Genomic DNA, 144179 nt, shown 5'->3' with positions numbered 1-144179 from the left:
GTATGTCATACATTATTTATTGTATTGCAATCCCCTTATGCAAGTTTACCATGGTAAAAAACATAGTAAAAAAAAAAAAACACAGCATTTTCACAGTTAGCATGGTAAAAGTGCCATGGTTTACCCTGTTCACCATTTAACATGGTATAAATACTGCCCTTTACCATGTTTATGTACCGTGGTATTAATACTGCCTTTTACCATGTTTATGTACTGTAGTATAAATACCGCCTTTTACCATGTTTATGTACCGTGGTATAAATACCACCTTTTACCGTGTTCAAGTACCGTGGCATAATTACCACAGTTTACCATGTTCTGGAACGTTGGTATGAACACCAACATTTACCATTTTCTGGATCCATGGTATGAATACCACATGTACAGCCTATCATTCCTATAGCAGAACATATTTTAGCCTTTCTTTTCCCATTCCCACACATTTGACAGTTACATATTAGTGTACAAACATCAGATCAAGTAAAATAACTAATGCTAATTCAATTTTAAAAAATACATTTATTATTATTGTTTTTTTTTTTGCAGCAGCAGCAGCAGTAGCAGCATCACTGCCCTTTCATCGTAGTCTCTTGCAGGCATTTTGGAGTTTCTGTCTGATGCAGCTTCTAATTCCAGAGGTATTCTGGTCAGGAAATACTGTTCTCACTGCTCCTATTTGTAAAATAAAAGAAACGGTAATTTTACACAGGTTGCTATATGTTTGGTCAATAAAGCATATATATCTAAAGATGCTGCAGCAACTATCGTAGTCTACTGTCGCTCTATGCAATATGATATTACAAAAACGTTTCAGGTACCTAATGCTTTTCACAATTAGCCATCTATGTCTTGAGTGAAAGCATGCAAGTGCAACATTAATCATTTACAACACTGGAGAGCTTTTCATAATAAAAACATATTTCTAAATCTTAAATTTTTTACTTACCTATTATTTCGTGCTCCCAGTACTGGTGGCTCTGGCTTGTACCCTTTGTTATAGGCAGCACCAGAAAGGGAACGACTAGACAGATATATTGTGCTGTACAGACCGTGCAGGAGATGGTTAATGAATTTTTGTGGGGTTTGCTTTTGGCAGTGATCAATAAAGCCTCTTGTAATAAACTAGGGATAAACAAAATAGAGAGTTATTGGCATACATCATAGTGAAACATTAAGTGAAACATAAACGCACATCTGCGTAGTTAGTTCATAATAGGCTAATCATAGATTAAGCAATTCTAGGTTTTCTTCACTGGATGGATCACTATTCTTACTTCTGATGGTGGGAACCCAGTTGTCTGTGCATTTGGCTCTGAATCTTCTTGCCTCTGATTTATAAATTAAATTGAAAAATAAAATACAGAATGACAGTATAATAGCAGCAATTGCATGTGCATCTTTAAATAACCGTGTTTATCTGTTCAGCTAGATTAACTTACACCCCATGTCTTCTCCACCAGTGCTTTTATTTGTTCAGAAAGAGTCCCTAAAACTTGGGGGGGGGGGGGCAAAAACTAAAGTTGGCTGCAGAACACTACCTAACAGGTGATAGTTAGTAAAAATAGACAGTGTATGCATATCTGTAATCTACAACTTCTAATGCATCCTGAAGTCACTTTTGCTGTTAACATCTCTATTACTTTTAATTGCACCTGTTGTCTAATCTGTGCTATTGCCAGATTATTTGATTTTACTTGTTCTGCCCCTTAACTGAATCATTCTGAATTTTGGACTAGCTCCTAGTTAAATTTCCCCTTTTTTGAACAGAAGTTATTGTTATTGTAATGTATGTATATTTTGTAACAACTGAAAGTCATCCTGGGTAAGGACGTCTTCTAAGAAATAATAATAGATACAAGGACACATACATACACACATTATATATATATGTGTGTGTGTATATATATATATATATATATATATATATATATATATATATATATATATATATATATATCCTGCTGGTATCTTGTATGTATGGATGAGTTCTCAGATGATTTTTTTTTCCTTTTGTTTTAATTGCGTCACCTAGGTAAAAATGTACAATATATTAGAAACTAAACATTTTTATAAAAGTGCTAGAAAACTTTATTTGAGACTTTCAACAAGCCGTTACTAACCTTTAGTTTCATCTTCTGCAGAATATTTTCTTCTGTTTGTTTATTACACCTTTTTATAACTTTGGCAGGTTTGGTGATTTTTTTGCTCCTCCTAGAAAATAGGATAACATCAAAAAAAAAAAAACTTGACTTACATGAAGGTGTTCTTTATCTTTGTACACAAACACATCTATCTTAATGTAAAAGTAACAGTCTGTGTTTGTGTACATTTCAGTTACCAGCTCAAACTTTACTAGCGAAACACTGCAAACACTATTTGTTTACACTTTATTTGTATTTGCTATATTCAATTTAAATACTTAATACAGGGCAGCTAACTAGCAAAAGTCAGCGTTTAGCCTACTGTTTACTTTCAGTGCACTGCACTGACTGACTCAAAGTAAGGACGAGTTCCTTTAACGCCCCTTGGCTTGCTTGCAACCGAACCAGTATTAGATACTGTGTAGGTTGCGGGGCCAGAATTTCACGGTTGGTTCCTGCTCGGCTGGACATAACAGCAGTGTAGGCCAGTGGAAAAGAGGTACTAGAGGGGTACTAGAGCCAACATTATACTTCAGTCCTGAGAACCAGAAAAAATTGTGATTACCTGGTACAGCACTGAATGCATATTACCACCCCAAAACTACCCAGCTAACACAAGGTTTCTATATTTCACAACATTGCCGAAAGGTTGTGGTTTGGTTATGTCAGATATAACTTTGCAGCAACTTTATATATATGAGGAGTAAAGAAAGATTCAGCTGACAAAGCTTTGTGGTGGACTTAAATAGAGCTATGGCAGGGCAATCACTGACAACGGGAATGTCAAGGACAGTCTTTCTGACAAAGACGTGGACAAGTTGAGTAATGAAGCTGCGGTTTGTACAGCGTGGTTTCTGGGCTGGATGGAGCAGGAAAGACTAACGTTGGAGCTCCTGCAGCCGAATAGAAAAGCTGAATGATGAGTAGAATCACCGGTAGGAAAATAATTGATAATATCTTGGTAGCGCTGCGCAGAGAATTGACCTCTAGTGAAAGGCAAAGAAGTGTAAATTAGCGGTGAAGCACGAAATACGGCATCTGAGATTTGCTACAAAAAGAAATATTAGACAGTGAAGGACCAAGTGATCAGGGTTTAAATAGAAAATGGGTACTAATTAACAGGAATTTGGAAGCCCCCAGCTCAACTCCAGACTAGCCTACAATAAAAAACACAAGCATGCACATCACAAAAACATTGAGCCCCTTATCCTTCAGTTAAAAAAAGACGTTTTATTACAAATAATATTCAATAAAGAAACAAACCAAAGAACATGGAAATGCATTTCACAGAAATAAGGCAGAGTGCACAATTAAAAAAAGCAAATATGAATTCGGAAAAAAATCGTGCCAATTTCAGCAAATTTTGGACACTGGCCTTAGTGCAATATGGCTTTAACACCTGTAGCAATATTATTATTATAAATCTGAGGATCAACTTATCCCCAGCTCACTTACTCGTTGCAATTGGAATAGATTTAGAGAATAAAATCAAAACGTTGGCCCAGTATTAATGGTGGGGTTCCCTCCAGGGTAGAAGAAATAAGGCTACCAGGTTTGTAATCTGCCAGTCAGTCTACGTTGTAATTTGGTGCTCTAAATCAATTCCAATTCCTTTAAGGATTGTGTAGCTAGAAAAATAGTTTTGAGCTCATTTCTTCGTCGTCAGAAAATATAATTCAATTAAGTGAATTGCTAATTGTAGCTTCATCAAAGGCAGGTAGTGGGAAAGAAATAAACTAAATAATGAAATACGCAATTAATTTAGCATACTTCGGGAAACATCCGCCTTGAGCGCAGTAGGTCTTAGTTTGTCAGCATAGAAGAATGCAGTGCTTTGCCATTGTTGCCGTCTTATTTGTTTTCTTATTATGTTTACGACTGGCATTATAATATTTAATGGTATTGACTCGTACATGATCACGCGAATTACAGCAAAACTTTAAGAATACTGTCCCACCATCCTCATATAGATAATCAGATTTATTTTAGCTCTGTCTTACTGAAACATTGCTTTTTTTTTTTTTTTTCTTCGTTGGTACAGCCGCCATGTTGAGTTTCAGCAGAGACATGGAGTGAAGTCACATGATGAGTAAACTTGCAAAAAAATAATGGACGTGGTATGTCTTCAAGTACTATACACAAATGTGCATGTTCAGCTAATGTGTTGATTGCATTTTCACCAGTTTCAAAACGCTTTGAGTTCTGAAATGGTCGTTTTTTAAAAGGGAAATAAAACAGAAACCGTCAAAGTGTGAGTATTGTGATTTTTATTTATGTTTATAGGAGTATTTATTGTTCTAAATAACGCTGGAAGATTGTGCTTCACTGCTTTTAGTATTCAATTATACGACCAGTTAAAAACTGTAAAGTTCATGAGCAGCACCGAGCAGCACTCTCTAGGGGCAGAATCGCCAGACGCCTGCTTCGCCCACCCTGTACATTCGCTGGTGCCCGAGCGAGCTCTGCACTAATGTGACATGCATTTTCACAGAGGGAAATCACAGTCAGCTGCAAGACAGACACAAATATGCTTGTGTTAATGCTTTGTAAGGATGTTCTTAAAATAATAGGTTTACCTCGAGAGACTGGAGTCTCGACTGAAGTTGATATTTATTATAATAACTTGCGAAAGTTAGTAAACTGAGTGTGAAGGTTGTTGCCAATTACTACGACAAATGTGCACATTTTAGCCTTAGACTCTGGGGACCCTGACTTTTAGTAACCAATGTTTTATACACTGTGTGTGTGTGTATGTATGTATGTATGTATGTATATATATATATATATATATATATATATATATATATATATATATATATATATATATATATATAGATATATATAGATAGATAGATAGATAGATAGATTCTGTTTTTTTTTATATACAATTTTAGGATGTACTGGATCCTCAGCTATCAAGGACGAGTATAAGAGTAAGGCTTTATTGTAATAGCTACGTTTTTTGTTTAATAATGATTTTAAACACAAGCAACAAAAAGTGTTTCATACTTTAATGGTTAATTAATATGTAGTGACTAAAAATGTTTAAGTAAAGTGCAGATCTCCCTCTAATGCTTTTCAAGTCCTCTTTCATCATGTCAGTAACATCAGTTTAAAAATCATGGTTAATGCAATATAACAATTGAAGACTGAAGCTACAGCTCGGTCCATGACACTGAGTCATAGTTCAAGAATCTTGTTGTTCATCCTTGTCAATTGTCATTGCATTTTGTTTTTAAATGCAGAAGAGCAAAGAAGAAGTCAAGTGGCGTGCATTTAAACAACAACCGACTTAAAAGGTCACAGTAGCAATTCCTTTCTCCTTCTAGCACTAGCGACATTCAAATTTGTAGCGGAATGCTTGCGTTTGCATGGCAAATCAGTACAGGACGCTGTTTAATTATATTGAATCAGGCTTGGATTCAATTGTAAAACTGAGTTTGAATGCCCACAAGGTAAATGAATAAAAGCCATCAGGACAGCTACAACACTTTCTGCCAAGTAATTACAAAAGCAATATAAAGCTGGATTAGACTCACAAATATATACATTTCTGCAACTTTCCCAAGGTGAGTTTATTTAAAATGTTCTCATTTAAAGACTATTTTGTAAGATTGATTATCCACATGGTCTCTTCAGAAAGCAATCATTACTAGATCATAGTTTTAACTCTGTTTTCAATTGCGCTATTCAATAAGTCAAAAGCAATTAAACCAGTGTTTCCCTTGGGCTTAACATTACAGTAAACTTTGTATTGAAACACTTTGTTATACAGCATTACAAAAAAATGAAGTCTGCTAGACAGTTTCCCACTGCTTGAAGGACAATACATTCTCAAACAATCCTACAAATATTTTGCTATTATACTCGTTTGAGTCACGCCATACTTGACGTCACTCTCCAGCAAAAACATTTAAACTCAAGAACTGCTTAGAAATCTACTTTGTTGGTCTACTTAAATTTTCTAATAACAATTACAGCATATAGTAGGTAGGCTGGTCATCTGCTCTGTTCTGTTTTCACTATCTTGAGGTAGCTATCCCAGGATTTTGGTATGCCTACTTGAGATCCTGCTATTTAACCCTTTCAGGACAAAGCATTTTTCAGTGGGGTGCTCCCCCACGACCAGGCGTTTTTTGGCTCTAGTTTACTCTCGTCCTATAAAAATTCACTAAACATCTTAGCATCTTGCAAATGGTGTCCTTTTCTTTCAGAACACTGGGGAATATTACAAGTACTTCAGAAACCATATAAACTTTTCACCTTTTTGTAAACACAATATTTAATTTTTTGTTAGATTTTTTTTTTGTTTGTTTTGTTTATGTTAAGTCATTTTAATTATGTATTCTGCTTAGAGATACATGTATAAAAACATGTTATTCTATGACCCGAGGGACTTTACAATATTTCCTGAAAGTTTTGTTGACAAATATTGATATTACAAAACACTTTCACCCCAGTGATTGCAATGACATAATACACGTTTATTCTCAGGGTCTTTATAAACAATAATGGACACTACTCTCAATTTATGTTCTCAAAATAAATATTTATAAATAAAATAATAGTTTCTCATTTCATTACTTAGGGTTACCATATGTCCGTTTTTTCCTGGACATGCCCTCTTTTTACCCTAACCTAACCTGATAGCGCCGCGCCTGCGCAGACAACTGTATTGTTCACTGGGGCCGGTTGTACTGGATCCCAGATTTGATCTTGCTCCTGTGACGTACTGGGTTGTACGAAAAGAATCAGGGTTGATCCTGAGCTCAGCTTGAGCCCAAAATCCTATCCTAACTCGATCTTGTTTCAGAGCAGAATCACATTCGGATAAGAGCTTGATTGAACGTATTTAAATGGAGGAACTACAGCAGCTCATTCATAGACTGACGGGAGTGCATATTTCGTGATCAGCAAAAAAAAGCCTCTTCTGGTTTATTGCGTTATAGCGTGCTCTGCAATACTTTAGTTTTGCTTGAAGTAAATGCACTGTGCAATATAAAATATACTAAAATGAAACAGGATAAAACAGCCCTTCTTTTTTGTATGCCTTTAATAAATTTGCATCACAGCCACCTAATAACAACAAACATAAAACACTTGTTTGGTTCAACTATAATATAACACACCTGTTAAACGAGCCAAACATGAATGCGTCAAAACATGTAACTAATTAAAAAATGATGTGACTTCATGTTTTTTTTTGATCTTTCTGTTTTTTGGGCATCACTAGGAAAAAAAACACAGTGTATAGGCTTATATATTATATACATATTCTTTAACCTTGTATTGCCATGTAACACTTGCAAGTCGCCTTGGACAAAGGTGGCTGCTAAATAAATAAATAAACAGGAATTAGTTCATTCAGTTGCCCTGCACAAATAAATCAAAGAGATTTGCATAACAAAATCACTACCGGTATGTATTGTGTTGACCACCTGCACTTTTACCAGCGGATATATGAGACCTTCCAATTTTCATGTTAGAATGTGCTCTTTATTATCCCTGAACGCTAAAGTGAGTGTGGCATAATGTAGATTTTAATGGGAGGTATGAGAATTCCCCTTAAAATATATTTCTGGAAACACTGACGTTTAAATACCGGTTCATAAGATAAGTACAGTTTGCTATTAAAATGCTACCAGTACTGTATTGGTATTTAAGACAACTGGATTTAACAATACTTTGAAAGTTTCAGTTTCCATCACTTAAAATACATAGTGCTTGAACATCAAACTGCAGCAGGGCACAGACGATAACGTAAACAATACCGAGCTACAGTGAGTTCCAAATTTAAAATGTTTTCTTGTTGTTTAGGTAAGTGTTTTGCAATCTTGCAAGAAACATCAAGAAATGTGTGGAAGGTTGATGAAGATGAAGCGTGATGAAGAGTTCAAGAACTTGCTAGCACTCCAAAAATAGGCCAAATATTTCAAAGGTCCAAAAACATTGAATGTCATTCAGCACTGTTACATACTGTATTGCACAGTTATTTGCTGTTCCCTCTCAATGCAAATGTAGAGTGAGTTTTTTCAATGATGCAAAGCCAGTGGACAAAGGGAAAGAACAACTTGACTGTTGAGTCTATGAAAGGAATCCTGTTCGTGCAGCACAACTTCAGGCACACAAATTGCAAATACTTTTTGAGCTACTTCAACCACTGCTGAGAAAGATACACTCTGCAGAGAAATATGCATGGGCACAAAAAGCAGCACAGTATGAAACGGATGTTTGGTGCACAGATTTGACAGTTATCTTGCAAAGACTTTTTTGATTGCCAATCAATAAAGTACTGACTGTAAAAAGTTATGTGTATATTTGATGCAGGCCATTATACTTCTTTTTTAATCATTTTCAGGTGTTCAAAGTATTTAGAATAAAATTAGTTTTTCCGTGTTCATTTTGCACAACGAAAGGTTAATGTTAAATAAACATTGTTCGCCCATGTGGTGGGAAAATTACAATGGTGCTACTGCTAAAGATTGTTTAGGGTTTCCATGCTCAGGTTTAAATGCTATTACAGGTTATAAAATTTAGGTATAATATAATAATAATGTATTATGTACCAGTAGTTGTTGTTGTACATACTTCCTCTTTCTTGCTGCAGGGTAAGCGGCCCATATAAGGGATGGTAAGATACTGACTACCAGCTCGAAAGAAGAAGTTCTCTGAAGTTCTCTTTATTTAGCAACCACAAGCTGCATCCGTGACAGTTCACAGAAATGTCACTGGCTTAGTCAGAATTGGTATAATTTTAGGATGTTTGCAATTTAGATAAGTTGTTATTGTTGCATATGACTGGTCTCATCTTAATCTTCCAAGCTGTTGCTATCCACGAATATTGAGTTAAGATTCTGTGATTGTAATATAGACTGCAAGTTACAAGTTATATATTATGCTTACTGACTCTGCAAAGTCAGAACATTGCTCGGTTTCCTAACACCTGCGTGTCTTGAGTGTGTTCTCAGGTTTGCAAGCCTTGAGTAATAAACTTTGTTCGATTCGACCTTGTTTGTCTCACTGAGTCTCTTTCAGAAGTTGAGTGAAAAACTTCTACCACACCCGTCAACAGAACGCTTTCAATCTTGGTCAGACAATCCATGATATAGCATCACATAATCACACAATAATGATTGGTTGGCAATAATACTAATCATACATGTATTATACACTCCCATGTAAAAACATAGGCCATGACTGCTCTATTATTGAGAACATTAAAGAGACCAGAAGCCCATATGCCTTCCAGGCCTCTATAGAAAGCATGAAGCCCAATTTCATTAGTTTTGTTTGTTTTGTTTTTCAAATTAAGCTCACACTGCTTTATTTTTATTCCAACAGTCAATTAATTGATATTCTAAATAAATAAATAAATAAATAATGAGGTGCTGATTGTGTCCGGCCGTCGATATGTTCATTGCTTGTGTCTGTCACACTCTATGCCTTGCTTTTGCAGTAAACTTTTGTCATACACACCTAGCCTGTTTTTAACTTTTCAGGTACTGTGCGATTATTCCAGGTCTCATGCCTAGGTCAGCCCAAGACGAGGATACATTTGACAGTATTTTGAAATTCTAAAGTCATACATCGTTAGTCTACACAACATATATTAATAGTACAACAGTCATAATAGTACGCAGTGCAACACAACACTTCCACAGTTTCACTTTTAATTTCCTCTCTGTCTTTGTGGGGACCCACAGCATAGTACAGGTTAATGAAGAACCTCTGATGTCACTGTGGCCCGAGTTGGATTTCATCAGATTTTACACACTCTAGGTACCAGGAGACTTTCGTCCGATTTCACTTACGTCTGACAGCAGTTAGGCCAACTTAGTTTTGGGCAGATCTGCCTGTGAATTGATTATTACCCTATTATGAGGACTCTCTGTACGTGTGTGCACTTGCTTAGTAATAATAAAAATAAAATAAAAACCGCATCAACTTGCATAGGTCTATGCCCCACAAATAAAGGAATGGCTCAATTAATTGGTTGGAAAGTAATCTTTTGACACTTGAAACAACTGAAAAGGTGACGGGAAGTTTCTTTAAAAGACTTCCAGTGCCAAAACAAAACATGAAGTTCACACGTCTTGTTTTTTCATCACTGAAATCCTGTCAAATCATACACTGTATAAGCCTAAGACCAGTCTGTTGTTTTGTTGGTTGTTTCTTGTCTTCCACTAGACCTTTTTAGCCACACAGAAAAAAACAACTTGCCATCTCCAGTCAGGGTCTATTCAATTACTATAAATGAAGGCAGAATGCACACATTATTAGAAATGGTAGTCAAAGTTTCCTTCTTTTAATGATTTAAAGGCAGTACTGTACAGTATTTACTGTAGATCTGCCACTGTTAAGATCAACTGAATAAACCCCACTGTGTATAATTCAAGCTTAAATCACTTTGTGCACCTATAAAACATACTGCTCATAATGACGTGCTAAAACCACTCAAATATGGGCTGAGCGCTGTACTCAACAACAACTTCCAATGAGATGCGCTCCAGTTCTTTGGTCTGTTCTTACAGCCACTGTGTGAGATACATAGCTTTGGCTCACAATATTTCCAAATTAGCAACAACTAGATACAGTAGGTATGAGATACCCATCTGTTGTTATCTCCCTGTCTCACGCCCCCTCCGTGGGCACGCTCACAGTTTATTAAAATAGATAATCCCTCACTGCCAGGCTGTTTACATAAACAAAATTGTCATACATCTCTAAAAAGGGTCCAAGGACTATCTTCACTGGCAGCACTACCTGGCTTACAAATATAAGGATAAAATACATGCATACCTACATTTTGGCTTGACTACGGACCCCCTCCTTTGACTTTGTGTCTTTGTTAAATAATTTATTTTTCTTTATTTAATACAAACAAACAAGCACAAAAAACAAAACAAAAAACGAGTAGGTTGTTTGCCTAACATGGATGGCACATCACTCCACGTGCGCTCGCAAATGATTATGCTTATAACCAGTGGCTAGCTTTCATAAAAACAAACATCCACACAAGAAAACACATTAAAACATCCTGTACACGCAAGACATGATTTCACAGTTTAATAGAACTGATGCATCTTTGCCAGTAGAAAGAAAATCAATGGTTTAATTCTGGTTTCCAGAACAAGCATGTTTTGCACGGTTTAGGAATGAATTCATTCAGTGCCTTACATATTCCTGTTCAAATCAGTAAGTGTCTTACTGTAAAATGTTTTCCCGCATCCGTTTTAAAATGTTACGAACAACTGCTGACTAGAAAGCCTGATTGCTACTTCAGTTAGGTACCACACTGTTTGCTCTTTCATTAAAGTCCAGAACAGTCTATGCTTACTTTTATCAAAATGTTTCCATGGAAATGCATTTTAGTGAAAGCCTTAGTGAGTGAAGAGGCTGACAGTAATGTATAAAGCTGTTAAGAAATGTATTCTTTTTTTTGACAATGTCTGACTGAATGTAATTTCTCCCATCGCAGTTAATATCTTTTCAAGATATGCTCTATACACAAGCTGTATTAGGCAAGTTTAAGTCCTGGGGATCAAAATCATCCACTGGAATAAAACAACAAAACTAACAGAAGCAACAATCTTTGATGACACTTACAGTATACCACCTGAATCAACAGTTAATTTATGAGCACTCAAGTTTGTAAAGCCAAGTCTACGTGGCTAGTGTCAGCATCACTAAATCAATACTACACTTACCTTAAGGGACAGCACAGAAAATAAATACCTATCAGCTTCCAAACAGGCATACAATATAAGACAATACTCACTGACATCGGGCTGTTTTTGGCTAAATGCTGTAGCCACTAATCCTGGAAGGAGTGTTCCTCTCAGTGCAAAGGGAAGGGTCTGCATTTCCCAAATCCACGAATAAGCAAATACAAATATGCAAGACTGACTCAATCCCCTCACTGTCTACTTGAATGCTGTGGTGTTTCTAGCAGTGCTTCCACCTGCTCTTTTCTTGCACGGGGATACACGAGTGTTGCTAATCTAAAATCAGCCAACCGGAGATCTCCATATGCTTACTACGGGTTTCATGCTGAACATAGAAAAGAAAAAAAATCACTGGTTGATTGACTCTCAATCTGTGGAATATGAAAGCATTTTTGTCCTTTAGGCTAAACTGGATATTTATAATTATTAGTCTCATTGAGTGCTCCTACACAAAATATTTATTCTCAGTTATTTGCAATGTAAAACTTTGCACATGATAAATGGGCCAGATTCTTTCTTTGAGGCAAAATTAGCACAAGTATTTCTGTTTCAAGTCTGGAAGTGATATATCCAGAACATTTATTTAATAATTATAATGAAGTTGTGTTGTCGTCTCCCCCCCCCCCAGTTCTGCTGACAAAACCTTTTTTAAACAAATGGTATCCACTGAGCATAAACTGAAATTATTCCAGGCTGTTACAGTTCTTCACTGTACAGTTTGTTTTAAAATTGCAGTAAAATTGACAGCATCACTGGCTACACTGTATGTTACTAAATGTTGAGGTTTAGAAGCAACTCCATAGCCCAGTGCAGATATTTTCTGTGTTTTCACGTCCCAGTCAAATTCATCGACAGCTTTGCATGTCATGCCATTTCCACTCCCATTATGAAAACGCTCTCAAACACACTTCTGACCACGCTTCAGCAGAGGGTTGGGAAGTGTATTCAAACATGGTCATTCCAAGTGTGGGCTGCACACTATTCATTTTGTTTTAACAATTAACACTACAACTTTAATAGTCTGACCTATTATACTGTACCTGCTGTGCATTTCTAATGGCCTTTTATGTGCACTTTTGTAAGAATTCATATCTGGTACTATGTATATAACCTCTCCCGCAAAGCTGTGGAAATGTGGGCCTGGACAGTAGCAGGATGGGAGGTATCCAATGACTTCCAGGTGCAGCGAGGTACAAGGAGAGGTTAGTGGATCTCCCGGGGCAATCTCCCATGTGATTGCATTTAAAATCTTTAAACCCTTAAAAGGAGTTGATATAGTTAAAACAGCTGAATCACTTGGATCCTTTAAAACCCAACTTTGAGGTCGATCAGCTACCAGGCACTGGACAAGCACAGATGGCCCGAATGGCCTCCTCTTGTTTGTACATTTTCTTATGTTCTTAATGTATCAATGTCTTAGAATGGGCGTGGTTGAAGAGATAGTTAAGCTGGTCCAAGAAAAAAAAATACCTCTGTTAAAAATGATTTTACTGTAAAAGTTCCTCTTTGTGGTCTGCACTGCAAAATGATGCCCGGATGCCCAATATGAATAGAAACGCTCTTCCTGGGGGGAGTAAGGTAGTTTCAAGGCCAGTGGGTTCTAACCTTTTTGGGTGTGTGGCCCCCTTTTGAACCCCCAAAAATTCCCGCAGCCCACCATCCATGTATTGTTATCATAGTGACACACAGCCGCTGTACAAGGAAAGTCTATTCATTTTGCTTTCCACTATAGTGCGGCAATTGATAACGATAATTGATAATGATAATTGCGGCAAGTGCTTGTCGGGAATGTAAACAGTGACATAAACACTGCATTCCTGGATGTCAACATAAGAGATTGAGCTGTGGAATTTGCAGACGTAAATATGGCAATCTTATTTTCTGCAACACTGTTGGTACTTTACTTATTGCATAAAATACGACAAAGGCTTGTGTTGACAGTGCAGTCGGTTACTGTGGAAAGAAGCGATCGTGTTGGATCTTGCGTAAATGCAGCAAACAAGAGCGTGTACATTACAATAGTCACAATACAGATTATTATATTAATGGTGACTGAATATGCAATGTTGTATGCATTATTTATCAAGATTGAGATTTACAATCTTAGCTACAATCTGATATATATATACACACACACACACACACACACACACACACACTCAGAGAGAGCGCAAGTTTTATCGCTTTAATGAAAGCTGTACAATGAAGAAATACTTACCATTCATGACTGACCCAGCATAATCATCGTCAAAAGTATGGGTGTATTCAATGCATTCCCCATTGCTATTTTCCGGGCTGGTAATTGCCGTAGGTTCCATAAAATCCACTATCTGTGGTGGGTTTATTTCTGGCCTGCTGATCAGTATTTCTGAGTTCTCAGACAAACTTGCAGGTTTTCACCAGAGATAACACAGACATAAAGGAGGTAGCTGCTTCTGCATCCAGCGCTCAAAGAATATCACGAGCATTTGCAGAGGTTTTTGAGATGTTATAGTGATAAAAAAAAATGACTTGGATCGCATTATTGAAGAGTTTGGTAATGAAACAAATGATGGGGAGAGTATCTACGTCAAAAATGCAGCGAACAAGGGGTGAGGCTTGGCTGGAGATGCAGGACTGTCCTTTTGCGATTCAATACATTTTAAACCTGTTTTACTCTGGCGCGTCAGGTCCAATTGATTTTACTCTATATATAAAACAGCGCATGTGAAAATCAATTGGACCTGACGCGCCTGACAAACGCTGAATAAATTGACCGCTAAGGGTTCATTTTTGCATCGTCCCAGGTGCTACCCCTTAAAACCGATATTGTTTTGATCTACTGCACTCGACCTAGTAGGGGAGTGGTTTGAGCTACGTCACTGCACTGATGCGTTAAGGCCGGCCCAGGGCCTGCGTTGGGTTCACACATGCAGATAGGCCGGCCCTGAGGCGGCATTGGTACTTTAGGCCGCATCAAAAAGCTGATCTAAATTTCGCCTTTTCATTTTTCGAGCGTTCACACATGAGATAAGGCAGCCCTGGGCAAGCCTAAACCACAAGTGTGAATGGGGTATAAGTGGCGCCGAAGATTAGCTTGCTTCAAACTTTTGTTTGACAACACCTCGTAACATTACAACACACAGCGGTCGCAGTTCAGTAATCCCCATTTCCAAGTATTGCTGCACTTCCTCATTTTGCATTTGCATGTCTCTTTTGACAGGTGAGGCACAAATCACAAAAAAGGTATACCACTGTAACAGGGAGAGCAGCCCTGTTCAGTATTTATTTTAGAACAGGGTTTCCCCCTCTGCCCCTGTACTGTGTTTTGTGTTTGTTTATTTATTATTAATATATAAATGTCGCTGTGTTTTGTTTTGAAAGTGTATTTTGTTGTTTTTCTATCTGTTGTTTAAAAACCTTGTGGTAATGTGTGGCTGTCGGCTCAGTGCGTTGTTAAACTAACCGGCAGTCACACAATTAATAAACCTGTGCAGATTGTGACCGAGGGGTAATAGAATAATTACAAACTAGTTAAACCCCTCGGCCACCGTATTTAAACCCTGCAGTTTTCCCTGCTCAGGGTGGGTGTACAGAGAGATAGTATAGGAGAGCGGAGAGCGATAGTCATTTAAAACAGTATAGGAACAGTGAAGATCGCCCAGCCTGACCTATATTTGTTATTGTTTGTGTTTGTGATTTTGTTTAAATATTTTATTTGTGCTCTGTGAACAAGTGTTTATTTTTGTTTAAATATTTTATTTTTGTTGTTTAATAAACGGCGAGCGGCGCCTTTGAACTGCAGTACCTGCCTGTCTGTGTCTTGTTCCTCCTTCTGGCCTGACGTCACTGCAATGTCATTTCCTGCAACAACCACCTAAAGAAAATTTATTTTATTCAGCTGATTTCATACATGCCTCCACTAAGAGCATTTTAATGCATTCAAATAACTGCAGTCACTGTGTAAAATATACCCCCATCAATTAAAAAAAAAACAACATTAGCACTCTAAACAACACACTACTTACAGAATTGCAGATACAAGTTTTTATAATCAATTGTCAAATCAGAACCTTAAAACCATGTATTATTTAGTTGTACAAGTCATTACGTGATACCAGCGTGGAACATTCGCTATAAAGACACCTCGCCAATCAAGCAAGGGCAATAGAAATTAAAAACTGGGAAAGGTTTGTAGCCCAGGAAAAAGTTTCTATATGTACATTACATATAATATCACAGACTCTTTTAGAAATCAGGTAAGTTATCACAATAAGCTTTCAACGAATGCCCAAGACACAGGTTTTTTTAAAAATACAGGTCAATCTTGGTTTTATTTCAGTCACAGCTGTACCAGGAGGGGTGGGTGGCTGGAGACACAGCTCTGCTTAATCCAAAAAAAAAAAAAAAACAGTGCAAAAGAAATCAACTCAAATAACACAGAATAGTGAACAAAACCAAGTCTGATTCTAATACAATACAAACCAATCAAATAAACCAAACAAACAAACAGAACTCAACTCAACAAATAAATCACACCAATAATAATGAAAAACACCATATAATAACAGTGCGCCCAGTTTGGCAGGGGTGCAGTACCAGCCCAAACCACCAGGAGGTATAACCTTCAAGAAGAGTTGTAGTCAAATAAGTAGATTTAAACAGTACCTACATGGAGAAAAAGCTATTCTATATTTATGAGGTGCCATGTGTAAAAAAAAAAGCAGGTTAATATTTTAACATGTCTTTTTTTTCCAGATTTAGCTTAAATCTTGTATTTTTTCCCAGATTTAACTTAAATCTTGTATCTTGTATTTTTTTCACCAGATTTATAAATGTGAAAATAAATAAAGCATTTTTTAAATGTGTACATTCAGATATAATTTAGAAATCTAGTTACAAGATTTAACATTTAGCTAAATATTTAACTGTCCAGCTAAATCTGGAGTTTGTATGCAAATGAACTCCGCCCGCTTTGTGTAGAGTACTATAGTATACATTGGAGGATGTGTGGTCCAACGATTTGATTGGCTCTTGTAATGCTAATCGTGCAACATGGACATTTCAGCATTACAGGAGCCAATCAAATCGCTGGCCCACACAGCCTCCAATGTATAGTATTGTGTTTTTGTAGCCCAAATGTATTCTGCATTGTTTGCTGCTGGAGTCCTGATAGTGGGGATTCCCTACTGTCTGTCTGTGGCTGGCCAGTGGTTACAAGGCCTGTCAAATTTACCTGGATACAAAAAGTATTTGGAAGCTATAAGTCCAAGGTACAGTATGTGGAAATTATTAGTAAACAGTACTGTACATGTCAAAGTGTCATGGTTTATCTGAAGTAGTTTAGTGTAAAACCTCTGCATGAATAAGTATTCATGAGTGACATATTGTCAGGCAGCAATATACCACAGCTGGTTTTCCTCTGGCACCATGGCAGAGCAGGCATCAGCCAGGCATTGTTTGCCCTAAAATTACCATGATTGGGTTTGAATTAATGAAAGCTTCTTCTTGTTCTAGTTTTATACATTAGGTACTGTATCTAAAAAAAAATAAGTTAAGACCTGGAATCCCACTGGATAAATTAAGACTGCTGTGCGGTCCATTTGGAAAAGTAAAAGCAACGCACAGTACATTTCACCATTCAAAAACCGGTTAACTTTTGTTTAAAAACAAAATACAATTTATTCCCAAAAAGTAAACATAGTAAAGGAGAAAGCCAAACATAAACCAATTTCTTTGATTGACTACCTAGGAGTAGTATCATACCTCATTTTAAATATGTCACTCCCCTTTCTCTGTTAAAAAAAAAAAAAAAAGTTCCTGGGAAGTTGCACGAGGTTGAGTTCGAGTTGGAGGGAATGTCAGTTAGAGAGAAGTTTGGAAACTTCACCCTAACATTGTACTTCCCTGCAGGGAAGTTGTTGATTGACTTGCCTCTTCGGTGGAATAAAGACCAGGAGGCCTCTGGACCTCAAGAACTTGAATTTTGGACCCTTGCTATATTATATTGTCTAGAAAATGTAAATGTACTGCCTGCTGGCTCAGCAAGTGGCTAATGAGTTAAATGTTGTCGTCATTTGAACCGACTATTCGCTTTATCCTAAGGTACTGTAAGCAAACAATCTTCCTCCAGGCTACTTTTCTGTTATTGCAGGCAAACACTGACAGTACCAATTTATTTAAAAAGTGTAATCCGAAGCACCCATTAATGCTATCAAAGTGTGGTTACCATGGGAACCAGAAGTCTATGAAACAGCTTCTTAAAATTACCGCAGACCATTGTGTTAGACTAATTACTAAGGACATTTTAGCAGTAGAGGTCAGCATTGGCATATTGTAGTAGTAGTAATACTGCTAGCCAAACACGCTGCTGTTTTTGCATCCACCTATAATTGTATCTGCACTTCAGGCTGATGGCATTTTTTTATGTCAGACTTCCTTTTCTTTTGCCAACAATAATAAATGAATGAAATTACATACTGCACTATTGCTTGTGGGTGTAGGCAGGGGTTAAATTGATGCATATCGGTCCGGAGCAGCTTTCTGCCTCTTCAGGATTCCCTTCCTGGTCTTCTGATTGAAAGTAGGATTCCCTTCCCCTTACACAGGCCACGGCCGTTCCACCTCTTTTAAAATCCCAATTTGATCACTGGGTGCAGGTGTTACTGTTCTAGGCCCAGTTACACAAAGCATTTCTAGTACTTAGCAGGCTGCTAACTCGCAGCTCGCAAAGTCATTTCAAGCTGGATCAAAGCTGGTCATAAAAACTGTGATTTTTGTGTTGTGGACCAATCTTGAAATTGTGATTGGTGAATAACTGGCCATGGCTGTAACTGTTGCAGTCTTATACCTAGAAGCTCTTTCTGAAACCTGGAGACCAATTGTTTGGTTTTTTTTGTTTGGTTTTTTAAAGGCCAGATAGGGATACAAACTTAATAGAAGGTCTAGACTTCTCTAGGTTATAGTGTTCCAGTCAATTTTACTAATTTCTTTTTTCTTTTTTTTTCTCAGCCCACTATAAGGGACATAGTCCAGCAGATTAACACAAGTTTGTTTCAAATAAAGGAACCCTAGGTCCGCTCTGTTATCAAGAAGGTAAATCACACAGACGTTTTAATTTAATATGTTAAGACTTAATCCAGGACCACATGTAGAAGCAATGTTTCACTACCAGTACATGTGTTGTCTAGTCATACCTGTATGTTTTGTTGCAAGACACAGTACTCTGATTAACTGCTTTAACTCCATTCACTCTGGAACAGCAGGTAACCTGTTGCTACTCTGACAATAATATAGCAGCTGATTCTTTCATTTCTCCTGCAGTGCACAATTGTAGATGTGGTCCAGGTCCTGGTTGATTGTATTGGATGGACAAGAGACCACAGGCACAACTATGGACTCGACAAGGTAAATACAGGACACGTCATTCAAAAGTAACATGTTGTTGTCTCGGATGTTAAAATTCAAAGGAGGGTGTGTAGGGTGAGTTATACTATGCAATTGGGAGAAGGCTGAATTGCTGATCTTGTCTTGGGGCTCTTTAGTGGCCCCCTCTGGTCAGTTCATGTTTTGCCACATGTCTTTGGTTCCTGCCTATTGAGGTCACTGGGATATTGTAACCCTTCATCTCTGTTGGCTGCACCTGCTTTTACACTATACCATAAAGGAAGTGGAATTGAAAGGTCAATATCACATGATTTATCAAGAACCTCGAACCAAAGACACAGCCCCATAAGAAAAATGGCAGTCAGTTAGATTGTGCAATGGAGAAAAATGTGTAATGCAGGTGGATAAGTGTTGTAAAGTTTCCTGTATTACAGGAAAAAGTTGCACTGATGGGTCACTCACGTGGGGCCCATCTCTGTGCACTTACTGCTTTGTTTTTGGCTGGAGAAAATGAGAAAATCGGGATTGACACCACCAAGCAGAGAGAGCTTCTATCATCTTTAAAGGGCATAATAGGTATTTTTTTAATTGTTTAAAATATCAGGATTACATTAGCAGTCAGGCTTTGCTAAATATCTTAAATCAACCAGGAACTCACACCAGGAGTTGAATCGAAATCCAGCTTTCATAGTCATTTAGTAAACGCTTCATGTAAAGCTTAACTAGTATTTTGAAGATATTTAAATGGCTTGTCAATGGCTATGTTAAACTTTGTTTTTCTTTAAACAAATTTATAAGTCATTTTTGAACTACTGCATGTTAAAATATTCTGTAGCTGGGGGGAGCTTCTCAGTCAAGCAGTCCACACCATCTGGACCTGGGATCATGCGCCTGGCAGTGTGGCTTCAGAGAAAAAGACAGATTCGTTATGTTTTTTTTTCTCTAAATGGCAATATTTCGTACCACGGCTGATTAAAATCAATTAAATAGACTGTAAATTGTCAACCAGAAATACCTATAGAGGTAGTTAAAGATATATTTTAGAGCACAAGTTCCTAAACGTATTTCCTGCCCAGTTTAGTTTAGACTTGATCTGTCTGTCTCCAAGTAGCATCATTAAGATTAATTTGGTAACTACAGTGGCTTTCTTTTCTCTTGTGTAGAGGAAACTCTTAGCAGTATTAAACAAATCTGAAAAAGGACTTGTATTCAGATATGCAGTAGGTAAAGAAATGTGTAGTGTAATCATGGGACAGTAAATGAGACAGTAACCCTATTTGTAATGTTGAACAGCCCCCTCTTTAACCTGGTGGGCTCCGACAAGCTGACAATTATTGTTGAATCTGCTTTCCTGGTGTCTGTTACTTTAACTGTTGTTTTTTGTTGATTAGCATGGGTGGCATGTGCAGCTGAAGACTCATTCCATTATCTATGGTGAGAGATTTCAAGCTTCACAGAAATTAATATGTTAAAAGTGGACACCTGTGGATGTCATATATATATATATAATTATATTCGATATATATATGCTGCCCTGTCTCAGCATCGTATATATATATATATATATATATATATATATATATATATTAGCTAGCTCAAAGAGCCAGCTGTACAATACGCTGCCCTAGTCCAGCATGGTCTGGTATAAAAAAGTTTTGATAGCATACTTAACGTGGTTGTAGGTAATGAATATTGAAACTTGTTGGTGCTACTGTAGAGTATTGTATGTAGACTATCTCCACGCAAAAATGTGTACAAGTACAAAATTAAGATTTGTTATGTCTTTTTTTAGACAACTATTAAAAACACATCCAGTAATTGTGCACAGGCTTTATTTTAACAATTTAAATCAACGATGCCTGTATAGTGCAGTAAAGAGTTTAACCAAAAACAAAATTGCACAACATTTGATGAAGTAAATCTATTCTTCAGGTATGTTTTTATTAATACGTCTTAAGTCTGATTTGTCAAAGCAAGGCAACAGTTTAAAGCGACATTGTCCCATGTTCATGTTTCTGCCTAGTATAAATGTAATTGTTATTTAAACACTGTGCATTTTTAAAAAAGATTTTCTGCTGTTGTAAAAAATATTTGGAATCCAGTCTTGATAGCTCTGTTGTATTGTGTGTAGGTTACCCCCTTTCTTTGTGCTGCATGGGATCAAGGATAAAGTGATGCCAGTGGAATCTTGACTGCGCTTTTCCAGCGCTCTTTTGATGGCATCTGTAAAAGAGCCATTGAACGTGATACCCGATGTGGATCACGCAGCTATCGTCATGGATCTTATGGACAGAAATAGAAGCAACTACACAACACTGCATGAACGTATACGCAAAGACTTGCAAACCTTCAAAATATTTACTTGTAATAGATAAAGAAGCATCTTTACAAAAAAAAGGGGTTAAAACTATGATATCTGATACTATTCTAGGTAAAGGGAAAGCTGTGTTTACATGCCTTACTTTCAGGTAGTTTTTAGGTCATTTCCCTTTAGAGTGATGTTGTCCCAACCCCTCTCATTAACAGACTGAGTACATCCCCCTAATCAATGTCATGTTTGAAGTCCGGGACTTGCAGGTGTTAAGTACCTGCTGTAAGAAGTGACTCAGACCCTTGACTGTTTTAAACAGACGAAAGCATGTCAATTGAGCTTAAAGCCTTCAAATGTCATTGTAATTGGTTATTAACAGTTTCCTCACTTATTTACAGAATAGGCATACATAAACTGCAGTATGAAAGTGAATACATTTAATACTTACCAAAATCATAAACACTTAATTGTCAAGCAAAGTTATATTAACCCATTAAGTACCTAATAACATTTTCTTTGATAAAATCAGAACACCGAAAAAAAAGTAAATCCCTTATTTTGGCTACAAAGCGTTGCGTCTTATTTTGAGGGCAGTCACGGTAGGCATGCCGTAATCAGACCAATGAAGTTTCACACCGACTATGAAGCTCAAGAAAATTAAGCTTTATTATCACTGTGGGGAGGAAAACACCAAGAAATTGATCATTTTTAGGCTCCAGTTTCTTATTTTATAGTGAGGCATCTTGAAAGTACCTGAAGGGTTATATTTGCAGAATAAAGTTACATTTAGATGTAACTTTTGCGGTAAATAAAATTAGGGTAGCTTATAACAAAATAGTTAAAGCGAAAATTGAATTAAGATGTAGATACCAGTTAAATAATGCTAAAAAAAATTGAAGATAATGGCAGTTAATGGGTAAATTAAACATGCATCATTATTTGCTGCTCATAGGGGACATCTGGCTGTGGAGAGTCAGGTTGGTGGTATCCTAGGTAACACAGGAAGTATATTGTTTTGGCTTAATAAATGGGTTTCTAAAAAAAACCAAAATGGACTAGAATGCTATTAATGCAGCAGAGGAATGCCCAGTCACAGCTGATGGCAAATGCAATTTCCAAAAAGATGGATTCATCCTCCTTTACACCACTTATGGCATTGGAGCAAAATGACATGGAAATTAAATGACAGTCGCATACAAAATAAATTGCACACATCAAACTAAATCAGTAACAAGATATGACAAAAAGATGATCCGATATGTGTCAGTCTGTAGAAAATGTATTGAGATTTTTTTTTCAATGTGACTGAGCTGGGTATGTTGTACTGTAATAAATATTGTTAAACCATGTGTGTTAGTTTATTCATGGAAAGTACCATTTAAATGTAGTTGTGAGAAGTGTAATATTTCAGCTAGTATTATATTTTGTTGTGCTGCTGTGGGGATTTCTAGTGAGTCACATTGAGATTTAGGAACCTCAGGAAGCTCCCTCATTTCCCAACATCAAACAGGAGCAACCTCCTTCACAACCTCCTTCGTTGGGTATTGCGCAAAGCAACCCCTATGGTAGAGTCTATCATGCAGGGATCAAAGATCCTTATTACCAGCCACAGTGGATCCATCAGGTAAAGTCACTTTTCTAGTGTTTTTAAAACATGAAAGTCCACTTGGTGGGGTTGGCTAAAAAAGAATGAGAAATCTAGCTGTATGGCTAAGGCTTGTCGTTTGGGGAAAAAAAAAAAAAAACAAACAGACCTTGTTGATTTTAAAGTTGCTTCTGTAACCCGTTGATAATTCAGATAGTGAATGTTTTGAGAGTCATTGTAGTAAAGTAGCTTTATATATTTGATTTCTGATGACAAAACATGCCACCACATCTGTTGAAGAGGTTTTATTAGAATGTCTTCAGCCATGGTCTCAGCTCCCTATTATGCCTCTCACCGAAATCTGAACTAAAATTAACACAAAATTGACCCACACATGACACACAAAACTCTTGTCACTTTCATTTTCTGTCATGTGTCTGACAGTAAAATACAACTGAAAGAAAACAGAATTTAGACAACTACAGCACCTAAACAAAAGGATCAAATTTGAACCTGCAGTGAAATGCAGAAATCATCAAAAAGCAGGCAAATATCTTAGATTTGTAGAAAAGCATTTTGTAAGCAGGTTACACACATGTACCAGTTACTGTGTATTTTGCAGATATATGTACCAGTTACTGTATATTTTGTAGATACACACATGGTGTCCATAAAGTCCTACATTTCCAACTTGTAGATATTAAAGGCAATTGTTGGAAAACATGGATTGAGAATTGATTAGCAGTTTGCTACGCATGTGGACTGGCAGAGCTATACTGGTGTTTTTTTCTGAAAAGAGACTAATATTGCAGATAGCAGACTGTTTGGTTCAAATTGCATGTACTGCTTACAATTGATAGAGACATTGCGTCTACAAGCTTCTTGCCCAGCATTGACTGCAAGCTAAAAAGATAACAATGCTGTGGACCAGAAGGGGCCAGGCTGTAAGACTTTGGAATGCAAAGCATAAAGGGGCTAAAAGGCTCCCAGGGACTGACGTTGGACACAGAGGTTCTCAGAGAGATTGAAAGAGATAATGCCACTGGGATCAAAGGGACAGATTTATGGACCTTTTTTCTCCAGGAGTGTGAAGAATACACTGAGTTCAGAGGTTGTCACACTAGACTACACACACACACACATACATACAGACACACACACACACACTAAATTAACAGAATAATGTGTTGTACCTTGACCATTGGTTAAGTGTCAGAGAAAGGGGAGGTGGACCATCTATACAGAAGGGTATTTAATGTCATGCAAACATTGTAATGATGAGTATTGTGTTTGTCCTGTACCCTGGACCAGACTCCCTGCATCTCTCAATAAACCTGGCAACTGACTGAAGAAAAGGACTCTGTGCATTTTCTTGAATCTACTTACTCACCATCTATTTTTTGTAAGTTACTTCAGCAACAAAAGTGAAATCCCATATATGGAGTATAAGGCTATACTAGATCTCTCATGGTATGAATCTCTGCCAAGTTGTATGCTAGTGCTGGGAGACAACCAGGTATTGTTGGCAACTTGGCTTAACTGCTGCCCTAAGTGTATCCTGCAAGTTGTACTTGATCAATACATTTTCTGCAATGCGTTACTAATGAACGATCACCTTCATAGACAAGTGTATAACATTCCTTTAAAGACTATATCACAGAAATCTGAGAACTAAAATGAACAATGCAGTGTGGTATATGTCACACGTTTTCTTTATATCTTTATCCCTCATTGGTTTAGCATTGTGTTTCCAAGTATGAGACTGAGAGAAGAAGCTCCTTTCATAATAGAAATAACAAGATGTCCTCTCATGCAGGGCAGTTCTCACCGCTGATTGGTTGCAACTGAGGAATTCAGTTATAAACAATACAGACAGCTGAGAGGCTAAGACACATACATAAATACCAGCTTGTAGCATTTCACTGAAGGACCCACACTAAGTGGCAGTAGTTTGCCGCATAAAGAGCCCAATTTAGTACATATGAGTCTATTAACACACAGTATATATAAAACATTGTGAAATATGCATCTGCAATATTTATAATATATATATATATATTATATATATTATATAATTATCTATATATATATATTATATATATAGTATATATCCCTATATGTGTGTATGTACGTGTCACACATACATGCACATACATATTACAATAACTATGAGGACCTGTTTATATACCAGTGCAACTGAATTAGTGCAATTGTTTCTTCAGTTTACTTGCGAAGGCAGGGATACCAGATAACTGTTTCACTGCTCTCCACTAGGTGGCAACAGATAGACATTCAAAGATCTAAAACACATTCAGTTCAGCAGCTGTTTTTGGTTTTGAGAGATTTTAACACATACTGGTGCAAAATGCTAATAATGCCTTCATGGGTGTTCCAGCAACACGGTGCAAAGCAACTGAAGAAGTGCTGTGTCCCTCAGCATAAACAGCACAGGGAGGAGATCTGCATTTGCAGAACTGAAAGAATGGCCCTTATGAAAGTGTACTGCAGGTGGATATCATGGCGGAAATTAACAAAATGTGGTAAAGGCATATAATAAACATGGGCTAAGCATGGGAAGGGCTAAATGACTAATAGCAACTAACCGGCAGTGAGGGTCAGCCACACGAGTGAGAGACCTGGTCACATAGTGTACTACACACACAAAACTGCAAATTGCGTGTTTTATGTTTAATTGGAAGGTCCATTGGACTGAATGTGACAATCACACTTTTTTTGTAGCTATATCATTCATAATCATGATGGCATCACACCATTCTAAATCCATATACAGAGCTACGCCAAGCAATGATGAAACTCATTTTTATACAGTAGACCCAATTGATTGACTACTGAAGGCTATATGTTGGGAGCCACCAATACTGTATAGTTTTAATGAAACTATATATAGATATAGTATATATCCTGTATTATCTGGAACCACGAGTCTCGTTACTTTATATAGGCATTCTCATACAGCCAGATTGTGTGTGTGTGTGTGTGTGTGTGTGTGTGTGTGTAGTATATATATATATATATATATATATATATATATATATATATATATATATATATATATATATAATATTAGAAAGGGAACCCCAACAATGATTGTATGTGGCATCCTGACACAACTGACCCCAGGCACACAATATTAACTCCTGTGGGGTATTCTGCAGTATGCACTATTTAGGCTGTATTTAATCAAATAAATGTCAAATTACAACCACACAAGTTCGCTTTCTTAAAACATGTTTCCTGTTCAAGAACAAATTGGTTATCCATGGTTAACAATCAGGAGTTTAGGTAAGTCAGTCTTGTCCTCTGTATAAGTTATGGTTAGATGTTGGAAAATACCATATCAGTTTGTTTCAATACTCTGTCATAAACACACTTTCAGGTTGCTGCCTAAATAAAATCAGATGATTTTATACAAAAGAGCTACAACAGTGTGTTCCTGAATGGTTGGATCAATTGAATGCCAACCTGCGACTACAACTGCAAAACCAAAGACCATTTTCTTCATCAAGGTTACACACAGAAGACATCCTCTGATTAATGTATATGTGGTCAGAAGCAATTGCTGACTGATAGAGGGACAGAGGACTGTGGAATCTGAAATACAATACATTATTGAAGACATTTTAAAAGCTTTCATTTCACTCAAGGCGTATTAAACAATATAAAGAAGTAAATCAAGCGCTGAGCAGTCCAGAGGCATAAAGGCTAGGTTACCATATTCACAAAAGTAATCCGTTACATGAAGAAGGTGCAGCACAATATAATCATTTGCCTTCTCTATTATATTCTTACTGAGATGGGATCAAATCAAATTGCTGGTGAAACTAGTAAAAAGAAATACTGGAACAAATTTTTTAGCAGCCATAATTATCATAGTAAGAACTTTTGTCGCTTGCTGTCAATACATTTAAATTAAGATAAGAATGCAGTTAGGCTGATCAGACTAAACATTAAAACATTACTGTGATTATTTTACTTATATTGTTGGTTGGTAAAGTGTAGGGATCTGTCATATCTGGATTTTTGTACAGATTCATATGTCTCTGACTGATGGATGTTTCCAATCTTTACAGGCCTTCTACTAGACTTCTGATATACATCAATCATAATTGATATTAGAACAGGCAATTGTAATTACTGATTAATGTTGATCATATTATGTCTAAAAAGTTGTGTTCTATCTTTTTCAAGATGGGGAGAACCTTGCTATTCAGTACCAGAACTATACTAACTAAACCACGAGTTTCATCTGTACTTACAGAATACTACAAAATATACAAGAAATGTTAGATATTGTTAAGAGAGTTACACTCAGAAAAATATAGTCTTTACAACTTAAAACTACAGCTAACTTATATTTAGGCAAAAATTGAAAATGACATCATGTGGTTACATTTTTAGCAGAGAGGGATTAAATTCTTGCTCAATCATCACTGCTGTAATTGAAACATTCTGAGACGAGTACTTTCCAGACAACAACATAAACAGCACAGACAGAACTGTAGCAAACGTAAACAGTACGAGAAACTGTTAGCACCACGTTTCTTTTGTCTTCAAATATTTTACTGGTATCTGATATTTTCAGCCTAAAACTGTATTTCCTGCCCTTTGAGGTTGTTGCTTACTGGATAAAATGGCCCATACAAGCATTACTTAAAAAACTTTGCCAGAAAATGTTGCCTTGTTTTGCATGGGCTTTATATACCTTAAAGCAGCTTATCATTTTTTTAAGGGTGCTCTAGCGTCCCTTTGCTCCTTTGTTTCTAGTTTGGTACTGCTGTGGGTCAACATATCCACAAGTATACTGTACCAAAACATGTTACAGAAAATGTCAGAATTTGATTTGCAGCTTAAAGCTGGAGTGTGGCGGTCACTTAATCTGAGGTGTCAGCACTACACAATCTGATGCATTTCTTATTTCTATTTGTAGCAGTTTTATTTATTTTTGAACATTTTGGTTGGAAGTGTGACATTAATTCAGGTTAAAAGTTATTTGCATTGAAATTTTGAAATGATTAAATGTTATTATGCATAAAGGAAAACAGATATTGGGGTCCCTGTCTCTCTGTATGTTTTTTCAATATTATTACAACTGTTCCTTTTGCGAACCACTTCAGTCTCAGGTTTCAGCTAAACAACATGCTCCTCCATTTTAAGACACTGCAGCACAAATAAAACCACCAGTTCATCACAAACCTTGTTTATTAAGACAGCTAAATTTGAATCTAGTATAGCTGATCCTTTAGTAATACTGAAAATTACAAAATCATTCTGTTTAAAATGATGCATTCTGTTCACAAAACTTCAACTCTGTTTGATTTCATGAAACTTCTATAGACTGGCGTAAGGCTTCCTTTATTTTAATATTTTCCCTCAAATTTTGAATGTCCAATTATGTAACCTCCTGGCAGCTTTTATCCACAACAGTTCAGGAGAACTGCAGGTTAGTGGGCCCCTTCTGATCACACAGCTAAGCCAATTGTCTTTACGCACAGGAGCTTGACAGTGGATGTTGGAGAGCAAAGGTGTCCGCTTGACCTCACCGGGTGCTGGCCAGTAAGGTCCACAGTAGGTCACTAAGGAAAGGCCCTGATGATTTTGCCTCCTTAATTGATGGGCGCACCAGAGCCAAGACCTGACTGTATGACTCCCCCTGCACACCATGGTGATGTGCCTTTACCAGGTGAGCAAAAAGTGTTCCAGTCAAACAAAATCATGTCTACTTGCTTATTCATACCACCTGTCTGCTAATTCTATATTATTCAAAGTAGGAATGAAAGGTTTAGTATATAGTATAACAAAGAACAGCTTTCTCAAGTCTGCAGTATATCATAATAAAAACACCTGTTGCTCTTTTAAAGCTAAAGAACCACTGGAGTGATTAATGAATCTGAAACACAGGAGACTCCAGTTGAGGCTGTTCAGTTTCAGTCAATAAGGAATGCACGTCCGTTTCTGGGTGAGGTATTTTCTTTAAAAGGATTATGCTTTTTAGGAATTGTGGGAAACAAGTGCTTATAATGGGTGGTGTAATATACAGGTCATAAACTTTTTTCTCCTTAGTTTGGGTCTCAGGCTTGTTTTTATAGACTCAGGCATCACTTGATTTCCTAAAATCAGGGAGTGTTGCTATTTTTTACTTACTTGTCCCTTTAATGAACAATTCATTTTCGTGGTTTTACAGTAAACATCGTGGAAACAGCGTGCATTAAATCATTTTTATTTATCATGCTGTTCACGCACCTTTGTCTCCGAAGGCGGTGGTGACGTGCATCAACAGGAAGAAAAAGTGTATTTCTCACCAACAGTTTCCTGTTATTGATATGCCTTTGTTTATTTGCAATCTCCCTGCTTCTCTGTTCTCAAGGGAATTATACTGTATACACATTTGAACCATATTAACACCACCCCTCAAGTTTATCTTATCACCAAGTCTCGCCACCAGGACACTCTGGCCCTGAAACTTGTTATTCTACATTGATTGCCGGATATTCACAGTATATCATTTCAATCTGGCATAATGTGAACGGAAAATATTAAATTGTTCCTAATAATAGCTCATGTTCCAATGACCTCATTTTTTGTCCTACTAGCCCAGTCCTTAGTAAATACCTGGTTCGGAATGTGAAGTGGCACTCCATTGTTGAACAGAATTACCACCAGTTTTAGTGCCTGTTCATTTAAAATTAACATCGGGAGTGAGAGAGAATCCAATACTGACTTACTTTTAACCATGTTCTGGGGTGGTGGTGGTAATTCAGTACATGCAGCACCAAAGAAATGCATTCCTATAGTTTTTAATACATGCCTTTTTGCCAGCTCTATAAGATGTTTGACATTTCCAGCCTGAGATGTGTAGACCACCTAACCCCAAAATTTCCTAGATGGGATTTCTAAGAGCAGCAAATCATAGAGTACAATTGTCGATTAATGTTGTTCATATTCTGTTCTAATACGCAATGCTGCCAAGAAAGTATATTTTATTTGATTTGCTAAGTCTGTGGTTTACACTATGCTTCACATTCAGTTCACAAAACTCCAAATATCAAATGGGTGGTATCGAACTAGCCAGCCACGATGTATGATGTTAGTTACCAGACAGGGTGGGGAAGCAATTAAAAAGGAAAACTCAATGCTTTACTATATACAGAAGTCAAAAGCAAAGAGTACAAATCAAGTGTGGCTGTGATGATGTTGTAAAATGCACTGGTGTAGACTTAGAGAAGAACACTGATGGGACAAATGGCCTCCTCTGTATGCTTACTGTAAAACCATGGTATGAAATGCAACAGAACATTTTAAACAGGCATACATTCCCTGCTGGACGTTTTTCTTCTTTTTTTCTCACTTTGGTTTCCATGGCATTTGAGATCACTTTGTTCTCCCTCCCTTAAGCTTTCAGTCATGCTTGTTCTTAGCAGAAGCATTTTTCAAAACTGCTGCTTGCTTCAACCCGTTTATGTGAAGGGTAGAGACAAGTGCAATTAATGGATTGAGAAATCATAGTCCCTGCTCTTTTTTAGGCAAAATGAATGCTATAGTGAATGGAGTACAAATACATATAAAATCACAAGCTAAACCCTAAATGGCCAGAAAATCTAGGTGTCATTGACCGCTTATCTTTTTATTCATTGTTACAAAGAGTGCTAACCAAGGTTTCACAATATTCTAACCCTGTTAGCACTGGCAATATTGAAGTGTATTCTTGTTTTAAAAAAAAAAGATATATATGTTTAACTTTATATTTATAAATAGTTATAAACACTCTTCAAAAAGCAGTCCTTAGTCCTTGTAGTTTTATTATTTGCTTGTATTTAATGCTTATGCAACCATTAAACAGGCAATGCTATAGATCCAAAGTTGCTGTTTCCTGGACCTTAATTCGCATCATGTGTTGTAGTTCAAACTGTCTCCAATGGTCTAGCTGCAACCAGACCATTTGACTTACCATACAGCAAAGGAACCAGGATGTAGCGCTTTATCTATAATGATGTATCTGAAATATCTGCATGTCCTGAATTTAAGAAGATTCTCAGCACAATACAAGTGGGACCTGTGACAATGTTAATAAAGGCAAATATTTTAAAGCGTTAATTATTACTTTTTTAACCACACACTCCCCACGTTCTACATAACTGGACAATCCTCTAAACTGTACCAGTCAACACTGTTCTTTATAATGCACCTTAAAGACTCAAAGATGACCCTGCAGTGCTGCAAGGATCGTATTACTTTGCTGTATCCTGAGAGGTCTGTATCACAGCAAAGTATTTCAACATAATCCAGACTGTTTTTACATTGCTTTTTCACTTGGTTATGTATGGCATGAAAGATGTTTAATAAAACCAATATTGATCATGATGTTGACATTGGCATATTGCTGGTGGTGGCTGAAAAGATTCCTTCATTTTTTCTTATCTTTCCAATAAGAGTATATCTGCTTGCTGCACAAGGACAGCGTTAGTTATATTAGGAAACACATTACAAAGGGAAACAACAAAGGAAGTAAAGGAAAGTCCAAAATAAGAACAAAATAAGATCCCGGGAATAGGAAGCTAAAAATAAGAACCTGTGCCGTAGCGGACGTTAGAACAGAATAAAGAAAAAACAAAAATTGTCTTGAATTTATGGACATTTTTAAATTAGGGCTAGGGCTATTTTAATATTGCTTCAAAAACAGTAGTTACAAACAGCACTTAAGTAAACATAGTGCTAAGTAAAGAAGTTTGTAATGTATCTGTATTTTTTAATCATGTTCCCTTCCAGGTATAATGCAATAAAACATGATCTCCTTTGCTAAACATTACTACAGTAGCATCTTTCAATGTGATTTTAAACAAATAAAACCTTTTTTCAATGATCAATACAGGACTGCTAATCCGGAGGGTCTGATGTCAGTAAGCTAGCTGTTAACAGTATCCCTTAAACTAAACCGTAACAATTAAAAAAAGATATATCTTCAAAGAAGCTTCCAGATAGAGCTTGATTGTTTACAATAGGATTGGTTAGACTCAGGAAAGAATTTGGATAACACAGCCGGAAACTCAGTGTCTTGAGCTGCCTTGACTGTCCTATCATGACGTGTGTCACTTGACGAAGTCCAGTTTGTTAAAATCCTGTTTGGGGCAGACACAACAACAACAACAGGAAGTGGTGGCCAATTTCGGAGGTGTCAGGAAATGTAGGAAATAAACAACCTGTATACTTAACAATAACAGGGTAGAAAGAAGTCACTTACTAACTTGCCCCAGAGCTAGTGTTCTTGGTGAATGGAAGGCCACTCCACCAATTAAATCTAGGGACAAAAATGGCTTGCTCTTCATTTCGTTTTTGCTCAATCAATGGGAAAGGTACAGGCTGTAGATACAATATTGTAGCTTACTGCATCCCAGTTTCTGTTAAGTTTTAGGGCTGGGTGTTTCATATAGGCAGAACTTGTAAGGTCAAGTATATTGATACCACAGATTGAATGCCACAAAGCTGTAGTGTGCAGTGTTCATTGATCTGGATCTTCTGTTATGCTGAGTAATTCAGGTATTAACGTGAGGTTGGTTTTCATTCATGGCCAAAACAATAGAACAAGTAGACAAACGTTATAGCAAATTGATTTCCATTCTCTTTTAATAATATACCACCTGAAACAAATTTTATAAAAAGCTTGACAGAGGAATCAATTGACACTAATGTGCCCTTTAAAACCTTATTTAGTATGCCAGAACAGCAGGGATGGAAATAAGATTCCTATTGCATAGCAGTTCCACCCATTCCATGTTTTATTATGTACTTGATTTGCACCAGTGCATAGGTAACTAGCTCTGGTGTGTCTTATTAAATTCATAGCAAAACCAGGAATGGCTAAAACTGCTACAAAGTTGGAGTCTTGTTTCCAAACCTGGTACAGGTTTTCATTTGATTAAGTCATTGTATTTAACTGAATTTCAACACTATTACATTGTTTTGCTCAACACATGCATTCTTGTATTTGAGTTTGACAGTATCAGTGTAAAGCTGTGCAGGTACTGCAGAATTTGATGAAAAGTATCTTGCACACCCAATCTTTCCAGTTACTCTCTATACACAGCTCAACTTGTTTTCCTTTTTTTTCAAGTGTTGTTCAGGAAAAATATGTTTTCTTCATGAAAAAAGATCTGATGAAACAATGTGTTGTCTGTGTAAATGTCTAACACATTGTATTATGAAAACACATTACTGGTAAACGAAATCCTCGGTAATGACATTCATCCTCTATTGGGTAATGGTAATTGTTCTCACACCCAGTCCTTATTTTTTAAGGTAGCATAAAAATTGTACAACTTCCGAAACAGAGTTACTACATTTAATGCTAATACAGTTTTTTGGTGCTTAAACTTAATTAAGCTTTGGAAAGATTAGCTTTTTTTGTGAATGTGCCCAATACCGAATAGTACAGTAGTTGCAAACACCAACACTGTATGCAAATCAACTTTTTTTCTACTGTTTTAGAAACTTAAAAAAAGGAAAAAACAGCAAGCTTTGAATCATTATATTATTTGTGTAATTTGGTGCAGAGAGTATTACACTGAAGGCTCTGCACTGGTTTAAACAAGCACAGTTGCCATGCATCAGAGAATAGAGTTATAAAAGACACATTGAAACCATGAATGATCTTTTTATTCCCTTTTAAAGACAATAGTTACAATGAAATTTAAACAAAGTGTACAGCAAACGATGCTCATATGCTTCCGACTTGGCACGTGCTTCCAACTTAGAACGCTGTTATGAGGGATACACTCAAGCCTGTGTCCTTTTCCGATAAAGGGATCATGTCAGGGTAAATCTCAGAAACAACAGAAAGACTTAATGTGCAATTTATTCACTTACAGGACTTTTACAACACAATGCTGCTGTGTGCAATGCTTATGAAAGAAAAGGCTACAAATGTAACTTTATGTCCTTCATATCCAATCTGCTTCTTTACACATTTGCATAATTACTTCAAGTGATTGTTACAGTTTCCAAGGTTTTAAAATCTGTTTTTTTTACTGTACGTCTTATGACACGAGCAACAATACCACTGGTCTCTTTTTTTTCTTGGTTCTTTGCTTTCCAATAGGGGACACCAGGGCTAGCTGTAACAAGGGTCATTGTAACAATTACCATAATGAATCAAAATGCATCCAGCTGTCTACAGTCCAAATCATTTCTTTTACCTGTAGCTTCTTACATAAGTTGTTATAGAGGATTTCGACAGTAGTGCAATAGTCATGGAATGGACATTCATAGATCCTTTATTAATTTTAATTCTAATATTCTGATATTCCTTTCCAAAATTGCTTCTGTACATGTCAAATAAACAGCTATTGAAGAAACTTTTTTTTTTTAATTGTTATTTAACAGTTATGTTTTTATTTATGCCACAGAGCGGCAGGAAAAAAAGTTTCCAAGGTATACTCTCAAAGGCCTGTGAATATGTGGTATGTCTGGAGTCTGCCTGTCTGTCTGCATGTCACATATCTCTTGTCACTAATGCTATGGACTGCCTTTTACATTAGTTTTTTTTTTTTTTTTTTACTAAAGCTTAAAATAAGTAACTCAGGAGGAAAGTTAAGAGCTTCTATAGACCCTAGTTGTTTATAGTTCTATTAGATATTGTTTTCTTAGTACAGTGGTAAATGCTTTATGACTATGCATCCTGAGCTAGTCAGTTCAGAGCAGGTTTTTCACAAGGTAGTTTTAATAACCAAACCTTGGTGCCGGACTAGTAGGGGCCTGCCTACTTTCGCTGTGTCACATTTATTTACACAGAAATATTCCCAAATGATCTTTACTGGTGTTATTTCAGAGGGAACATGAACAGTAACATCTCTCTATAAAAGTGTAAAGCACAGGACACTCTGCTTCATTATAATTGATTTATTGTGTTCACTTGGCTTTTGGCAACTCACAGTTAAACTCCATTCTGTGCTTTTAAAGAAGATGTAACTATAAAGTTTGTCAGAAAAAGATAAAGATATGAACAATTCTTAAATAAAACATTTAAGGCTACCGAAAGATTAAAAATATATATCAAACAGTCCCCACAATAACACCTTCACACTTAGAAAAACTACAACACAAAACTTTTGCTTTCAGATACACCGAAATAAAACAAAAATCTGAGATGAATGAGTAGAAAGAGGAGTCCCAGTTTTTCCAAAGCTGTACAGTCTTGGCAGCCCTGTATCCGCATACATCATAAAATAGAAAACCTCTTTTCAGTGACCATGATGCTACAATTATTCATTAAATGAGTTAATTCCAGGGTTAAAGATGTCAGCGCGGGTTTAACCATTTCATTGCTGAAGATCGCACATTTTTCTCCTTTAACAAATCCTCTTTTAGATCTCTGCTGTGGTCTCCTGATCCCATCTCATTGTCTAAAAAAGAATTTAGAAAACATACATAAGTCTTTAGATGGTGTTTATTCACTGAATGAATACAGGGATGTAAATAAGACTCTCATTGCATAGCAGTTTTGTGCATTCCTGGATTTACTAAAAGTTAATAAGACACACCTGAGCTTGTTACCTAAACACCACGGCTAATCAAGCACATATTAAAACCTGGAATGGGTGAAACTGTTATGCAATAGAAGTTTTATTTCCATCCCTGCAACACATGGTTTGAAACTAGACAACAGCTATATGAAGTAGCGTTATGATTTTGGTTTTTACATAGCTGTTGGGCACAACTGCTCTCTAAAACAGAATGACACAGCATGCTTTTCAAAAAATGTACTCTAATTTACATCCCTTGTGTCTTCTGGTTTTCATTCCACCTGAGCTCTCAATTACTTAACTAAACCCTTAATTGAACTAATAATTACTTTAATTAGGTCTTTTTAACAGCTCTTAAACAGTTGGAGATTTCAACTTAACTATAAAATGTTATAACTTGAAATCTGCAACTTTTTCGGGGCCCAGAACAATTGGAAAGGCCTAATTAAGCTAAGTATTAGTTCAATGAGGGGTTTAATTAAGTAATTGGAATGAAAGACACAGGGGTCCCCCGAGGACTAGGGTTGAGAACCACTGAACTAGAGCATGTCCTGTAATGCTTCTGATAAGTAAGCAGTAAGAGACATTTATTAAATCTTTGCACCCAGGAAAATGTGTGCCCCAACTCAGGAAAAGTCCTTATTAACATACATACAATAATACATTGTATTTGAAGGTTCCATTCACAATATTTATCTTTGCTAGAATTTTTTTTTTTTTTACCCTAACCAATTAGTTAAAAATGCAGCTTACACATTATTAAACATATTTATAATTTAGCTTTTATCACAGTAGAAATGACTTGGAGTTCACTATCATTGTATGTTAAGTTAAACTCCTTCTGAAATTCCCAATCCTCACCAAGCTAAAGGTAAGAAGTAATTTACTGAGTGAACGTTTGGAAGGACAGGCACTTACCTGTTTGTGCTCTGAATTTGAGTCTGCTGGCTGGCTTGGAGACCGGCACTGAAAAAAACGGGAGCTTCAGACATTTTCCAGTTTCTCTGTCACAGATCCCAGTGTTACAGTTGCATGTATCCCTGCATTCCAGTCCATGTGTCCCATATGGGCAGTCTGCAAATGACAAAAACAGACAATATTACAATTAAAGAAGAAAGATTCACTCACTCACAATTAAGTTATTTAAGTTATTCAATCAATTTAGTAGACAAGGTATACAGACTTCCAAATCTTTCACCTTATAAGATTTACATATTTTATTAGAAACCGCTAATGATTTGAGGCTGTATTTTCTTTCACCCAGCAATCAGTATCTTTTGAAAATAAAATATTAGAACAAGGTAAAAAAAAAGCTTTATATAAATCCAGTGTTGTGGAAACTGTCAGCACTGTTGGAAGCCTATTCAGTGTGTTTATACAAAGCATTTCTAAATGAATGGTTTGCAGGAAGTGTTATCCTATTAGAGATTAAGCGTGTTTTTAATACAGATCATATTTCTTAGCGCAGACTTTTAACAGGTTGTTTAAACTTATTATGATAGTTTTAAAAAATATATCAGCTTTGCCCTAAACTGCCAACAGTAACTTTAAAAGAAACATGTCAAAACAACCAGCAATGTGCAGGAAACAATTCAAAGTCTGCCAATAGCAATGATTTCACTCAACACTAATGCTTTGTTTAATTAGCTAACCAGTCTGAGAACTTGGGACTACATGGTTTTAGCCCCTTTTTTTCCACCAAAGAATATTTTAAGGATGGTTAGAACAATGGAGCTTAACAATGGGTATAAAATAGAGGACACCTGTCCAAATAAAAAATACCGTTGAATAGATGGAGTGCATACAAGTAATTGCACATGCTTTTTACGCGAATGTTTTATATTGATATGGACAAGCTGGTGATAAATATATAGCTCATACACTGCTTTGTTGGTGCTGTTTAAACAACAGATGTAAACCATTTACCTTGAACAGAAATGTTCTGTTCCTAGAGCTGTGAACCTGGATGTCTAAGAGCAACAGAAACAAAGTGTGGCACTGAGTGAAACATGTCCTTCTAGGTACAGTACTGTTATATATAGGTATATCTGCTATCCTGCAGATTACACTACAGCACACATATTGTCAATAGAGATGACAATTTAGCAAAAACAAAAAGTAAATATGTGTAAATCGCTCAGGCAAACAATGCTGCTAAATTTTTTTTTTTTTTTTTTTTATACAGAACATTTCAAAACTGTTTAGTTAATTAGCAACCCATGCATATAGACATAGTCTGTTAATTTTTCTTATGTGTGTGTGTGTGTGTGTGTTATTTTGTTTTAAAGAGATTAATAATAGCACCGCTGACTGATGATATAGATGACACTTAAGCAGACACCATTTCAATATATTTGTATATAGATATTTATAAACTGAGGTAGAAGGAGTTTGCACAAAAAAAATATATTATTAATATTTCTATACTTATACTAACAGGCCTATATTGGCCAGAAACTTGGAGCAAATTCCATAATCTCAATCAAACCGGCAGAATGCCCAGTGATTCTTCATTACATCAAAACGTGAATACTTCAACGTGTAGTGTTTAGAATTAACAAATTAAGACAGTGCTTAAAATATTTGTGAACCATTACTTCTTGTAAGAAGTATTTTCTTAATATTGCTCACATTCCTGGCTTAACATTAATTCCTTGACTGACATTTAGCTACACCAGTTTAAGTACAGTATATTGTCGACAGACTTTTCATTATGAATCGCCTTGTTGTGTGGGCAGTACAAACAAATATGACAGTTATTTGATATGCTTTTAATATTCATTAATTTCATTTTAAAAAAAAAATTAAAAAATTGGTGAGCCGGTCTGTGTTCCTCCAGGTGTTATCAAACAAACCCGAAACGCATCCATTTTAATCTAAATGGGAAAGGCAATTTGACTGAGTGAATATAAGTGCATACCTGCAGCACCGGGACCTATCTTTCTGTGGTATCTCAGTATGCAACATATTCCCATACAGCATACGGTACACCAGAGCATCAGATGTACTTATTCGTATGTTGGCAAATTAGCAATTTGGCAAAAATATAAGCAGGTTACCGAAAGGAAATATGGTACTTCTTATTATATTTATTTTATTATCACTCGTACTGTTGCCGAGTTGCAACGCACAAAATAATACAGTCTGTAGCCTAAATACAGTAAACACTAACATGCTTTAGTTAGTGCACAGGAGGTGTGCCACAGAGGGTAGCCTACCTTTGCAAATGCCATACTCATCTCCGAAGTCGTCCTCTTCGTTGTAGAAGTGGCACCGTAGCCCTGGTCCGCACTTCACCCCGTCCATTCCTGAGACAGTGCGGTAACACAGTTCTCCCCTGGCCGCAGCACAAACCTGGCAGCAGCCGCAATCATCCATCACGGTTCGCTTGCAGCGATGGGTTCCAGTGCACACTTTAACATCGCAGCGCTGGGGGCAATCCACTACGTACTTGACATTCACGCTCCAGGCATCCACCTCCCAAATCAGCAGCAGCACCAAAAACACCGTGAACCGCGACAGCTGCATGTCCGCAAAACTACTAGTCGTTCTCCCGTGTCTCCGATTCAAAATTGCTCTGGTAAATGAAGCTCCAGTCACAGTACGGACCTGACATGAATACGCGATATATGCTCAGGTTGCCTCGAAATGAACATCAGGTTGCATGCTTTTCTGTTTTTAACAAGTTTGCTTTGCATGGGGCTGCCCTCGTCAATTTCCTCAATCCGGTGTTGTTGTGCATTTGCCAGCCTGCCCCTTGTTTTAGTTTGAGAAATCCGGGATGGAAATGGGATTAGCACTCAACTGCCATCCAGGAATTGAAATTGCATGAGTTGATGTCATCTATTATGTTTAGTTGTTTTTCTTTTTTTTTTTTTTTTTTGTGGTCAGATTGAGGGTACTGTTACGTAGGTCTTCAAGGTCGCCTTAAAATATAGGACACTTAAAATAAACTGAGTGTAAGGTTTGTCCTTTGGACAGTTTTGTCAGAACGAATAATAATAATAATAATAATAATAATAATAATAATAATAATAATAATAAATTAATAAATAAATAAATAAATAAATAAATAAATAATTGTTGATTTATGTCAAAAGTAAAACGACTCCATCGATGTCACAGACAGGCCATTACACACAGAAACATTGATGATTGTTTAGGAACATTTTTTTTTCACACTTTTTGCTTATTAATTGCTGTAACACTATTGATTTGTGCAATGCTATTTAAAACAGTTGCATTACCATTTAAAACACTGTAACATAATGCTATATGTGCACTACATAGGGAAGGCTGAATGTGACCAAGCAGAAGGAGACACAAGGTATAGGGTTTATAAACAGTACAAAACACTTTATTCAGTTTGGAAACGGAGAGATTAAATTCATAAAGGTTTTTACTTGTGGTTAAATTTATCAAAGCAAGAAGTCACCACTCACTTCTTTATTAATGCCACAGTCAACCAGTAAATCACACAGCAACTAATACAAAGTGCAACAAAGTGCAAAAAAAAAAAAAAACAACCATGGGAATAGAAAGACAATAGAAATAGCGATTCTGCAGTGCTGACAGTGCCATCAGTAATGCAACATGAACAAGAGAGAGCAGGCCTTATCAATGTAAGCAAGGTGCAACAGATCACAGTTTAGTTATACATCACTGTTATCAAAGTGGATTTCCGTTAAAAAAGTCAGACCATCTTTACATTTTTCTATGCAATGTACATTTTGGTTTTGGAGCTCTCTACAGGGCTGGTAGCTGTGGAGGTGGAATCATACATTAATTTTTGGAACACTACTGTATATATTTTTATTTATACCACAAGTGTGGGTATAATTAGGGTGGGATACATTTTTGTTATTCCACTTCAGAGAAATAATATGCTTACTGGGACTAGTTTCATGCTTCCAGTCCAATCCAGAGGTGTACTGCTTAAATTCAGGACAGAGCTGCGCTTCATTAGTTCAAACAATACTGGCGCCGGTACCTGTATTATAAATACTTAAAAATGTCTCAAATCATGTCAGTTGTCTGTTGTTGTTTTGATTTGGACTCCAGTCTCCTTGAGAACGAGTTTAGTCAAGAAATGCCAGTTACTGAGCTGCCTATGTATTTTTTAAATTCCAGCTGATTTCATCCTAGAAAGATGTGCACATAGACTGAAGTCTCCACAAAATGCACCTTTGCCCCCCAAGAACTCCACAGAGTGGGATACCATATTCGGGTTGCAGTTCACAAACTGCTCATCACACCTGGCAATGCATGTTTGTTCTCGACAAATGGACGAGTGTGTGTGTGGCGCCAACCTAAAGAACTCTACAGCCCTGAGTGCTTGGTTCCAACAGTGAAGGGTTCTGGTGGTTCCATAATGTTATGGGGGACATTTTCCTGGCATGGTTTGAGTGCACTCATTCCCTTAGAAGGCAAGGTCAATGCTAATCGCTACTTAATGGTACTAAGCGATCATCTTCAGCCCCTGTTGCAGCATTTGTTTTCTGCTGGGGGTGGGGGTGGGAGGGGTGTCTTCCAGGATGACAATGCCCCCATCCACAGAGCATGTGTAGTCGCCCAGTGGTTTGATGAGCATGACACTGATGTTAACCATATGTCACGGCATTCAGGGTCACCAGATCTGAACCCAATCGAGCATTTATGGGATATTCTGGAACGACGCCTGAGACAGCGTTTTCCAACTCAATCAACCAGGCGTGAGTTGATTGACTTTCTCATGGAAGAATGGTGCTGCATCCCTCCTGCAGAATTCCAGAGGCTAGTAGACTCTATGCCATGGTGCAAAGAGGCCGTACTGGCTGCAAATGGTGGCCCAACACCCTATTAAGTGACTTTACATTGGTATTTCCATTTTCTTGTCCACTACCTGTATATAACACAATTTGGCCTTTATGTCCCATTAGGTAAACAGAATGGGTGCACCTGTTGTGCTTCTAGTAAAGGTCTTCATGGGGTTATATTTTTGGAAAAAAAGTTTTCTGATTTACTTCATGTAACATGGTTGACACTTATAAAGTACCCTACAACCACGACAAGTTAGCTTTAAAAAATATATGAAAAATTGCTTAGACATGCTTGCAGGTGTTTTCCTTGATGATAAGGTCACATGCTGAAGATCACTTGATCTGAAAATACACAAACTGAACTGCCATCACAATCTGTAAATTTGAAGACATAGATGGCAAAACAATAGTAGAGTGTAAACCAATATAAAGGAATTGTGCAACACTGAACATGATTGTAGGGCACCTCAACTTTTAATTTACACTACTTACCATATAAGGAGGCTGTGTGGGCCAGTCGGTAAAGAGTTAGGATTGTAACCAGGAGGTCCCCAGTTCGAATCCTCACTGACTCATTGTGTCACCCTGAGCAAGTCACTTGACCACCTTGTGCTCTGTCTTTCGGGTGATACATTGTTGTTGAAAGTGACTCTGCAGCTGATGTATAGTTCACACCCTAGTCTCTGTAAGCCACCTTGGATAAAGGCATCTGCTAAATAAACAAATTATAATATTCTGATTGGGTAATACAACTCTGAGAGTGATTTATGTAGTTGTTCTGTATCAGTTATTTAATGTAGCCTTCTCAAAGCACACTAATCTGTACTTTATAATTGCTACTGCATATGGGAAATGTATACAGTAGGACCAGCATGTATGCTGCCAATAACATTGATAGGAAAACTTTCCAAGGATTTAAAAATCAATTATCTTATCATCTAACATTAGCACTGGTCCCACTTTTATTATTGAAAACCCTCTCAAAACAATATACAAAGGATCAGTAATAATTTTCATAAATCTAAAAGAACATGGATTGCAAATAACTTGTTTAAAACAAAATGTAGACTGATTGGGACATGGTATTTGTAGAATATGAAACATGTACAATGATATGGAAGCACTTTCTCATGCTGCCACAAGACAAGTTGCAAGTTGGAGCCAAATACATACTCCTAACTGCAGCAGTATAGAGAAAAACTAAACAAGAATTGTGCTCATTTTAAGAATATTTGTGCAGTATTCTGTTTCATTTTCTCAAGAAATCTGATTTTACTGTTCTGTAACTAGCTAGTTTGGAAGAAGGCTGGCTGGGGGAAAAAATATACAAAAACAGAACAAGTGGACACCATCGCATAACGTTGCTACAGCCCGACGTCTGGCACACGTACAAGTTTACAAACTGCACCACAACATTCTGTACCAGCCACTTTGAGCAAGTAAGCACAGTCTGCTATTTCTGCTTCTTAGAGCTATTTATAAATCGTGACGTCTCGGTAACAAATGTTTTTATTAGACGTTCAGCTAGTTCGCCGCAAGACACATTACTCCAACAGAGGAACCCTTTCCTATCTGGATAACGTAGTGACGTTACATTGCAGCGATATGACGACACACGTGGTAGACGCACGGTGCGTTGGAGGCTGGCCTGGATGTTTTTCATGGCAACAGTCGGCAGGAGGTGTTTGGACGTAACTTCCTGGGTACAGACTATGTGAGACAGCAGTTTGCAACTATATTTATTGTTAGTGCTTATTAGTTAACTGAATGTTTACTCGCAGTACGTATTAATAAGAGGTTTCGAACCTGGGACCTTGGGAGATCTGTTTTATGCCCAGTAATATAACAACCTGGCAGTGACACAGAGAGGGCACCAGACGTGTATTGGGTGTGAATGAAACAGAAATTAGAGGTAAGATGTTGGATTTGCAACAGTTGTTTAAAGACTAGACAGCACTGCTGGTTTGGTAGTTGCGGGAATGTTAATATTTGTATTGCCATGATGCTAGCAGTGGTATAGTGTTGTACTGCAGAATATACTGCATAGAACCTCCACACAACTCTGCCTAAATGTTTTCAAATAAATGTAATAATCAGTGCAAAAAATATTCTACATGGGGCATGTCACTGTAAAGAATATAGAAGTAATTAATTGAACATTTTGCAAGAGTAACTTCTCTATGGTCTGACCATAAATAATGTGATTGTGATCATGGCAGTCTGGAGTGTATGGGGCACTGTAAAGTCATGTCCAACACGATGCTGCAGCTGACAGGCCTTGTTGGTTACACTCCATTAGATTTCACTGTTTTGTGAAGTTGGCAAGCCCTCTAATCCAAACATTTAATGTAATATAATAATATAGCCTTCCGTTGGCGTAGTCATAGACAACAAAGCTGTAACAAGTATATTAATATTAGGGTGCTCTGTCTAAGGGAGGGACGGTGGAGTATTACTAAATGTTACGACTACCTGATCTAGGAGCAAGTCAGCAACAGTTTTTGCACCTACTGCAGAGGTAAAGTATTGTGAAACGGAATATAGAAAGAATGGAAATGGAGTTACTGTACCAGTACCCCAAGGAGATGTCTGTATTGCTAATTGAAAAAAAATCTCCAAGAATTTGTTTCAATAGGGCAGTCTGTAAGCTATGAAAGTTAACTTCAAATGTTATTTCCATTTATTTTTTTACATTGTTTTTATGGTGTTTGCGTTCTGCGCCTCCAATATTCAGTTATTCTTTTTTTTCTAAATCTGCTTTCACCTGGATTTGGCTTTGAGCTTGGTGCTGAAACTAAACAGCCTTCCTCATTTCTTTCAAGTTCAGTTTCAACTCAGCCTCACTGACATATAAACAGGGAGTAGGGGAGGCTAGCCGAGTTAAAAAGGTCATATTGTTCCCGGCACTATGGATTGTCCAGAAAAGCTCCCAGTAAGCTCAAAGCTAGCTAAAGACACATTTATAGAGAAATTATATTATCTTCATATTGGAGCAACAAAACCGGGAACTACTCCAAAAGACTGGAAACCCCAGACAGCAGTAGAAGAAAGCTTTCTGCTTGGCCTATATCATAATATACCCTAATAAATGAAACGGAATTAGGATGTTAACAAGTAGAATCAATAATCACAGTAGTCCAGATGGCCTTTACAGTAACTAGTCACATCAATAGACAAAATGTATTTTTGAACAGGATATTATAGTTAAAAACGTTTTTTTGACTTCCAAGCAGCAGTTTACTAAAACAAGAATTTTCAATTGCAGGAGCCAGTACCAGAATAACACTTTTTAACTTATTGCTTCGCCTCTATTTTGAGCTATGCGCATGACCAAGAAATGACATCTGCTGTAACTGTCGCCACCCTTTCAGGACTGCTGCATGTAGCAAGCATTGCATTATGGGTTATGTTGTTTAAAAACACATTCTTGTATGTGATTTACAACTAAATACTTTTCATACATATAAACAGGAAGTTTAAACTATGGCCATTTAATTATAGCCACTCCATACAGAACAGTATGTAGCTTCTTCATGGGAGCACCGACATTGTAATGGTCAGATTGCATGAGTGCTTCCCTTTTTTCATTGCGTGCTGCCTTTCCTTTAATGCTAATACTTAAAACAAACTACTGTAGTACTGTTGCATTTCCAGCTGAGAATGTGCTGCTGAAATAATATTTTTTGGGCTGTCGTAGAGAAGTATTTCCAGGAGTTTGATGAGAACAAAAACTTACCTGCATATATCACTCCATTCCTAAACAGCCTTGATTAAAAACTTAGTTTTTTACCTATAAACTGTGCCTGGGATCACAGAGTGTTTAAGTTAAAAGAAAAAGATCCTGTTAAAAATGCCGTTCATATGTTGGAACAATTGTGATAGGCGTCAAAAAGTGGGAAAAATAGTAATATAAAAAACATTTGTGTTGTAGCTGGTGTACACGAGTCGTATCATGCTCCGTCATTAGTGTCAACCCCCTGTGCTGTACAGCAAGTAAGTTGGCGGCACCCTGCTATTTTTGTACTTGGGAAACAGTAGCCTTAGTGTAATAAATGTGGGTGGGTCTCTGTAGAAGCCTTAACATATGTAGTGCTGCTGAGACTGCACATGACAGCTCCCTTAACACTAGGTCATGTTTCTAAACAGGGAAATCATCCACCAGACTTAAATAAAACATCCTTCTGATAGAGATTAATTTACACAGGTGTCACCACATAAGGAAGAATTCACTAAAGGTTTAAAACATGGACCAACCATAAAGTCATCATGTTGTTGGGTTCGGAAGGAAGGCATCTCAGAAAACTCAGTGAAACATATGCTGTCAATTTCTGATCTATTTTGCAAATCATTCCTCTTGATCAGTTTTGTTTTGGTTGATGAGTTTAGCTGTCAGTGAGTTTCAGGTGGATTGAGGGGAATTTAGCATAGCTTTACATGGAAGTTATTACATGAAGGAATACAAAGAAAAACAAAGAAAAAAACACAGAACAGTAGAACAGATGTCTCCAAACATTTAAGAAGCAGATAAAAAAAGAAAGAATAAAAAGAGACTTATTTTTCTTTTGAGGAATGGCCTTTTTATAATTTCAAGAAGTGATTTGGTCATTCTTCATCATTTGTGATGTAAAACTGTTCGAACACAAGGCACGAGTCTAACTATAGTACTGTATATTTTTTGTGAACAATTATTTTTGTCCCAAGGCTGTTCAGTAGGAAGTTACCTCTACACAGGACAGGAGTTAGGCTTACTGTAATTCTACTTATATGATTAGTTAGGGGAGGGGGAGGGGGCACTGCATGGCTTGTATTCAATAGGCAACACCAATTGTAACCACATTTATTTTACCTGTGGCACCAAATATCCAAGTGCACCTTTAATCTTGTATAATAAATAAATGGATGTAAACAGTTGACTTCAGTAGCGACTGTCTCCAAAACAAAAAACATGGTTTAATTTTTTGAACGTGAGAAATGTGAACGTCTTCTCAGCACATGTTAAAAAGTACTGTACAGTACCCTACTCCCACTGACCCAGTAAGCCCTCAGATTTAAATGGTGTTGATTTACTGTGTGAAGTGTCCGAAGTGTTTTTCTGTATTGTTCTTGATAAGCGTACCGTGTACAATGGCAGCTACAGTAGCATGCTTATTCTTCAAGCGTGAAGCTGCCAGTTCAGCTTACCTGTAAGAGAGGAACAATTCCAGTGACAATGTACTGTACAGCACCAAGACATAATTTAAGCTAATTTGGACCCATCATTTTTATATCGCTTGTGAGTCATTACTGTATGGGACTTTTAAAATAATGTTACTGTAGCGTGTCTTAATAAGGATGGCCTCTTTCTGCTGGGAGAACTACCAGTTCCAGTAGCTACAGTAGTATTCCATTACAATGCTTATTGAAATGTGTTGGGTAGAGTGAGAAAGAGGCTGTTACAGCAAACTTACACTGTGGACTGTTTACTAATGCCATTTTTCTGTCGTGCTCTGTGAGGATTAGCCCTACTGAGTTGCTGTCATTCTGCAACGGACACACATTACGGTCAAATCTCTGTTGGGAACAGTGACCTCATTTACCGGATACCTGATGCAGTTACTGTAATCCTGGAAGGTTAGAGATGGCGATGGCTGGCTACACACTGCAGTCTTTCTGTGGAAATTGTTATTTTTCTTGTTCAGTTTACAATGTATAGCCTGTAGTTTTAAGCCTGAAGGTAAGATTGGCATGTCAATCATTAAAAAGACTGCTCTGCAACAGTATGGTGTTCTCTGTGTGCTTTTCATACTGTAGCTGTCATTAAAAATGTGCTGGTCTGTGAGGGAATTCTGTCCAAAAGAAAGGCAGCAAAAACTAAAAAAGATGTCAAAACCAGTTTGATAATTTTGATACAAAGGCTGCCAATAGCCTGTACAGTGTTTTAGTTGCCTATCTTGTTTAGTAATTGATTGTTAACAGCAGAGAATGGAACATTCTTACAGTATTGGTTTGAATTTACAGTGTGTAACATTTCTTCTTATTAAAGAGCTTCCTAAGATCTTTTTTTTAAATACAGTGTGAAGATCTATATGTGGCATCATTCTGTAACCATGCTTGTATGAAATTCATTGCCGTCACTTTGCTTGTCTCATTGTTTTGTACTGTAGCTGTAACTGATAAGATGTTGTACTTCTTAAATTCTAACAACCCTCTGCAGTAAATAAGAAATATTTTTAGTATAAATAGGACAACCCCTTCTTTTGAGACCCAAAGAAGGATATCTTTGTGACGTGTTCTTCATTTTAACCCTCTTGTATTAAGGCTCTACCCATGGGGCTACAAAATACAGTACATATGTACAAGTGAAATTACTAATCCTTCCCCAACTTAAGTTACTGTAAATCAAGTCCCCAAAGTATAATCCTTTTTCAAACACGCTATCTGTCTGTCTTCTTTGCAGGATTATGATTAGAGAATGGTTCCTTGTCAGACCCATGTGATGTTAAAGTGGCAGGAGCACCTCAACAGCTCCTGGGCGTTGGAGAACAGCGAGCAGGTGTCCACGAGGGAGGGAGCCTCCATCCTCTATAGCAAGCTTTTGAGCAACAAGGAGGTGGTGGGGCTGGCTCAGCCGGCACAGGATCTTATTGGCCCCCGGCTCCCAGACTTTGAGCATGATGAAAACGCTGCAGAGGAGCGGGAGGCATATCTGACAGCGCTCCTCCATAGCCAGCTCGGCCTGGCCCGCCGCACCCTTGCCAGCACGCCCTATGCACTGGCCTTGCACCACAGACTGACAGCCATACAGCGTATCTACTATGCACTGTCCACTAAATACCACGATCGCTTTCGGACTGGACTGCAGGCCGAATCCACAAACAGCCTGGACAGCGGGGAACTGGAACATGCCTCGGACCCCTGGCTAGAGGGCATGCGCACCAAGTCTGGGACAGACATCCTGATAGAGATGGGCGTGAGAACTGGCCTCAGTCTGCTATTTGCCCTGCTGCAGCAGAACTGGTACCAAGCCAGACTGGACCCCAGTCTAGCCCTGTGCAATGACGTACTAGCCACAGCCTCTTCGGTGCTCACCTCACTACCTCCTCTCTCCCTGGCCAATGAGAACAAGATCCCGCCAGTGGGGCTGGAGTGCCTGAAACAGGTGACAGCATTTCTGAAGAAGACCTCTGTCCCAAGCTCGGGGGCGGACAGCGCGGGTAGGAGGCTGGCTCTGGAGCTGCTGCTGGGGCTGGCAGTGCAGAGGGGGGCACTTAGGTTCCTGTTGGAGTGGATTGAAGTGTCACTGGCAGCCTCCACGGCCACCAGAGCAACGTTGCCAGAGCATGAGGATGGGATCGGGCATGACTGCATTCTCAAAACTCTGGCCCAGATGAGACAATACTCAGTAAGTTTATTTCATTAAAGAAGAATAGAGAATATCAGGTACAGTAAGAGCCCATATTTCACATTATTGCATGAGATCATGTCCCAGAGGTTCGTTTTATTAATGTAATTTTTTTTATTTTTTTTATGTAAGTTAAGTCTAGAAAAACAGCTTGAGATCTGTAGCAGAAAGTCTAACAACTGCTGCTGGTGATAAGTTAGGAAGTCACTTGATAAACATCTCACTTTTGGGATCCCCTTGTAAAGGAGATGTATATCTCAAGGGTTCTGTCCTGGTTGAATAAATACAGTTGGAAGTTGCTGTTCTTGGTGAAATGCTCTTATCTTTTTTCATTACAGGGTATTGAAGGAGATGCTCGCCATGTCCAGGAAGTGAAGAAAACCGCCGATGGACTCTGCCCTCTCGCTCATGTGGCGCTCTGTCTCTTTGAGGAGGTGCGTACTGTGTTGTTTGTTTTCACTGTATTGCATCATCTTCAGCTGCTCTGCACCAGTCAAGACATTGGGCTGGGTTATTAGAGTGACTATTAGAGGTCTATTAGAGTGAAAGCCATAAATATTGCAAGCCTTTTATTATGCGTTTTTCGTGTAAAAAAAAAAAAAAAAAAAAAAACATATTTTTGGCACCAATGTCAAATTCCACTAACAATACAAACTTTTTATATTGCAACAGATCACCAACATTTCTGTAGCAAAATAGGTTTTGTAGGTGCGATTCGCCAAATATTTTGGTCGCAAATATTTATGGCATTACAGTATTTCAATGTACTGTATACATGTTAGGCATTTTTTAATTATCAAAATGATGGCATTCAGTATTTAAATACCACTGCTATATAAATAGTGTTCCGCGTTTTCGTTTTTTTCTTTTATAAAAAATTCCGGGAATTTTTCAGAGTTTATTTTACATATATTAAAATAGGGATAAAATCGGTACAAAATAGTTTTTTTAATTGAAACATCGGTAAAAATCTCAGAAGAAAACACTTTACATAATATGATGAGGAGCAGTTCTGGTTTCTGATTAAGTTTAATGTTTCTGGCATTTATGATGAAGCAGAATCTGTGCAAGTGGGAGCCACATTTTCCCAAGTTAGCTGGTACTTTGCAAATGTTTGGGCAATCCCTCTGCTGACGGAAATCGTATCTACAGAAGGTATGAACATGACATCAGCACAAAACAAGCCAGGTTTATTCACCTTGAAATCATAAAAGAAAATTGACAACTAAAGCATCACCATTTTCTGGCAAATATTTACGATTAAGATTGTCAGCGTTAGGCAGTGTTTTACTACAGGCAGTACTTTCGCACAAAGTCACCAATACACACCTCTCTGCAATAAACAGTGGCTGTCCAGCAAAGCACAGAGCTCTGATAAACTCATTAACACTGTCATTCTGCGCTCTCTTTTTATTAGTGTGTGTAAAAGCAGCATAAATGGATTGCTCGTCTCTCAGTTCACTTTCTTGTTTTAGTTTAATGTGTCGCTTATTTTTCAGTATGTTCTTTTATTGTCAGTGTGAACATGTACCTCAATGCAGCAGTAATTGCAGCGCTATGAATCCTCTGCCTCATCTGACCCACTTCTGCTACTTTTGCTTTTTGCATACTTTTCAATATTCCTAAACTGATTTACATTTTCTCTCCATTCCTCATCCACTAAAAATGTAATATTTTCGTGTCAGTAATTCAATTTAGTTTTTGATCAAGCTAGTAGTTACTACGCCCAGCAGTTGCCACAATAATCTGACTTTGATTGGCCAACATAATCAGGTGATAATGTGTTTGTGAAGTGACAGAGAACCACATTTGAATCTTATTTGATCCTCTGACATCTAAACATCTGCTGTATCCACGTAGGATGATGAGTAGGGCTGTTTATTACAATGTCTGAATCAAAATAAAACAGCATTTTAATCAAAATATTGTGCATTTCCTAGAAAATAGTACCGGGAAAATATTGAGTAATAGACAAAAATCGGATATAAATCAGTAAAAACCGACATCCAGTAAAAACAAAAAATCCTTTAATTTTTTGGTAACTCGGAATAAACCATAAACGCGGAACACTATATATAAGTCATTGACATTTAGTTTTACGTACTATTTTTAGTCAGGCCCCTTTAATATATTTTTCTAGAATTACATAAATCAAAGAAAAGTACAGGATTTGGGGTGTAAAGTTTGTTATTTCAGCCTTGGTTGTGCATTGCAGTAATGTTGAACAATATCTGTACTAGTTATCCATTTAATGCACCATAAATACTAGGTGTAAGCAAGCCTGTTTCCCCCTCAGCATCCTATTTATTAAAGTTTAATGTTTAGTACAACAAACACATAATTCAAGCAACCTCAAAAATCACACAATACCCACCTTGATTTGCATATAATTGAATGTTTTATTTTCCAGATCTGTCATTTGGCCTCCAATTGCCAGTGTTCCTGCAGCACTAGTTCTGGGTCCCAGGGCAGCGAAAGTGACGCTGTTGTTGTCTATGTCTGGGGAAGTAACAGCAGTCACCAGCTAGCGGAAGGCACTCTGGAGAAGATCCTGCAGCCCAAGCTGGCTCAGGGATTCAGTAATCCACAAATGGTATACAGATTCAAATTAAGTACAGTATGCAGATACTGTAATCTTTTGTTTTTAATACATCTGCATGTGCGGAGATGTGTTTGATAGTGATCACATTCCAGGTTTGTAGCTAAGACATTCTTTTCAGTTCAAAACTGGGGCACTGTTGCTGATGGGGTGCAGTAGTCTCTTGCACTTAAGTACAGATGATAATAATAATAATAATAATAATAATAATAATAAATAATAATAATAATAATAATAATAATAATAATAATAATAATAATAACTACTTCAGGCTGTTTTTTCATCTCAGATTGAAGCTGGACAGTACTGCACGTTTTCAGTGTCCGCAGACGGCTCAGTGAAAGCATGTGGAAAAGGAAGCTACGGAAGACTTGGGCTGGGAGACTCCAATAATCAATCGGTTCCCAAGAAACTGGTGCTGGATCCCCCTCGAAACATCAGGAAAGTCTCTTCTTCAAAGGGCTCTGACGGCCATACGATGGCAGTGACAGGAGAGGGGGAGGTGTTTAGCTGGGGGGACGGCGACTATGGGAAACTTGGACACGGAAACAGCGCAACTCAGAAATATCCCAAACTCATCCAGGGACCATTGCTTGGCAAGGTCAGGAAAACTGTGGCGACTGCCTTATAATATTTTCTTTGATGATATTGATCGCTACTCTTTCAACCTGTTTAGAGATAACCGTAGTAACTCTGACTAAGGTTATTTATCTGCATTGTTGCTTTAGAGTTAAATTGATTAAACATACATGATATAAAACTCATATGTATAAAATGGTGTGTGAGCAATTATATATCTCTCACATGGGGTGCAATTATCTTTGAATTCCCCAGGTTGTGGTTTGTGTGTCTGCTGGATACAGACATAGTGCAGCTGTAACTAGTGATGGAGAACTCTATACCTGGGGAGAAGGTGATTTTGGTAGGCTTGGTGAGTCTTCTATTTTTTCTTTGTCTGACATGCTTAAAACATATTATCAATATTATTCAAGTTTTCTTGATTTGGACAAAATTACTCTATGGCATATTGTGTGAATGTGGTAGGTCAGATACTTTTGTTGCCCTTTACCTAAGTTAGTCTGCCTAAACACTGCAGTACAGTATATAAAAGCAGACTGTATCTCACATTTGTCCATGGGGTGAAAAAATGGTGACGTATTTAAGGAGACAGAATTGATAAATGTGCTACTGTTGCCGTTTTGGATTGCATATCAACTTAAGTACTTTAAACAAAAATGTATTTGGGTGCCTTATCACTGGTTTCTTATGCAGTTCTTTGGGAGTTTTCTTTGCATTGCTCACTGTATTTTTTTTTTTAAATGTAACGATCTCAATGATTTTGTTATTTTGGATATTTGAGGAAGATGGGGGGTGTCTGTCATGTGACAAAGTGAAAATAATTTTAAAAGTAATTTGCATAAAATGTGGATTTATTTTCTTACATATTTATCTATTATAGGGCACAGTCACAGCCATAGCCGGAATGTGCCGACCCTTGTGAAGGATATCAGTGGAGTGGGGCAGGTGGCCTGCGGTAGCTCTCATACCATTGCAGTGTCTCAGGATGGCCGGGTAGGGTGGTCGTTTGGAGGTGGTGACAATGGTAAATATGACTTGAAATTAGACTTGAAGTATGATCAGCTGAAAATGTAGGGAGCTTTAAGGTCTTCCTTGATTACAGTGTGGTCCTGTTATGAAAGATGACAAGGAAAATGTCAATACACCTGCACTGGTCAAGTTACAATTCAGATTGTGCTTTTGGTTCATAGAGACTTCACTGGCATTGAGTACTGGTGACTCTTATTTAATGATGTCTGCATTATTTACCGAAGCAGTGCTAAGCCTAAATTAAACATGTCTTCAGAATAGTTTCAAAGTTCTCTGAAAATGACCTGCTGTTTCTGTGTTCAAAGCATACCATCAGGTTTGCAATCGTAATAATAGCACACTACACTGGACCAGCTGATAAAATGCAATGTACCTAAATATCAACTAATTTAGGTGCATTTTAGTGTATTATTTCCCAAGTATGCAGGCATGCACTGCATTATGATCAACTGTTTTTCATTGCTTCTTAAAAACGATTCCTGTAAGCATGAGTCATTGCGGAAGTCTTGTATTTATTTATTCATTTAGATATGTTTATGTAAACCAATTTTTAAATATAGAAATGTTGGATAACACAGAAAGAAGTTTTAATGCAATATAAGATAGATGTGTTTACACCAAGTTAACACCATCTGAGGCAGTGTGAGCCAGAGCCAGGCTTTTTTTCACAACACATACACAAGACCCTCCACAGGGTGCCTGGGGTGATTGAAACCGCAAAGAGAAGGAAGGAGGGGGGCTGAGGTCCATGGCTACTTAGTCAAGTGCGCTTAGCTCAGCTGAGCTCACTTTCTCTTTCATTCAGACTAGTATTGGAGACTTGTCGATCAAGGAGTCCTGGAGGATCAAACCTACAGTTTTGTGTTATTTGTTCTGTTCTGTTTTGAACTTAAGTTTTGCTTCGTGCAGTTTGCATATGAAAGTGTGTTCTGTACTGTTTTGCTTTGAGCGTTTTTTCTGTTTCCAGAATCTGCGTGCTGTGTAATGGGAAAATGATTCCCTGCATAAATTGAATAAACCAAACTAATATCTGAAGAAAAGGACTGCATTTCTTTGCATCTAGTTCACATCAATCAAGAAACAACTACTCACTACTACTTTAGAAACTTCTTGATGGAACGTTTTATTTTAGAAACATATTTCATTGAACACATTATTTGGTTGAAATGAAATGTTTTCCACAAAAAAAAAAAAAAGTACAATAAACCTGTGGTCGAGTACCAGATCAAGGCTGGTTTGCGCCCTTGAAATAGTACCTAGACTCAGGAAACTGCAGTTCAGCACCTTGGCACACTTTTATTATTCAAATAACAAAACCAAACAAACAAAACGTTTAAACAAATACACAATTTAAGCAAAACTCTAATAAATAAATAGCACCCAAGTTATGGATATCAGACATGCGCTAACCTGACTTTAACACTCTGGTCAGGCTTGGCATGCGCCTTGACTGAATCATCTCCCCAACAAACATTTCTTTGTTCTCTTTTATAGGGTGTGTCCAGGAGTTAACTGACGTCAGTAATTCAGTTCCCACCTGGTCACATTCCACACTTTTCTCATAAATTAATTAAACCATTACCCACACCAGTTTAAACTGGGTGGGTGTGAAAAGGCGGCCGTCTTGTCCCCAGGCTCTACGCCCGAGCCAAGGTGACTGCCAGCCACCAAACACATGTTTCTCAGTGTGCAGACCCTCTGCTCTGTCACAAAACCATAATTGGTATAATGTGTGTTTTTTACTACTGTCTTTCAGGTAAACTGGGCCATGGGGATACAAACCGAGTGTACAGGCCCAAAGTAATTGAAGCATTGCAAGGTCTCAGTATTAGGAAAGTGTGTGCAGGCAGTCAGTCCTCGCTGGCACTGACCTCCGCAGGACAGGTAAGGGCAGTCGCTGGCTTTTTAAAGTGCAGTACAGTCCTTTATGTAAGTGGTATCTTTTGAGAATCGTATAAATGTGTAACAAAAACATCTAGAGTAGTGCTATATATATATATATATAGATATTTTTTTTCCTTTGTTCTCATGCAGGTATTTGCATGGGGCTGTGGCTCTTGCCTGGGGTGTGGTTCATCTGAAACAACAGCCCTGAAGCCCCGTCTCATTGAGGAACTGAGTATGACCAAGATCATTGATATCTCCTGCGGTGACAGCCACTGTCTTGCCTTATCACATGGTGGGATTAAATTAAATAACGAAGACAAATAACATAGTGTATTATAAGTACCAAAGCCTATAATAACTGTATTTATTTTCAATTTTTTTGGCAGAAAATGAAGTGTATGCCTGGGGTAACAATGCAATGGGACAATGCGGACAGGGACACACCTCCACTCCTGTCACAAAACCCAAGAAAGTAATTAGCTTGGAGGGAGTAGCCATTCAGCAGATTACTGCTGGCACTTCGCATAGCCTAGCCTGGACAGCAGTACCTACAGACAGGTGGGAATGGAGAATGAGTTTCATTGTACATTGTTTTTGACAAGATAGTATGATATTAAACTGGTTTACAGGGAATAACTTCGTTATCACATCTAGAATGGAGAAAAAAATTTGTAAAAATTTTAATCTGATATTTTGCTGTGTATAAACAAGACAGAGAAGCAATTAGTTTAAAAAAAAAAAAATAAAAAAAAAATAAAAAGGTCACAAGCACAGTAGATAGGCACAGAGCTGAATGTGTTCCAACCCACCTTGTGGTAAGCCCCAGAGTGAGCTAGAAGCACGAGAGTGAGGCATTGTGGGAAAGAACACATCAGCAACTGCACACTTCTATCTTCAGCACTGTCATTCTGGAACCTCTTTTTATTTTCTTTAATTTCTTTATGGAATTCTGAATGTGATTTTCAGTTACTGTGATTCATTATGTTTACTCATGTTACTTGTCATATTTTTAGGCAGCTGGTAGCTTGGCACAGACCTTTCTGTGTTGATCTAGAGGAGAGCACCTTCACATACCTCCGCAACTTCTTGGAGCGTTACTGTGATGGGATCAACAGTGATGTGCCCCCACCCCCATTTCCATCTCAAAGGTACTGTGAGTCCTTGTATTGTAGTAGAAATGAGGTTTGAGCTGTGGAAGACACCTCTTTGAACATTGAAAGTCCCAACTAAAGTAATCTTAATCTTACGTTCCTTCAATTGTGTGGAAAGTCGTCGTTCTTCTTCTTCTTACTCACTCACCTCATGTAAAGTAGGGGTAGGAATACAGTAATGGGAGCCGTTCTTTATCTCTATTTTTACAAACTACTTACTAATTTATAGTTCAGTGTCTAATTACATTAAAACTGTGAACTGATTGAAAAGGTTAGTTCAGTGGATTGACAGCAATTTAAAATCATTCTGCCTGCAGATCACCAGTTCAGTCCGGTGTGCATCATAGTATCGGGGTTTGATGGAACGAAATCGACTTCATATTTGAGTTTGCACTAAATTACAATTTTATTATCAGTTTTCTTGAGAGGACAAATAGTTACAGTGGCACAGACCTCCCATCCGAGGAAGGACAAAGAGATATATGCAGGGTTCAGTAATTTTGGACTACAAGAACCTTTGCTCTTTATAAAAAAAGAACCAGATTGTGGAAGGGCAGCATTGTCTTGCTGAGCATTTTTATTTACAACAGAAATAAGTAAACATCAAACCAAACATCTAAAATAAAAAGAGGCTATCTCTGTACAGGACAGAGAGCACAACCTGCTCTCAGCCCTTTTCCTAAACTAACTCACTTGGAGCTGTCTCCCAGCTGTCATTCCTGGCCACATTCCTCACGTGTTTTTAGCAGGGAGGGGATTCTAACCCCAGCCCGGACATACTGAACAGATACTTTTTATAAACAAAAACATTTACAGTGCCTGTAGTAAGTATTCATCCCGCTTGGGCGTTTTCACAGTGTGTTGTGTTACAACCTGAAATCATGATGTGTTTAAATGGGTTTTTTTTCCTTTTGATTTACACAACCTACTCAACACTTTGAAGAGGCAAGAGAATTGTTATTGTGAAACAACAGTTAATAGGGAAAAAAAACCCAAAAAACTGAAATGTCTTGGTTAGATAAGTATCCCCCCCCCCCCCCGAGTCAATACTTGGTAGATCCACCTTTAGCAGCAATTACAGCTGTGTGTCTTTTGGGGTAAGTCTCTACCAGGTTTGCACGTCTGGATCATGCAGTATTTGCCCATTCTTCTTGGCAAAATTGTTCAAGCTCTGTCAAGTTGGGTGGGGATCGTTGGTGGACAGCAATCTTCAAGTCTTGCCACAGTTTCTCAATCGGATTCAACTCTGGGCTTTGACTGGGCCACTCTAGGACATTCACTTTCTTGTTTTTAAGCCACTCCTGTGTCGCTTTGGCTGTGTGCTTGAGGTCATTGTCCTGCTGAAAGGTGAATCCCCGTCCCAGTCTTAGGTCTTTTGTAGACTGAAGCAGGTTTTCCTCAAGGATTTGCCTGTATTTAGCTCCATCCATTTTGCCCTCTACCCTGACAAGCTTTCCAGTCCCTGCAACCCCATAGCATGAAGCTGCCACCACCATGCTTCACAGTAGGGATGGTGTTACCTGGGTGATGTGCTGTGTTGGGTTTGCGCCAGACATAACGCTTTGCATTTAGGCCAAATAGTTGAATTTTTGTTTCATCAGACCACAGACTCTTTTGCCACATCTTTTCAGAGTCTTACATGTGCAGTGCCCCTGCCCTCCCACTAAGATATTAAAAAGATGTTTTGAAATCTAGAAACACAGTAGCAGAAACACCTACAGAATATGTGGTATAGAGCAAGGTTAAGTTACCTTGTATTTCTGTTGTCCTGTCCAGAGAACACCACCAGTTTGTGCTGCTTTGCCTGAAGCTGCTGTCCACTCACCTTTCCTTGGCCCATGCGGGGGGGACTGGAACCTCTGTCCTGGGGGTGCAGGGGAGGCCCCTCAGGAACCTTCTCTTCAGACTCATTGACTCGAATGTACCTGATTCTATTCAGCAGGTATGTCTGTCATCGTTTTTTTTAGAATCTGGTAGAAAACAGTTTTCTAGTTAATTTCGATAAAACTTATTTATCTCTGGACTATAAACTTGGGAGATGTAGAGCATAAATAGCTTTAAACATTCAGTACATTAGAGATGTCTTCATCAGTGTATTAATATGGTCTTACCAAATGTTATCAAGTGTTTTTTTTCTTGAAGAATATCAGCAGTCAAGTTACAGATTTGGTAGTAAAATTGCACCTTATCTGCTTCCAGGATAGATCGTAACAGTTACCAACTGTCTGTGCTACACCTTACTGTGGAGATTTCACAGAAAAGGTAGAAAATCTGTTTATTTTTTTAAAAATGATAGCTGTGTGTGTTTCTTTTCAGGCTGTGATGAACACCATCTCCATTGGTGCATCACTGCTCCTGCCTCCTCTCAGGGAGCGAACTGAGCTTTTGCACTCTCTTCTACCTCAGGGCCCAGAGAGCTGGGACAGCCTTTCCAATGGGCAGGTAGGGGTCTCTGCTCTTTCGTATCTTAAACATGGAGTGTAATGTTGTTGCAGAAGTTGTCAGATGAAATTTAGGATGTGTGCCAATGTGAGAGATATGCTGCATAGTTGTGCCTTTGTCACCAAGAAACCTAAATGTTTGATGTCTTTCGTACAGATCGAGTATATCACATTCTCCAACATGTTTAAACGGGCAGGGTGCCCTGCTAGTACCTTTTTACACCACATGGTGTAACTGGTAGTTCAAACTGACCTGCTTCCTTGTTTATTTATTTATTTATTTAAAGTTGTTTATTTATCTACATCTCTATCTATCCCAGAGAATGCAGCTGGACATGGTTATGAACAGCCTGCAGGAACAGTCCCATGTTGCCTCCTTGCTTGGGTACAGCTCTCCAGCAGAGCTATCTGCAGGGATAACCCAGTGTTCTGCACTGGACCAGTCTTCAGTTAGCTCAGACACTAATGACCACTTTCACCTGGCAGAAGTCCTCCTAAAGACCCTTCTACTGAATATTGGTTTCTACACTGTAAATATTTAATTGCATTTTGTTGTTTTAATTTATTTGCATCTATAATAATTACATTGATTGTGATGTTGCTGCATTCAACACGTACCTTCATGTCAACCTTCTGATTCAGGCTTTAGAACAAAATGTAGCCTAGCTGTAAAGAGCCTTTTTCTGACTACTTGGTCCAAAAATATGGGAGTAATTCTTAAACAAGTCTGCCAACATGTTAAGTGTTGTTCAACATCAGAGCTATTGTTTTACTCTGATTCAGAGTGCACTTAAAGTTGCAGCATCATTGCTTTGTTTCAGCCTTGTGTAATAGATGGGGTTTTAACTCTCCACCATGGACCACTGCTGCAATCTTGCAGTTATGATTCATTTGCCAATGTTTTATAACTAGTATTGGTAATTAAACTGTAATCAAGCATGAATTATTAATTACATTTCCTATTTTATTTACGTGCAGTAAACATAAATTAATGTTATATTCCAAACCTTAATTAATTTTAAGTGACAATCTAAATGTAAGTCATCATAAACAGACATGTTTTGTAGGCATTGACAAGTAAGGACAAGGAAAAAAAGTGATGTTCTTTCCACAGGAACGCGCATTTGGAGAATTGGAGAAAAATAGTGATAAACTACAAAGCAGTATAGCGCATAAACAGAGTAATCCACCCTCTAATTTTCATCGTCTCCTGTCAGCCATGCACAGACACCTCCTGGCACACTGCTGCACTAACACAGAATCAAAGGTATGTCCTGCTGACCATTGCAAATTAAATTGTTATACAACACAGGCTTGTGTGTCTTCGTCATTTTAATCTGCCTCGTATGATTTGTTTGTTTATTGATAAACTTGGAATTTGTGCTTTTCTTCCTTTAGGAGGATGGCAGTGTGACATTACTTCATAAACACCTCTGCCTGCTGTTGCCTTACGCTGCTGACACCTTTAGGAGGTCTACCATTTTACTGGAGGAAAGCTCTCTTGACAAGCACGTTATTAAGAAACTACACGGTAAGAGTTCTTTCCTAATGAGTTTCTTTCATCTAACCACCCACATTGGTGTGCCAGAATAAATGGTGGCCAAGGCTTCTATACCTTTGTGAACGTTTTCACATTTTTCTGTTCCCTTAAAGGGGAAGCCAGTAATACATTTGGTATGTAGTAGCTCTGCATACCCAATGCTTAATGGCTTCACCAGCTTTCTCATAACTATTGCTGTAATGATTTTATGGTTGCTGTTGAGGTATGCCATTTTGCCAGATGATGAGAGTTGCTGCTGTATACGATCGTGAATGACCATGGTTTATTTTTTAATTGAAACCTTTACATGGCTAAATCAAGCGAGCTGTTTTTTGGTATTCGAATCACTGTTTAAATCGCTGTTCAGAAAAGTGATGGGGATCATTTGGGAAGCAACTGATATGCAATCTGGATATTTAGTCATCATGGTGGTGCCGTATGGTCACTAGGGAGGCTTCCTCCACTTATGTTTTGGTGTGGTGTTAATTGTATCGTGTGTATTGTTCCCCAACAGCTGTTCTGTACAGCTCTGCGGCAGGAAGCCTCATGTGTCAGGTGATATACTCTCTCCTGCTATTGCCACTCCATGTTATACGTCCTCTGCTGCCTCACCTTCTGTCCCTGCTCGAGCATATCAATGAGCTCAACTGCTTCTTACCTGATACCGGAGTCTTGGAGGAGCAAGAGCTGGAAGGAACACTCTTTGGTAAGAAAATGCAACTGGCATCAGATACTGTAAATTTAAATGTAGTTAGCTTGCAGAGGTCATGTTATTTATTTATTGAAGTATACAGGATTTAAATAAAGAACGGTTCAAAGTACTTTGTAGTTATGAGGCAATTATTTTTGTTATGAGGCAATTCTTTTTGTTGCTATTTTGGATTGTTATTATTTTAGAATCATCAGAAAGTCCTAACCCATCAGCTGAAGCAGAGACTGGATCGTGGGTCTGGCTGCTTGATTTGGAGAGGTCGGTGGCTTTGACTATTGGCTGGTGTCTGGGTGGAATGTTGCAGGGGCCTCCCCTTTCCCAACAGGAGATAGCAGCTGAGTTCTGGCTAGAGAACCCCCTCCTGCGAAATGGCTTGGAGATGGACTGTGATCAGCAAGGTATGGAGTAACACTTGCAATCCAGAGTTGGTACAGAGGCTCCCATTGCATACAGTAGCTGTTTATTCAATCTAATCATATGTGGATCTAAGTACTACAGTCATTTAAGTCTAGTAATTATGCCCGCACAACCCCCCTTTTATCAGGCTTCTTTGGTAAATGATGTAACCTCTCAAAAATATTAAGTTGGTCAGTATTTTGTTATTGACTAGCTGGTGTATAATCAGGAAAGTTGAAGTTAAGTATTTAAAGTAAATTGTATATACATTTTGTTTTCTTTTTTTTTTTTTCCCATGCCGCACAGATTCCATAATGATGTGGTTGACCGAGACTGCGCTCTCTGGCTGTGCTGACCCCAAGCTAGGGCATGAAAAGCTTTCTGATGAGAATGCCATGCTGATAGATCTGGCTCTGGGCATCGCTCGAGAGCCAACACACAGCCTCTGGATGAGAATGAAGGACTATGCCATAAGCCGAGGTAACGCCACAGACAAAAAAAAATTTGTGAACAAAGTTAATTCAGGGCTGCAGAATTTTCGTGCCCACGCGCACAATGTGCACCGAAGGATTCGGTCGGGAGCCAAAGATCAAGCCCTGGGACCATTGTTATCAGGCTCATATTGTTCACTTTAATGATCATGCTCTGCTCTGGGGTGTATTTACATAAACAAGATACAGCATTATGTCATTTTTTACCCTGCATGCAGTGTGATCGCAAACAACATGTGACTGCAGTAATACAGTATACCGCATCGATGTTAATACAAGCTTTTTGCTATTTTTTTGCTTTTCTTTTTATTCAGATTTTGTTAATTTCCATTGTTATTATTAAAATGCCACCTCCAGGTCATCAGAGGGTGAAATGTGATTCTAGTAAAACAGAAATGAGATGAGCTGAGCTTGTTCATCACACAAATGTTAAACAGACGCCCCCAGCTTTTTTTCTTTACAAAACAATGTATTAAGAGACTTAGGGCCATATTTACTATTATTGGGATGGTGAGTATTTGGTTAAATGCGTTGTACCTTTCTATATATTCGTTACATCAAAAGTTTTCAATTACAAGTACAGTATTTTAAATGTATAATTGCCATGATCAGCTAGTTTATTTATTTGCTGTGTAATGGCAATTAATTTGGTAAATGACATTACTAATGCTAATTAAGATTTTACATTTTTTATTATTATTTTTTAAATTACCAAATAATTAATGCACTTTTCCTTAAATTACTAAAAATATTTAATGAAAAAAATCACTCAAAATGAGAGGCATATTTTACATTATTCCAATAAACACATAAGGATTTGCAATCTGTGCCCCAAAGATTTTGGACATTCTGCTAACCTGCTTTAATTATGTTCTGCCCATTTGTTCATCTGTAAAACAATAAATAAATAAATATATTACAAATGTTTTTTTTTTCCTTTTATGCTGCTGTGTTGAAGACTGGGAGAATGGTAATGTTGCTGGAGATTCTCTTCTGGATACAGTATGTAGGTTCGTGTTTGCTGCTTTACTGAAACACGCTGGGCTACAAGAGCAGGCATACTGGGAGGATAGGTGAGCATTGGTATTGTTCTAACTTGTGAGAATGGATCTTTTTGTTTTGGAACTTGCTGTTCTTTTCCTGGAGAAGCAACGCTGCTCTCAGGCTGTGCTCTGTGATCATCCACAGCAATCCAACAGAGGCTCTGTTTTGGAAGTATGGAAATAAGGCTTCTGTTGCATAGCAGTTTCACCCATTCCAGATTTTACTACGAGCTTGATCAGCCATAGTGTGTATGTAATAAGCTCAGGTGTGTCTTACTAAACTTTGGGAGACCTAACAAGTATAGTCTTACCATTCATATCATGAACACAACGTGTCATGTTCAAGGACCCCCCTATTTTTTCTATGACTGTAAAGTGTGACATCTATTTTTGTTTGCTTTTCAAACATCTGTTTCTGCAGGTATGAGCCTTGTGAGAAGCTTATAGAAATCTACCAGATTGTGTACAAGGTTCGAAACACTCTGCTTTCACGCAAGGACTTGGCAGAGAACATCATTAATGGTCAGACGTTACCCAGTGCCAGAGAGGTAATAGAAAGCTTGCACCTGCAATATGTTTTATTATTAACCCGAGTTAGAATAAATTGGAACTCTGTTAGAACTCTGTTGCCTATCTCCAGTGCCATATATTTGTTTGAGGCTCTTCACCCTGAGTCAAAGTCAAAAAGGTCCAATTGTTGTTCTGGTAAAATGGCAGTCATTTCACACATAGTAAAAAATGTAATGTGTTCATTTTAATTGTCCTTAGTGAGAAACATCTCCTCTGATGTGCGTTGAAAAACAGAGGCTACTTCTCTGTCTAATTGATGTACAAAGTTTGTTTGACCTTGGAGAAGTATCACTTACACTGTGTCCAGTTTTCAGAGGCTCCTGAGGAGGAGCAGGAGGTGAGCGCTGGAGAGAAGGGTGAGAGGGTAGCAGAAGGCCAAGGGGAACAGCAGAGTGGCCTGGGAGACACTGCAGAGCACAACCAGGAGGCGAGGTCTGAGGAGGACACGCCCAGCATCAGCAGTATGTACCTGCCGGGTAAAAAAATAAATAAATCACATCTCTTCTCTCCTTGGGTGATGGAGTCTTCTGGGGTTCAGGGGTCACAGTGTGGATTACAGCGGAGTTGCACTGCAGATAGTTGCGCTAATGGAAATTCGCTGAAAAAGTTGCATCTAAGCTCAGTCTGATCCAGTCATTAAAGGGGAACTTTTTTTTTTACCTGTTAAATATCCTGCTGTGTGTGTTCTGTATCTTTTCCTATTGTTGATTATTTACCATGCTTACTAACTTCTTCTAAAATTAAGATGACTTTAGAAATGACTGGTAAATATGTGCAAAGTTTGTAAATGATTAATTTTTATAGAAAAGCACAGTTCCACAGGGTATATGAATTACCCCTTGGCCTAGTAGTGATTTTCAAACCATGTCACTTCAGCGGATGAATCTGTTTAATAAAATTATGTTTTATTAATTAAAAAGGATTTTGTTTTAGGCATTTTCACAGACTGGAGTGTTGTTTCCTTTTCAGAGGTGCTGCAATGTTTCCTGGCCACGCGGGAGGTGATGCAGCTCCATGAGAATGAGACAGTGTATGAATCCTCCCGGACCAGCTCGCGGCCCAGCAGCACAGAGATCCCCGGCTCCCCTGAGCGAGAGGAGGCTGGGGCCCCAGTGCACCAGGAGAGGAAACCAGGCTCTAAGGAGGGGCTGTCCTTCCTCACCGCCTGCCACTCCACCATCTCCCGCTGTGCCTTTCTCATCCTTGGAGTGAGGGCGGCCTGGCAGGACAGAGGAGAACTGCTGGACATGGACACAGAGCTTCCAAGGAAAAGGTGAAGCAGAAGACACTGAACTGTATCAGTGTGTACTCAGGCATCACACAGTCTACCAGTAGTATGTTTGCCATTGTTGGGTTGCAAATTCTTCTAAACATAACTTTGTTTGATTAATAACATTTAAGTTATGAAATTGCACTGGTTCACATTAATCTTTCAAAAAAGCAGGACTTCTCAGTTATCAGGAGCTGGATTCAAATGCATTTAGTCACTGGTTTTATTTATTTATATTTTTATTTTATTTATTTTTTTAAGTAGAAAATCAAGTTCTACGCCTGAAGGCCAGCCGTTGCATTACACAAAAACAGGAACATTAGCAGAGAAAGAGGTAATAACTATATAGCAAGATTGTTTGTGTGTGTGTGTGTGTGTAGAAACAATTTATAATTAAAAAGACCTTCTCTGGGTACCATAGGTACTGGAAGTGATGCCCTGAACAATAGTGAGTCTGTCTTCTAGCATGAATCCATCATAAACTCCTGCATTGCAAAACTTGTCTGGAGCAAAACTCTTCACATGAGGTTTATAATTATGGGGGAAACAAAATTAAGGTTGATTTTAATCCCATTTTAACTGACCAGCCGAAAATATGTTGTGCCCTTAAAAATAACTTTACCACCTATTGAATTGCTATTCTGGTGTGTTTTTTTTCTCATTATTGTATTAAAAAAATGTAATATGGGTCTTCTGTAGTTTTCAGATCAACCAAGAGCCCAGTCTTCTACATCCTCAAAAAACAAAATGGGTAAGTTATTTTGATTCAAATTAAATCACCTTTTATTTTGTTGTGTTTGGTAATGGATACATTACCATAATAGCTGTGCACATTTTTCTAGTTACAATCAGTGTATTCCACTACTGTTCAGTATTCGTGAGCTGCATGCCAATCTAATTTCCCAGAAGGATTTAGATTGGCTTAGAATTGTACTGTGTTAGGATTTGCTCTCTCTTTCTGCCAAATGTCAGCCTACAGGAATTCTTTCCAAACCATATTGCTCTAAATATTACTACAGAAATGTTCACTTGTTTGTTCCTGCAGGCTTACCCCTCTGTTCGCTGGGGATTATGAAGGATGCCTGGGAGAGGTTGCGGCAGTGTATTAGCCCGACCCCTAACCTGTGTGCCGGGTCCAGCTCTCCAGTGCTTACTCAAATATTCCAGTTTTTGTGTGGGAGCATGCTGAAAACATCCACCCTGGTAGAACAGGAGGCAGGCAGCCAGGCGGACCCCCGAGCTATTGCCCTAGCCATGGCACAGCAACAGCAGCGAGCAGAGGTAATGAGCTGTTTGATGGTATTAGTTACACAAGGTCATTTTGATTGTTTCTTTGACATCCTATGCCAGGGACCTTAACTCCGAACCAAGGTCAATCAAGTGTTCTTTGAAGGGCTGTGAACTTTGATGTTTGCAAAGAAAACAAGCAGGATGAATGCACACACGCGGACACGCGCACACACACACACACACACACTGCTAGTATAAAAACACGTGAAGTCTAGGTTATTGCAAGGCAGTACAAGTGTTTGGAAACGTGTATTTAACTTAAAAAGAGTAGTGTTTGCATGTTTAATTTGTCCATTTAGTCTGATACAAGTTTAGGCAGGCAAGTTTTTTTTAAAAACAAAACTATGATCATCTTAACAAGTTTCCCTGTTTCTTGCAGCTTCGCCTGGAAGCACTTTGCCAGATCTCATCTTTCCTCTCAGAAATGGATGAGAAGAGCAGCTGCTCCTCACCACCTCCTAGATTTCCTGGACTGCTTCTGACGGCACAGCTTCAATTCCTGTCAGGCTGCTATAGCCTGGGAACTCCAATATCAACCAACCTGACTGGGAGCAATGGGAAAATTCAGCATTACACTGTACGTTTTAAAATCATGCTTGAAAAAACATGTTTGCAGTCAACCATAAAATATTTTTGAAACTAATGTGTATTTCATCAGTTTAAGCTTAATCTACACAAAGACACATTTCACTGTTCAGTCAATAATATTTCTTAAAATTAATGTAGTTTGATTTATTGTGATTTTTATCTTCTTGCCTTGAGGATGTCAGATGTTCCAAAAGTTATGTTCAAAACATTTTTATTTTTATTTATTTTTTTAGTCGGGAACACAATGTGCCCAAGCAGGCACTCGGAGGGACCTTCAAGCTGCAGCGCACACACACTACCAGCAGGTGGTGGAGGTGCTTAGAAATAGAGTTGTGGCTGAGAAGGAACTTTCAGGTTTGCTTGCAGAAATAGAGTTAACATTAAATCAAAAATGATTCAGCAAAATGATCATCCCTTTCTTAAATTAATTAAAATCTGGTTGTTTTGTTCACTTTTTGTTTCCTCTCTTATAGGGTCCTATCAACATCTTCTGCTCGCCACTCTCTTTGCATTAAATATCCATTACCAAGCTCTGGACCTAATTGTGGTTGTTAAGAGTGGCCTGCTAGAAATCCTCTCAAAGCTGACTGACACCACATGTGTGCTACTGAGCCAAGGTTGGCTTACTGCTACAGCATCTGGGCACATGCAGCTCAGTGGCGCAGTTAAACTTGCCAGTGCCAGGCTGCTTCAGATACTTGCCATTGCAGCCAGGTATGTATTTGAGGGGAAAAAGGCTTAAAGGAAACCTTGTTGTGATTTTATATAAACACATTAGGATGTGGCAGGGTTAGGGGCTCATATTTTTGCACTGTGTTTGTTTTTTGTGATAACTTGCAGTTCTATTGAGCTCCCAGCTATAAGTGAGACATGTCCTGTTGAACTGGAAGCATGTTTTCCTGTGCTTTATTATTAACAGCTCCTGTGCAGATGCCCTTCCTTCAGATGTTTTACAGGCACTGATGGATGTGATGTGCCTACAGCTACAGAACCTTTTACACATGGTCTATGAGCAAGAAATGCCTGAGCTGAACACAGGGAATCATGCAGAACAAACTACATGCAGAGAAAGTCCAGAACAAGAAAGTGAGACCAATTATTTTATATATATATATATATATATATATATATATATATATATATATATATATATATATATATATATATATATATATATATATAAAAAGGACATTCACACAGAAGTGTTGGATTATAAATATTTTACTGCACAGTCAGTTCCCAATTAGCTGCGTCTTTATAATTCATGTACTTTACTTTTTTGTTTAGAAGCCAGTGTCAAGAGCAGTCGAATAGTGGAGTCTCATCTGGCTGACTTTCTGGTCTTCCTTCGTCGTATAGTCTCGCTGAGAAGCAACAAAAGCATCTCTGCATTTGTCAAATGGATCGATCCTCTGATCGGAATTGTTTCTCAGAAACACACTTCGGGTAATGTGTCATTCAAATTAATTTCAAAAGAAAATACTTGTTTTGTGTTTTTATTTGGTAACCATAAGTTAAGAAATCTAAAAGCGCATATCTAGTGATTTCTCCAGCTAGTAGCAGTTGTGCGCCAAAACAGATTATACTGTGGTTTAATAAAGCAAACAATTCTATGTCCAAGAATGATGCTGTTCTATCTTTTATCTTGGTAGGTGCCCCACTCATTAAGAACTTACGAACAAAATTGCTTGCCTTTCACATTTTGGAAGCCTTGCTGCCTGGCTATTCAGAGCCATTGCAAATTAATCAGGTAAGAAGCTGTTTTTTGAACATCACTTTATTCCAGTGTATGCAGGGATATACTGCTAGAAGTCAAAACATATTGTCTATTTTGGCTATTTATGTATGCAAATTACAGCTATGGCCAAGAATTTAGCATCACCCTATAGAATTAACTAATTGTGCTTCATAAAGTCGAATGAAACCTGCCGAATAATGTTACATACTGAATTACATACAATGTGTGACTTACAATACCACCACTTTGTATATATATATATATATATATATATATATATATATATATATATATATATATATATATATATATATATATATATAAAATAATATAATTTTTTTTTTTTTTTGAAAGCTCCACTGTAGCTCTAAACTAGTGTGATAACCGTTCCATTAACCCTGTAATCTATCTTTCTTCAGATTGTAGATAAACTGTTTGGGCTGGTGTCTGCCTGTATGTGGGAAGAACCTCTAGCAATCAGCAAAGAACAAGAGAATCAAGCTGAAAACTCCAAGCAGGTAATCTTAGTGTTCTAGAACATTGGGTGAAGGACACCACACACACTACTGTGTGTGGCTTTGTTTTGTGTAGATTTAAAATGGAAATTACACATGTAATTAATAATAATAATGATTGACATGTATGTTGATCAGCTTTGTATAGTATAACTAATTATGATACTTTAGAAAATAAGTTGCGATAAAGAGCTGGACTGCAATCCATATAATTGAGAACCCTTCTTAAAGGCTATTTATCACACATATGCTGTATATTGCACATTAAGGATCTTAAATGCTGTATAAAATAAACATTACAACTTAAACCTATAGGCATAAAATATATAACAAACATGATATATACTTTTTCTTTTAACTGCATTTTTCAGGGTTCTGACAACGAAGAAGAGTGTGTTCCTATTGGAGATTTTTCGTTTGATCCAGATAAACTGATTTGCTGCTCAATGGAGAGTGGGAATGTGCTGTCCCATGGATCAGGAGGGAAAGGCTATGGGTTAGCTACAACAGCTATAACATCAGGCTGCTTTATTTGGAAGGTGAGAATTAGATTATTCTTAGATTTTCTTCATTTTGTAATGTAGTGTTTAGTTAACCATGACAGTAAGCTTTCATTCATTGTCGAACAAAAACAAGAAATAGAATGAGAAATCTGTTAAATAACACAAAATAGGTCAAATAAGATCTCTATAAAAGCTCTTAAAAATAAATAAATAAATAAATGAATAAATAAATAATCAATAAATATATGTAGTATTTAAAAATAAATGTTTATCAAAATCCACTGACTAGACCATTCCAACCAGCAACCTAATGGGTTGGAGTAGATTTCTGTAGCCACTGCTGGCTCGGCAGATTTTCTGCCTATGTTTGTTCTGATCAATGATCCTACAAGAAGAAAGCTGCCATATGCGTTTAATATGTTGCTTCTAAGAACTGAAGCCAGAAGTGCAAGAGCACTGTGATAAGTACCATTATACTGCTTGGATGAGTTTGATACCTTGACACATGAAGCCTCAGTTATATGCCTACCTAATTACTTAAAAGACTTTGATCACTCCAGGTTATTAATCGTAAGTGTAATTTCACTGATTGCTTTAACTATTTGTTTCCATCCCTGTTTCCTTTTCTCTCGCTGAACCATAATGCTTCAGTTTAACTGATAGGGCATCCTCTGTTTTCCACAACAGTGTAATGTTGGCTTTGTCTTTCAGTTTTACATCACCAAGGAGAACAGAGGGAATGAGGGCACGTGTGTGGGGGTGTCCCGCTGGCCCATCCGAGACTTCAACCACCGCACCACGACGGACATGTGGCTTTACCGTGCCTATAGTGGCAGCCTGTACCATGGTGGAGAGCTGGGTAGAGTGCTGCCCACCTTCACGCAGGGAGATACCATCACCTGCATATTGGACATGGAGGCCAGAACCATCTCCTTTGCCAAGAACAACAAGGTACAAGCACAGCAGCATGAATTTTGTGGCAGACCAGACTTGCACATGAAAATCAAGCATGCCAGTTATTCTAGCATTACAATCAAATTCAGGTTATTGTTGTGTGTGATTCAAACTATCTCCATTCATTTTGTTGAATTGCAGAAACATTATATTCTGTTTAAGCTAATGGCTTTGAATTGTAGTCAATTTGCTAGGTATGATCAAAAAGTGCTTGACTTTAAAAAATAAATAAATAAATAAATAAAAAAAAAAAATTCTAATGTGTGTGTGTGTGTGTGTGTATATATATATATATATATATATATATATATATATATATATATATATATATATATATATATATATATATATATATTGTAACAGATGGCGGTGTTGCTTCTTGAAGATGTTGATGCCACAGAGTTGTTATCCCTGGTCAGTGTTTTATAGCAGTGTCCTGGATTATCCCTGTGTCATGTTTTATAGCAGTAACCCTGGAGAAAAAGTAAGTGAGCTGGTATTAATTCAGTGAGTTTTGATGAGTACCACCTAGTAGATATTATGGCTATCATCTATAGGATCCTGAACTGGAAATATACCCTGAATACAAGACACAAGCTAAGCTACTGCTGAACATGTAATTCAGTTTTCATTCACAAACTCTCTACCTTTTGTTTGATTTTTTTGTTATTTTTTGGTAATGTTTTCAACTTACGTTTGGCTTTTTAACTCCATTTAGCATTAAGTAATTTTCAGTTAGACTTCAATAGGATAGCTTATTAAATAGTGTGTATACCATTTTATTAAATAGTCATAAATGTATATTAAATGTAAATATAGACATTGTTATATAGTAGCCATTTTAGTTGTGCTGTTTTCTGCCTTAATGCCTGCACATGTAACTATTCCCATGGAAACTGACATGTTTAGAGATTGTTGTCACGTCATCTAATGCATGAAACCTTGCACCATCAAAAACAATTTGTACCTCGTTGCCGGATCACCATTATCTTAAGTTCCTTGGAAAGGCTGTTTTCTACATTCCTGACAGAGTTTGCTCAATAAGAGATAAGTAGTTTAGACTGGAGAATGCTGAACCTGTATGGTTTCCTGTTGCAGGTAGCTCTGTGTGACCTTCAGATGCGAGGGATGCCCCGTGACCTCTTGCCAGGGGACCCGCTGTGTAGCCCTCGAGCCACAGTGCTTGTGGAAGCAGGCATCCAGCTCATGCGCAGACTCCATCGCCACGACAGCTGGACTGCATCCATCAACAAATACATGCAGGCCAGGCTGGAGCGGATCAGTCCACTAATGAAAGAAGGAAGAACTGGAAAAGTGAGCAGATCACAAAGTAAGCACAGTCCTAAAATTGCTTTCTTATCCAAGCTGGTTTACAGTAAAGGCAAATTGCTGCCCATTTATACTGTATCCCTGTAATTGGGACTGCTATTAGGGGCTGATGTATCCAGGGACAGTGTGTGTATGTGCAGCGCTAACTTAAAGTCCCCTGTGAAGGGATATACCGTAGTGGAAGCAGTCATACTGGTACGTATGTCACGCTTCAAGGTTTTTTTTTTTTTTTTTTTTTTTTTTTTAATATCTGAAGAACTGCTTATCCAATTGCCATAAAACTTGGTACTAACACTTTTTAGCGCAAGGTATTGAGAATATCAGATTCTCAGGATGCATGCAGTTGTCAGTCTGTGTGCCATTTTTGCAAATGTCTGGAGAACTGCTTATGAAATTGTGATAGAAGTCATTGTCATCAATGTTTTCATGATACAGATGGCTGCAGTTTTGAGTTTACCGCCGGAGGATGATTGTTACTGACACACTGTTACTTTTCCTGCAGCAGTTGGCTGTAACTTGTTTAAGAGAGCAGCCTCGGATGTGAAGGAGAAGATTCCAGATGCAGAGTGTGGGGAGGCAGTCCCGTGCCTCTCGAAGCTCGCAGAGCCTCAGCTGACTGCACTCTGTTCTGAGGTGTGGCCAGTGCTGGCTGTGATTGGGGGAGTGGACAGTGGGCTTAGAGCTGCAGGACAGTGTCAGCATAAACCCAGCAGCCGGAGAGCCACGCTGTTAGGGGTATTGAAAGAAGGATGTTCATCAGCCAAGCTGCAGTGGGAAGAGGTCGACATGACTGTCAGGTAATCATAATAAAAATACAAAAATGATGTAGAAATTAGTTAGTAGGGCAGGCCTTGAGCTTCCTGACAGTTTGTTTGTAAAATATAGTTCAACATTCCCCAAAGTCACTCTAGACCCCAATCTAGAATAAATTAGTTGTGTGTTTTTCAGCTACTTGCCAATAAATAATGAGAGAAAATGCCATTAGCTTGCATAGTGTACTGGGTACACCCCAGTTGTTTGACTTCAAACTTAACCAAATTTCCCTTAACTAAGAATAAGCAGTGTATTTTGTGTCATTTTGCAATTCCTGGGGGGAAAAAATAAATTGACAGACTTTGATGCTCTTGAACTGTAGGTATCAAACACACAGTCAACTACTACAGTATATCAAATATTATATGATGTACAACTGCTTTGATTTGTATATAGTACAGTGTAAAAAAGTAAACCTGGATTTCATGGATTTTAAAAAATACTGGTTAAAAAAAAAAAAAAAAATTGTAAACATTAATCAGTATTTGTGGTGGTCTCGTGGGTTTTAACTTACAAAGGAGTGACTTTTTTATGGGACACAGAACAGTACAATAAATGTTTTCTTCCTGTAAGACTTTCTCTTTTGCTTGTCATTTATGTAACTACATCCGTCTACCTCCATCTGATCTTTTCATTGTGTGCTTTCCTCTGTTTCCTGGCCTTATCATTTAGGTTCTTTTTTTTTTTTTTTTTTGTTTCTTCCTTTTTCTCTCCGCATGTCTTTTGCCCTCCCTCTCCTTGTTGCATGTTGCGGTTCTCCTTCCACTAACCAAGCTTCCTGAATTCTTGGTCACCCAGCGACACCCCGTTGTCCTCCCTGGAGCCCTGTGAAGTGCCCCAGTTGGACGTTGCCCGATTCAAGGGCCTGAAACCTTCTGTCTTGTTAGACCTGATCTGCCTAACCGGAGTGCTGGAGGAAGAGGAAAACCACATCAGCAGGAGGGCACCAAACAAGAGGGAATCGGAAAGCAGCCAAAGGAGCGAACTGGAGCAGAGACTGGATGAAGACCTAGCTAGGGTCGTGATGGGTGAGGATGGGTGTCCAGAAGCAGTTATTGTATTGGATGGCTTGGAAACTACGACTATACCGGCTGAGGATAAAGTGACCAAAAAAGAATATCTGACAGCAAACAAAGAGAATGTAAATGAACAGGAGGGCAGCCTAACCTCCCAGGCAAACAATCGGACTGACCTCTTTTCCTCTGAGCTGCGTGCGGTGCAGGTGTCCTACCTGTTACTTGGGGCACTGAAGTCTCTTGCTGTTATTCTGAGCTGTGGGAAATTTGCAGATATGCTTTTGATACCAAAGTTGGAGGCCAGTAGTCAGAATGGGCCAGAAACAGCCAAGACTCTGATTAGTGTAGAAAACAGGGAGCTGCGATCGGTCCTGCAGTTCCTGGTGCGGAGCATGGTGAAGTGGGCAGTGAGGACCTGCCCCATTAAGCAAGTTGTCTCCCTGTCTGACTTGGAGCGTGCCCAGATTATGATCTTCAAGGGAGCTCTGAACATGCTGCAGGAGGATTCTGGGACAGCAGACCATCAAAAAGGTACAGACTTTTTCCAGTATATCCAGTTTATTGTGGATGTGTGTCCTCTCCCCAATCATCAGTAGTATTCAGCTGCATTGTTTGATGTGCTATATTGTTTATTTGGGGGGAGTTTAAATAAGCCAGATAACAACCTGCAACAAAGCCATTACTACTTGTACTCAGGAAGTGTTTTTGGCTGTGATTTTATTTTTTTGGAAGTTCTTGCTGTATCAATGCATAAACCTTATTTGAGACTTTGGCTACTTGAGATGTCATGTTCTTGCAATAAGACAGTAAACTCAATTAGAACATTTTTATTCCTTTTGTATTTATTTATTGGATTTTAGTACAGTAAATCATTACAGAACATGCATGCATACATGTATTACATTTTCTTAGTGTTAAAAACTGACAACTTACTAAATCCAGTCAAAGCATTGTCTAAGTTAGCACTTGTGGCAACATTCAAAGTAGATAGGTAGGTGTGTGTGTGTGTGTGTGTGTGTATGTGTGTGTGTGTGTGTGTGTGTATGTATATATATATATAACATGTATGTACATACATACATATATCATCGGATGTATTGCTGCTCGTGTAGTATACATATAGACTCAGCCACGGTGACTGGACATGACTGAAACCGTGGGACGCCGTCCCAAGGTGCTCTTTCCTGTACGTGCTCCATCCTGCGGATGAGATGTTAAATCAGTGTCCTATTGTAAGTGACTCTGCATATAATGCACAGTTCACAGCCTACCTCTGTAAAGCACTTTGTGATGGTGGTCCACTATGAAAGGCATGATATAAAAATAAAGGTAATAGTAATAATTACTCTAAACCTTTCACAAAAATGATTTCATTCTTTTCATTTGTACCTCTACCAGGCAATAAAAGCATAAACCAAGGTAGACTAACACTTTTCTTTCTTTTTTTCCAGAATCTGGGACTGTCACCTGTCCTCCATCGCAGACAATGTCTCAATCGTCAAGCACACGATCTCTATACAGCAACGGCTCGGACAGTAATGCTACTTTCTGTATGTCCAATGAAGCATCTGCGTCCTCCTCCAGCAACGACTTGGCAGCCTCCCTACTCACTGTGCTGCAGGCAGATGGACTGGAGAACTTCAACCCTTTCCTCCCCATCAATCTGCTGCAGTAAGTAGTAACATGCACTTTGTTGAAGAGTTGTATCTGAAAGGCTTTGGTTTTCATAGAAGTAATGCCATGTATTTTACAATTTTGTGTAGTCATTAACATACCGTTTAAAAACATATTGACTTTGCAGCATAATACAAAACAAAATCCATCTATCAGTGATCACTAAGTGGGGTTCACTAAAAGTCAAATTATGTTATTTGTCTAGTTTGTAATTTGTCTGATGTAAGCCTATTTTTTTTTTTATACTATCGTCTCAATGACTCTAAGTACTACATTGCATATATATTATACAGCAGTATGCTGTTGGTGGATCCCAGGGAGTATAATTGTTCAGTCTGTCAGTTGTTCAAATTATTGTATAGAAGAATGTGGGTAAGGCATGCATAGTAGTTTATTCCTTATACACATGGAGTCGTCATGACCGCCTAGAACTGTGTTTTTACTCCAGATGTCCATCCCCAGTTGGAACTACTGAAAAGCCAGCATCAGGTAAGTGGCTGAGCCTGTTCACTAACCACTGTTTTCTGCTCTGCAGAACATCTAACCTCTGAGTCCCCTGCATCCCAAAGAAGAGCAGCTGCATATTCATATTTCCAAAAGACAATGGGGTTTCAAATTTAAGCTTTGTGTCTTCGCCCCCATCCACCCACGTCATGTTACCTAATGTTTCCTATTGAACTTTGTTTATCAGCTACTTTCTTCCAGATTTTGCTTTCTTTGCAAAAATGAATACACAGAAATAACTTGGGGTATGAAATGTAGCTCTGCTCTTTTGGTTTAGTGCATCCTTTGTGTCTTGGCTTTTTAGGCGGATGGTGTTAGCGAGGTTCCCTACCCTGGCTGGACTGCTCAATAACCCCATGTTGTACCCCAGCTTCAACATGGCAAATTCTGCTTCCTGTGACGGCTTTTCAGAACAGCGGCCTTGCTTCGTAGGACCACACACCCGGGCTAATAATCCACCTGGTAAGGCAGGAGGATTTGGGAAAGTAAACATCCTTGTGCCTCTAGGCTTCGCAGCTGGTGTTACCAGGAAACGGTGTCCTTGAGTTGTGTTATGGCTTTTGTAGGCATAAATGTGTAGCAGAAATGCCTGTGACTGCATGCTTTGGGGGGAAAACGCCTGTGCTAAACTAACATACATTTAGTATATAGTTGGTACTCGCTTATGCTGTTTTTTAATTTATTTTTTAGAGTATACAGTCTATTGGTTCATGGCACATCAGTTCCAAGAAAAATACTTTATATTGTCGTATTGGATTTTCCCATCCACCTGTATCCTTGTGTAAACGCATCAAGCAGTGCCCCTTACGGCCAAGGATGACTGGGAAAGCAAAATATTTACATTACAATATCATGGCCTTCTTGTACATGAATGTGGATGCCTATTTATATGATCTGTATCTCTTCATCTCCTTATGCATTGCAGTGTTTTTGTAATTGATTAATCTAATTCTGTAGTCAAAGGGCAGCATCTGTTTTCATGCATGACTTTGTACGTTGTTTTTAAAATTTTTAGAACGATCCCAAATGTTTATTCCTGTACGGTTGCTAGAAATGGGATTCTCCATGAGACATATCTACAAAGCAATGGAAGATGCAGGTATACGAATCTTACTTGCGTATAAAAAAAGCATACCTAAAAGATTTTCAAATTGAATCATGTGGAATGGAGCTTCATTGGACTTTACTGAAAGTATTGCTTTCATCGTGCATGACTGTCATATTTGTTTTTGTGGGCTTGTGTGTGACATATCTTTTGAACAAAGTCAAATGATTGCAGTAAATTCCTGAAAAGTACATTCCTCCCTGTGTAAAGATACATGTTACGTGTTCTTGTAAAGTGTAATGATTCGTTTCAGTATGTGATGCAATTTGTAGGTTAAAGTAAAGCGTTATTTTAACTCCTGTGAACTGAATTCTCTGCTTTTCCCTCCCAGGAGTCACTGGAGAAGCAGACGCCCGCACTATTGAGGTGCTGGCTAGCTGGATGCTGGAACACCCCCTCACAGAGCAGCAGCTGATAGATTACCCATCCGCAGAGAACCCCAGTGAAACTGGAATAGTCTCCCCTGAGGGACCAGAGACCGTCCAGCGGCCAGAGTCGCCCACTCCTAACTCCCATCCCGAGGGGGATGAAAGGTACCAAATTTACTTCATTTTGTTTTTTTATATTTTAGATTTATTGACCTCTGCTGATTTTAGACACACGTTTTTGTTTGTTTTTTGCCACTTGATCTTTAAAGTCTGCAGAGTTAAAGGGTCATCAGTTAACATCTCATCCAAAGTATAGTACCTGTTACAGTACAAGCCACCTTACAACATGCTGCTCAGAGGGAAGAGTGGTCTCTAATTCGCCAGTGTAATAGGGGTGTGGGAATCTGCTCTGATTGATTGGAGAGAGAGACTGATGTTGAAATGGTGCTCAGAATTTATTTACACAGCAAACGAGAAGACACAGGCGAATATACAAATGTACAACAAAAGGAAAAACATCTAACAACAAAGTGGGCTATGAATATGGCTCTTTCGCTTGCTATAAAGTGAGGTCCCGTTGACACACCCCTGTACTTTAGGATTTAACAATCCCGAAACGAATCCTTGACAAAATAGGAAAATAGTCAAAACACTGACCCAGGTTCCAGGTCAGATGTTTGGTTTATGTTTGTTCCTTTCTACTTTCGTTGCGGTGAAGGGCTTTATGTAGCCTGTAATCCCTAGCGGCACACACAGCTGATAAAGCAAGTCTCACGCAGAGTGTCTGGTTTGTAAGTACAAACCCACACTCAATTGTGTGTGCAGGGCCTTGCCCCTGCCACTAGAGTCCTGCATCGGGACGGGTTCAGGTTGGAATATGAACTTTTTTTGTGATTCGGGTGTGGGTCAAAAAAAATTTGGGGTTTGGATTTGAATCGCCAAAAATGTTTTCTGTCCTTTTCAGCCTACTCGTCTGTAACCTTTTCCCAAATAACGTATGAGAGGGTAAATGTACCAGTATTTCCTGCACTAAAACAGGAGGCGATTAGAGAGGAGTCAGCTGACTAAGCAGTGTTCTCGGTTTGTATTGCCACTTGTTTGATACGTAGCAAGATTCTTTTATCACGTCTGCTTGGTGATATTAAAAGTGCCTGTGGACGAGGTGAAACAAAAGATAACGCAGGGTTTGTGTCATGTAGTGGGCAATAGTTCAAGAGGTAAATCAGAAGAGTGAAATTCTTTTGGAATTATAACAAATGATAATAATGAACATTTAACTGGATTAGTAGCTTGTAAAATCATTGTTTTTGTGAACTACAGCCATGAAACTGGTACATCTCTGCAAAAGCACAGGTGTAGCTCCTTTTCAACTGGTGGCACAAAAGGAATGGACAGGTATTTTATAGTAAAGTAGAGATAGTTAGTTAATATGTTACAATGTTATTATATATCCAGACCACTACCACGGGAGCTACCACGCTGTATAGCTTATTATATAAACTCAATCTGTATGTGAATGTGAGAGTCAGTCGACACAGGCAGTAGGCAAAGGACAAACACTTGTGGGTTCGGGTCAGGTTGCAGATCTTATTAAAGCGGGTCGGGGTCGCGGGTTAGACGGTGCTGCAGCGGATTGCGGATTCAGGTCGGGTCCTTTAGTAACTGATCGTAAAAATCAGATCTGCGCAGATCTCTGCCTCCCCCAGCCACCAACACAAGTTTTCTACACAGCAACACTTGACCTGTATTGCAACACCTGTGTTGACCAGACCCAGACAAAAAACTAATACCTTATATTTTCATAGCTTTATAAATATGTCTGTGTCACATGTTAAAATAATCCTTATTGTGGAAGATGTAGGAAATCTCATGTTGAATATAATAAATAAAATAAAATAAAAACTTGGCTTCAAAATAGTGTTGATTTTTCTACATTTTTTATTTAAATATCTTATGCAGACCTAGGTTGTCGACATTGAACTGTAATGAAAGTATTTCTTTTGTAGAACTGCAGTGTAAATACGTGTGTTGGAGAGGGCTTTGACGGCTCTTTTTTTTTTTTTTTTTTTTTGTGCTGCAGCTTAATCGCGGGTCTGGATCATGTTGAAAGAGAGAATTTCCTTGATGTCCACCTCACCCGAAACAGGCCTCCCCCAGCACGCAGGCAGCGCTCCAGTCTGGGACAGCGATCTTTCTTCAGGAGAGCTGGTACGTTCGTCTGTGGTTTAAGAGTATTTGAACAGTCCGAAAAGCAAGTGAGCTCTGAACAAACTGCAGTCTTGAGATGGACTTAAATGTAATGTAATGCCAAATACAAAAAGCTCTTTTTGACATGTTCACCTAAAGTCATTGAACAGTAGAAATGTTAAATAGTAAGTAACTTCTAATGACATTTGAACAGCTTTTTTCCCCCTTATGTTTTCATGATATTTGCAATAGTTTTAATTAGTGCTGTTGCTCAGATATTGAGTTTTAAATATTTTTTCATTTGACCTGGGGGAAAAGCTATTTTGAAAAGCCCAGCTCTTTATCGAAGTTGGCAAAATCTAACTTGTCCGCATTCTGGTAATACAATCTCTACACATGCACAGGAAGCAGCAGCGTAGTATATAATTCGAAAGTAATTGAAATATCTCAACATATTTCAACACAAGAAAAGTAGGATTGGGCAAGGTAGTAATATAATGCCTCTAGTTCTAATAAAAGATAAGGGGTTGATTCCAGAACACTGGTTTCACACCTTTTTAAAAAACTTCTTGTTTGCTTTTTAGACTCTCCTTCCCCCAATCTGGTGCCGCCCTTGTTTGGTCGTGAGCAGGGGGCAGCGGACTGGCCTGAGAGAGAGGAGACTCACCCCTTCCCTGCAGAGGAGGAGCCTGAGCTGGGCTTCATGGACGATACGCAGCATGAGGATTCCTCCGAGGAGCTTTTCACACCCGACTTCACGAATGCTGAGAGAGACACCTTGTGGATAGTAGAGGTACTTACCTGTCTAATAAGTTGCTATATTTCTTTGTGTAGTTATGAGAGACAGCCTTGCACAGCAGAGGTGCTTTGAGTGCCAGACTAATAGGTTATTGGTTTAGCTTGGGACCTGTCCTTACTGTGTTTTTATGCTTTTGTATATGACAGGGAGGAGAGAACCAGGCTGAACCTGGGGAGATGGTGGAGTGTGAGCTCTGTGAGACTCTGACCTTGCAGTTCAACAGCCACATGAAAAAAACCCACCCAGGATGTGGGCAGGGCGCAGAGCGCTGGGGTTACCGTAGCAATGGTACATACGTTAATGGCTGGTTTGGAGGGGAGTGTGGCTCCGGTAGTCCGTACTACCTGATGTGCAGTACCTGCAGAGAGAAATATCTTGCTGCCAAAATTGACGAAAACCATTTCAAATCCAACAGGTGATTAAAATCGTAATTCTGATGATATATATGTACAGACCAGATTGTAATTTTAATTTTATTGACAGTACATAGGTGCAAAGAGGTTGAGGCACTTTTGTCAGGTTAGTATATTATACTTTGTATGTTCAAAATAGTAAGGAGAATAAGTGTAGTAAAAATATATATAGCAAGAAATACAAAATATCTTTATCAGTGCCATTATTTGTTATTATTACATAACCAAAATCAACTTTTATCCTGTGGTGAAATTTGATTCAGACACATTATTGTATCACGTATTATATCACGTATAGTAATGGAGAGCATCCTAATCTGGGGATATGGGAAGATGCCTGTCCACCCGTCTTCACTTATGTATACATGTTACACACGCACAACCTTACAGATAATTGCTAAAACTTCCATAGATCTAGTTCTGGTGTTTGTATAGCAATTGTTTTAAACATTCTAGTACTTATGGTCGAGTAAAACTGTAGTTTGTTTGTTTTTTCAGATTGAAGAATTTGGCCTCTGATTTAATTGGGGGATTGGATAACAGTTCAGAAGGTATCTGTCTGACATTATACCTGATGGTTGTATCATGCAGCCTGTCATTAGGGGAATAGTGTAGGGTGGTTTATAAAGTTGATTGGGGACTAAACAACATATAATGTATTGCATTCTTGTTTACTATTTGCCAACATCAGTCAACCGACCTGTTAAGAAAACAACCATTGTTTTTTTTATCTCTAATTCTAAATGCTGTAACATAATGTGCAAGTATAGTACTGTACAGTAGAATGAAGCAAAAAAAAAAAGCCTGCTGTGTATATACTATACTAGCACAGTGTTCAGTGTCACAGAGGGGACCAGTTTGTTGCAAGGGATTTTATGTGCATCTGATGTTTTACAGAAGAGTGGGAGCTGTTAGACCTTGAGGATGGTGACAGACTGACAGGACTGGAAGATTTTGGCTTCCTTTCGGGGTCTCTAGGGCTGGATGAGAAGAAGCAAGTTCCTGATCCAGTCCCATTCACAGAAGAGGACCCTCTGGGAGCTCTAGTTACAAGCGCTACCAGCAAAAAACATTCACAGCTTCACAAAGGTAAGTGTTACTTTACTTTTTGTTTTTGATTATGTCGTGGAAATGTGATCATTCTTCAAGGTAATGGTAAAGTACGGTAACCGTTTTTATACTATTATAGCTGGTTTCCTGTCTTTAAATTATACTTCCTTATATGCCAAATGGACTACCAACCTCATCGTTTGTTCAGGAAATTGGAATTTCCACAAACAAAAGATGAGATTCTGTTTTCTTCCTTCCTATTTCAGGCTCACGCAGTGCTGAGGAGAAGGGTTCTTCTGCCAGACAGAGCCTGGGAGAGCAGGCTGCCTCTCTCCGAGATCCCCAGGACCGTCTGCTGGCACTGAGGCGCATCACAACCACCACACAAATCCTCCTGGCGCAGGGCATAGTCATGAAGGCGTTATCCAGGATTTCTGCCAGGTGTGAACCGTACTAAATAAGATGCTGTATCAGTGTGTGAGTTGTTAACTTGAGTACCAGTGGAGCTTAAACCTTGGTTTCTAACAAGTAAATCCTTGAATTTTTTTACAGAATAAACATTATTGTTCAGCAATGAAATCTAAAAAAAAAAAAAAGTTTTGGTTTTCACAAAATAAAGTATGCACACCAGGAGCGACGCGAACGACACGAATACAAAAATAGAAAACGCAACTGTAGCTAGTTTTGCTCCTTTTGTGAAGAGGAAATAAAATAAATAAAACACAAAGAAATAGAGTATGGGTACACCAAAGAAGAAAAAAAAGAAACAGTTGGGGGAATACCACCAGCTTGTTAAAGAGCTAATGTGTTTATTATTATTGGTCAACATTATTAAAACAAAGCAGCATCATTTTACAGAAATACGAAACCTGTGTGTGTGGCGCTCCCCGTCAATTGTCCTGCTATTTCTTGCCATGTGGCGTCCTTCTTTTTATTGTCTTTTTATAACCACAGACACTGGCATCATAAATAACATTTCATTTTATGCCTTTAATAATTAAGTTCTCATTGTCCATATTTTTATTTATTTCTGCGTGAGCGACAGTGACAGTCACTTTGACCATATTTCTGATTGGTCCATTGTGACGCGAACAGCGCGTAGCACTAATACAAATAAAACAAATGTATTTCTATATTTGCTCAGTTGAAATCAATAGTTTTAATTATTTTTTGTGCGCACAGAAGTACTCTGTTTGTTAACATTTATACATTTAGCGTACATGGAAACCACCTTTTAGGCTCAGTTCACTGCAGTTTCACTGACACACTTGCCACTTAACCATAAACATAATTACTCCTAAAGTGATTGTCAGCGGCTTATTTGAAAGGTAAGAACTTGGTCTAATTAGCTGCCGTTTATGTATTATTTATATAGATAGATTTTTTATTTTTTATTTTATTTTAATTTTTTTTTTTTAACAGAACTGCCCCTTTAGTGATAGTCACGCCCCCCCTTACTGACTCTCCGCACCCTCCACTTTGCGCACCACTGCACTAGATGAATTACTTTTATAAAGGGGAGAGGTTAATGGTTAAATACCAGATATATTTAGAGGGTAGACATAATTTTGAGAGCTCTATTGAAACCATGGGTGTGCATTAAACTTCTGTTTAATGGGATGAATGACCTGAAAATTACACAAAGTAAATCTCAACAACAAGAAAACAATATATAAGTTAAGATATCTGATATTTCACTCCCAAAAAAATGTGTTCTTAGGGAGCATATTGTGATATTCTGAGAATGATTGTCTTTTTAATGATTTCGGATTAATAAAGCAGATGGTTTGCTTTTGCATTATGCGTTATGTCCTCTCCCCCTCCTTTTCTATCTCAAGTGGCTCAGTGTGTAGCCAGTCTAGTGGTCTGGAAGCCCTGGGCCTCGCTGACATTCGTATCCTGGTTCGGTTAATGTGCCTGGCTGCAGCAGGAAGAGTTCACACAACCATTGAGGGGTTTGGATTTGGAAGAGGCACCACTGCAGAGAAGACAGGCTCTGTCTGCCTCACCTTCCTGAGCTCAGCCATTGGCTGCTTGGTATCAAACAGTCCCTCCGCTTACCGGGAGCTGGTAGACATCTGCACCCAGGTAGCAACAGACATGAATTCATCTTTTCTGTGATGTACTGCTGTTCCTGACGTTGAGATTAAGTTAAATACTATGCTTGTGCAAATGAGCCTGGCTCTTATGAGCAGTGGTTTAAACACTTGCGTGGGCTGCAGGTGTTCACCAGCATGTGCACATTCTCTGCCCTGTAACACAAGATGAGTAAATTATATTTGATCATACAATGATGGCATTGAATTCTTGACAACATGATTAATAGGATTTGTCTTTACCTGCGAATTGAAGAATTTACCATCACCATGCTAATAATGAGTTCCTAGTAACAAACACATATTAATTACTGTTAAATGACTGTAGTTGAACTATATAACACATCCACTGCTGCATGCCACCACCACCTCATGAGTTCTCTGTGTTTAGTAAATAACTGTACTTTTCTTATTTACCTTGACTTTGTTCAGGACTTGATCGCTGCAGCAACAGGAATGAATACTGGAGCTATCAGTGACCCGCAGCAGAAAAAACGACACTTTCCTGTATTTAAAGGACCAGCAAAAGAGACCATAGAGGTGACCTCCCCAATGTTCCTGGTAACTCAAACCCTGGTCTCGCTGCTAACACAGAAGGGAATCCGCCACCGACAAAGCCCAGAGAGAGCAGACACAGAGCCTAAGGGTGAGAGGTTGGGAAATCTGACATTGATTGCAAATTTAGTATAAATAAACCCTTAATCCTACAGTGTAATTCCCATACAGGTAATTCCCTTACTCCTGCCTCAGAAGCCCGTTTAGGCGACATTGTACATCAAGTGCAATGGTTAGAGTTGAGGACAGGGAGCCAGGGGTTTGAGGGTTCAAATCCCATAGATCCTAACTCGCTTTGTTAACGACACAGGGCTGCTTTACCTCCCAGTTGTGGTTGTAGTGTTTTTCTAATGGAAATATTGCATTTGGGTTACTCTGGTTGTTAGCTTTTATTTTTTTTTAAATTGATTTTAACAATGATGCCAGTTATTTATTTTAATTTTTAACTGTTTACTTATTTTGTAGATGCTGGTAGCCCCGTGGGTGTAGGTGCGTTTGTGCCACACTCAGCTGTGCGTGTTGGGCCCCTGGAGCTGGCCAATGCACTGGCAGCATGCTGCCTGTCCGTGAGACTTACCAACACAAACAGGCAGTGGGCTGCTCAGCAACTTGTGCAGGCTCTGGCTGTGTCCGAGAGAGACAACCCCATTAGACCCCAGACTTACACAGACATGGCAGGGGACCTGCGAAAGTGCCCAACATTGAAACTGGAAGCACATCACAGCAGGGTAAGGAGTTACATGCTGTAGTAACCTCCCAGCTGTATTTCAAAAACACTATTGATTTTTTAAAAGTTTTAGTTTTAGACTTGTACTGGTTGTAGAAATACCCAAGATCATTCTTTTTAGAGTAGGGATATATAGTTCAACTATATTTGCACCACTCTAACCTGCTTTGTATTGACCCAGGTCACAAGTTGCAGTTGGTGCATTGAAAAGGGCTTGCTTGCCACTGGTGCCCAAGATGGAACTGTGCGACTGTGGAGCATCACCAAGACTACTGGGGAATTGCACTGCACATGTAGCTGCAGCATTAGGTAGGGAAAAAATTGCTTGAATTTAGTAACTTACTGTACATGATAGAAAATCCTTGGTTATTACCTTTTTGAATAGAAAAAAAACTATGTTCTTACTACATCCTCTAAGACAGGGGTTCCCAAACTGTGGGCTGCAGGCCAAAGGTGAGCTGTGGCACAGTCCCGAGGGGCGGCGGGAGTGATGACATTCTGTGTGTTACTAATGAAGAAAAAATATAAGATTCAAATGAAAATATTACCATTTAGATTAAGTTTATGTAGTGTTACAGATTTTAAAATGTTTTTAATTTGTCATTGTTCTTAAGAAGTGCTAATACTGGGCTGCAGTGCCTGATACAGCTGAACAGTTTGGGAACCCCTGCTCTTAGACATAATAAATTAGGAGAAAGCACCTGTGGTAGTATCAGCTCAATTTGTGTTGCCTGATCCCTAATAGCATGGAGAACTCCGGCCCAGGCAGCAGCATGGGGATTGAAATATCCGCAGTTTACTGGAGTGCTAGTGGGACGTTTCTTGCTGTTTTCCAAGAGAAGCTGGTCAACATCTGGACAGTAAATGGTAACAGATCTTTGTTCAAATGGTTCTGTATCTGAATCCTGTTCACAAGGTTGTCGATCTGGGCTAAGGGCCCACGTGGCCTTTAAGATCCCCACAGCTTCCGTAGCTGGAAACATTTGTTGCTTTAAAAAAAACGATTGGCATGAAGGAAGTTCCCCATAATCTTATTTCCTCCTGATCATTAAGTGGGTTGTAGCAGTAAAGCAACAAGGAAATTGGGCATTTCATTTGGTAGGACTGGGGTAAAATGAAGATAAAAAAATGGATAACATTAACGTCATGATGTCATGTATTGAGAATCTTGAATAATATATAATCAGTGGTGCTAACGATCGTGAGAAACATTTTTGTGTATTTTTTTTGTTGTTAGGTTCACAGTGTCATGTGGAGAGGCAGCCCTCGTGGGTGACAGCCATCTCATGGGTGGATACTCGCATGCCGTACCCCAGCCAGGGAGCCGCAACCCAGGGTGGATCTGCTGAGAACCTGCTTGTCGGCAGACTGGATGGATCTCTGTGCTGGATAGAAATCACAGAGACTTTTCATACTGAAAGCATTGAACTGACCCATTGCCAAAGGAATAATGGTGCGTCACTGAAATGTTTATTTCAGTAAAAACAGCAATGATGAATTGTGTGTCCTGGGTTCAGTTACAATGAGGACACATGCATTCCTACATTTTCTTTTTTTTTTTTTTTTTTTGTTTAACTTTTTTTCTTTAGTCCACTAGCCTTAACCATATCTAACACACTACTCCTGATTTCCTGTATTCACAGCAGCTGTTCAGTGTGTTGCCTGGCACAGTCTGGATAAGCCTTTTGCAGTTGGATACCCAGATGGAAAGATTTTGATCTCCACCACAGAGCCCTATGACACAGGCAGTCCGCTCATACTGTCTGCCTTTCCTGTAAGAAATACCCCAGCGGGTAGAAATATGTCATTCAATTATGAACAGGGGGGAACTTGTTCAGGGAGGCAGTGTGGTCCAATGGTTAAAGTCCAAGACTTGTAACCAGAAGGTCACTGGTTCAAATCCTACCACTGAAAGGGACACATTATGTGACCCTGAGCAAGTCACATAACCTCCTTGTGCTCCATTCTGCGGATGTGATGTTAAATCAATGTCCTATTGTAAGTGACTCTGCATATATGATTAACTTCTATAATTATAGATTAACCTCTATAATTTATAACTATTTTTCTCAGGAGAGCATATCTGACCTGAAATGGGACCCCACAGGACACCTGCTGCTCTCAATGGCCAGAGCTGAGATGGTGAAGATCTGGGGCCGGGTGGGAAGTACCTGGCTTACTGTGCACTCCCTGTTTCACACTGCCCAGGTTAATGCTGCTGTATGGTGCCCTCTGCCTGGCACAGGCTCTGATCCCAGACTGATGCTGGCTGTGTAAGTTCAGAGCACGTGAAACAGAATGCCGCCTTTTGCTATTTAATATTCCTTTGATGTCTACAGTGTTATGTCAGGCTCGTTGAGTAACCTTACTAATCTGTGCCTATTTTATTGATTTATTATTTGACTGATGCCACTTTTTCTGTTTGTTTTTATAGAGGGTGTCAGAATGGCCTTCTGTATGTGTGGACTGTACCACAAGGTGGCACTGCTGTATCACTACCTAACTTTTTAAACACCACTCAGAACAGAGACAGGATCATAGAGGTAAAATACTTCAACATTAATTTTTGTCTTCAGTTGTCCCAAGGGTCAACAGGGTTTATGATATATATGTGTATATCGTATATATATATAAAAAAGCAAGATATGGCACACACACACATATATAATATAATTTTTCGTTCTATATGATTTCATGCTGAGGCGCTAGGGAGGCCACACTTTGGTTAATCCCTGGAGCCTTTGTGTGTGCTGCTGCGCCAGGGAGGCAAATAGACTAGCATTACACTTCAGCCGTCAACACCAAGTCAGTAGGCGCATAAGGCGCACTTAAGGCGCATATATTGCAGCAAAGCAGAGCCCAATATTAGCATGAAGTAAATAACAGCTACCCTCGTGTAATGAAAGTCAGTTAGAAATCTGCAATTTGTACAGTGAAAAATGTTCTCTTTAAAAGGTTGTTGTTGTTATTGTTGTATTTACTAAACAAGGATTTTTTAACAAGCAAGGATATTGCTTACTTCTGTTCAGTACCCGCAGCGGGGCAGTGCAAAATGTGTGTTCAGACTGAATGGCCACATCACAGCTGTGAAGTCTGTGTCCTTTAGTCCTAATGGGATGGCTTTACTCTCTGGAGGATTGGGAGGCCTCCTCAATATCTGGTCCCTTCAGGTATGTTGAAAACAAAAACAAATAATTACTGTTAAAAGTGAACACTTGCTCAAGTTAAGCGGGACTTGGTTACCTTGTTTACAAATTAACGTCATAGATACTTGTTCCTGAAATGTACATGCCATATTTAAGTGTAAAAGACTGTATTATACAATATTAGCAGCTTTAGTTGTAGCATCTTCCTCAGCCTGTGTCAGCCTCTATAAAGGCCATCATTGATCATTTTCTTTTTTATCCCTGCCCCCAACCAGGATGGATCAGTACTGCAGACAGTTGTAACTGGTTTGGGCTCTGTGGTCAGCACTGCCTGGATTCCAGATGTTGGTGTTGCAGCATGCTCTGGAAGGTCAAAGGTCAGTCCCTATTTAAGCACCCTAACCTTCTAAATTATTGATCGTATTATGGAAGACAATAAGCTGAATGACATTGCATCATGAATAAAACATGATTATACAAGTAATTTTCTTTGTGTTCATAAACTGTGTATGAAACTTGTTTTATACGCATTACAATGCATGTATGAACCCTTACTATGATGCTTCTGTTATCCGCAGGACGTGCTACTCATCCGCTGCTCCCCTGACTGGATCTCTGACAACCATGTTCTGGCCTCCTGCCGCATGGTGCTTCGTGCTCAGGGCATCGTGGGGTTGAACAAGGCCCCCTGCATGACAGTGTTTTTAGAGAGACTACCCCTCCTCCTGCAGGAACAATACAACTATGAAAAGGTAATTCAGTCAGCAGCAAACCAAAAAATGGTCTCTAGCTTACTATAGATATATTGCCTTGTTTGCAGGGTAGTCTTTCTACATCAAAGTTGTGCATATGCTGAGTAGTAGTACAAATTATATACCATACAGTTCTTCAGCGAATTTGTGTTTTTAACTCGTTACTCTTTGTAGTCATACTGTTAATCATAATTACATAGACAGTTAGCTGTGTGATGTGCACACGTTTGATTGTCTAGCAGTGTAAAGTTGCTTTGTTTTTCCCCCTTTTACTTAGTGCCATGTGACTGCTGGCGATCAGCTTGTCCACAGTGCCTTTCTCCAGAGCCTGGCCTCCTTGGCGGTGGGGCTTTCCCTGGAGCAGCTGCTTTGCAGAGCCCCTGCCCCCCCTCACCATGCAAACTGCAACCTGGACCTGAGTGTCGCAGAATGGGGCTGGCTCGCAGCTTTCTCCACTACTGTCAAGAGTGCCGATGCATTTGCCAAAGGAACTGCCTTCCCAGAATCATTCTGTGTTCCTGATCTGAGACCAGTGGGAGACTCTGAAATCTCTAAACCCCTGGTAGATTGATTTCATTGCTAACATGTTGAAGGGCTCTAATTAACAGAGTGATGTTGACTTTGATGTAAGCACAGTTGAGTGATGTTTCCGCATTTAGTAAGTGCATTAATGGGCTGGCCAGTAAAATTCACATTATGTGAACTACAGAAACTATTGAACTTGACACACATTCTTCTTTGGTCCTTTGATTTGTATACATTTGTCTGTAGTCCTCTCTCTCCGTTTTAGTTTTACATTTCGGAGAGGTCTAACTTTGTTATCAACTTATACTGTATACACCAATATACTGGCATTTTAATTTTAATAAGAAGTGTAACAAGGGTTTAGTGAGTGAATGTTTGTGTAAATAATCCATCACTAATTAGAGGGCTTTTTTTGTTTTGTTTTACACATAGTGCATGCTATTAAACCCCCCAAAAAAATTCCCCTCGAACTACCCCACGTTTGTTTTCTTTTCATTTTAAGGAACCAGTTACCTGTTTTGTTTGTACATGTAAGTTAGTGCTTAAGTTATCTAATAGCAGTTTGCTTCTGAGAGTAATAGTTGTGTGAAGGTACACTGCTGAAGTGAGGACTTGTCATGCCAGTGTGATCAAGTTAGGTGTTTTAATCCCTGTCAGGATAACAGTAAATGGAGCATCATGATGGATGAACAACTGATGTCCTGGGCCACAGCCAGACCAGAAGTGAGTGTCTGTCCTTAAACACACCACATTTATCTATTGGCTTTTACTACCAGTTTTAATAATGATGACGTACTGTTTGTTTTCCCATGTTGTATGCTATTAAAAGCTATATCTTGCAAGCTTACTGTTTTACTGTAAGCCTAAACACCAGTTTCTCATCAGTTTGAAATTGGGTTTATAACTTAAATAATTCTGTGCAAGTTTTAGCCAAAACTGTTTTGCAGTGGTCGACTTGCATGCAACACTTTTACATGAAATATTTAATCATCTTAACACTTTAAAAAGGTTATTTTTTTTAACAATAATTTGTCAAATCACAGCATTGAGTGTTTATATTCTTATGAAATGTATATTATTTAAGTCGCAGTCTGTATGCACCATCATACTCATGATTCATATTTGTTATTTTTTTATATAAAAGAAAAAGTTTGTCTTCACTTTTAGTCAATGGGAAATGGTGACAACAACCTGCTTTTATTTGTTTAATGTTACTCATGGTAATTTGGAGGAGAAAAGTTTCACTCGCACTGTGGAACATCAGCATGAGAGGCAGATTTGGTACAAGCTTTTTTTTGTACAGGACTGGCAGCTAGGGGGGAAGAGTGAAGTGTTCCTGTGGGGAGGAGGCCGTCATGGGCAGCTGGCAGATGCAGGAACCAACCTGCTGGTACCAACACTCGCTCCCTCCCTATCCCAGGCACAGCAGGTATTGAGCACCATATATGTATCCTAAAGATGCATTTAGATTAAGAAATGGCATAAGTGCATAGCATTACAGTATTGCATATTTCAGTCTAGTTAATATAAGTAGAGGCTGGATAATCGTGTTGGGCCTGACTTCTAGTAGAACAAAGTGGAACTCCCCTTTAGCTTTCATTTTTAAGAAGACTTTTACTTTGCACGTTCCCCACACAGATTTCAACTATAACATATGTCTAGTTTCATAAGTCGATATTTCTTGATTATTATTATTTTTTTTTTTAACATGGGGTTAAACTAACTTTTGTATTGCCAACAAGAAATTAAGCCAAGACTTTTATTGTCAGTTGTGTAACTTGAATGTCTGTCCTGCAGATTCCTAATTGTATGTTGTTTTCGGCTTGCCTCATTCAGGTTGTGTGCGGACAGAACTGCACGTTCCTAGTTCAGGCCAATGGGACAGTCCTAGCCATCGGGGAGGGCAGTTACGGGAGACTTGGCCAAGGGAACTCGGATGATCTGTACACTCCCACTGTCATCTCCGCGCTGCAGGGTAAGTGAGCCTAGAATAGAGGAGGAGGTTTCACACACAACTGGAGTTCAGCACAAGGTTGCAGACTTTTTTTTTAAATATATGCTGACTCTTTTTTTAAATATGTACAGTACAATGGAAGTCAAGCTAACGGTTGTCTTAATGTAGGCAAATTAAATACATATAATCAGCCTCTTTTTGTTCAGGGCCAAGAATCTTGATTTCACGTTATTCACACTACCTAAATAAACACGTTGAAACACGTTGAAACCATGTGCTTGCAGTTCAATTTACTCCCAGTTATGCTTTCAATCCATAATGATCTTGCATTATCTAGGTAGTCTGAATACCTGACCAAATTCCTTTTTAGGTAGGTAGGTTTGTACGGATCAGCAAAGGCTAAACAAATAACACTGGAGCCTAGCTTCAGTTGTGGGAATATGTTTATTTACTCAACCAGCCTAGATGATGTCAGAACAAGGAATTGATTGACCTTGCATTTTGTGTCTGAAACAACATTATAACACATGCCAATAAATTGATAGTGTTTAGATATTATTAGATAAAACACAGTGGAAGCAGAATTCACAAAGTACAGCTTCAGACACAGAAAGTTAGGTAAGAGATGTGTGTGTGTGTGTATATGTATGTATGTGTGTGTGTGTGTGTGTGTGTGTGTGTGTGTGTGTGTGTGTGTGTATATATATATATATATATATATATATATATATATATATATATATATATATATATATATATAAAAACACTCTGATTGGTTAAACTTCATCACATGACTTATCACCACCCCAGGCATGGTATATATCATGGGAACCACACAGCCCATCGTGGTTTATACCTTACATACATGACAGGCTCTCATTATTGCGAGTGAGTCACGCTTACCTGAATCCTCTCCTCATCTCTCCTGTCCTCTCCTGACGACACAATGTCTGTGGTCAGAATATTTATTTGAAATCTATAAAACAGTACCGTATATTGATTGATAGGGTGTTTAACTGTAGTTAATGCTTTCATTTTGCTGTTGAAATGTCTAATTTCAGTTCACTATCATGTTTGCTCAATTGTTTACTGCCCAACAGGATTATTTTATTAAACAAAGGGTTATTGTTTATTAATAAGAAACCTCATTATTGTTTTGTTATCTCATTAAACTCTTGCCATGTGACCTTTTCACGTTCAACCACTTATACTTGGGTCCCCAGTTTTCACAGATTTAGATAGTGTGTGTAACTGAGAAGATTGTGAAATTATTCAGATAGTAATTTGACCTATAATAGAACTGCAGCAGCCGCTCACCCTAGCACAGACAGCTCTAAAAATGTGACTTTGTCTAAAAAATAATACTAGCTGTGCATGATATCCCATATTGACCGTGGCACAGTTTTTTTATATTGCTGCACGGACCACCTAGCACGGCTGAAGTTTAATTCTTAAAACATTTGTGGCTTTTTGAGGACTTTTTTTTTCTGTTTTAATATTAATACATTTTGTAAATCATTTACCTTGAATAGGCTGAATCCTGCCAATTAGGTTAGAAGTTTTTTCTGAAGAGGTAGATTTATATTCTACAATACTGATTTTCTACTTTTAAGTACTACATTCAGTCTCGTAGGTGTTCACTAGATGACGATGGAACTTACTAACACAAAGACACCTGGTTGACCAAGAAACACCTGGTCTGTGTTAAATATGCCATTGGCTGGCAATTAGAACCGAAGAGCAGCTTCTGAACTCAGACCTTGAGATTGCAGAAAGAAACACTCGGAATGCTGGCAAAGAGAAGAGGACGCTAGAAACCATTGTGAAAATGTCATTTGATATTACCAAGTACTGTAATTCGTATTCAGCTCTTGACACACAAATGTCCTTTGTGTCAACAAATGAACAAAGTAAAATGTTGAAGACAGTTTCCGATTTTTAATGAATTACCTTTGCACACAGTATACTACACTGATGTGCTGTGTACAGGGCTACATTATTATTTTAGGGGTTCAAGTTTCAGGGTTGTTGCAGTAGCTTTTGAGATTTATTAAAGCAATAATTGGGGTTCAGACCACAAGAGAACCCATAAGAAAAAACTTATTTACTTGCTGTATATTATCATCTGGACTGACTATGGCCTCACCACTACAAGATGGAAACTAGACCATGGGCCATATTTAATCCTCAAGCACATAACCAACAGACATGGGGCAAATATAGTTGGATTTTATTTGTAAACACCAACTATTTAAAATAGTTGAAATATTTAAATATAGATGCTCGAATAAATCAATTTTGTTTTTAAATATTCAAATATTAATTTCACAAAGTCTAATGTTATTTGAAAAAATAACAACAAATTGTGCAGAAAACAAATACTATTTTAAAATATTTATATGCAAGTTGTTTGAATATATATATATATATATATATATATATATATATATATATATATATATATATATATATATATATATATATATATAAAAAAAATATTCCCAAATAGTTAATGAATAATCAAGAATTAAAACCTATTGCTTCCCCTAAATGTATAATTATGTACCAAGTCTTGCAATTACCACATGGTGGTTGAGGAGGATTTCTAACGAGGAAAATGCTAAACATATTCAATTCAATAACTTCAAAACAGGCCATTAAACCAGTGGTTAAAGATATTTCATTGTTTTAAAATATTTTTCCACTGAAATAAAATATTCAAATATTTCAATTAATAATTGAAATAGAGCAGTTTCCTATGGACAATTAAGTGGTTAATAAGGACAAGGCAGGATAATATTTAGGCTGCTGTGTTACACTTACGTATTTATGAAGTTTAAAGTATTTCAATGTATTTCAACTACTTTACTCATATTTAAATATTTTCAAATAATTGCTTTCCACAAACAATATTTAAATATGTTCAAATAAGTTACTTACTGCCATTTGTATTTAATTATTTTTAAATAATACTTACTTTCTGCAATCTTCATTTTAATTACAATTTCAGTTACAATTTGTATTTAATTATTTTCAAATGTAGTTACTTTCTGCGATATGTATTAAGTTATTTTCAAATAGTAGTTACTTTTCACAAACCATTTCCATAACTATATTTGCCCTTGATAACCAGCCCTTTTTTTTTAAATATGTGTAGGGCTCAGAGTCTAATGTGTGGTTTAGAATTGGAGTGGCTAACAGACTTTGTTGACCATGCTAAGCCCTGTTACTTTCCCTCCTGTATACCAGGCTATGTGGTGACTCAGCTGGTGACGTCCTGTGGGTCTGATGGGCACTCCCTTGCCGTGTCTGAAAGCGGCGAAGTCTTCAGCTGGGGAGATGGGGATTATGGGAAACTCGGACATGGTAACAGCGAGCGGCAGAGACGACCCAAACAGATTGAGGCCCTGCAGGGGGAGGAGGTGGTGCAGGTGAGATGATGAGTCAGGACTGGAAGTTCACCAGCGAGAGGAGGAAATTAATATTCAACACTTATTCAGAGTGTTACCCGCTGGTCAGTTTGGTGTGTAAATCGGATGCATCCACATGTTAGAAATCATGTTAGAATGATTTCATTTGTCCGTTCCTGGTCCAACACATATTATCGATGATGATGATGAGCTTTACTTGATCAGTATTTTGATTTGATTATGTCCAGCTGTAATAATTTACTAGCACACGTCTAGTCTCAAGCTTCATGTTTCACTTTTAAGGAAGCTTTACATCAGGGGTGGACAAAGTTGGTCTTTCCAGTCCCAGTTGTTGTTCCAATCCTGTTCTGAATTGCAGTTTAATTGGACCAATTAAACCTTCATTCAGACCCTGAAGCAGTTAATTATATAATGTTACTTGCTAAACCTGGAGTGGAGTTGCCCTCCAGGACGGCGATTGGACACCCCTGCTTTACATGATGTAGTGCTCTGCTTCTCATTGTTTTTTTTTTTTTATTATTATTATTATTTTTGTTTTATAGAACTAAGCTAAGGTTAGAATACAAAATCTAGCTGTGGGCTCTGGGTAAAAGGTTCAGTTTAATAAAATGATTTACACAGATCACTGGAAATACAAGTCAAGCTCCATCTTGTATGTCTCCCCAGCTTGCTTGTGGTTTTAAGCACTCTGCAGTGGTGACCGCCGATGGCAAACTCTTCACATTCGGGAGCGGAGACTATGGCCGATTAGGACAAAGATCAACGTCTAACAAAATGTTACCAGAGAGAGTTGTGGCCCTGGAAGGTCACGTCATAGGACAGGTAAACACGGTTTTATTGCTGATCCAAGCCTCTCTTTTTCTCTAATTTCAGTTAGATTTATGTTTAAGTTTGGGAACACAACACAGTAGTTTTACATAGTTTGTCGTATTCTGTAATGCAATTTAAACCTATGAATCATGTATTCTTTTCAGATGAATAGTACAGTCTCCTGTTCTTTGTCTGCAGGTGTCCTGTGGTTTAAATCATACGCTGGTAGTGTCCTCTGATGGCATGACAGTCTGGGCGTTCGGAGATGGGGATTATGGGAAACTAGGCACAGGGTCTTGCACTGTCAAGTGCTGTCCACAGGTAACAGGGATGTTCTAAAGTGACTAGGGAGTTTTTGTTTTTCAGTTAGTTGTACTTTGTATTAAATTGAAAAAGTAGCATTTTCTTTCCAACAATAGTTGTCTAACTGATGTAACTATTTTTGTTTTGTTTTTTTAGAAGGTGGAACAGCTGTGCAACAAAGGAATAAAGAAGGTGGCTTGTGGAACCCAGTTCTCAATTGCACTTTTGAAGGATGGGCATGTGTACACTTTTGGACATGGTAAAATAATAATAATAATAATAATAATAATAATAAATCTTATTGGCAATCTGACTGCATAAAGCCACAACTTACCTGTCAGTAGGAAATGTTTGTGCTTTTAGGTTCGTGATTTCAAATAATATATTTAAAATCTAGTTTTGATTTACAGAATTGATTGGAGATACACTGATTTACACTTGTGATTTACTGTGATCACTCAAAACAAATCACAAAGCAACATGGGACTTGGTATAAGCCAGATAGAAATTTGAAATCCTGCTGTTTTTCAATAGGGTTCTGGACCGTGGTTCTAATTGTGTCAAATATACAATAAAGAATACACTCCAATCAGCCATCTGTTGGTACCAGCAAACACTAGTTATTAGTGTATGTGGCATCTCTTTAGGGCATCCTTAGAGTCTCTTCACAAGAGTGCTATCTAATTATTTTTCATAGTGCCTGTTAGTGTTAGAATATCTGGTTCAGCATTTTAATGCTGGAGACAAAAGAAACCCTGTATACAAAATGATCGTCCTGAGGATTATACCACATGTGTGAAAATGTGCTGTTAAAGTATACAAATGTTGTTCTCAGAGCGGCTGATTGGGCTCCCGGAGTCAATGCAGAAGAACCATAACCATCCACAGCTTGTGCCAGCACTGGAGAGTGTCTTTGTGGAAGATATTGCGGCTGGATCAGAGCACATGATGGCTCTGTCCTCAACAGGAGACGTCTATACTTGGGGGTGTAACTCTGAAGGGCAGGTACTGTACATTGCAAATCAATTAATTTAAAAAAGAAAAAGGTGTCAAATACACTACTGTCTTTTTTTTGGGGGGGGGGGGGCGGTATTTAATGTAAGTTACTTGCATTTTCAGCTTGGTCTCGGCCACTCAAACCCGGTGAAAGAGCCGACACTGGTGACTGCCCTGCAAGGGAAGAACATTAGACAGATATCAGCAGGACGGTGTCACAGTGCTGCCTGGACCACCCCCTCTCCAGCTGCCAGGGCTCCAGGTCAAACCTAAAACTTTGATTTAATAGCTAGAATCAAGAAAAGTATTTGCCAATCATGCAAAAAAGCAATGTGACATAAAAATAAGAGATTCCTTAACACTAGAATCGCCAAGATTTAGGGTTTCATACAACTGCCGCCCCACAAAATGTGCGGTTCCTTTTTAAAACGGCTTTGATATGAAAAACAAACAATTGAATACAACTTAATATTTTTATTTATGAACATCATACATAACATTTACATAGCAGAAACACCGTATTTACATTGAACATTAAATGTTTTTTTTTTTTTTCAAAAAGAGAACATATACAGGATATAAGCATGAAAAACTAATAAAATAAACTTTACGCAATAAACTTCTGTGTAAGCAAGTGTAGAAAGCTGTATGCACGTATAACATTATAAAACATAAATAACTAGTTATAAAAATAGCATAAAACAAAAATATAACATAACTTATGCAACATGAAACTGCTCTGAGTGAAACAGAGTTCAAAGGCTCTGTATGTCTTTTCAGAGTTCTATTATAGCTTTCTAAGTACAATCTATGCAGAAAACACACTTTTCAACTGTGCCAGTGCATTTGCCACAGACTGCCTTTTCACAAGGGGCACAGACATCAAAAGTTTTTTTTTTATTTTATTTATTGCATTTATCAACCTCCATTGTCTTTTATTCTGTGGGCCAGTGGGCTGAAGGTTTAGGGGCATTTGCCAGCTGGCTTTCTTGTCTCTAACCAAAATGTCCTAGCTCCAGGCCTAGCTGCAAAATTAAGTCCCTCAGAGTGATTTGTGTTGTCGGTGCACTCGTTGTACAAAATCAAAGCGTTGATGGCTGCCAGGTCCAAAACATTAAAAAAAAAAAAAAAAAAAAAAACAGCCACAGGCCACCTGCGAGTACCACATTTGACAAATACAGCCGTGCCATTGATCCAGTATATCCACACCGTACTTATTGCATTGTAAAAAAATTTACAAAAAAAAAAAACATTTTTTTTATTTTTTTACACCTGTACACACTCAGGGTGGCACAGTCGTTCTGCCTGAGGAGTGTAGTGGAGTGCAGAGGGGCTGCCTTTGAAGAATACAGTGCTTATGATATATAATACATTCCAGTATATCAAAGCAGACAAATTGTCCTGCTAAGAAAATAAATAATAATAATAATAATAATAATAATAATAATAATAATAATATATGATGTGTAGAATGACTTTCATTAGTGTTTCAGCACTCAACAGGAGTATATAATATGTTCTTTCACAGCGACTTTGGTTTTATTACAAAGCCCAGACTAAATTGTTGGCGATATTGTATTGATTTCAATATGCCGCATAAACTGCGGGTCTGGCGTTGAAGAAGCCAGTGCTTATAATGTATTCAATTTTACGATTCTGCAACTGAAACACTTTATGGGTATTTAATTCAAATATTTAGTAACACGTAAGAACGGACATGCACGAGATATTCACATACGCTGAGATATTTAAATTTGAATTGCAAAAGCTGTTCAAATAGCGGCTATGGCAGTGCTAGTGCTGAGTGATTGACCTACAGAAAGTCGAAAGAGAAAACCCATATGAAAGTTGTTTTATATTCTGTTAACAGTGTGATTGCGTTACAGGCATTATGGCACCCCTACAACTTGGCCTTCCTCAGTCCATTCCCCCACAGTACAACGCACTGAAAGACTGCAACCCTGAGGTTCTAAATGCCCGACTCAGGGTTCTCTACCACTTCTCTGATTTAATGTACAAGTCCTGGAGACTGCTCAACCTCAACCCTATGAATCAGGTAACGTGTTATACAGCATTTTGGGCTAATTTCACAAAAGCAATTACAATTGCCATTGTAAAACATAGTTTCCTACAAATGCAGATCAAACACCACATTCTCTGTAATTGTCTAAAAATATTCTTGTCAGTTACAGTGATCAGAAGTAAACAGTCCATCCGACTAAAGACTTTCGTTTGTTTTCACAGTACCACAGAACTGATCTTGGACTAATCATTTTGGCTCAAATGGACCAATTTCTAAAGCTTGGTTCCAGGGTAGATGTTGTGAGCATATAAAAGAGAAGCTGTGAGGAGCTCCCAAGTGGCGCATCCAGTAAAGGCACTCTGTGTGAGGGCAGGATGCGCCCTATAGCCTGGACGTCGCCAGTTCGAGTCTGGGCTATTCCACAGCCGACTGTGGAGAGGAGTTCCCAGGAAGCGGCACTCAACTGGCTGAGCGTCGCCGGGGGGAGGGTTTAGGTCGGCCTGGGTGTCCTCGGCTCACCGCGCACCAGCGACCCCCTGTAGTCTGGCTGGGTGCCTGTGGGCTTGCCTGTTAGCCACCCGGGAGCTGCATTGTCCTCCTACGCTGTAGCTCCTGGGTGTTTGAATGGTGAATCTGTAGTGTGTAAAGAAGCGGTCAGCTGACGGCACATGCTTCGGAGGACAGGGTGTGTTCATCTTCGCCGCTCCCGAGTCAGCGCAGGGGTGGTAGCGGTGAGTTGAGCCTAAATAATAATTAGGAATTTCAAATTGGGAGAAAATAACATAAAATAATTGGCAACAACTAAATTAAAAAAAAAAAAAAAGAGAAAAGCTGTGTAATTCATGCCCTGCAGTGTAACCCGTTTTGATGACCTTTGACCTAATTTATCTCTGTGGGGGATGCCCTCAGGGGAGATATAGTGTCATTTTAAAGCTTGTTTCAAGAGTTTTCTAACAAAACAAATAATGTGTCATGAGACCTACTAGCTCAGTAGACCCACTACCTAATTTTACCTTTACCAGACAACTTTTGAGTAAGTTTTTACCACCTCTATTTTCAGTTAAATTTGAATACGTTGCCTTGTAATCCTTGTCTAATAAGTGGAAGTATATATTTTCCTCAAGCAGGTTTCAGCCTCCCGATACAGTTCAGGAGCCACTGCGATTGCACAGGGCCAGTTAAGAGGCCTGCTCTCACCCAAGGTGAACACCCTACCCCTGGTCAGATCTATTGGAAGGACGATGATACAAGGGAAGACTTATGGGCCTCAGATTACTGTCAAGAGAATTTCCACCAGGTAGTTTCATAATAATCCATTCTTTTTCAGTGTGTCTTCAGTTTCAGAGAACAGATATATTGTAAGCCAGTGGTTAGTCATATGTACCGTCACCTCACTTTAAAATTAAGTATTCTAGTTATAAGGCAATGTTGCATTATCATAAATTAAATTCTAGTTTGATGAAATACAGAGGCCTGGGGGGGAGTCGCATCTATTTCTAGCATTTAGGAGTGTTGAAAGATACCATACAGAAAGTAAATGCCATGTATGCCTTGTAAATGAGGTGATTTTACCTCTGTGTTGTACCATACGCTCACAAGTATTGTTAACACTGTGATGTTCTTCTACGAAGGGGGCGCTCCAGCAAGCCCATCTTTGTTCAGATCGCCAGACAGGTGGTGAACCTGAACCCCTCTGAACTGCGGCTGCCTTCCAGAGCCTGGAAGGTGAAACTGGTGGGTGAGGGAGCAGACGATGCGGGCGGAGTGTTTGATGACACCATCACAGAGATGTGTCAGGTGAGGCTAGGTCTGGGAAACTCTTCTCAGCAGTAAGACTTGAGGCAGTAGACGGAGCTTGTCAACTGTTTCTTATTAATAATTGTAGGCTGTAACATAAATAATTAGCTGTATGTCATATGTTTTTCAGGATTATACAATATGCTGTAATGCTAATTTCCTGTACATTTGGATTTTACCAGGGAATTTCCTAAATGCATTCTGGAGATGGATTTGTCTTTTTTTTTTTTTTTTTTTTTTTTTTTTTTGCATTCATTATGGGTTTTTTCTTGTTGTTTTCTATCTAACAGGTTTACTGAATGCTTTGTAATGCACTCATTATGTTACCATGCAGTATGGAGTTTAGATTCTATTAGATTCTACTTTACCTAGGATCAGCCAGAGAATTGGGAAGACCATATATTAATACCAATTGTTAGAAAGGAGGAGGAAATGCTAATAAATGTTTTGTCTTTTTTTTTTTTTTTTTTTTTTTTTTTTTTTTTTTTTTTTAGGAATTAGAGTCTGGTGTTGTGGATCTGCTCATTCAAACTCCAAACAGTACTGCTGATGTTGGCAGTAACACAGACAGGTAGTTGCAGTGCAAGAAGATGTGTTTTGTTCTTGTTTCATTGTGGAGTCCTTTGACCTGTGTGTTGTGGGCATATATTGAACATGGGGTTTTTACCAAGTAATAGAATCTAGAGAAAAAGACATTTATGTCAGTTATGTCAGTTATGGGAGGATCAAAAAGGTAAAACTAGCTAAAGACAATGGTCAAGCCACATGGCTATTGCACAGTAGCTGTCAAAAGCTATGTTGAATAATGCATCGATTTAGTTTTTTTTTTAATTAAATATTTTCATGGAAGGCAAAACAAGTGAAGCATGTGTTCATTTAAAAAGTAATAGTCTAGGCTTAAAAGCTGTTTTTATGTGGTTTACATAATGTAGTTGTTCAAGGCAGTCCTGAGAATGAGTTGTACATTGCAATTATTCAGATCGTATAGTATGTGGTTAGCTGCAGTCTGTTTCAGAATGTATTCACAGACAAGTAGATATAATGTCAATTTGATTATGTAATACAGTCTCTACTGTTCTCAGTGTAAATACAAACGATACACAAAGGAGATTGGAAAAGTTAGTGCACCCACAACCTCTGGGCAAATTTGATAGGATCCAAATGATGACTGTGATCGTGTTATGTGCACTGTTGTGTAAGAAGAAAGCTTACGCAATGATGACCTTTTTGGTTGCTGAAACAGATCCACAAATTAGAAATCAAGTGAAATGTTAAAAAAAAATTTAAAAAAACTAAAGGCATTGACTCATTCAAAAGGGGTCAACTAATTGCATCTGATTTGATATTTAAATATCTTCTCATTTACTGGATTGCTGTAGGTTTCCAGGATACTAGTGTATTAAGTATTGATATTTTAAACTATACTATCAAAATACACAATATGACTATATACAAAATGTGATGCTTTACATATAACGGTTGGACAAGAAATTAGAAATGCCTGCCATAGCACAGTCAATAAGGTGTACAGCCAGCATAGTCAGCCTGGTTGGTTGGGCATAAAGTGACAAACCTGTAAGATGTTTAATTTGTACTGGTTAGATATGTGACCCATCCCAAGAGATTAGTGTTTTCCTTCAGGGAAGATGGGGATGGAAGTATGATCTCAGAATTGCTCCCAGTCATCATTTTTGAGACTGCTCCTAGGTCATGGAAACACACTTATTAACCAAGCAGCCGGTATCCGTCTTTTATCAAAGTCTGTCTGAAACTGATTTTCAACAGATAAAGTAAGCTTTTATAGAGTACAGAATATGTGTCAATTTGCATAACAAATTATTCCAATTTTGTAGTATCTTTTAAGATAATATCAACGCTCATAATATTAGTGTATTTCTGCAACACTTTTGCTGGGTGGTACATTACAGCCTGCACCTCTGTAAAGTGATTAACACCTTATATTTGAATCACTTTTTTGTTTCACTACTGTAAAGCATTTTCTTCTTTTTGCAATAATGCACCCATACAGACAGTCGGGGCCAAGTGGTTAATGAACCTTGATGTTTGTTTCAGGTTTTTGTTGAATCCATCTGCTTGCTCAGAAGATCACATGGTCCAGTTTCGTTTCCTGGGAATCCTGATGGCCGTTGCTATCCGGACCAAGAAGCCTCTGGACCTGCACCTGGCTCCTTGGGTGTGGAAGCAGCTCTGCTCCATCCCGCTCAGTGGCCAGGACCTGGAGGAGGTAGACCTGCTCAACTACCGCAGCCTGCAGGGAATCCTGCATCTGGAAAACAGCGGCATCAATGAGGACAACTTCCCTGTGGTGAGGAAACCAGCTACAAGAAAAACTTCCACCTTCACTGTATCCTTCAAAAATTAAAGCGATCCTTTTTACTCATGCTACCTAAGGATGAATTATGAACTGAGAAGGCAGCAGTGTTTGCTGCAAGCAAGGCTTTTTTTTGCTCACGATAAGCTTCATTACTTCTAACACCAGTATGTGCAGTAATCACACCATCAGTTTTTGTTGGTCACATAATGCATTTATCAAAAAGATTAGCCTTTGATAGGTGGTGTGTGTTATCCTCTGATAAACGGAGAGATACACGGAGGTTATGCTGACCCATCTCACAGGCGCTGAGGAATTAGTATTTAAAAACAGTGACCACAGGTCTGTACCAGCAATGCTATTAACGGCGGTGGCAGTACCCAGTTTTGCGTGCCAATAATACGAGAAGGCCAAACGAAACACTGCATAAACAAAACTACAAATAAAAGCCGTGAAGACAGTAAGTGCTACTCTGCTATTCACAGAGGTCCCACTGACACATCTCTGTATTCATGGAGGTCCCACTGACACATCTCTCTATTCATGGAGGTCCCACTGACACATCTCTCTATCCATGGAGGTCCCACTGACACATCTCTCTATTCATGGAGGTCCCACTGACATATCTCTCTATTCAGAGGTCCCACAGACACATCTCTCTATTCACAGAGGTCCCACAGATTGGTCTCATCATCTTGGTGCACAACAGTTGATCTAAACTAGTGGTCCTTACTGGTCTGCTATGTCTTTTAATTATTCAACTCATCAATCCAAAGCCTTGTTCTAACAATGTCTTTAAGTGAACTTATAGCAACTAAATCATTAGGGACTTGGCTGGAACAAGATCTATGATTGGAGTGAAAGAGACAGGTTACTATGACTGATGTAAACAGTGTTTATATATATGTTATATATATATATATATATATATATATATATATATATATATATATATATATATAAATGAACAGTGAATTAAAGAGCAGTGTTTTAATAGTGTACATTTAGTCATTATTTACATTTAAACACATGCGTATAGTTTACTACAGGACAAATACATTGTGTATCGTTAACTGGAAATAAACTGTTTGTGTCTATCTAAAAAAGACATGATTTGTCGACTTAGGAGCTATCAGTTAGGTGTTGTTGCACTTGGTATTTTTTTTTTTTTTTTTTGTGTGCATTTGTATTAAACTGTTAAAGATGATTAATTTGGTGACGTTGGTATTTTGTAACTGAACCGTATCCTGTTAAGACCGCCAACACAGCATTTGACAGGCTGCACAAAATGTCAGTTAATCAGTCTAGGTGATTATTGGTTGTTAATTGGAAATTAATTATGTCCTGTGGTTACTTAGTAAAGCCTGTCCACGCAGCATTTGACAGATTGCACAAAATGTGACAATAGATGTGTTTGTGAGATATATTAAGAGAGTTAATTTCTCAAAGAAGCAATGGTGTATGGCGAGTGGTTTTTGAAAAATCGTGATAGTAAATGGGGTATGATATCGAGCAAGGTGATATGAGATGGGTTCATCTGTATTTGTCATACAAATTCATTGCTGAGATCCCTGAGTGTTAGTGAAAGACATTCAGCTGTGACAGAGGCCACCGAGTAAACAAAATATTGAAAAAAAACAAAACAAAGTTAAGTGTAGTAGTTCTGCGTGTAAAATGTGTTAAATAAGGAATGGAAACACAAGTTTTCAGTAAAATCAGTAATGTTCTTTCATTGCTCCTGCTAGATGATTCCTCTGGACTCCTTTATGGCACGCAGTGCTGATGGCAGGCTGGTCCCCATAGTTCCTGGAGGATGTCACATCCCTTTGACCTTTCCAAACAGAAAGGACTATGTAGAGAGAGCAATCAACTACAGACTGCATGAAATGGACCAACAGGTAAGTGAAACCATTTGTATGCAGATACATTGCCTAAATCAATAAATTGCTAGATAATGAAATACCTATTTGTCTGTCCCCATTTGTTCTTTGTGTGCAGGTGGCCGCAGTGAGAGAAGGCATGTCCTCAATCATCCCAGTGCCTCTCTTGTCTCTGCTCACAGCCAAGCAGTTTGAGCAGTTGGTCTGTGGAATGCCAGAGGTGTCTGTGGAAACACTGAAGCAGGTTGTGCGTTACCGGGACATTAACGATAGCCATCAGCTGATTGGTTGGCTGTGGCAGACCTTAGAGGAATTTACCAATGAGGAGAGAGTTCTGTTCCTGCGATTTGTGTCGGGAAGATCTAGGCTACCAGCAAACACGGCTGACATCACCCAGAAATTTCAGATCATCAAAGTCGACCGGGTAAGAGAGAACCGTTACAATCCAGTAAAGTTCTAGAATCACTATACTGTCCGATTTTACTTTTCAGTTTTCAAAAACAGTTGTCATTGAATTTGTTTCTTTCAGTATTTCTTAATAAGATTTTACCACTATAAATTGTTTTATTTCTATTTCTACTTGTACATAGGTAAGTTTGCTTGGTTTTGAGGTTCACACAACTTGATCGATTACAAGATTTAGAGGAGATGTATGTTATTGTAAATCAACAATATCAAGTCTAATTCTGATGAAATGTGGTTGGCACACGTTATTGAGAGTATCAGATTCTGGGAATCGAAGGTGTCCTTTTCCCTAGGTTTAAGTACGGTACAGTATGTTACACTTGTTTGTCAGGTTTGTAAAAGATATACATTACAAAAAACTGTGCAGCAGTTTGAATTACAGGTCTCAGTGAAAATATCCAGAACATTCCATATCAAAAAGGAAGAATAGAACAGTTCTTGTGTTACAGCAGTTCTTATGTTACACTATTATTAATTCCCCACTGTGTTTCTCTTGTACTTGTTCACCTTTTATTTAAATATAGAATTCTGATTTCTAAATGTGACCTATCATACACCTGCACAGCCAAGGGCAAGCAGTTACCATCGACTAAAGGTCAAAATTATTTTCATGTGATTAAGTACAAAACCTTTGATCAAATAAGAAGATTAGTCAACACCAGCTTGGACAACAAAACAAATCTCTTCAGTAATAAGAGACTTGCTTTCTTCCGTTTTCCCCACAGCCCATCAATGGCCTCCCTACAGCACAGACCTGCTTCTTCCAGCTGCGATTGCCACCTTACACAAGCCAGGCCACCATGGCAGAGAGACTGCGCTATTCCATCCACAACTGCCCTTCCATAGACATGGACAACTACATGCTATCTCGTAACACTGACACTGCTGAGGGCTCTGAGGCAGAGTACTGAGCAGATCAGCAGACAGACTTCAAATACCTGAAAAGCACAAATACCTTCAGTGCTGTGTTTAGAGCTTGAAGCAACTCATTGGTACAAAAACTCTTAAGGCTAATCCCAAAACTGTGACTTCCAAGCATTACACCCGAACTGGAAAGCACCTGTGTTCAGTAGCATCAGAGCCACTCTGATTTCTGCCCCTCAAATTTAGAACTACTTGAAGACCCTATTTCATATTCTGAGACACTACACTTAATGGAACATTAAGAGGCTCGCTTTAGCAGCTCTTCGGGTGGTTTCAACTTATAGCATAAACCTCTTCTATTAAACATTTGTAATAAAGGGTGTTGGTTGTTTAAGATATGGTTAAATTGTATGCATTTTCAAAGGTGTGGAAATCCTAAGGAATAATGTAAATCAGTCCACCCCATCATTGTGTTTCAGGAAAGAGTTAAACAGATGGATGTGGCAGTCGTTCAGGAGACCCAATCTCTCACCTGTCCTAACACTAAAAATGACAAACAGTAGGCTTGAAATAGAATAAAATGACAATCTCGACTTTCACTATGGGCAGGTGGCTTTGACATCTGGCTATCCCAAGTACATTACTAATAATGTACAAGAGTTTATCAACTGGATTAACACTACAGCCATCAAAACCATAATGCCAAGGGTCATGAGTGTTAACAAGTAGTATAACGAATGTTGATGAACTTGGTTGATCTAAATTCTCACAGTGTTATGCCAGTGGTATTGCTGTGTGTCCAGGTTTCATTTATATTCTTGAACCAAGGAAAGCTACTTGTAAAACAACCCTCCTGTTTACAGCAGAAGCCACTTTGTCAAAGGCAGGCTTGAACTCCACAGTAAGGCTAATTTTATCATAACACCAATGCATTATCAAAATTAATGTACAGTTTTTTAAATCAAAACCTAATGGGCTTAACTATGCGCAATATATTTGATTTATTATACAGGAGCTATGTATTCTGGTTAGGTTGAAAGGCACCTATATGGTAAATAGACACTGTATATTTTAATTACACTTCTGATTTATTTTGCTAACAAAAACAAATACCTATTGTACTCTTAAAAGCATTAAAGATTAAAAAAAAAATGCAGTTGGCCAAAATGAATAGTTCAAGTCATCTTTAAAGTGCTGTACTGCAATTACTTTGAAATGTTAGTGTACCAATCTTCTTTCTTTAAAGAAATTGTACTGCCTAAATTTTACACATCCTCTTTCTGTAGTTTTGAGTTTAACATTTGTGAATTAAGTGCTCTTTTTCTGTGCATTATTTTATCTTAGAAACAATATTTGTCAAGATATTCAAGAATATTCACAAGCCCTGGAAATAAAACAAAAATCTACTTAAAGGAGATGCTACTCAACTGGACATCTCAGTAATACCAGATCTTTCAAGTTTACAGGTACACTGTGGTTTTATTGAAGGCATGCTTGTTTGATGATGTAGTGTGTGCTGTATGGGTACTGTTACTGAAAGCAGAAGGGACTTAATAAACACTAAACCCTGTATAAACAAAATAAATGTAATGCTGTTTTTATTTTTTTTGGGGGGGGTTGGTATCTTTAATGTTGTAAATGTTAGATAATGCATTCCTAAGCCATCAAATACTATTCTAATACCTTACACTTACAACAAAGAGGTGATGGTTTTGTTCAAGGACAGTCTGCTTGACCCTATCCTTTTATTATGACATGGGTTTACACTGAACTTTTAATTACTGCACCAGTGGCTGTCATTATGGTAAATAATGAGGGGCTATGCTAATATTTCAAATATTAGGCCTCATAAGAACATACCATTAATTAAACCCACATTGCATTAAAGGGTGTTGATGATTTACCCTAGACTTTAGAATGACATTACAGAAATGTTCTACTTAACTAATCATGGTCATTTGGGTTTACAGCAAATGTCTGAACATAGTCTCTGCTTTTAGCGCCACTGATGGTTAAATACAATTTGTTTAATATTTCTGTTACGATTCCCTTCTAACACAAAATGCGAATGTGCTCTGCTAAGGTTGTGGCATTAGGTTATCACTACTAATTCCACTGAAATTATTTTCTTTAAACCTACGTTCTTTTGAGTTTCATGTGGTTACCCTACCCACTTAGGAGCAGCCCTTGCATGATTTGGTTTGATGTAATGCAATAAGCATTTCTTAACATGAGATTTGCAATGCAATTACAGAAGAAAAGCAAGTGTGTTCATCTTCGTAAAATGCTGATTCTTCAGGTTGTCCCTTGAATTTGATGCACTGACCCACAGAATGATGTTAATTGTTCCAAAGTGGCACTGGCCTACCCTCTCCAGGCATTCCATGCTTGGAACTTGCATTACCAAAGCATACGAAGAGACTCTAGAAAAGAATGTTCCATTCTGGGTGCCAGAAGTCATTGTAAACATAACTAGAGCACAAGCAATAGCATTTCTTGAATGCAACCTAATGCTGACTGGGCATTGGTCAATCTCTCGTGTAAACTGCAACTGGTCCATGCAGAAGGAAAGAGAACTGAATTTCTGAATTTGCTCATTTACATGTGCTTAACACCTGGGGAAAGCAAAGTCAACTAGGAATGCAAGCAAGCAGCAAGGGATTAGCACTAGTCCTAATATCTTTCACATTACAGCGATAACATTTTAGTTGAGACAGATAAAAGGAATACCACAGTTACCTGGATAACCAATGTTTGGTGGTAAATGAAACTTGGACAGAACAAATGCAAACCAGATATTTTTATTGTGTAGATTTTAGTAATTTGTGAATTAACTATAGAATACAATCTCATTGGACCAGGAAAACATGATTAACAGGGTAGATTGCACAATTTAAAAGAAAGTACTGCATATAGTGAGTTACTGCAGTATGTACTGTATTTTCACACTCTGGGCAATTCACATATGCTCCATCCTCAAACACTTGTCCACAGGGCTGCATGTGCTTTTCACATGTTCTTTTATTAGGACAAACCACCCCAGGACTTCTGACTCACCCACTAAGCCTTTTTGAACACACCTCATGCATTTTTTACATGTCCAGGATGCATTTAAAAAAAAAAAAAAAAAAAAAAAAAAAAAGTTACCTTCTAAAGACTAGTAAGAATCCACCATAATACAACAGTAATAATACATAATTGCAACAAGTTTATTAATAGTGCAAAAACACTCAGAAAATAGCAGAATAGCTTTTGAAATTGCACACACACATTTGGCACTATGCCGATCGTCATTTAAAAACTGTGTATATACAATTAGTGTTTAAATCAGTGTAAAATTAAGGTTCGTAGCAAACAACCACCTTTAGGTACTGGCAATTAAAAGGAAGCAATTCTACATTTCATTTAACAAACGTGATGGTGTTTTGTGCAAAATTAAGAAATGAACGATCCATAGAAAAAGCAGCAAAACAAAATTCCTATTCACAGTTCAAAAGCCTTAGCTTCTTTAAAAACAGATCTCCTCAGCTCCTTGCATCACTTTACAAGTAAAATTCTTCAATTTGATTTTTGTACATTTTCTGCACCACAGGCCTCTTCAGTTTCATTGTTGGGCCTGTTAAAATGAAAATGAGAAAGTGAAGCCAGATTCTAGGCAGCTGTGCTCTCTTTACAATTTGAAGCGATACCAAAAGAGTGTTCACGGACTAAATGTACAATATAACAGATAGAGTAACGAGCTGGAAAGGACCTATCAATTACACAAAAGAAAGACTCCATATTCAATAGGAAGTGTTTTTTTTTTGCACAGACACCTTTACTTATTTCACAGTAGACAGTTCCATTAAACCCAACAGACAAAACTGCTACAGTATGCAATAGGAGCCTTTAAAAATAACAAAAAAAAGCTACACACACTTGCAAGTTCACAAAAGGATGAACATGTACCATAAAAGAGAACAAACAATCAGAGAAACAAATACAGATCTAGTGATCTGTTTTAGTATAAAGCTCCTCACCAAGCTCTCCCCCTGAAATGGAAAACTCCTTCTCCAGGATGGTCCACTTTTGGATTTTCTGGGCATTGGAGGTTGCCTTGGCATTGACCCGGTCAATCCCCGCCTGGATGGCTTTGAAAACAGGCAGGTGGTTCTTGCTGGTGATCTCGGACAGGCGATTGGCCCGGCAGCCTGTCTGCCTGCAGAACTCCTTGGATTGGGGTGTCAGTTCATCAGTTGGCTCCCCATCTTCATCCACATTGCACTGGGATGTGGGTTGTGATTAGATAAGTGAAATATTAAATAAAGTTTGAATTTGTAAACATGAAAATGGAAATCCACACAAAAAATTAAATGCTAGATGATGCAAACTATCACTGCAATAGATAATACTGTCATAGTAATACAGCGGTACCTTAAGGGTCAGCAAAATGCTGAGGAACTTGCGCTTGTCTCCGATCAGCATAGCGTTGCTGACGATCGGGAGTTCCTCTTTCACAGCATCCTCAATGAGCACTGGGGGGATATTCTCCCCGCCTGCAGTGATGATCAGCTCTATGGGGAAAGACCAGAGATTGAAAATGAGCTTACAAAACCAGTCAGAGCGAGATGCCAATGATTGATTCAAATGTTCACAATGACAAATCCCTCCTCCACAAATTCTCAACTTTAAAAGCCCTCATTGCACAAACAGTGGACATATCAGAATGTTATTCCAATGTTAATGCTCAATATTAACCCCTCCCCCCTCCTCCTCCCCATCTATTCACTACAGTCATTTTACCCTTGATGCGGCCAGTAACATAAAGGAAGCCTTCAGGGTCATGCTTGCCCAGGTCCCCAGAGTGCAGCCAGCCCTCCTGGTCAAGAGCCTCCTCCGTCTTGTCGGTCATGTTGAGGTAGCCCATGAACACGTGGCGTCCCCAGAAACAGATCTCACCATTCCCTTCCTCATCTGGCTTATCCAGTTTAGTAGAACAGCCAGGAATCTCCTTACCACAGCTGAAACAAAGAAGCCACAGCTGAGCAAAACTGTACCTAGTGGACATGTAGAGTACTTTTGACTAGGTGCTGTTATAATGCTTTACTAGATGTGGTTAACACAGTACTTTGGAAGGACAAGCACACTTAAAAAGGGCTACATTGTACTTGTCAAGAAAAATGGTCGGTCTGTGGAACGGACCTCATGATGCGGAATGCTGCCTCACTGGAGATGGTGTGTGGGCCAGTGCTCTCGCTCATGCCATACAGCTCGTAGATGGGCAGGTCGAGGCTCATGAAGTACTCCAGTGTGTCCTTGGTAATGGGTGCTGCTCCAGTGAAACACTTTGTGCAGCGATCCAGTCCTAGTGCTGCCCGCACTTTCTTAAACACCAGGTTGTTTGCCAGCATGTAACCCCAGGGGACAGTTTGACTCCTAAACCAAAAATAAATAAATAAACCACACACCAAACATTAAATTTGAAGTATTTGCTTATCATAAAGTAACAGCTGGTATCAAGGCTCAGGAGGCTGGAGCAGTGCTGCATACAAGAATGTTTCTGCAGTTTAATTATTACATGCAGCTCTTGGGTGTGCAGTCTTAACGCCCATCTGCGACGTCATATTTTGTGAAAAATATTTTTTAAAAAATTGAGTGGTGGCCAGTATTGCTTAGGACCCTGAGAATAAATGTGTATTATGTCATTGCAATCACTCAGGTGAAACAATGTCTTGTAATTTGCCCAGACATCAATATTTGCAATACTTCCTGAAGGTTTTGTTGACAAGGTCCCTCGGGTCATAGAACAACATGTTTGTATACATGTATCTAAGCAGAATACATAAAGTGTAACATTTGTATGGTTTCTAAAGCACTTAAATGTTCCCCAGAGTGTTCTGAAAAGACACAATTTCCAAGATGCTACTGCAAAATAGATTTGTACTGAATTTATAGGAAGCGTCAAACACAGCCAAAAAAAGCCTGGTCCTCAGGGAGCACCCCACTGAAACATCCTGAAAGGGTTGAAATGAGATTATACTGGTATTCCTGTATCCCTTGCATTTCAATGAGATTATACTGGTATTCCTGTATATCTTGCACTTCAATTGCTCGTTATCTGCTGCATTGTACAGATTTACAAAAAGCCCAATTGGAACCTGGCGACCTATCACATCTAGAACAAACACACCCTTAAAATGCAGGCCGGGCAGAGTTATCAGGAAGAGTCTGGTACAGTACCCGTTCATGAAGTTGTAGTTTGCCTGGAGTCCGACGTACTTTGCCCACTCCGCCACCTTCCTCTTCACGAGAGAGGACTTGGAACTCTGGCTCTGCATCTTCTCCCGAATCTTCTCCCACACCCGCGGCACCGCCATAAAGGCTGTCGGACGCACCTCGCGCATCGTGTTCAACAAGGAACCCTGAAAAGCGTCCAGCACCTTTACTTGACAGGAACTTAGTGTCTTGATTAAGAACGCAAGTCTCAGGCCGAGTTCCCTCAGACCACCACCCTGTTCTGGAACACTAGGATGAAGACTGTACATGTGTATGACACATGCTGTTTGAGTACACACAGCCCAATGGGAGACAGCACAAGGGATCAGCACTCAATGTAATGCCCCTTCCGAGTGTAAGCTTGAATAGCAAGAGAGTAGCGCCTTGGACATGGAAACAATTACTCAAGAATGATGCTCAGAGATAAGACACAAGTCACTTAACCTAGCAGCTTGTGGAAGATTTTTTTTAAAATTTAAAAAACAGGGTTCGACTTGGGCTTTCATACAGTACATAATTTAAAATGTGTCAGTCTACATAATGCCAGGAAATTTGGTAAAGTAAAATTAAATCTAAAGATTTTCACCTTCAGTGCGTCTGGCTCTGCGAAGTAAGTGGTTGCTCCAAACCTCATGGAAATCCAGATGTCAGAAAGCTGAGCTGCAATGTGACTGAGTGGAAGATAACTTATAACACATTCCTCAGTCCCATTTCCAAAATTAGCTGTCTTGCCAGCAGCTTCCGCCATCCACGTGAACTGAAAACAGATAACTTGTAATAAACTTAATCTCTCAACCCTACCACCTCCACCCTCACCCCCAACACATGTCCTCTGTGAGCCACCTCTTGTTACAACAGATCCTACTACATGCTGAGAGAATGGGTCTCGCATCCTAGTCCTGCATCGTAGCCCATGAGATTTATATACTCACATTGTCGTGGCTCAGCATGACCCCCTTGGGCTGACCAGTGGTCCCAGACGTATAGATCAGACTGCAGCACTGATTGGCCTTCTGGGATCCAATGACATCATCAAGCTGTGCATCAGGGATCTGCTTGCCCAGTTCCATGAACTCTTTCCACTGCACAGGGGAGTTTATAAAAGAGAAGTGTATGACCAAGATGCAGCTATAGGCGAGGCTCCAATGGCACGGAAGATTTTTACAAAGCACATTTGTTGGCATTTTCAAACGAATACTCTGTTGGCGAGTGCCGTTGATTTAAAAAAAAAAAAGTAGCAAGCTTACAGTGTAGAGGTTTGGTTGCTTTTCTTTCAGCTCGTCTTTGTATTGAACAATAGCCTTCAGGTGGGGCAACTGGTCCTTAACCTAAGTGATTGGAAAAATAAATATATACAATTAACCTTGAAAAAAGTAATCTCATTTACTTCGAAAATTTAAATAAAAAAAATGTGGGAACAGCAGGTGAACACTTCAAGCAGCTGTACAGGTTTTGTGATAGAAGTCACACATTTGCCTTTGAATGTCCCCCAAAATTTGCTTAATACTTTCGTTCCAAGTGATCTAGTATGCAAAGAAGGACATTGGGTTACTGTGACTAGGCCACTACTGTTACCTGTAGGATTTTGGTCAGCTGCTTGTGATTCTCCACCACCAGGACGTTCGCTTCACAGTTGTCTGCCACATACTGACAGGCCTCGGGGGAGTTAGTTGTATAGATACCCACAGCTAACCCTCTGAAGAGAGAAATAAAATAAAAACCTTGACTATTCAAGGTAAGATTTTGTTGCCTAAACCAGTTGGAATGCCTGGCTCCACCTAAAGAATTATTATAATAATTCATAACTGAAAACACTGCAAAAACCACAACTCTTGGGAAAGAATCTGGGCACTAACTGTCTTCTACTTTATCAACTGTTCCTGGTCAAGCAGCGACTTTCTAGGCTGAACTGCCATAAAACAGACGGTGGCCCATAAATCTTCAGGACTCTGGATGGATAAGTGGGTTGCTGTAGTGAAGCAATATTAAAGACTGGATAGTTCAATCTCTGCAGTTACAAAAACCACAGCACCTACCAGGGATTATCCTGGTAGAGAGGGTTACCCTACATATAGGTCACATTTACAGTAGTCAGGGCATGGTTTCACCAGCTACATGCAAGTTCAAACTTAGTTAAAAGCACAAGTGTTAACTAACTTCTTTTACAAATTACGTTAGGCGTGTCTTTACGTTTTTTACGATGGTGCAACGCAAAGCAGTCAATTCCCAGATCAGCTCTATAAAAATCTGGTTATCTGCATACACTGTGCCAAGGACGTGGTCAATGCAAAATACTAAAACAATTAGTATATAATGCTTTTTCTTTCTATATTAGTCTACCAATATACATGGTTAAGGCTACAATTAGGCACTTCTGGGAAAATATGCACTGAAAATACAAATCTGCGGGAGTCTAAATTGTTTGGTTGTGTACATATAGATGGATCAAAAACACGTTTAGTACAGATATTGATCTGGACCAAATCAGGATACACAATAGTAAGTGTTCTAAATGAACGCAATTGAACGACGCATTTTCTTCGTAGGGGCTGGTCATTTCACAGTCATGCAGCCAATCACCTTGGGGAGAGCATCTTAAATGCCAGACTTGAAACATGATTTTACGGTGCAAATATAGATTTGCCGAGTGCTGCAGACTTGAGACAATGTTGACCGTGACACGGTTCAGTTTGTATTAACGTACACAATCTTTGTTTTCTAATATTTCAGTTTTACCTAAAACATTGAGTTGCCATATTAGACAAAGTCAGATCTTTCAAACACTTGTTTAAAATTACATGCATGTTAGTGGGGTTACCACGGAATTAAAGCTATTTCTAAGGCTCTCAAAACACCGGTTGATGCTCATTTCAGAGGGTCCAGGTTTTCACCTTTCACTAGACTTTTACCCAATGCCAAGTTTATGTACCGCCGCAAATTGGACAGGGAATGGCAGACATAAGGTGACTTAATTGGTTAAATCAGCTAAAAGCTGTGCAGCGTCACCACTTGCTGTACAAAGGAAGCATTGCAGGTCATTTTGCTGTGCAAAGTGGTCACAGCAGTTTAGTCACACAAACATAGGCTGCATTTTCAAAATTGGATAAATGTACATTTAAAGTAGATGTGCAGAGTTTGTCTATATAAAAAAAAAAAAAAAAAAAAAAAAAATACACAAGGATGCACATCACAAGACTGTAGATGATGTCATTCCGACTCATCGCACAGGGCTGGAGAACCTCATATCCACCTCAATTGGAGTCTGAAGAACGTACTGCAAGTTTGAACTCAAGTAGCATTTAATCTAGTCAAAAGCACCGCTCTTATTGGCTTGGTGTACTATTTAAAAGCGCTCGTCTATGTTGATGTAGCTAAAAAGAACATTTGGTGACCATTCCATGAATTTGTTTTTTTGCCGCACCTTGCCCATGAAATGCAATTACCGTGCCAAAACCATAGCCTTAGACATGGTACATTAGTTTTCATGACATTTCTTAATGTAAAATGGTGTCCCGTATTTTATCATTACCCTGCCAAAATAGACCCAATCTCTGCGATGAACCACTCTGGAGAGTTAAACCCCAGGATGCCAACGCCATGGTAACGTTCCAGGCCCAACTGAGGAAGAATTAAAAAAGCAGCATTACTAGATTTACTCAATCCTTACATAAAGACTTAAAGCTGAAGCACCAAGTGTGTGGTTAGGTTGTGAAAAGTTGTAATTGCTGACAATTTAAAAAACAAAAAACTACCTCTGTGAAAAATGTTACCCCCTCTGCATTGCCCAACCTATGTTTGGAGTGCAATATCAGATAACAGGGTATTACTTTCTGAAGCCTTTGTAACACAAAGCCTGCTATTTAATAAAATTAAAAAAAAACTGCACCTATTTGACCCTTCTGAATATAGTCTACAAATGCACTATGTATTTACTAGTTTCTTCAATGGGGAGTCATCTGATTTTTGTATTACCACTATGTCAAGGTTCTATAGAAGTTACAATGCACCTGAAGCCAGAAGAACTACATTTCTTGGACATCTTACAGTACTGAGACTAATGTAACATTTGTAGTTTCTGTGAAAAAGGTCAATAAACAAATTCTGCCAAGAAACAGGATAAAGGTCACAAAAAAATAAATAAACACAACACACACCACACAGTGGAAACTACAAGAGACATCCCAAAATAAAAAGCACAGGCTTAAGAGTCCTACAGTAGCTTCACAATGCAATATCTTTCATCAATATACAAGGGGAAAGCATTACCAATCAGCTTTAAACAAACCACAAAAATAACATACAGAATGTTACTTGACGACGTTGCTGAAAATGTCAAAGCAGAACTCCTGAAACTTTCTGCCAAGATTTCTCCCAACCCCCCCACGTACGTAAACTATCCCATTTCTGAAATATTCAAATTAAAACAAAATACTTCTCCAGATTCACTACCAGATGGTTAGGGGCTTCAATTTAAAAATCCACACCCAGAATCATACACTGCACTAAGTGGAACTCACCTTAAGAAAGCTTTTGGCTGCCAGTCTGCATTCGTTGTAGTACTCCCTAAAGGTCAGGGTTGCCCACTGGCCCTCCTTTTTAACAGCAAGGGCAGGGGTCTCTCCATATTGTTCCACGGTACGCTGAAACATCTGGTAGACCGTCACTGGAGTCTCAGACCCTGGCCCAGACTGCGATAACCGCAGCTTGACCGGCTCGTCCCTCTTGATAGTCCACAACATCTCTGAAGGAGCCAGGGATGGGACAGGTATCTGGACAGCCGTAGGTTCAAGTATTATCACCCCATCTTCAGAAAAATCAAAACATGGGCAGAGGTCCATGAGTGAATTCCTTTCAGGAACACAGCTTCTCTCAGCAGGTTGTTTCGATTTCCACTTTACAGCCTTGAACTAGCAGTTAGACACAGCATTAAACTAATGAGCAGCTCTTTAATAGGAAGTCTTCTATTCACACACAGCCAGTAAAACCAAGTGTGGGGAATTTGACCGTCGCCTTCTCTACAGCACGCATAATACCCGAGCTGGGATTTGTCAGAGCTAAAAAGGAGCTCAAATTACGACACATTAAATACAGGAGGAAATGACATGCAAATACAGTACGCAGCTATAATAGACAAAACTTGCACTTGTTTTTAAATAGAATATTACTACACAGATAAAGCGTAAAAAAAAAGCGATGGATTCAAACTGCAGCATAAAACTACAAAGACCCTTTGGAGGGCTTACACGCAATTGAAACTTTCCAATTCTGCCATTTGCAACACAGCTTTAAGCTTGTCAGACAATACTGTAACTGAAGTCAGACCTTTAGCAATGGCGATATTTGATATCTATATTATATTCTGAAATACTGTACAGTGGTAATTTGTCCATTCAACAGTGTTTTAAATCAAATAAAATTATAAATGCATCTACAATACAGCAATAGAACATGTGAATATTTGTGGTGAAATAGTCAATTAAATTCAGTTAAATGTGTTCAGGCAGATAAACTGTAAACATGACTGTACGAATGAGAAGTAAAATGTCAAGAGAATTGCAGATGTCTGCATGTCAGAATGCAGAGAGTACTTTGTTCACTTTGACAAGTGCGACATTTCGCATGACTGCCTCCCTGACCGCTTGGGTTCAGCTATTGCACAGAGACTCTGGAGAAGTCGTCAAATCAGTGTTGAGAAGAGACACAGGCAGCTTGTTTAAAAGGAATAAAAATGAAGGCCAGAGCACGATTATTGTACTAGTGAAACAGTGATTTCAAAACATCAACTTTGCTTACCAAAGTGTACAAAAAAGTAAGTTAGCAGAGAGATGTTTTCCTCTACCAGAGAATGCATTTGAACTGCAGTATAAATTTACAAATACAGTATAGCAAGGTTAGTTTATTGTAAGTGTAACAGGATGGGTGCTGGGTGTGAAACGGCGACCCCACAAGCAAGCATCTTCACCTCTAGGCAAGAAAGCCAGGTTAGACTGCCTTTGGTTAGAGCTTTTAACCTCATCTCCATAATAGAGCAGGCTAACCCCAGTGTACTACACAACACACATTTCTCATAATCATACCTGAACTTAAAACCCAACAGTGGTGTTCAGATTTTAAATGCCATTGAACAACTTCATTAATTTACTGTTATGAAGGTCAGCAATTAGACCTTCAAACTGAACACACACATTGACTTTATTATTGAACTACACAGGTGATACATTATTGCCCTCTCACTTTTCTAATTGGAGATTAATCTCAGGAGCCCCAATTAAACCTTTTGAGGATTAACCCTCCATAATTGGAGGGAATAATATCTATTAAAACTGTTTTGAAGTTTAAAACACACAAAAAAAAACGAACATTTACAATTAAGACCATTTATAAGTGCTACTGTACTAAATTTCAGTTCCTTACAATAGCACTACCACAAAAAACTTGGTCCTTCAAATACTCTTAAAACCCATTGTAATCTGGCTGGGGACAAGACTAATCCTAGATTTGGGGGGGGGGGGGTATGGGTTACATCTACCTCTGTCTTCACAATCTATGCAGATTGTTCCACCACACACGTTACCCGTGGGAAATGAAAGGTCACTGGGTCCAGGTGATCTGGGAGGTTTTGGAGGAGCGTCCAGCTTCTCTTTGTTCAGAGTGCCATCTGATTGATCTTGTTGCTGGGGAACCTGATGCACATCTGCTCCCTGGGCAGAGGGTTCCAGCTCACGCTCTTCCTCAGTTACACAGCTGAACTCAGGAACTCTAGAAGGCGAGGATGATCTTGACGGTTCTTCCTTTCCAGACAGGCTGGATAACTGCTCTGGAACTACCTGCTGCTCAAGAGATTCATCATCTTTTGCTGCCAATATTGTGTCTCCCAACACTGACGATGTCAGGTCAGCCTCTTCAAGAGTTGACGGTTCAGGTTTCTCTGCGCTCCCTGTGGTCAAAGATTCCTGGTCCCCATTTGATGGTGGTTCTATTTGTATCTCTAATACTGCTCCTGCTTGCTTCTCCTCCTGCATCAGGGAGTTTCCTCCATTGACTACAATGTGGGAGTAATTTCCATTCTGCGGGACCTTGACATCATTGAAGAAGCCAGTGTTTGATGCAGGGTTAGAGGTGGTCAGAGGACTTCCAATGTATTCTCTCACAAATGGGGAGATATCCAGAAAACTACAGGAAAGAACAAAAGTGTGTTTACCAACTAGTTTAAAATGAAAAGTATTAAATACCATATGGCTAGGAGGCAGCCGAACCAAAAGCGTCCCTTATTTTGAAGCAATTAGTGGAGCATTTAAAAAAAAAAGCAGACTTTTTCAAATACTGTAAACATGAAACCGCCACAACTTAAAGGTTGCCAAGCAAAAATATATTGCAGAACATTTTAGTTGGAATTTGAGGATCACGTTATGAAGTAGTTTCACAATGATTAATTGTAAGTGAAAACACTGGGGTGAGAATTTACACTAGTGTTACCAAAATTAAAAAAACATGAAATATTGAAAATTAGTTTTGGACACACATTTCAGCGTATGGGACTCAAATTCCACTCGCCCTGTCCACACACAGTGAAGGGGTTAAACATGTTACTGTACAAATCATGTTTACAAATTAAATTCTGCATTTAGCACAACTTAAAGTTCAGAACAAAAACTGAAGCCATGAAAGATTTCTGCCAGTCAGAATGCATCCTAGCAGGGGAGGATACTGCATTAAAAGCACATCCCCTTGCAGTACCTTTCAGTCTGATCAACCTCCATTTGATCCCAGTTCACCGACATCTTGGCAATTTACTGTTGGAGAAAGAGAAAGGTAAGCCTTAGTTGGCAGAAATAACATAAGGAAGCAAGCCGTACTAAACATTGCCTTTACACTGCAGAACTAACACTAAATGGACTTCTATTCTGGCAAAACAAGGCAAAAGGTAGTTCAGCAGATATTAGTAACTGCACTGTGAAACTCCTAAAGCTAGACGTCTTAACCAGACCAAAAATATCCTGTTCTGGAATCCTAGACTGTGCCTGTATCATAACATCTCATTTAACAAGTCTCAGTCTGCCAAACATAGTAGACCCTCTCCATGAGAAAGAGGGTGAAAAAAAAAAAAAAAAAAAAAAAAAAAAACCCACACCTGATTAAAAGAAGCTCCAAATGGCCTATGACCACTACACAGGGAATAAAGTTGTGCCAGTACCATGGTTAATGGTTCGCAAGATTTAGCCGCGTACCGCTTAGCAAATCAGGTGTCTGTACCAGGACACCACACAAGAGTACAGAAGACAGCGGAGCTGTAACCAAAGCTTCCAGAGACCTACTGTACTTAAGTCCATGTCTTCTACTGAAAACACATCCTATTTTTTTTGCAAGAAGTTTTGATGCCTACTTGATAATACCTGAAACAAAGATCCTTGTATCTTATGCTTCCATCCTCCCTTATTCACGTCATTAATGAAATAGTTCAATATTTTGCAAAGGCCTCCAAAACAGCTTAGAAACTAAGCTGAACAGGTTCCCACAATCTGTGCTACAGCACATTAAATGAAAACTATCTTGTTAATCCAGTTACTGTAGCTTGCCTCTACACAAGTTAAAACGGTTAGCTCAAACTGCAGCAGAAGGTCTGACACAGCAACAGGAACATCCTATAACTGCCCTTTTATGACAGGACAATTTAAAACGTATTGTTACATTACTCAATGACTTGAATTGCGTTATTTTAATGACTGGACTATGCTGGCCCCATGAAGACATACAGCATGGGTGACAACTGTGTGCAGCTGCACATTATACAGGCCGGCATTTTACTTGCAGGTTTAAAGCGGGTAGAGTCATTTACAATACCATGCTGGAAGTGGTAAACCCAGGATGCTATTGGAGAATTTTACAGAATGGGGAATCCCCCAGGATTTCCCCTGTGCTGTAAAATACTCCAATAAAAAAGAAAAAAAAAAAAAAAAAAAAAAAAAATCAAGCTAGGTTTATCAACAGGACCATAAAAAAGTGAACATCCTTAAAGTCTTTCGATAAAGTAGCAGTAAAATAAGTCACACTTTAGTTAATTTGCCCTTTTAAGGTTCAGTCAAACCCTTTATGCTTTTGTGAGCTGCAATGTCACCAGAATATCTAAATTAAAGCTTTCATTCTCCAATCTGACAGAAATGGAAATAAGATTCCAATTGTATAGCAGTTTTACCTGTTCCAGGTTTTACTACAAGCTTGATTAGCCCCAAATAAGCTTAGGTGTCTTAACTCAGTTAAACAAGATTAAACTCGTAGCAAAACCAGGAATTCACAAAATTAGTCTTATTTCCAACCCTGAATTAAATGTTAAACTGTAGGTCTGTTTCTAAAAAAAAAAAAATCTATTCAGACAATTACAGCAGCAGCTTTATATTATTAGACTCCCTTAGGGAGAGACATACGCCAAGTGAAACTGCATGATGTACCTTTCCACCAAAAAACAAGTCTTCACAGTACTGTGCATTTTCTTTTCCCTTAAAAGGTTCCATCTCACTGCCAATTATCTGGATGGTCAATTAAATTTTTCGTTTCGATTTCTTATTCTGTTTAATGTCTTACATGTGCCTCAAATTTAAGATTTTGCCGTAGTTGGCGATATTGTATCCACTATTATTGTTACCATGTCCATGCTAGCATGTGATTAAGGAGTCAGTCTTAATGTCATAATGTTGAAATTTGTGTCAAAAAAAATCAACCTTGTTTCCCCATTCTACTTCTGTCTTTGCAAATTAAGCATTTAGAAACCTGAATAGAGCAACCAGAATTATTCCAAGTTTTAAAAAGGCATGTCATATGCAGACAAAATCTACTCAGTCTTTCACAAAGACTACCTGGCTATCCGATTCAAGCACTCAAAATTCTAGAAAGTACTGGCAATGTCGACCCAAGGGACTTTTTCGACCTGAAAAAAAAAAAAAAATCAAGGACCTGGGGTCACAAATGGAGATTAGATAAAGGGGCATACAGAACAGAAAGCCCACACCCGCGAGAATTGTGGGAATCTGGAACCAACTCCCCAGTAATGTTGTTGAAGCTGACACCCTGGGATCCTTCAAGAAGCTGCTCGATGAGATTCTGGGATCAATAAGCTACTAACAACCAAACGAGCAAGATGGGCTGAATGGCCTCCTCCAGTTTGTAAACGTTATGTTCTTATGTACAAAAGCAGCTTGCTATCTGGGTACAGGGTGTTCCACAGACTGCATAAAAACAGAAAAAAGAAAAATCCTGATTTTAGACAAGCCGGCAAAAAGACTTCATACAATTTAAATCCTGGCCAAGATAGAATCACAATCTTCTATGTAGAGTATTGAATTGCATTAAATATTTAAACCAGACAGAAAAGTATTTTGTAGAAATAATCCCTAAAATTAAACTTTTTTTCGACGTATTTTTAAATTCTCTAGAAGTGTTATGATGAAACTTGTCGACACTAAACTGACGTCATATGATACGCCAGTTTGAAAACTGCTTCAGCAAACAATTGAAACTGAGGAAAATTGACATTTCAAAATGCAAAATGTATACCATGTGTTTTTTTTTTAATAAAAAGATAAATAAAAAAAACGACTATCTGAAATAGACATATTACTTGACAACACGGATTGATTAAACTAGTATATTAGACATCAGATGAGGCAGCGCGCGCCTAACCACGTTGCCTGCTAAACATTTTATTATACAGACAAAAAATAAATAAAACTTACTTAGCAGAACCAGAACAAACACCGCCGTACTTACTAAATTTTGAGCTGTTTGCATACAAATAACGGACTCAGAATGAATACTTACACGAAAAAGCAACACTTAACCTACCTATTTAGGATTTTAAATAAATGTCAAACGTTTTGACTGCATAAACCCAACTCTGTGCTGAAGTGAAGTTCGGACTGTAAACTTTTTCACTTCACCACGTCGCTGTGAAACTACAGCGATCACACCTGCCGTATTTTAATTGGAAAATTACAAGATGAAACTGTTTTTCCTACACCTGCTTGTGTTTTAGGTGCGAGTTAACGATGAACCAATCAGAACCACATCGCAGTCGTAGGCAGTATCACTAATTGGAAGTAATTATGCAGTATGCAACACAGAATTAAAAAGATGATGATGATTATTATTATTATTATTATTATATTATTATTATTATTATTATTATTATTATTATTATTATTTGTAATAATTAATTATTAACTACTTTGTCGGGTTGGGTGACACAAGAAACCAGCAGTATTCAAAAGCAGATTTTGCTAAAAGATTATGTAGAGACCACTTTTTTTGGTTTGTAATTTATTATAGTAATTCTATTTATCATTGCATGTAACAAAAACAATAATACTGTTATTATAAGGCTACACAATTTCCTTTAACACAGACATTATTTTTTGTCTGGATCAGTGAGTTTCAACCCTTAATTGATATAACATTTTATAAGTAACTTGAACTCTGCAACAGTTTACGAGCTGAAAACAATTTTTAAAAAAGTCTAGTGAAGGACTATGATTTGAATTTTCTAAACCTGTGCTGCTGTGGTGTCATGATCTCAGACAATGAAACAATCAGAATATGCCTAACTGATGGTCAATTGCAATGATCTTTAGTCCTGTTCTGTGCAAAACTGAATACTATTTAGTAGATTATCTGCAGCTCATCCCCAGCTCCATACTATTTTAGTACCAATTGCAACGGAAAAATAGAGGGAAAAACTTTAGAACATAACTTAGGGTTAGACTGGGAATTTCTACTCCAATGGCAGTGAGTGGGCAGGGTCATGGAGTGTTGCATTATACTTCAGCTAGAATTTTAAAGTATAATTTTAGTTTAGGCGATTGCTTAAATGTTCTTATCCTCAGGGTTTGTGTAGACTGAGTAACAAACACCACAGTGGTGTAATAAGTATACATTTAAAATGATTTTAAGTCATTGCATTGGCTTTTTGTCTGGTAGTTGTTAATTAACATTAACAGTTTTGCTTTGGGGTAAAGGCTGTGTAAAAGCTGCCCCCATCCCACTGGTGAGCTGGTTCCTTTGGTTCCCAACAACTGTCCAGAGGGTATTGTCAGTGTGCTGCAAGATATACCATCTTTGAAACGGTGACTCTATTTGTGGCAGAGGTATTGACCAATAGGAACTGTCAAAATCACCTTTAGGAGGAGTGGTTGTGGGAAGGTGGGGCAACCTGCTTCCAGTCAAACAGAATCAGTTATCAAGCCAACAAGGCTGCAACTGACATGAGGGTCAGAGACACATCTTAATACCACCACCACTTTTTAACTCCATCTTAATCCTTCTGACGTTTTCCCCCCAGGGGTGATTTATGGACCCCACTAATAACATCACTGAACACATAAAAAAATACAGTACTGGTCATTAAACTGGACCCCATGGTGTTTCAGTGATAACTTAATGTTAAAACTGTCATATACAACTTCAATAATAAGTACACTTGGTTTAATGTTCAGTTATATTTAATATTTTACTCTTGTATTAAAAATTTGACATCGAAATTGAGATCCAATCAGCTTTGTTACTGACACACAGCAGTACAGTCAGGTTGTTTCAGTTCCAGTGACATTGCAAAGCTTTTCCAGCAAACACAACATAATCTGTTCTCTGTCTCACTTGAGGGACCTTGCATTGAAATAGTGGTAAAATAAGGTAACAATAGGGTTAGGGTATTTTCCCTTAAATACCTAACCAAATTATCTTACAAGGTTTCAAATTGAACCGCCATAATAGATTATTGGATGGTGTTGAGCGCAGACTCAGATCCTATTTATTTGTTAAAAAAGAAGAAAAAAAAAACAGCGAACAGCAAAAACAAGCCTATACGCAAAAGATGTAGTGGAAAAGCTTGCACTGAAACTTGGAATGCCTCAATCTGCTGTGCAAACGGAGGATTGTTCCTTTGTTTCCAATAGTTTTAATTCAAAATGTATGATTCAAATATCTGTAGTTATGGTTTATTAACCAATAAGTACATTAAATGAAAACACTGAACAAACCTAAGTTATCCTTAGACCCCCCCCTCCCTACAGTATACTGTACAATACACAAAGTATTCCACAGGTATGTGGTCTGAAGAGGATAAATGAAAGGTATGTTCATTTATCTGAGGTGTGTTGCAATTCTCATTAGCTAGTGTTGAAAACAATTTGTAAAATTCCCAAACCAATACAGCAGTGACTACAGTTCAAACAGACCACTTACTATTTCTAACAGTAACTATTCATTTTCTACATTTGCAGGTTTACATTTGTTCTGCAGATTTACAGATTTTTACCACAAAAGGAGTTTTATTTCAGTTCCTACTGCTGCATTTTTCTTTGTAGATAGGTGAGGCTTTGTGCTTTTGTAAAAGACAGGGAGCTTTCAGGTTCTTAAACAAAGCCATTACCCATTGCCTTCTTGCCAGTAGCTACCACTTCAAATAAGCATTTTATTTTACAGATGTCAAAAGATGTACATGTGAGATCTCTTTATTAATGACCACCAAAGGGACAGAGTTAAAAGGTATTTATCGTCATACTGTTTTCAAAGACTGGTGGAGATGGTCTTTATATGGTGGTCACAGGGAAGGGGTCTACTGTAATTTGGTTCCTATTAGGAGTTTAATAAAACACACCTGCACTTGTTACCCATACACTGTGGCTAATTAAGCCCATACTTAAACCCAGAATGTGTGAAACTGCCATACAATAGGAGTCTTATTTCCATCCACTGTAATTTATGCAGTGTGACAATATTGTGTGAGCAACAGTGTCCATCTAGAAGACAGTCTCATGAGACGTTATGTCATATGCAAATATATGTAAGGTGAAACCAAAAAAATATATTATACCGACTGGGGGAAAAAAAAATAGAAAAAAGAAATCAAACTATTTTAGACTGCTGACATTTTGTTTATTGGTGTACATGTAGAATTGTTTATCATCCCATTAAGGTAGCAGTAACATTCATTATCTGTTACTGAACTAAGACAAACTGATTGTAATGAGTCTCCATTATATCCCAGTGATTCTTCTTCAGCGATTGCTTCTCTCTTGCTTTCTGACTGTTGAACTTTTCACATTACCCAGGAGGCCACTCCATCTGCCGGCCTCCGAGCACATGGATATGCAGGTGGTACACAGACTGTGCTCCCTGCTTCCCATCGTTGATAACTGCAGGTTTAATATATATTAGAGCAAAGCTCAAAACACAGCCAGTGGGGAAACCCTTTATTATAAACACATGTAACTGTGCCTGTTACATTCTCATGGCAATACGAAGCTGTATCTATAGTATTAGGTACAAGCATTTATAAAAAGATGAAATAAAAACCATATAAAACACACATAGAAGAAAAGGTATGTAAACAGTAAGTGTGTTGCAAGCTTGCACAATTGATTAGCTTAATTCCAATTTTGCAACACTCCTGTTCAGTCTCGCTGTATATTTTGCACTGTAAAATATAAAAATCTCAGGTCTGATGTAAAAATGCATAATATGTTCTGCTATGGTGTGTCAAAGATACATATAAATCCATTCTGTAACAAACTCGATTGTATATAGCAGGGGTTTCAAACCGGAGTTACATGTTCCCTGGTGGTACTTCCAAAGGTCATAGGGGGTCAAGCAGGATACATTGATACATTTCTTACTTGCAAAAGAAAAACGTAGGATGAGAACTCAAGCAACAGAAAGTTATACCGAGTCCCTTTGGATAATCCTTATTTAGATTCTGTGCATCCTAAGACTTGTAATTAAAAGTTTTAAGCATTACTGTTTGATATTCTGTCCTAAAACAGAAGTTTGTTCCAAACTGTTGTGATAAATTATATATTACATAACTGTGAGGGAGGGGAGATGTATTTGTTAATACGATTATTCTGCCTTTTATTGCAATTGTAGTAACATTCAGTAGAGAGAAAACTGAAAAAGAATACTTAAGCTGAAACCTCCAGACAGAACGGGTACAGTTTTTAAAATGTTTGAAAAACACTGGTATGTAGGTTAAGACACATGTGCCTGAACCAGCTGCATAATTCGTCTATATCACAACCATATTAAATGAACAATTCTAGTTTATAGTGTTCTAATGAAGACAGGTAAAGGGCCCATATTGCCTTCAAGCTTTCTTCAACTAGTAGCTTTGAAATATGGGGCTCAAGCCATATTCACAACATTTTAACTTTAATTAATTAAGGTTTTACATTCATGAAACTGTGCCAGACTTGTATTGTTTAGCACAATGTTTCAAATATGGGCTGCAGTGTTGAGAGCATGAAAATGCTGACATGCTTCCCCACAATGACAAGTCTTTTCAGAACCATTTTTAGTGAAATTCTTTTGGCATGGCAAATAATGATCGAAACTTAGGGAACAACAGAGACAGATAACATACAATAGGATATAAAACCGGCTAGACATTAAATACAGTAATGGGAAAAATGTAGATAAAGTATCTCTTTGAGATAACAGGAAGATCACTTTATATAAAGTGCATGGTATACCTACACAAGCAATGTATCTGATTTCTATAAAACAACATGGTTTGCTTAGCTGAACATTTTTGTGAATATTTGTGTGTTTGTTCAGTCAGACTGTGTATTCAATTGTTGTTTCTTCTTTCCTGGGCTTTGTATTTCTGAGTGTATTGTACTTACCCACTCTGTAACCTTCCTTGAGACCCTCTTTCTTTGCAATGTTTTTAGCGACTATTAGGAGGTGCCCCAAAAGCTATGTAAAAAAATAATGGCATTAAGCATTGGATACAAATTCCCAAATATGCAGTTAATGAACATAACAAAAATAAAAACACACAAATCGAACATAAACCTTAAGGCAAGACTTTATTTACCATAAGAATTACAATCACAAATTACATGATTTACTTTAATAGCTTTTAGTAAAGAAACATTACAAAAGGACAGATTATTGGAATATATATGTGTGTATATATATATATATATATATATATATATATATATATATATATATATATATATATATATACCTCATGATAGTGTGATGAATCCAATTCATGTAAAATAACAAATTTTATCCCCACATACTTCAATACAGACACAACATAATAAACCTGCAGATGAAAGCTACAGTATCTCTTCATCATTGTCACAATGTATTCCTTGTTTTAGATTTGGAAATCGTCTTTAGTGTATAATGCACGGCCCCGTGTCACAAGGATCTGTACACAATTCCTAGAAGCTGAAAATGTCCCAGTTCTTTCATGGCCTGCATACTTACCAGACATGTCACCCATTGAGCATGTTTTGGATGCTCTGGATCGACGTGTACGACAGCGTGTTCCAGTTCCCGCCAATATCCAGCAACTTCGCACAGCCATTGAAGAGGAGTGGGACAACATTCCACAGGCCACAATCAACAGCCTGATCAACTCTATGCGAAGGAGATGTGTCATGCTGCATGAGGCAAATAGTGGTCACACCAGATACTGACTGGTTTTCTGATCCATGCCCCTACCTTTTTTTTTTTAAGGTATCTGTGACCAACAGATGCATATCTGTATCCCCAGTCATGTGAAATCCATAGATTAGGGCCTAATTTCAATTGACTGATTTTTGTTCAGTGTATGTTGGTAATAGGATAAGCATAGGTTATCGAAACATCATCTTGTCTATTATTTTGGAAAAGATAGTTGGAGGCGAGTTTCCATATTTCTTTCTGGCATACTCAGCCAGATGAGCCTTCGTAACTTCATCGTCACATGACTTTTCAGAGCAACAGTCTCTCTAAATTAAAACAGACAACAAATTACAAAGCATAGACCTCTGCCAAGTTTGGTAACACAACAGGACTAACATCTTCATGTACTAGTCTACTGTAAAAGAGGCAGGCTGTTTTCATGTCTGAACAAGCTTACTTCATTTAAAAAAATAAATAACTGAAACCAACCAATTCAATAATTGGCCTGCCGTAACAGTTGGCCATATTGCTGAGAGATGTTCCTTAATTTACCTTCAATAGTTGTACGGCTAGTCTCTTCAAATAATTGTAATGATCTCTTAACTCTTGTTTGTAATAATGCTAGTCTCTAAAAGTCAACGTCTTCCTGTTCTTAAATGCACCATTCGCTCAAATGTAGATTCTTTACAATTAGTTCAATTCACTGCATTATCTGCATCAATTAATTTCTACATTTCACAATTAAAGATGTGTCGACATCACTTATTTGACTGTGAAATGTTGTAAAAGAATGATACATTATATTTTTATGATGTAGTTTATATACTTTGTGCAATGCAGCTGGATCAGTATTTCGCTATGGATTATCAAAGCAAAACATATTTTCTCCTTCCTACCCTGCACGTCTGAACTCCAGGTGCAAGCAGCAGCAAGGCAGTGAAATGTACAAAACGGTTTATTTTCAAATATTGAGCTCCTACACTGCCAAACTTTAATACAATATTAGTATAATAGTACTAAAATGTAAATCCTGTCTATGACGTTTACACTTACTTAATTGTATTTGGGCAGTTATCTCCTTTCGTGGCAACTCAAATACATTTAATACAGTGTAGTTAGACAGCATGAGTCAGTTAGTACAGATCAGTCTATGGAGACCTGAAAGTTGCAGTTAATAGGAAAGTAAAAGTTTAGCAAACATTTAATTATTTGCTTTAGCTTTTTATCCCTCTCGCCTTTGACAACTTAGAAGCCCATTCTTGACATTTTCTTCCTGGGCTGTGACGAGAGGAGGCTTTGTGGTCCAGTGATTAAAGAAACGCCCTTATAACCAGGAGGTCCCCGGTTCAAATCCTAGCCTACCACTGACTCACTGTGTGACCTGAGCAAGTCACTTAACCTCCTTGTGCTCTGTCTTTTGGGTGAGACGTTGTTGTAAGTGACTCTGCAGCTGATGCATAGTTCACACACCCTAGTCTTGTATCTTGTAAAGCAGTTTGTGATGGTGGTTCCACTATGAAAGGCGCTAAATAAAAATGTATTATAAAGCAAAAAACATAAGGTCCAAAAATTTCTGTGGGAGGCAGAGCGCCTGGACCTTAATGGAACTGGACCTAAAGAAAAACAGGAAACTGCTGGACCAATTATTGAAATAATACAGGTAAATTCTGTTTATGCTTGAAACTTAATGTCGTATGACCTCTATAGGACAGTCGTATTAGGTCTGCGATCAGTGTAAAGGATTACTATGCAGCGTTTCTATAACCCTGCAAATATGAAGTCTCTAAAATATTAGGCTTTGACAAGAAGGGTTAGGGTTTGTTTGGAACGAACGTCATATAATACAATTATGAGTATGAGGCCAGAATATAAATGCGTTACACAGGATGTCACCATGTCAGACTTCTTCAATCACAGATCAAAGTGAAGGTTAGGTCCTCCCAAAGGAGTAACACTGAAATTACATGTATGAAATTCACACCTAAAATGGTTAATGCATTAGTGTTAACTTATACAGAAAGCTGAAACTGTGATGGCTTTTACTAAAATAAATGAACTCCATTCACTAGCAGGCTTAATAATCAGAACTGAAAAAGTGGCACTCTATTTTATTATTATTATTTAAAAAAGACACAAATTAAACAGTACAGCAGTACAATCAATAGCATAGCAATGACATTCACAGCCACCAGACGATTATATAATAGTAACACAGTGCGCACTACATAGAAACACAGTAAGGATATATTTATAGCTACAGGTAACAACAGTAAGCTTTAGCTGTGCAAATCCTGCATAGTGCTGTACATGACCTCTTTTTCCCCCCCACAAAATGCAGTCACTGACTCTACAGGTCATAGCGTTTTCTTCCAACATTACTAATAATACAACAATAAAAAAACAATAACAAAAAATTTCATTGTAACACATTATTCATATGGTTCATATTATTAACATAAAAATAATAATAATAATTACTTAAATGAATACCAACCTTGTTGAACACCCCTAGTGGTCATTTTTTATTCTGACATCATTAGATAAGTCTTTGTGACTTTATTAAACATGCCATAAGCAATAAATGTCAAATTATAAAAAAAAGCAAACAAAAAAAAAAACATACCATGGGATAATAAACAGACACAAATATGTAAGTAATGATGCAAGTACATGGATTATCTTAAAAGGTACTCTTTCTATAAAACACAGGGCCATATTGTTTCCCAATATTTTTAAAGTTTGCATCACCTGAACACAGTATACTATACAACAGTAAGAGCTTCATGTTCATCACATTAAATAAGTCGCATGGAAACCCTTGCTACAAGGGAATATATAACATTCTGCTTACAGTGTATGGTTTGACTGACTAAACTGTTATTTGAAAACTGGAGCAGGAACAGTCCTTGTTACATTTCATCCGAGTGATGTTGCTGGATTATTACAGTTGTGGTTTTGTGGTCGAGCCAGTCTTCCTTGTTCACTGTGGAAGCAGTCATTGTATACTCCACCGCCTCATTTCCAGGGCTGAGGGGTCTTTCTCCTTCCGGCGACAGCTTGGTTTTGGCTTGTGAAGGCAAGTCGGAGGAGGAGTTACTGTTAACTGCGGATTCTGATTCTGCTTTTTCCACTTTTTGAACCTCCAATGTGCGGTTTAGCCCTCCAGACAGCACAGATTTTGTGATTTCCACATTTAATATCAGATCCTTCTCAGCAGCATCAAGGTAATTTGTTGTTGCTCGTTCATCTTTAATGGTTTCCACACCAGAAAGAGAACGAAGGCTTCTTGAAATAACTGAACAGAAGAGAAAAAAAGTTACATAAAAATGACACCACCAAGATCTATATATATGCGCTCAAGTGTCTTACATAAATGAATGAGATGCACGGGTTAATCCAATAATACATCGCTCAACTAATTATACAAATGTATTTCCCCTAAAGGTGAACTGATCTTGGCATTTACCTCCTGAAGGGGTGTACAGTTCCTTCTGGCGCCCGCTTGCACCGAACGGGTTCACACTTGGGAATACAATCAGGCAAAATGACAACAGGAACACCTGTGGAGGGAACAAATACAAACATGGATCCAGAAAAATATAAAATTACATTAAAAAAAACAAAAAAAAACTAAACACTAAAAATACACAGTTCTGCAAAATATTCCCAAATGCACAAAAAATGAAGAGATTTGCCTTAGTCTTTTGGTGAACAAACATGAATTAAGTCTTGCGATACATGCCATCTTCAATGCAACAGCAAAATGCCATAACATAGCTATACAGTAGAACAATTCAAATAGCTGGTTTTATTCTGTAAACTAATATTACAACCTCTGTATAATTCCTTTAGCCACTGTCAAATTTCCAGCGTTTCCATTTATCCACACAGCAATGACAAAAGCAGTGAGTGTACCCACACTGCCTGGATTAGGGAGGCTGGGTTTTTGAATGAATTTAATGAAACTCATCTCAATTGTGAGATCCAATCCAGGCTCCATTTGAAGAGAGAGCATTAACCCACAGTGCCATAAACTATGGCACTGTGGGTTAATGCTTAAATAGAATGGAATATAAAGCTTAAATAGAATGGAATAAAGAGGAAAGGCTCACCATGATGCAGGTGCTTGAGGTGGTTGTTTTCATTGTTGTTTGCTTCACCAGTGCCTGAAGCTTCCGTAACTGCTCAATAAGAGTCCTGGCAAGCAGATTAAACAATTTGTAATTATTTTTGTTTAAGCAAATTTTTTTTACTTTTTTTATTAGAGGTAGAAGAATCTACATAACGCCCAGAACCTCAAACAATCCATCATGAGAAGGGGTCTACCTAATTTGCGATTTCGCGGAAATCGTGAAATTGAGGGGTCACCATGAAATTCACCTCTTTTAGGGGCCAATGCATACAAACAAGTACGGAGTGGGGGAAAAAAAAAACGTGTCTATCAGTGCGTCATTACTGCTTTTCTGTGACCTGTAATGTGCAGCTGGGGGTGGAACAAAGTTGGTGCTGCATTTAGTTTGCTAAGATCTAGTTTTCAGCATTGGAGGTAAAATATTAGAAATGGACGACAAAAAAAAACAAAGTATATTTCGGCTGATGATCGTTTCAAGATATTTCCCAAAGAAACTGTACATGCAGATTGAGGTAGCCTAATTGTTTTGCATATCTTAATGTGTCTGGAGAAAATATGATTGATCGGTATTTAGTTTCAGAATCATACATTAAATAAAAAGCTACAGAGGCTGCTGAACAGAACGTAAAATAAACAGCTTTCAGAAACCAAACTGGGAAGTCAGCGCAGACAAAAAGTATTCCTGCCTGCAAGTTAAATCAGTACTACAGGGATCTAGCACAGCCACCTCGCTTCAACCTGCTGCTTACTTTTTCGCAGAATTTTAGACCTGAATAACCACGTTTTCTTTGTTTTGACTCGGTACTAATAAAATAAATTACTGGATGGGACAATGTTCTGAAATACTGTCTACTTAGGTTTATTTAATGTTTAAACAGGTCTGCGAAATCCTAATTTTAATCCACAACCTATAAAAACACGTAAATTTACCGCGATTTAAGTAGACTCCTAATCATGAGATATCGAAAGACATTGCCAAAACACTTTATAACCAAGTTTATTTTTACTACTACTGACTAGACAATTTTACAGTAACTCTCAATTAATTTGTACACTTTGAGCAATTGATTTAAAACTGTTAAGTGGTTTATATCACTTTCCCAATCATTTTTAAAACAAGATTATAAAAACGCACATTAATTACTAAATTGCACTGTCAAAATCAGAGGTTGAGAGCTGGTTCACACATCTTCTAAGACATCAAAGCAGGAACACAATGAGACAGTTTATCAGGAGGCTGTTTGTAAAATTGAAGTTTGAATAAATCAAGGCTTTTTTAAATACAAATTAAAAAAAAAAACATGGATTTTACCTTATGGTCACATTTTGGAAATGTATTTTCCATTTAGGTACAACAAAACGGAAAAATAAATGAATATTCTACTTACAGGTTTTGCTTTTGTAGCTGATTCACCTTCTTCTGTAGCTCCTGGTTCTGAACTGTGCAGACAGCAACTCTAAATAATGATAACAAAAGATTAAACATAAATAAATTATTAACTTTATAACGCTGCATTAAGGAATGTATTATATATAGGGCTTGACCTTTTAAGGTTTTATTTTCCAAATCTCTACCTCCCTTTAAATGTTAATTAGAAGTTGTTAAGCTGTCTCTGCTTCCTAATAAAGAGAAAACTACTAATTAAAAATAATTATTTTTTCTTTGCTACAAAATCAAAGAGATTTTAAAATATGGACTTGCTATCAGTGTACACTCTGTACTGGGTATTTAATACTGAAAAGCAAATCTGTCAGGAGAACTCTGTTAAATGAGTGAAAATAACAAAAGCACAACAATAAAGTAGGCGACGGCAAGAATGAAATGCAATTAGGAGCAGCACTGAGACATTAACGTAATTTGAAATAAACATTAAGCCAAACAGAATCAGGCTCGGTCAAGATGCGAAGGTAAAAAGAAGAAGTGACATTGTTTTGTAATTAACAGCTTTTTCTGAGTTTAATTAGGAAACAGAATCAGCTCAAGCTTAAAGGGTCATGTGATCAAAAATAACACCTGAAAACTTCAAGCCCAAATTATACAGTACAGCTTACTGCTAAACTATACCCAGGACCTACTATCCTACAGTTAAGACACAAAGAGATCCAAGCCACGGGAGTGCCCAATGTAGACTATAATACTATAAAAGGAGGCTGAAATGCCACGTACCTGCTTTCCAGCCCATCCACATAGTGCTTTTTCTTCTTGCGGCTCTCTTGGGCCGACTGCTTGTTGCGGATCTTTCTTCTGACCCTTTTCAGCATGCGTTCCTCACCCTGAAATGAAATAGCACTGGTTTAGTTTGAAGGACAAGTTTCTACAAGTCAGCAGACAGGGTGATTGTTCTCTTTTGTGACATGTCATGGTGCAACAATACCGTATTAACCATTTTAAACATCTGTGAACAAAAGTGAAGTCACAGATCAACAGGACTCTTGTTGGGACAGATAGCTTCTGAATTGTCTTTGTAATGCAGCAACTGTGCATATTATATTGGAATGACTGTGTCAGTTGAAGCAGATTGTTAATTTTTAGTTGTGTCAATATATTATGAGTAAGAGATTAAGGGGGATTCCCCAGTGCTGTAAAACGCTCCAATAAAATAAAGGACTGGGTTAACCCTGCAGGGTACAAGTTAATCAAATAATGTATAACTGTGCCACTCCCTAAACAAAATGCATAAACATGAAGCTTTGATGTGAACGTGAGAGAAATACTGACCTTTGTGAGGGGCAAATTAGTTGGTATTGAAATCCCTTCCTTTCCCATAATTCTCTTTTCTTCTTCTGTTAGAACCAGTTCCTTGAATTGAAACTGGATCTGAAAAGAAGAAAAATACAGCTAATGGCTGTTCTTATGTACATTATTTCCTCTGATGTCAGACTCTGACACATACACACACAATATTTATATATATATATATATATATATATATATATATATATATATATATATATATATTTTTTTTTTTTTTAAAGCAAGGTGTATGCAATTGAATTACTTAGAGAGTTATATAAGGATAACGCTAGATGTCTGACTTGGTGAAAAAGACAAACCTCTAACTTAAAATAATGCAAGTTAACATTTTATTAACATGAATGGACTTTAATCTTTTTTTTTTTTATGTCACCTATTGCATAACAGTGTAATCAATTCCTGGTGTTAGCACAAGCCTGATCAGCCACAGTGTATAGGTAACAAGCTCAGGTGTGTCTTATTAAACTCATAGTAAAACCAGGAATGGATTAAACTGCTAAGCAATAGGAGCCTCATTTCCATACCTGATATATAGATTTTTTATTTAGATAGAGATAGATAGACAGACATTGGATTTAAAAGATCCCTTTCATCTCTTCTTATTAATCTTTGAAACTGTGCTAAACATTAAATAAACTAAAACATAAATACAATCCTATTTTGCAAATTCAAAGTCTTCACAACACAATGTTTTAAGGTGAAGTATTTCTGTTTTAATTCAGGATATTTCAAAAAGCATACCTGGCATTCCTTATCAGACTGAGAGAAATCTTCCATTGCGAGAGAGACAGGGGTTTCACTGGAGTAATCTTCATCCACATACTGTGATTCCCAGTCATCTAAGTGGAAATTTATGTGCAACACAAATATGGGTCAAAAAATCAGGCTGTACGAGAACATTTTATGTCAAACATTCGAGGTGAGCCTCCTTATTCAATCCTCTCTCGAACTGACACCTTATTAGCCAAGACTGAGACATGAATTATAGCTACTACATTACATTATAGAACTGACCCAAGTAACCAAAGAGACCCAAACATATACCTTGTGCTGATGAATGTAAAACACACAAGTTATTTGCATAGCAATATGTCAAAAGGCTAGAATTTAGACATATTGCTAACTAGCCAACTTGATATTTCAACTCTTGTGATTACGGTGGCAATGACCTGACAGGGACACAAGTGAAACCCTTTACACACCAAAATCGATGGACACATCTGCTTCAGGATGCTCCGTTCGTATGCTCTGCAGAGTGTCGCTGGTGCTCTGCTGGTCTTGGTTCAGGGAATAGTTATGGTCTGTCTGTATGACCTCGGTGTTGGTTTGAAATTCAGGGCTGTTGACTGGCTGTTCACAGAACTTGGGACTGGGTGATGGTGTGATGTCACTGCTGGAAGGGCTGTTCCAGTTATTGTTATCCTCAGATATCCCGCTGTCACTGCCCTGGGGAGACCAGGACTGTAATGTAGATGGCTCATCTTCCAAATGGCCCAAAATGGAATTTAAGAAGTCTTCTGTTTCAATGCCATTCAGCATCTGCAATAAATATATAAAAAGCTATTAATATTGCCAAATATTGCTTTCGGGCAACACACACACACACATACACATATATTTACATACATACATACATACACACACACACACACACACACACACACACACCAGAAACAGGAACTGACTCAGAACACAGGTTTTGGAATGGTGAAGGCGCTGATGCGTAGTTTAATAATTAAACAGTCAGAAAATAAAAGGTTTTTAACAAAAACAGCACACGGCACATGAGGCCAAAATAAATAGACAAACAAAACGAATAGACACTGACAAAAACAGGGTGGATGAATGCTACATAAAACAATTGACATTTATAATTACGCCCCCCTCTCTCTCTCTCTCTCTCTCTACACCCAACCCCGAGTGGGTGAAAACATGCAGCTTTTATGCAGCTGTACTGAGACTCGATTGCTAATCAATCATTCAATTGGAGTCGCAGTACAACTGCATGTAAATTAATAAAGTGCAATTCCCTGTGCTCACATATTATTACTTTTTACTTGCACGTGAAGTGCTGTGCAATCCTCGTGCCTAAATACAAATATACATTTTAAACACTTGTGTTACACAGACCCATTTATATCCAATGTACCAATGACTATACACCAAAATTTAACACACCACACGCAACATATAACAGAAAATACACACAGGGGCAGGCGCTTTGTCACAGGCATACTACAGCAATAATAATAATAATAATAATAATAATAATAAGAAGAAGAAGAAGAAGAAGAAGAAGAAGAAGAAGAAGAAGAAGAAGAAGAAGAAGAAGAAGAAGAAATTGCAGGCAAAACAAGATATCACACAAACATTTTGTTAATTTGAAAGCGTCATTTTATAGTGTAGGATAACGGTTAGTATTTTATAATATTATAGTTGTGATAGCGTGCATTGCGTGCACGCTGTGGAACTTTCAGCTGCATATTTTAAATACCCCGGCTGTCAAATTTCTGTACAGACCAAGGTCACAGTAATGTTATGAAAAAATGAAACATAATATAAAAAAAATTCAATTTTACACTCTTAAAAAAACACCCGTGTATATATATATTTAATATAAAAGTGGGAATATATATATATATATATTATATATATATATATAATATATATATATATAATATAATACTATACTATATATTATATATATTGATGTGACTAATTGATAATTAGATGTGATATTAGTATTAAGTAGTATATGTTGCAGGGTAAGGCAATATAATTTTTTTAAAAATCAGGAAATACCAGTTTTCATGGTCATAAGGGGCTCTCTTGTGGTGAACTTTAGAATGCAGTCTTTGCTGTAAATGTGTAGTGCTTATTCAATGCAGTGATTTCGCCAAGAATTAAATTGTCTGATTTTCGAGGAGCTGTTCATCAACAGCCGTGCAATACTCACTGTTTCAAGTGTATTTAGTACGCTACTCTGTATTGTTTTGTCTATACTTTTAATTACCTAAAATAGTGTGTTCCAAGAATAATAAGCTGTCAAACTTGCACCAACCCCTTGTTAAAGTCCAAACATATATTTCTTTCTGGTTTGGTTTATGCAAAGTACAGTGATATTTCTTTTTTTGGTCTTCCTCTTTTTTCTAATACTTACAGTGCGGGTTGCCACTGTCTAGGTTTGACCGGACAGTCCGGGAATTGGCATCTGTGTGCGGGTGGAAGGAACCCAAACGCCCTAATGTCCGGTTTTAAGTGAAACTTATAAAAAACACCAACCTTCCTTTAATATTTTCTTTGACATACCGTATAAGGGGAGAGTTTGGAGTAGAATTTATTTTGACTTTACTGGCGGTTTGGATTGGATCGCCAATAATACTTCCATCAGTAAGTGTGGCATACAGTGTGCAATCCCCTTTATAAAAGGTTTACATGAAGCAACAGATTCAGGGCTTGTACCGCTCGTGTATTTTACATTTTACTGTTTCAATTGTCTTCTGGTTTAAAAGGCATGGTGCAGTTTTTTTTCTTCGCATGGATGCTGTACAGCTGCAACAGGGCTTCAAAAATGTTATCTTAGTTTACAGTTTATGTCTATATATTCTGTACTGTGTGTACCGTGTTTTAAATTACACGAGTTAATGAAACTGTTCTTGCCAGACACCAGCGAAAAAAATGGCTGCTGTAAGAAATATTTTTTCCTAGACTGTGCTGTTTTCCATGGTAACAGCTGCCCCCAACGGTAAGAACTGGAATAATAATACATTTTAAGTAAACGTTTCTGTTCAGGTTTTTATTTCGTTTTCAATTAGGAAAGCACATGTTTTTGAACCCCCAAATGTATCAAACCAACTCAACTGCTTACAAAAAAATGCTCCCTATCTCTTCTTCTTTTATATACATGGAGTATGCATCGTGTTTAATAGAAATAAACCTACATCTTGCTCCGAAAGACCCCATTCCTCCATCAGCATGGCCCCATCAGCGAGGACATCCTCATTACCAGCACTCTCATCGTTAAACAGCAGTCCCAACAGATCTGTGCTTTCCATCTCGGGGAAGTCCTGGGTATAGGACATCTGCAATCGAAAAGCCTCATTCACTTTGGACTATACAGTATAGCGCATGGTATTTTCTGTGCAAAACAGCAAACCTTTAATTCAATAGTAGGATTACATGTTTCAACTGTATTGCAGTTCTAAAATATGAAGCCAACTATTCATTACAAAAACTGACAATGCAGGAGAAATGTTAAAATAATAATAACATTTGGAAATTCAGTTATGGCAAATTGTGCCTCTAAATAGATTAATTAACCGAAAACCAGCTCAACAGGAAAATGTAACAATAATAAATACAATAAAATAAATAAATAAATAAATAAATAAATAAATACATTAAAAAAAGGAAAATGTAACAACATACATTTGTCGTGCAACAAATAAATGTGATTAGTGTGTCGCTAACTCATAAAAAAGAAGCCTCTACCATACCATAAACAAATAAACATAGTTTAATAATTCGAACAGAAACGTCACCTGTTTTGTTTAAAAACAATTTTATTATTCTATAACATGCTTTAATGTACTTAATTGAAGTGTCTGCAGAACTGGAATTTACTATTTTAAAACAATCACCAATGTTAAATAATAATGTTTTATTATGATGATTGTGTTAAAACTAAAGACAGTACAGGCTTCACGTATTAATAGTGCACAGTGCGGTACGTCATCAAATTATTTTAAAAAATATATATTTTTACAAACCAGCATTCCTGCTGGTATTAAACATGATATCTGACATAACAGAAAATAAAATTACCCCACCTTTTTAGAACTCAACATCTTCTGTAAGAACTACACAAACGTGTCTCTTTCTAATCGCTGTTCTTGCTGGTTGAAGTCTACCTTTCTGTATCCTCCTTCCAACAAGACAGAAATTACGTCTTGAACAAATACGACATTACCATGCGCCTTACTTCCTCCTCTGAGTGGTAATTTCTAGGAGATGTAGTTTTTCTAGCTTGCGTCCCTTTTCTCCAAATTATCATAAGCACCTTTTTTTTTTCTCGAATGACAAACACTTGTTGAAGCAATAAAACAAGAAATAAATAACTGAGGTATTCCTAAATTGTTTATTTCTAGTTTTTTTTTCTTTATTAAAAGAGGAGTTAAACCCTTTAAGAACTGTCCCTTATATCCATTCTGAATGCACTTTTTTTTTTTTTAGAAAGTGCTATGTAGTAGGCCTCACATCATGTGCAGTTTTGATTAAACAAACTTTTTTATTTAAAAAATGATATATATATATATACGTATATATAATATATATATATATATATTATATATATATATAGATATATATATATATATATATATATATATATATATAATGAGTTTGACTTTCTTTTTTGTGCAACCTAGTTCTTTAACCAAAACATACATTTAATAACAGAATGGATTTTGGTATACATGGTATTGTACAGCTTACAAAATGTAAATGTTAAAAACAAAACATGAACAACTGCTAATTACATTGTGTTGATGTTTTTGCTCTGTATCGATATGTGGTTATTCAATCTGTGGCTCATGAGATAATGCGAAATGTTATTTTGTTCTATACTTACAGCAATTGAAGTTGAGGGACTTGCGGCTTACTGTATATGTTTTAAAATAAAAGCTTTCCTTCAAAAAAACAAATATAAATCATACTGAATCTGATGTGTGAGCAATATAAGCTTTCAGTAATTGTTGACCAACTTCACATGATAATAATTTGAACTATGTACATGTACATTTCCGAACTTTTCTTGAACAGTTTGCTTCTCTGTGCTTCATGATGAAGAACACTGTGACTCTTTTTTTCTTTCTGTCTGACACATAATGTTTCTAAGAAGGTGGATTTTAAAACAGCTGCGTGCAATTACAAAACCTTCTCTTCATCCTAACATTTTGATTAATTATAGACTTGTCTCTCCATTCCCATTTCAGGCATTTCTAACTTCATAATGAGTAGTAGCGTCTCAATTATCTAACCATCTGGCTGACAATGACCTTTAAGAAAAAAAAATCAATCTTACCCTTGTCACAGTGCTGAAATGGCTCTAGCCAAAGTTCCTAATGATTTACTGATGATTTCAGGCACCTGATTCTTAGCAATTTGATTTTGCTTGATCTTAGGACTGATTTGGACACCATGGATCACAGAGAACTTCCTTGCCTCCACAGTGACCTGTCAGCATGCCTTCAGCCTACCTTGGACCGACTACTTTATTAGAGGATGAGGGACCAGTCTAGTCACATCGAATGGCTGGACTTCTTCTTTTTTTTTTTTGGATCAAATGGCAAAAAAAGTTTGCAATGCAATCATATTGAATGTTGTGGTTTGTGTTGTGGATTATTGTAAACTGGAATTGAAACCACCAAGCAAATTTCACAGATAACTTTTTCCAGAGGTGCAGTGGTTTAGAATACCACCAATGACAAGCCCATTATTACTGTTTTTCTACCCAGTCCCAGTATGCTTTTGCAAGTGACAGGTAAGCCACAATCGCTAATCTTTGCATATCCACATTACTCAAACTTATTTAAATATGTACAGTTTTTATAAACAGTATTTCAAAAACGGTGACGAGGGTATGTTTTTATTGTTGAGTAAACATGTCTCCAAGAAAAACACTCAATGATTGTGCATTTCAATAGGAGTGCCTTATGGTGATCTGCTCCTAATATCCACTAGGTGGAGCAGTTTAAAACAAATACAGTCAGCGTTCTTTTTATTGAAAAGCACACACACACACACACACACACACACACACACACACACACACACACACACAAACCATTGAAATTAAATAATTTCAGTGTGTGTGTTTATGTGTTTAGGGCATCCTCCTGCTTCTATCACATGGCTGATGTGTTAACTGCATACCAGCATAAGACTTGTACTTGCCTCTGGACTACAGAGCTTGCTATTTAGTTGAATGGTAAGATGTTTGTCTTTCATTCCTAAATTCAATGTGCTGAGAGGCCAATTCGTTACAATATGTCTGAGGAAGATTTTAGATAGCTTTTGTTTGTAGGGAAGAGGATGCTCTGCTGGCTGATCTGTTTCCATTACACCTCAGAAATCTGTTTAAGAAAATCATTTCCAGCTTTGCTAAACTTGCTCCAGTATTTCTTTTTTAAAATTTAGTAATGTTAAGTTAGTAAAGTTCCCAATTTGAAATGTCCTGTTACTCTGCCATGCAGCCAGCCCAGAGCTACAGGTGGAGGACAATGCAGCTTTGGGCAGCTTACAGTCAACTGTGTGCTGCCCCCTGGGAGCCCCAGTCCATGGCAGGCAATGGAATAGCCTGGACTTGAACCGGTAACATCCAAGCTATGAGGCACTCCATGTGGAGCGCCTTTATCGGATGCGCCACACATCAGAAGTCATCCGTTTCGGACTGCACAGTAAAGGAAATTGATATGTATAAAATATGTTCAGTATATGCAAGAAGCCTTGCAGATAAATATGCTTTTAATGTAGAATGTATGTCAAAAGGTTAAGCATTAAACAGAACCTCATAATATATACTTGTACTGTAGATGTAGATAACATGAGGAAAGTATTAGTTAGACATCAATGATTTACACACGCGATAAAGCTGAGTGTTCCTTATCATAAAGAAGACACTAACAGCTTTGGTTCATTAGTTTTGGTTGCGGTTCATTTTTAGGCCAAAGTTGACTTGAAAAGAAGTATTTTAAAGACTATGGAGTCAAAATAATTTTCAAAATAGAACGTTGATTCTATTTGACTACATGCACCATTATAGTGTAATAATAATCTTTTTATATCAGAGCAGCAGTTCTTTTTAAATAAACTAACAAGGTTTGAACACTTTTATTTTCTTTATTACTTCTGTTTGAGGGTAGGGGACACTTCTTTACAGAGGGAGTGGTTACCATGTGGATGCTGAAATTGGGATCATTTAAGACTTAACATGACAAAGTTCTGAGATCAAACAGCTACTTGGAACCAGATGAACACTGATTGGCATAATGGCCACCTATCATTTATAAATGACAATTATGTCACTTGTAGCTTATATTTCCTATAATTCTGAAGTTCAAGAGAACTATATTACTTTCACACTTGAGCATTTTAAATTACAGTGAGTTCCATAAACATGGGAAAGTTTACTTTGCAAAAGTAAAATATTCTGGGGACTTTATTAAACATGTATTAACAATGCAGGAACAGTAATAAATGATGATTAGAAACAGATCTCATAGGATAATAAACAGATGCAAAAAATACCATGCAAAACCAGAAGGCATAAAAATACACTCCTTTAACATATTCAGAATGACACCATCTAAAAAAAAGATGTGTTCTATAATGTGTGCTTAAGGTTTGAACTACATGTTTAATTGTGTTTTATTATGAATATTAAACTCAGTGTAAATGCAAACATCAATACTGTACTTCTACAGCTAAAGAAGACATCTTATTTGCACACTGACATCCAACATGACATACTGTGCTGCAC

General features: G+C 38.0%; 4 protein-coding genes across 4 annotated transcripts; 1 reads left to right on the top strand and 3 right to left on the bottom strand.

Moving 5' to 3' along the window:
* Positions 1 to 33777: 33777 nt before the first annotated feature.
* On the bottom strand, positions 33778 to 39453 carry LOC121316091 (endothelial cell-specific molecule 1-like). Its single transcript, XM_041250863.1, has 3 exons — positions 38879 to 39453; positions 36579 to 36734; positions 33778 to 35540 (listed from the first exon to the last, which is right to left on the bottom strand). Exons 1-3 carry the CDS (start codon positions 39186 to 39188, stop codon positions 35437 to 35439), a joined length of 570 nt encoding a protein of 189 aa, XP_041106797.1. The 5' UTR covers positions 39189 to 39453; the 3' UTR covers positions 33778 to 35436.
* A 3662-nt stretch (positions 39454 to 43115) lies between these two features.
* LOC121316088 (probable E3 ubiquitin-protein ligase HERC1) lies at positions 43116 to 107630 on the top strand. The gene is made up of 79 exons (XM_041250848.1): positions 43116 to 43370; positions 47895 to 48839; positions 49178 to 49273; positions 51250 to 51432; positions 51728 to 52039; positions 52273 to 52369; positions 52898 to 53041; positions 54803 to 54930; positions 55081 to 55225; positions 55320 to 55491; positions 55947 to 56081; positions 57861 to 58026; positions 58401 to 58526; positions 58846 to 59055; positions 59640 to 59792; positions 59924 to 60056; positions 60580 to 60771; positions 60963 to 61175; positions 61480 to 61653; positions 62623 to 62737; positions 63129 to 63255; positions 63585 to 63753; positions 64247 to 64550; positions 64809 to 64881; positions 65247 to 65298; positions 65593 to 65828; positions 66217 to 66414; positions 66659 to 66779; positions 66899 to 67139; positions 67345 to 67511; positions 67713 to 67871; positions 68078 to 68175; positions 68583 to 68681; positions 69050 to 69217; positions 69893 to 70132; positions 70536 to 70619; positions 71234 to 71465; positions 71967 to 72261; positions 73052 to 73824; positions 74745 to 74964; positions 75776 to 75933; positions 76487 to 76570; positions 76908 to 77109; positions 79025 to 79152; positions 79716 to 79924; positions 80077 to 80345; positions 80842 to 80894; positions 81241 to 81432; positions 81660 to 81834; positions 83232 to 83481; positions 83922 to 84135; positions 84510 to 84772; positions 84953 to 85080; positions 85517 to 85638; positions 86009 to 86224; positions 86415 to 86545; positions 86845 to 87044; positions 87206 to 87314; positions 87801 to 87941; positions 88193 to 88294; positions 88496 to 88669; positions 88947 to 89231; positions 89852 to 89917; positions 90498 to 90623; positions 91031 to 91169; positions 94398 to 94579; positions 95246 to 95401; positions 95588 to 95710; positions 95849 to 95951; positions 96528 to 96697; positions 96812 to 96950; positions 98575 to 98744; positions 99839 to 100008; positions 100343 to 100508; positions 101003 to 101079; positions 102582 to 102834; positions 104586 to 104738; positions 104839 to 105144; positions 105911 to 107630. Exons 2-79 carry the CDS (start codon positions 47910 to 47912, stop codon positions 106094 to 106096), a joined length of 14370 nt encoding a protein of 4789 aa, XP_041106782.1. The 5' UTR covers positions 43116 to 43370; positions 47895 to 47909; the 3' UTR covers positions 106097 to 107630.
* Positions 107631 to 108212: 582 nt separating this feature from the next.
* Positions 108213 to 117306, bottom strand: LOC121316082 (long-chain-fatty-acid--CoA ligase ACSBG2-like). Its single transcript, XM_041250834.1, has 12 exons — positions 116822 to 117306; positions 115834 to 115922; positions 113880 to 114000; positions 113552 to 113632; positions 113237 to 113386; positions 112891 to 113061; positions 112269 to 112450; positions 111231 to 111464; positions 110832 to 111049; positions 110463 to 110602; positions 110069 to 110312; positions 108213 to 109665 (listed from the first exon to the last, which is right to left on the bottom strand). The coding sequence occupies exons 1-12, from the start codon at positions 117140 to 117142 to the stop codon at positions 109592 to 109594; spliced, it is 2025 nt and encodes a 674-aa protein (XP_041106768.1). The 5' UTR covers positions 117143 to 117306; the 3' UTR covers positions 108213 to 109591.
* Positions 117307 to 130852: 13546 nt separating this feature from the next.
* On the bottom strand, positions 130853 to 140576 carry LOC121316075 (cyclic AMP-responsive element-binding protein 3-like protein 3). Its single transcript, XM_041250823.1, has 10 exons — positions 140470 to 140576; positions 139582 to 139722; positions 136843 to 137179; positions 136382 to 136479; positions 135605 to 135703; positions 135053 to 135159; positions 134274 to 134342; positions 132866 to 132950; positions 132220 to 132313; positions 130853 to 132048 (listed from the first exon to the last, which is right to left on the bottom strand). Exons 1-10 carry the CDS (start codon positions 140485 to 140487, stop codon positions 131663 to 131665), a joined length of 1434 nt encoding a protein of 477 aa, XP_041106757.1. The 5' UTR covers positions 140488 to 140576; the 3' UTR covers positions 130853 to 131662.
* Between the last annotated feature and the right edge of the window lie 3603 nt (positions 140577 to 144179).

The sequence above is a fragment of the Polyodon spathula genome, chromosome 1 (assembly GCF_017654505.1).
Source record: "Polyodon spathula isolate WHYD16114869_AA chromosome 1, ASM1765450v1, whole genome shotgun sequence".
NCBI lineage: Eukaryota > Metazoa > Chordata > Actinopteri > Acipenseriformes > Polyodontidae > Polyodon > Polyodon spathula.
The sequence above is the reverse complement of the archived record's forward strand: the minus strand, read 5'-3'. Positions and strand labels throughout refer to the sequence as shown.

Bases quoted from the DNA above. Each gene is read 5' to 3' on its own strand.
- LOC121316091 (XM_041250863.1), bottom strand. From the start codon at position 39,188: ATGCAGCTGTCGCGGTTCACGGTGTTTTTGGTGCTGCTGCTGATTTGG. The intron at 36,735-38,878 runs GTAGGCTACCCT...TGTCATTTGCAG, and splicing joins TGAGTATGGCATTTGCAAAG to ACTGCCCATATGGGACACAT. The intron at 35,541-36,578 runs GTAAGTGCCTGT...ATTCTTTTTTAG, and splicing joins CAAATTCAGAGCACAAACAG to ACAATGAGATGGGATCAGGA.
- LOC121316088 (XM_041250848.1), top strand. From the start codon at position 47,910: ATGGTTCCTTGTCAGACCCATGTGATGTTAAAGTGGCAGGAGCACCTC. The intron at 55,492-55,946 runs GTGGGAATGGAG...TCATATTTTTAG, and splicing joins ACAGCAGTACCTACAGACAG to GCAGCTGGTAGCTTGGCACA. The intron at 101,080-102,581 runs GTAGTTGCAGTG...TGTTTGTTTCAG, and splicing joins GTTGGCAGTAACACAGACAG to GTTTTTGTTGAATCCATCTG.
- LOC121316082 (XM_041250834.1), bottom strand. From the start codon at position 117,142: ATGGACCTCTGCCCATGTTTTGATTTTTCTGAAGATGGGGTGATAATA. The intron at 113,062-113,236 runs GTGAGTATATAA...ATCTGTTTTCAG, and splicing joins TCATGCTGAGCCACGACAAT to TTCACGTGGATGGCGGAAGC. The intron at 109,666-110,068 runs GTGAGGAGCTTT...TCATTTTAACAG, and splicing joins CATTTCAGGGGGAGAGCTTG to GCCCAACAATGAAACTGAAG.
- LOC121316075 (XM_041250823.1), bottom strand. The intron at 135,704-136,381 runs GTATGCTTTTTG...TCTTCTTTTCAG, and splicing joins AGTCTGATAAGGAATGCCAG to ATCCAGTTTCAATTCAAGGA. The intron at 134,343-135,052 runs GTACGTGGCATT...ATCATTATTTAG, and splicing joins GTGGATGGGCTGGAAAGCAG to AGTTGCTGTCTGCACAGTTC.